The 144,179-nt window shown below is 46.4% G+C and overlaps 2 protein-coding genes and 1 long non-coding RNA gene across 3 annotated transcripts in view; 2 read left to right on the top strand and 1 right to left on the bottom strand.

Moving 5' to 3' along the window:
* LOC121007479 (L-lactate dehydrogenase B chain-like) overlaps positions 1–3,515 on the top strand; it is an 11,573-nt gene extending 8,058 nt beyond the window's left edge. Inside the window, exons 4-8 of the mRNA XM_040439423.1 lie at positions 143–316; positions 465–638; positions 718–835; positions 2,767–2,890; positions 3,240–3,515. Of these exons, the coding sequence (XP_040295357.1) occupies positions 143–316; positions 465–638; positions 718–835; positions 2,767–2,890; positions 3,240–3,407 (758 nt within the window). The 3' untranslated portion in view covers positions 3,408–3,515. The remainder of the gene's footprint in view (positions 1–142; positions 317–464; positions 639–717; positions 836–2,766; positions 2,891–3,239) is intronic.
* Positions 3,516–37,263: 33,748 nt separating this feature from the next.
* PWP1 (PWP1 homolog, endonuclein) lies at positions 37,264–126,234 on the top strand. Its single transcript, XM_040439403.1, has 15 exons — positions 37,264–37,420; positions 52,337–52,395; positions 56,468–56,637; positions 71,344–71,429; positions 73,892–73,988; positions 76,618–76,728; positions 93,261–93,391; positions 94,823–94,896; positions 96,539–96,635; positions 98,241–98,302; positions 101,873–101,984; positions 111,346–111,436; positions 116,170–116,291; positions 119,508–119,613; positions 125,851–126,234. The coding sequence occupies exons 1-15, from the start codon at positions 37,355–37,357 to the stop codon at positions 125,946–125,948; spliced, it is 1,482 nt and encodes a 493-aa protein (XP_040295337.1). The 5' UTR covers positions 37,264–37,354; the 3' UTR covers positions 125,949–126,234.
* LOC121007473 lies at positions 54,948–59,469 on the bottom strand. Its single transcript, XR_005780422.1, has 3 exons — positions 59,229–59,469; positions 58,123–58,124; positions 54,948–54,959 (listed from the first exon to the last, which is right to left on the bottom strand). It is a non-coding gene; the product is annotated as an uncharacterized LOC121007473 (long non-coding RNA).
* Positions 126,235–144,179: the final 17,945 nt, after the last annotated feature.

The following is a 144,179-nucleotide window of genomic DNA, read 5'->3' as shown; positions in this document are numbered from 1 at the left end:
TTAAAGACCATGCAGGATTTAAAAATGACTTTCACCTGCTGATGACCATTGGAAGTCTTCAAACTGATGTGATATTCTTTAGGGCACAAGCTTGATTGTTTCTCGCTGTTATGTTTGTTTCCTATTTTTTCCTACTCTGCAGACTATGCCGTATCAGCAAATTCTAGGATTGTAGTGGTCACTGGTGGTGTAAGACAACAGGAAGGCGAGAGTCGTCTCAACTTGGTACAGAGAAATGTCAATGTCTTCAAGTTCATCATTCCACAGGTTGTGAAACACAGCCCTGATTGCACACTCATTGTAGTCTCCAATCCAGGTAACTGCTCAACTGGACCTTCTCGAGTGCTATTCTACTGTATATGTATTTGACTTTACTGTAGCTTGTAGATGTTCTAAAGTGACTAAACATAATCTTTGAGGAACTTCTTAAATATATTGACAATGAACTAACAATTTGCTTCTAGTTGACATCATGACTTATGTCACATGGAAACTGAGTGGTCTGCCCCAGAACCGTGTCATAGGAAGTGGAACCAATCTAGATTCTGCCAGATTTCGCTATTTGATTTCTGAGAAGCTTGGCATCAGTACTAGCAGTTGCCATGGTTATGTCCTTGGAGAACATGGAGACTCCAGTGGTAAGTGACTGTATTTCAGCAAAGATGCATGAGGATCACTTATTCTAGATCATGAAACAAAATGTTCTTCATTCTGCAGTTCCTGCCTGGAGTAGTGTGAATGTGGCTGGTGTTCCCCTACAGTCCCTTAACCCTGCTATTGGAACTGACAAGGACCCTGAGAACTGGAAGGACGTTCACAAACAGGTGGTTGACAGGTAATGACTGCAATAACAAATACTACAGAAGAGTAGAAGACACATTGTTTTAAACATTTCCCTCCTTGTCTCCTCCTAACTGACTCTGCACATAGTGGCATGACATGTTCTTATCTAGATTAGGCTACTTTCACTTAATTCCGCTAATGAAATCAGTCATAGGATCTCGATAGCGGAAGAAACGCTTCAGTTTTGTCCCCATTGATTGTCAATGCGGACAGAACTAAACAGTGCCCCAAAATGCATTCCATTCCCTTTGGTTGCGTCCCCATCGCAGACAGCATAACACTGCAAGCAGCGTTTTTCTGTCCGATGTGGTGCGGAGCAAGACGGCTCCGTTCTGACACACAATGTAAGTCAATGGGGACGGATCCTTTTTCTTGGACACGATAGAAAACTGATCCATCCCCCGTTGACTTTCACTGGTGGTCATGACGGATCCATCATGGCTATAGAAGACAATACAGCTGGATCAGTTCATGACTGATGCATGCGGTTGTATTGTAATGGAAGCGTTTTTGCAGATCCATGACCGATCCGCAAAAAAAACGCTAGTATGAAAGTAGTCTTGTACAGAATAGTAAGAGGTGGTTGAAGAAAACTGACCATAATTCTGGCACTGATCTGGTTAAGGCCTCACTCACATGACTGTTTATTGTGGCCCGCAAATTGTGGATCCGTAAAACACAAATACTGGCCATGTGCATCCAACATTTTCCACTTGCGCAGGCCCCACAATATATTACAAATGCCTATTGTCTGCAAAATGGGTAAGAATTGGGCATGCTCAATTTTTGTGGGACCATGGAACGGACACAGATGCGGACATCACGTAGTGTGTGTGTTCTCCGCATCTCTAGTGGGGCCCCATTGAAATGAATGGGTCCTATCCCCCAAAAATGTGGATCGAAAGTCATGTGCATGAGGCCTAAAAGGAGTTTGTTTGACTTGCTGGTTTGTAGCTGTTCATTCAGTACTTTGGAAATGAGGCAGGGGCTCCCTTAGATTATGGTGCTTGAGGAGACCTTCATGGCAGGAACTGTCTTCATCAGAAGTTGCTTGTAGTAGTGTAGGACCTCTTTCACACGAGGGATTGTCTAGGAACAGATGGCATCCAGACCCATTATCTTCAATGGGTTTGTGTATGTGAACATGGTTTTTAATGCCTCATCTTGGTGTTCAGGAAAAATGGCAGTATGTTCTATCATGCCGCTCTGGCCATATACATGAACGGGACTTTCTTGGAATACTGTAGGCATGTAATGTGTTTCACTGATTGCTGCTAGATGTTCAGTGTGTTATTTTTATATTTTTATTTGACATGTCAAAAACTGATTGCCTTGATGTGGGGGGAGAGATACACAACACAATTGCAGACAAAACTGATTAATCTTGCTTGTAAAACCATCAGGTTTTTCCCTGAACAGACCTTGACTCATTTCATATCACTTAAGCCTAAAGCCTCATTCATGCAAGCAATGCAGAACTTGTCAGTGAAAGTGACATTTCCTTCAGTTTTTTTCTGCAAATCTGTTAAGTGTGTGTGTGTGTGTGTGTGTGTGTGTGTGTGTATATATATATATATATATAATATATTTTATTTTTTCCCCACATTGATGCAATAGGCTTTGTTTTAAAAAATGTATTGCGTCTGTATGCCTTCTGTCTTTCATGCATTTACATAGGACCAGGCCTGTGTGAAAAACGGACAATATGGAACATAACACTACTCTTACTAACCATCCCCCCTTCACCCTCCTAATGGGCATATACCCATTTAATAGGAACTCATCTGGACAGAACTTGCTGGTATCAAATTGGCCTAAGGAATATAAAGCTGGAGGCCTCTGCTTTTACGTTTTTTAATTTTAAAAATGCAGGCTTTAAAGTGTACAAAAGGCAGGTCTGAATGCGATCTGATCTCATTGCAGTGCTTATGAGGTGATCAAGTGTAAGGGATACACCAACTGGGCCATTGGCATGAGTGTGGCTGACCTGTCAGAATCCATAATCAAGAACCTGTCTAGAGTACATCCTGTCTCCACAATGGTTAAGGTAAGGTCTCGTAGCATTGGACTACTGTGTCTATGTAAAAAATAAAATTTTATATTAAAATGGTATCACGGATAGGAGATGACTGTTGGATCAGGGATTATGAGAATGGGGAAACAGTTTCCTGTTTAAATGGAGTGGTGGTCAGGCATGCGTCCCACTGTTCCATTCACATCTGAGACTTCAGAGCTCAGCGGTTTCTGGTAATTCCATACACTGAATGGTGTGCAGGTGGACCAAGTGACACCTGATCTTATTATAACCATCTTACCAGATTTTAGGATGGTTGGTAAAAACTTGATGTGGGTACAAATAACTTAAATTTTACATACAATTATATTTTTGTTCCCAGAATTTCTATGGCATCAATGATGAAGTGTTCCTCAGCCTCCCATGCATCCTGAATGGCGAAGGGCTTGTCCAGGTGGTGAATCAGAAGCTAACCGACAGTGAAGTTGCTCAGTTGAAGAAGAGTGCAGAAACTCTGTTTAGCATCCAGAAAGACCTCAAAGACCTCTAAACCATCTGGAACACTGCTTGTCCAGCACATTATGCCTTTATCACTGAGTTTGTATACTGATTTCTAGAGGAAGAATAGTCGTCAGAATAAAATCTGCTACTGAAGGTGCTTGCTGTTGTAGATTCTTCTATGGTGCTGTAGGGTCTTGCTCAGTAGGCAAGGGAGAGGGGCTCTGAATATAGCAGATGGTCATAAGTGAACTACACCTGTATGAATGGGGCCCTACCTGCAGTCAAAACATGTCCGCCATAATGTCGCATTAAAAAACATGGGATAACGATATGCAATGCCCAATACCCCAGAGAAGTTCCAGGGTGAAGGCCCATTTCATTCTGCATCTGTTCTACAAGTTTGCGGAATAGATGCAGACTCATTCATTTCAATGGGGCTGCAAAAGATGCAGACAAAAAGATAATGTCCTATTGTCCACGGACCAGAATGGGCATTTCTACACCGGAGAAATCCGAATCGCGGAATGCACACCGCCGGTGTGTGTGTTTGTGGGTCTGCAAAAACTGATTGGGTCGTGTGCATGAACCCTAAGGGCTCATGCACATGACTGTTGTGTTTTGCAGTCTGCAATTGCGGATCCACAAACCAATTTGCAGAACAGATCATCCATAATAGAAATGCCTATTCTTGCCCGGAAAACTGACAAGAATAGAACATGTTCTATTTAATTACTTTTTGTTGCAGACTGAGTGCTGTCTGCATGTTTTGCGGCCCCGTGGAAGTGAATCGGACCGCATCCGAGCCACAAAAAATACAGCTTGGATGTGGAACCAAACCACATTCGTGTGGATGCTGTGTATTGGGACTCTTCAAAGGTGGTTGATGCTGTGCCACATAAAATGAGGATACTAGGACTAGAGGGAAATATTTACTTTAACTGGTTCAGTGATGGGAACGGGGTAGTTATTAATGGTACATCCACAGATATGGTCACTCACCAGTGGGGAACCCATGTATAAGCTCACCGAGCAGAATGAGGAAAGATTTAGATGAATGAACTACATGTGATACTGAATCTTTCCCACAAAGCTAGATCTCAATCTGCTGAGTTCCCGCTCTAGAACATTGGAGCTTGGGCTGCATATGGTGACTGGTTCCCTTTAAACTGTGAACTGCATCAAGAGGCATAGCTTTGCCTCTTGACAGGCCAAACATTTTAACCCTTTCAGGACCAGGCAATTTTTCACCTTTCTGCCCAGTCCATTTTTCACAGTAATAACTTTAAAACGCTTTTACTTATCCAGGCCATGCTGAGATTGTTTTCTCGTCACATATTATTCTTCATGACAGTTTCATTTTTAGTTATAAAAGAAATCCCAAATTTACCAAAAACTTGCAAATTTCTCTTTTTATAATAGTAATACCTCTAAAAATAGTTATCACTTTACATTCCCCATATGTCTACTTCATGTTAGGATAATTTTGAAAATGACATTTTTTTTTTTTTTTTTTGGGACGTTAAGAAGGCTTAGAACCAAATCTTAACATTTTTTTTAAGAACCTTTCCAAACCCCAAGTCACTTTCTGGGGCTTACATATTAGAAACCACCCATAAATCACCCCATTTTAGAAACTGTACCCCTCAAGCTATTCAAAAATGGATTTTACAAACTGTTAACCTTTTTAGATGCCCCACGAGAATTAAATGGGAATGAAATCTCACTTTTTGCAGATTTTAAATTTTTATCAATTTTTCTTTATTTTTTTTCTTTCTGCAACACCAAGTGTTAATAGCCAAAAAAACTCAATCTATTACCCTGAATCTGGAGTTTACAGAAACGCCCCATGTGTGCTCAAAAACTGAAGTATGGGCGCACAGTATGCTTCAGAGTGGAAGGAGCACCATATGGCTTTTGGAGAGCGGATTTAGCTGGAATGGTAATTGGGAGCTTTGTCGCATATGAAGACACCCTGAGATGACCCTATAGTGGAAACCCCCAAAATGTGACCCTATTATGGAAACTACACACCTCAAGAAATATAAGGTGTGTAGTGAGCGTTTTACACAATTGGGAAACGCTTGGCTGTGAAAATGAAGAAAAAAAATTCCCAAAAAAGTTGCTTTACACCCACATTTTTCACTTTCACAAGGGGTAACAGGACAAAATGCACCCCACATTTTGTTCCCCCTGAATACACCAACACCACATACGTGCTCAAAAAATGATGTATGGGCGCATGGCAGGGTTCTAGAGTGAAACGGCTAAATATGGATTTTGCTGACCTGAATTGGCAGACATGTATTTTAGGGTTGAAAAACCCCAACAAGTAACTGCATTTCTGAAAGAGCATCTCTGTACGAATATTTTAAGTGGTGGAAAGGTTACTTTTCAGCAAACAGGTGTCTCACAGAAGACAAATACTGGTTAAAGAATTTCAAAGCACATATTTGTAAAAATTAAAAATTACTAGCGGACCCAATTTTTCACTTGCACGGGCACTAACTTCCTGAAGTACTGGGACCCTCCCCGGCCTGGGTTTGAAAAATTAGGGCCTTGATTACCACCTCTTGGAACAAAAGTTCCTCTGTGGCCTGCAGAACGAAATGGTATGTACGCATTGCCATCTGTACAATGTGTACAGCCAGCTTTTTGTACCACTTTTTTTTTTTGTTCTTCGTGTGGCACTGTAGGGCTTCAGAAGTTTATCTGAAAGATCCACCCTTCCCATGTGCCTGTAGTAGTCCAGGATGCAAACTGGTTTGGGGGGTAGTGGTACCACGTACAGTGCCAGGGGAGCTGGCGTTAGTGTGAATGGTGGTCAGAACAAGGACGTCCCTCTTGTCCTTAACCACCAGCATGTTCTCATGGAGGAGAGCCCTACTTTCACCCATTCTCAGTGGTTGCCCTACCGGGGATCTAGAGAGGCCTCTCTGATTTTTGTGCACTGTGCCACAAGCCACAGTACCTCTGGCAGTTAGGGACCTGAATAGGGGTATGCTGGTATAATAGTTATCTACATAGAGGTGGTAACCCTTATCCAGCAGTGGGTGCAGTAAGTCCCACACAATCTACCCACTAACTCCGGGGGGGCATTCTGGGGGTTCTATCCGGGAATCTCTCCCTTCATAAACGTGGGTGTACCTGGAGCTACTCAAAGTTTGTATAACTTTATGCCATACCTTGCCCGTTTGCTAGGCAGGTACTAATTGAATCAATCCTCCCTTTGAACAGCAATAGGGAATCATCTACACTGACCTTTTTATCTGGGTTGTACACCTCAGCAAACTTGGTGTTAAAGTGGTCAAGGACGGGCCTAACCTTGAACAAAGGTCAAACTTTGGGGTGGGCACTGTGCATTGTCATTGTAGTGTAGGAATTTCCAAATTGAATCAAATCTATTCCAGGTTATAGTGTTACTGTAAATTGGAGTCTGGTAGAAAATGTCTGAACTCCAATATTGCCTAATGGTTGGTTTTTATACAATGCTCATATGCAGCACGAGTCCCCCAAAATGTCATCACCTCTTCTGCACTTGCTGGGGTACAACCTAGGGGTCTAGCATATGGCAAAGTAGGGTTCTAGGAAACCAACCATGGAAACGAGCAGTCTATAATGTGATGGAAAAATGAATCTAGCTAGCAAAGGGGCCAATAAATGGATCCGGAACGCACACATATAACATTCGTGTGCTGTCCACATTTTTTTGCAGCCCCAATCAAAAATACGTTTGTGTGCATGAGGCCTAAGTGTGTACATGGCTCTCAGTCACTAATAGTTGACCGGGGGAGGTCTTAAAGGGCTCCTCTCACTTCAGCAAGTGGCATGTATCATGTAGAGAAAGTTAACACAAGGCACTTACTAATGTATTGATTGTCCTTATTGCTTCCTTGGTTCATTTTTACATCACATTATACACTGCTTGTTTCCATGGTTACAACCACCCTGTAATCCAGCAGCGGTGCTTGTGCTTGCACACTAAAAAAATGCCAGCCTCTCTGGTGGCCAGGACCGTGGGAGCTCATGTAAGCTGGTACTTTTTTTTTCTATAGTGTGAAAGCACAGCCATGCTGCTGGACTGCAGGGTGGTCGAAACTAGGGATGAGCGAATTGACTTCGGATGAAACATCCAAAGTTGAATTGCATAAAACTTTGTTTAAATACTGTACGGAGCAGGAGCTCCATACAGTATTAGAATGTATTGGCTCTGATGAGCCGAAGTTATTGCTTTGCGAAGTTTAGCGAGACTTCGTGTAATAACGTCATAAATTAATTTGTACTGTAAAAAAAATTCGAACTCTGGTTCGGTTCAAAGTGGTACCTTGGAACTGAATTAGAGTTTAGAAAATGGTGTTTTACAGTAATTGATTTATGAAGTTATTATGCGAAGTCTCGCGAGACTTCGCGAAGCAATACCTTTGGCTCATATGAGCCAATACATTCTAATACTGTACGGAGCTCCGTCAATAGAGGACGGATCCGTTTTCATTTGTAGCAGATTGTGGCAGAGAAAACTGATCCGTCCCCATTGACTTAAATTGTGTGCCAGGACAGATCCGTTTGGCTCCGCTTCGTCAGGCGGAAAGCAAAACGCTGCAAGCAGCGTTTGTGTCCGCCTCCAGAGCGGAATGGTGACTTAACGGAGGCAAACTGATGCATTCTGAGCGGATCCTTTTTCCATTCAGAATGCATAAGGGCAAAACGGATCCGTTTTGGACCGCTTGTGAGAGCCCAAGACACTAGTGTGAAAGTAAAAAATAAGGGGTTGGGTCAGCACAACCTGCCTGTAGGTGCAGATCACTATGGCGAAATACATATACAAACGGAAAATGCAAATGTGATCGCACACTACATCCAGCACTCTGCCCTCCATGCTGGACGAGACATTGGTTTATATTTTGGCCAAAGCATAGTAAGCCACTCACCGCGTCAAGGTCGTCTCATGAGTGGTCCCTAACTCTTGTTCCTACCTGTTCATGGGCCATGACAGCCACATAAAATCCAGGGAATGCAGGTCAGCATGCAAGCCAAGTACACTTTGCTTGTAACCCCGTCCGGTGCCATTACAGCTTTCATCGGATCCAGGGATGCAAGTACCAACATGCATGCTGAACCCACCATATACTTCTCCTGGAGCCAGATGGCTAATGGTAGGTTCTATACAAGCAGACTCAGTTTTATACGGACTTTAAAACCAGCCTCAAGGACAGATTAACTGGTCAGGTGTGCAATGACTCCAAGGCGATCGCCACGCCTCCAATATATACTACAAAGAAAAAAATAAGGGGTTGGGTCAGCACAACCTGCCTGTAGGTGCAGATCACTATGGCGAAATACATATATAAACGGAAAATGCAAATGTGATCGCACACTACATCCAGCACTCTGCCCTCCATGCTGGATGAGACATTGGTTTATATTTTGGCCAAAGCATAGTAAGCCACTCACCGCGTCAAGGTCGTCTCATGAGTGGTCCCTAACTCTTGTTCCTACCTGTTCATGGGCCATGACAGCCACATAAAATCCAGGGAATGCAGGTCAGCATGCAAGCCAAGTACACTTTGCTTGTAACCCCGTCCGGTGCCATTACAGCTTTCATCGGATCCAGGGATGCAAGTACCAACATGCATGCTGAACCCACCATATACTTCTCCTGGAGCCAGATGGCTAATGGTAGGTTCTATACAAGCAGACTCAGTTTTATACGGACTTTAAAACCAGCCTCAAGGACAGATTAACTGGTCAGGTGTGCAATGACTCCAAGGCGATCGCCACGCCTCCAATATATACTACAAAGAAAAAAATAAGGGGTTGGGTCAGCACAACCTGCCTGTAGGTGCAGATCACTATGGCGAAATACATATATAAACGGAAAATGCAAATGTGATCGCACACTACATCCAGCACTCTGCCCTCCATGCTGGATGAGACATTGGTTTATATTTTGGCCAAAGCATAGTAAGCCACTCACCGCGTTTATATATGTATTTCGCCATAGTGATCTGCACCTACAGGCAGGTTGTGCTGATCCAACCCCTTATTTTTTTCTTTGTAGTATATATTGGAGGCGTGGCGATCTCCTTGGAGTCATTGCACACCTGACCAGTTATTCTGTCCTTGAGGCTGGTTTTAAAGTCAGTATAAAACTGAGTCTGCTTGTATAGAACCTACCATTAGCCATCTGGCTCCAGGAGAAGTATATGGTGGGTTCAGCATGCATGTTGGTACTTGCATCCCTGGATCCGATGAAAGCTGTAATGGCACCGGACGGGGTTACAAGCAAAGTGTACTTGGCTTGCATGCTGACCTGCATTCCCTGGATTTTATGTGGCTGTCATGGCCCATGAACAGGTAGGAACAAGAGTTAGGGACCACTCATGAGACGACCTTGACGCGGTGAGTGGCTTACTATGCTTTGGCCAAAATATAAACCAATGTCTCATCCAGCATGGAGGGCAGAGTGCTGGATGTAGTGTGCGATCACATTTGCATTTTCCGTTTACTAGTGTGAAAGTAGCCTTAGAACGAAGTTTTATGCGAATGTACTTCGGATGTTTCATCCGAAGTCTATTCGCTCATCCCTAGTCGTAACCATGGAAACTTTCTCTGCACAGTAAATGCTATTTGCTGAAGTGGCAAAACCCCTTTAAGGGTGAGTGTATACTACATCCACTTCAAGGTTTTTAAAATCGAAATAAAGGTTTCATACCTGTGATAGTAATAACGTAATCTACATGTTGAAGGGCCCCGGTGGGAAGGTTTGTGGGACAAACCTCTAGATCGGTAAAGGTGAGCATCGATCAGAACTCGAGATGAGCGAATTTCAGGTTATGAAATTCACTCACGCTTTTGTTTACTAGTGAAAGGTGAATTGCGTTATGGATTCCGTTACCACGGACTATAACGCAATTCTATGACTGAATGCCTTTAGAGGCATTCCGTCATAATAGAAGTCTATGGGCTGCAAAACGGATCCGTCTCGTTTCCGTTATGCAGGGGCGTCCTAGTCCCCCTAGGGGACTTTAAAGAGGACCTTTCACCACATGTCTGTTTTAATAGCTTCATGCATTCCCCATGTAATAACAATTCTGGAGCATCCATTCTTATGGCTCTATGTTGTGCCATTCCATTATTATTTCTACTAGAAGTTATGAATGAATTGCTATTAGCCTTCAGTAAGGGTACAGAGGGGAGGTAACCAGTTGGGGGGGGGGGGGGGTGTACCTGCACAGTCTGACAATGGCATGGACACCCCCGCCTTCCACCAACTGGTTAACACCCTTTTGTACCCTGTAAAATACATTACATAGACTAGAGTATTGGGCCAGGTGGTGTAGGATGTGTTGGCCATAGAAAGGAGGGGAGACTATGGATTAACAAAAATAAAAAGTGTTTTATTCAAGTGAATCACAGCTATGTGTCTTTGTAAACAGTGTTATAGGTGGTGACAGATTCCCTTTAACTATTCAGCGTGCCAAAGCAACTTGGGCAATTGTATGTTTCCAACTTTGGGGGAACAGTTTGGGGAAGGTCCTTTTCTGTTTCGGCATGACTGTGCCCCAGAGCAAGGTCTGTAAAGGCATGGTTGGGTGTGGTCAGCGTGGAACTTGGACTGGCCTGAACAGAGCCTCGACTTCAACCCCATCGAACACCTATGGGATGAACTAAAATGGAAACTGATCCAGGAGCTCTCATCTACCATCAGTGTCTGACCTCACAAATGCTTTTTCTGGATCAATGGGTAAAAATTCCTACAGACACCCTCCAAAATCTTATCGAAAGCCTTCCCTGAAGAGTAGACACTGGTTTTGAGGCAAAAGGGGGACCAACTCCACATTAATGCCCATGGATTTAGACTGGGATGTCATAAAACTTCCTGTAGGTGTAGATCAGGGATGCCCAACCTGCGGCCCTCCAGCTGTTTCAAAACTACAGCTACTAGGGCATGCTAGGAGTTGTAGTTTTGCAACAGCTGGAGGGCCGCAGGTTGAGCATCCCATTACTCTTGATGGGAGTAAGGCTGGGTTCACACTGCTTTTTAGCCCCTAACAAGCTGATGCTATACATGTGAACAGCGACTGGTGCATTCAGTGGGGTACATTTATCAAGCGCGCCTGTTTTTAGGCTTTCAATTAGGAGTCATGCACACAAACATATTTTTTTTCTGTTTCCGTGACACTTTTTTGCGGCCCATATGCAGATCCATAAACTTCAACAGAGCCACGTAAAAAAACGGAATTTAATCTGTGTGCATTCCATTTCCATATGTCCGCTTGGCCATTCCACAATAAAATAGGACATGTTCTAGTACTGTCCGTATTACGGACAAGTATCGGACTGTTCTAATATAGGCCGGACATTAAAGGAACCTGTCACCTCTAATTGACCTATTAAACTCAGCCCTAAGAATTAATAAATCAGTTTCCACAGTCATATATATCTTACTCCTACTCAAATCTGCAGCCTTTTTGACCATCTAATCATCTTTTTTAAATTTCCCGCCAGATATGCTAATGTGCCAAAAAGAGTCATATTTTACCTTTCACGGGCAAAAGGAGTCATATCTTTCCAGAGTCATCTTCTTCATCTCCGCCTTAGAAATGCCCACATCCATGTAATCCTGCGCAATCGCATTGCTCTGCATACTGAAAACGAGGTTAGGCTTGTTTTGGAGCGCAACCATGTCATATATGTCAAGGCCAACGTAATTGCACAGTCTGAAATTCCTTCCGGACTCCCCATGCCACAAAGCCTGCCTGTAAGTATATATTTGTTTGGTGTTATTAAAACATTTTTTACAGCCGCAGCCTTCCGCCTGGGATATTTGTCACCCCTCTGTAAGGCTACTTTCACACTTGCGTTAGGAGCGGATCCGTCTGGTGTCTGCACAGACGGATCCGCTCCTATAATGCAAACGCTTGCATCTGTTCAGAACGGATCCGTTTGCATAACCATGAACAAAAAAAAAAAAAAATTTTTTTTTTTTATTTTTTTTTCATGATAATGCAAACGGATCCGTTCAGACTTTACATTGAAAGTCAATGGGGGACGGATCCGTTTGAAAATTGAGCCATACTGTGTCATCTTCAAACGGATCCGTCCCCATTGACTTCCATTATAAGTCTGGACGGATCCGCTCGCCTCCGCACGGCCAGGCGGACACCCGAACGCTGCAAGCAGCGTTCAGGTGTCCGCTCACTGAACGGAGCGGAGGCTGAGCGCTGGCAGGCGGATGCATTCTCAGTGGATCCGCCTCCATTGAGAATGCATTGGGGCCAGACGGATGCGTTCAGGACCGCTCGTGAGCCCCTTCAAACGGAGCTCACGAGCGGACACCTGAACGCAGGTGTGAAAGTAGCCTAAGCCGTATCGTCAGTCAAGAGCCGGTGGCTGCCGGTGTCTAAAGTTACCTCTGCGGCAGGCCTGGAAGTAGACGCGGTACAATGTGTCTCCCTCCGGTATAACTCCTGTGGACTACAGGTCGGAGGAGGCAGCGGTGTTAGCGGAGACCGGAGCCCTTTGATCGCTCATGGCAGGACGCAAGATCAGCCTGCAGCAGGAGGCTGTAGTCTGCAGGTCATCCAGGCAAAGCGCGTGGAGCGGCACGTCAGGCAGCAGCTGGCAAGGTCTGGTGGAGGTTCGGCTGTGCTGCCTGGGTCCCCGCAAACGTAACTGGCATGGTTGGCCAGTAGATCCTCACACATGAGCGGCGGGAGAGGAGCGATGAGGAGCCTGCGGCCAGCCAGGGAGAGAGTACTGTACGTGTGCCCGCCGAGGATGCACCACCATATACTGAGCACAAAATGATGAAAATACCCCCCCCCCCCCCCCCCCCTGACAGGACAAAGGTAAGCGCAGGCTGTATTTGGTGGATCATTTTGCTGCAGCTGTACTACAGGACGCACTAGCAGCTGGATCAGTATGATATTTACTGCTCTCCAGGTGGCATGGCAATGTTCAAGTTATGCATGTCAAATGTGCTGCTCACACTGCAGCTAGGGGGGCCTATGTCAGACCATAGAAGTCAACGGGGGCCGTGTAATTGAAGGGGTTATCCTATGAAGTCCTTATCATATGGCCACAGGACATAGCCTCTGCCAGCCCACTAAAATACACCCCCCACCCTAGTATACTGGGCACACACTGCTGACTCCCCACCCAACCTTTATACTATGCACACACTGTAGACCTCCTCCTGTATACTGACAGTGTGCAGGGTATATACTGTACACACCGATGACTCCTTTATACGGACACCGTGCTGGATAGGCCCCTTACAGTATAAACTTTCCTTGTGGCTGGCCCCCATACGGTATAACGTCTCCTTGGGGCGGCTGACCCCCATACGGTATAACGTCTCCGTCTGTCTGCCCCATACAGTATAATAAATCTCCTGGCTGCCCCATACAGTATATAACATCTACTTACGGCTTCCCCTATACAGTATATAATGTTTCCTTGGGGCTGGCCCCCATACAGTATATAACGTCTCCTTGCGGATGGCCCCCATACAGTATATAACGTCTCCTTGCGGCTGGCCCCCATACAGTATATAACGTCTCCTTGCGGCTGGCCCCCATACAGTATATAACGTCTCCTTGCGGCTGGCCCCCATAAAGTATATAATGTTTCCTTGTGGCTGGCCCCCATACAGTATATAACGTCTCCCTGTGGCTGCCCCCCATACAGTAAAATGTTTCCTTGTTGTTGGCCCCCATACGTTATAACGTCTCCTTGGGGCTACCCCCATAAGGACAATGTATGTATACCAAATTTTGTAAATATTAATTTTACATTTGCACCTAGTTCTTTGGCGTCATATTTCTTTTATTTTAAAAATTGTTATATATCACAATTACATTTTTCTTTATTTTTTATTTTTTTTAAAGCTACTATTTTTTTCATTGATCACCATGGCAGAAAAAGGCGAAATTGAAAATAATTTGCATACGACAGTGGAAACTTCTATTTCATACAATGTAAGTCCAAAAATGCTATACTGGCCAATGCAATTGGATATTAAAATGAAATGCAATTTTTTTTATGTATTATTTAAAAAATATAGTAAAAGTTTGATTTTGATCATGCTTCTAACCAAATTTTCAATTTTTTTAAATTTTTTTCACAGATATCGAAATTAACGTCTGTTAATAGAAACACAGCCGACATTTCAAGCTCAGGTTTATTAGAAAATATGGATGACTTATGTTTGGAGTCTGTATTTGAACAAGCCAACCAGGTGATTCTATCCATTTAGATTAAAATGTCTAAAAAAAATAAAAAATTGTAATACGCATTGCAATAGTTGGTCTATGTTACTTTCACACTGCCGTTCAGAGCGGGTCCGTCTGATGTTTCATCAGACGGATCCGCTCCTATAAGGCTACTTTCACACCTGCGTTAGGTGCGGATCCGTCTGGTATCTGCACAGACGGATCCGCACCTATAATGCAAACGCTTAGATCCGTTCAGAACGGATCCGTTTGCATTACCATGAACAAAAAAAAATAAAAATTTTTTTATTTTTTTTGTTCATGATAATGCAAACGGATCCGTTTAGACTTTACATTGAAAGTCAATGGGGGACAGATCCATTTGAAAATTGGGCCATATTGTGTCAACTTCAAACGGATACTTCCCCATTGACTTACATTGTAAGTCTGGACGGATCCGTTTGCCTCCGCACGGCCAGGCGGACACCCGAACGCTGCAAGCTGCGTTCAGGGGTCCGCCTGCTGAGCGGAGTGGAGGACAAACGGTGCCAAACTGATGCATTCTGCGCGGATCCGCATCCACTCAGAATGCATTAGGGCTGGACGGATCCGTTCGGGGCCGCTTGTGAGAGCCTTCTAACGGAACTCACAAGCGGAGCCCCGAACGCTAGTGTGAAAGTAGCCTAATGCAGACGTTTGTATCCGTTCAGAACGGATCCGTCTGCATTATAGCTTTGAAAAAATTCTAAGTGTGAAAGTAGCTTCAGACGGATCCGTCCAGACTTTACATTGAAAGTCAATGGGGGACGGATCCGTTTGAAAATTGAGCCATATTGTGTCATCTTAAAACGGATCCGTCCCCATTGACTTACATTAGAAGTCTGGACGGATCCGTTTGCCTCCGCACGGCCAGGCGGACACCCGAACGCTGCAAGCAGCGTTCAGGTGTCCGCTTGCTGAGCGGAGGCTGAACGCTGCCAGACTGATGCATTCTGAGCGGATCCGCGTCCACTCAGAATGCATTAGGGCTGGACGGATGCGTTCGGGTCCGCTTGTGAGCCCCATCAAACGAAGCTCACAAGCGGAGCCCCGAACGCTAGTGTGAAAGTAGTTGAATGTGTTGCGTAACAGACGCACACTGTTGACCCCATGTACTTCCTCTATATTGTTTCTTTATCTGAATAAAGTATTATATAAAGTATTATACGCAATATTTTAGAAATTGATGTGCACTATATTATTAGCAAAAGTGGCCAAGATGCAAATCATTGAGTCTGTATTACCCATGCAATTTCTTCTTTATCATTTCACCAAATATGCGTGATGTTCTCTAAAAAAAAAAAAAAAAAAAAAAATTCTCCAACTCAATGTTCAAATATTTTATGTTTTTGATCCTTTAGGAAAATAGTTACACAACATATCTATAAAATATATATATTATATATATATATATAATATATACGGAAAAGGACAGCACATCCAGTAGTACAAGACGTTTCGGCTCAAAATCCAGAGCCTTTATCAAGGCTTGAGAAAGGCTCAGGATTTTGAGCCGCAACGTCGCTTCACTGCCACTGTGGCCCAATAAAATGTATTATTTTTTGTACTACTGGATGTGCTGTCCTTTTCCGTTTGTATCTGAGGGTAAGCTGTGAATTCCCTGGATATAGCACCCGTTGTTGATTCTGTGAATTGGTGCTGCCATACATTCCCTTTTAAAAAAAAATAATAATAATATATATATATATATATGAGACGGAAGAAGTCGGACTGCACTCCAAGATGATAGTGAAAATAAACGATTTATTCACCCATAAAAATGGCACAACTTGCGACGTTTCGGCTCACAAGAGCCTTCCTCAAGCCTGAGGAAGGCTCTTGTGAGCCGAAACGTCGCAAGTTGTGCCATTTTTATGGGTGAATAAATCGTTTATTTTCACTATCATCTTGGAGTGCAGTCCGACTTCTTCCGTCTCTACAATACTTGGGATATTGCCACTATCCTGTGCTGGACGTTGCACCCACACCTTGGCTGGTGCTCCCGCTGGATTTTCTTCTATATATATAAAATTTAGATAGATAAAGATAGAGAGAGCAATAAAAAGAGAGAGAGGGAGAAAGATTTATAAAAAATATGCTTTTATTTTAATACATTGCAAAACAGAAAAAAAAAAAAAAATATATATATATATATATATACACACCTCATCATCCTGATTGCTTGGTTCGTTAAAGACTATATCATGGATGTATTTAGATTCAAATAACGGTTTAGCCGCTGTATTAACTGACACAATAATTGGATCCTTGTTATCGCTTCATCCTGTTATAAATTATTTTGATAAAATTACTGAATATTACTTTGTAGAAGGATCGAAAATCCTATATATATATATATATAATATTTATTTACCATAATTTATTTTTATTTTAGATGAAATTGCTTTTGCAAAATCTGCGCAAGAAATATTCCTCACATTCGAAGAATTTGAATTCTTTTCATAATAATCCTAGAATATCAGAAAATCTCAAATACATTGAGTTTGATACACCTGTCATTGAGGGTAGAAAAGGCAATGTGGAATGGTGCTGCTGTAGACAGTGTGTCATAATGCCAACAAATTTAGAATCAATTTGTTGTAAAGAGATAGAGAACGCTATACCCTACATACAAAATGATGTTTGTATTTCACAACACGAGTTTTTCAAAATATTCTGTACTCGAGAAGACACCGTTGCTATTACTCTGCGAACAGTTGGAGATGTGAAAAGTCCCCCTTCATCTAAGGAAAAAAACAGGTGAAAGAAAGCACAAACGTATTAAAATATATATATTTTTAATATATATTTATATATTTTAAATGTATATATTTTTTCTTTTATATATTTTTGTTAAATAGTTTTAGTATGCACTGTAGATTTTTTCTTGTATTAGACCAATTTTTTTTTTGGTGTAAAATGAATGTGCGTTTTTTAATTCTAATTCTGATGGTGCTGATATAATGCTGCTGCAATGCAATGTATCAGTGGGATGGGGGCTTGCAACATTAGTTGAGGTGCCCGATGCAATCACTGTACTGTAATACATCGGTCAACGCACACAGTATTTTTTAGAAGTAAAGTTATGGTACAGTATTCCTGTCCAAGCAGTGTTTGTATTCTCTGTACAAGTTATTATGAAAGCAGCCGGCAGGGTAACCTCGCTAAGCTCACTCTTTTGCGCTACTGCTCTGCCTTCATAATTGAAGTTGGAGGAGCGTGAATGATGGAGCATCGCGAGGTAACGCTGCCGCCCTGCCTGTCACTTTCATAGTAAGTTGTAAAAAGGATTGCCTTCCTCCATCCCCTACTCCCATGAAAACTGCTCCATTACACAAAAAGCTGAGTGTAAAGTTGAATTTAGAAGATTGAATGTTGAAGATTTTGCATAGGGTATAAATAGTGCTATAAGTGGGTGGACAATGGTTTAATGGGGGTCACTATTCACAAAGGTCAATTTACTGTTACACATCTGATACTGTGACCAGCATAAGATCATCTTATGATGTTCACTGTATCATATATGTCACTGTATATTATTCCTGTGCGAATATTGACCACCATTACATAATATGCTATATATGTGTGTCATCCTCACATCCATCAAACTAGTGTATTATCCACAGACCACCCCCATAAGAGTGTTAAAAAAAAAAAATCCACCCCCCATAAGTGTTCTTCACAGGTACCCCATAATAGTGAGTCTGCCACAGATCCCAGCCTATAACAGTGCCATCCACAGATTTCCATAAAATTGTGTTATCCACTGTGTGCCTATTTGTATCCACCACCTCTACCCATTGTGGATGTATCAGCAACACGTAAGTTAATTGTTACTTTCAAAATGGCTTATCGGACTGGCTGTCCACTCAAGCTTGGAAATTTTGTATGATCAAAGTTGTAAATTACCTGGATACTCCATATGGTTGTGGGATAATGTATACCATTGTCCACATCTTAATCATGTTCAATAATCCACATATACACTGAGGGCATTTCTTGAGTATATACCTTTGTTGAGTTATGTTGTCGTGATCAAGTAGTCTGACAACCGCCGATAGCAAGATTAGAGTCTACACAGTTAATTTTTGTACGTTGTGCATCTTGTCAGAATAATTTTTAAATAAGTTATCCAATAGATTACAAGCACAGTCTGGTATAGTTCTGTTGACTGAACAGATGTATATGTTGACTTTGTCCTGTGGTGTATATTATTTGTTAAATTTTCTTTGATCTTTACCAAATTTTTTTGTCTAATAACTAAATTTTTTATATTTTTTATAGGCATTTAAGAAAAACAGCATACCGTGCTTTTACAGCATGGGTTCATGGCTATCTGGGAATGGGAAATCGTCGTCCAATTCTGTCATGTGCTGTACGCAAAGTTCGAGCGGCATTCCCAGACCCATCCCATGAATACATGGGTTATTTACCAGCTAAAGATTCTCCTGCTGAATTTATGGCCTTTGAATAATTAAATATTAATGATCTTGTATTCCTGGTTCAGTATTGCATTGTTGTTGTAAAATTTGATGGCAGCATAAAGTTCTGTAATTTTAACGATGTTCTATACTCAGGACAGTGAATAAATATCATAGTCTGTGGTCCCAAATATGGCACTCCACCTCCATTTTCACACAAGCAGCCACCGTGACAAGAGTATCGGAACAGTCTATGCTCTGAGTCTCTCCTGTGGACGTTGCTACATTGTGCAGGGAAAAATGAATTTTTTTTGTAAGGTTCACGTACCGTGCTCTCAATGGAGCTGCCGGAAACACTGCTTTTGTTAACTGCACTGATGCACGGCCTTTAGTGGCACCCGATCCAGTAAAAAGGAGAGGGCTGCCCATTATAACGAACATCTGAGTCGTTGACGTCACATTACACACTGCTGTGTGTAAGCTCACGCCAAAAACGAGATTTTTGTATAACTTACCAGTAAAATCTCTTTCTCGCTCTTTCCTTGGGGGACACAGAAGACCTTGGGTATAGCTCATCTCCCTAGGAGGCGTGACACTAAGTGAAGACTGTTAAGCCCCTCCTCCACAGCTATACCCTCAGCCTGGAGAGAGAGACTGCCAGTTGCGTGTCCAAGTAGTGAGAAAAGGCAAAGTCCAAAAATTGGAACCAACAAGCCAACTACCCAAAGGGTAAACAAACTCGGAAACAGTCAGAGAAGAACAAAGAATGGGTGGGTGCTGTGTCCCCCAAGGAAAGAGCGAGAAAGAGATTTTACTGGTAAGTTATACAAAAATCTCGTTTTCTCGCCCAGTTTCCTTGGGGGACACAGAAGACCTTGGGACGTTCAAAAGCAGTCCAAAGGGGGAGGGACCACAGCACCAAGGCGAAGCACCCGAAGGCATCAAAAAACCCGCCGCCTGCAGACCAGGCGGCCCGAAACAGCATACGCCGAAGCCCGAGTATGCACCCTGTAGAACTCGGTAAGGTGTGCAAGGAAGACCAGTGACCGCCTTGCACAAATGCATGGCCGAAGCCTAATGCCTCCGGCCCAGGAAAAAACCGACAACTCTGGCCAAATGAATGGTGACACCAAAAGCAGAACCCTGCCCTTGGTGCGGCAACCACAACAAGAGCCACTCTGAGAAAGCGGAGGAAAGCCACCCTGGAGGCCGTCAACCCTTTGCACGGACCTCCTGGAAACACAAGAGACCGAATGTCGACAAGAGTCGGAGATCTCCAACGTTCCCTGGGGTGGGAAGGGGAGGACGACTGCCTCAATGAAATGAAAGACAAACACCATCTTCAGAAGGAAGGAAGAGACGGAATGGAGAACAGCCCTGTCCTGGGGGAAGACAGAAGGCTCGGAACAAGAAGGGCCGCCACTCAGGCACCCATCAGAGACACGATGGCTACAGAAACCCAACTGTTAGTAGAGGGAACTTCTGTAACGGCTCCAAGGAAAAATTGGAGCGCCAAGAGCCTAGTATGTAGTTCCCAGGACGGTACCGGAGGACAGTACAAAGGAACCCAAGAGCCGCTCCATGGAAGAAGTTCCTGACAGGCCCAGAGGGCCTGGGAACGCTGAAAGAGGAAGGACAGGAATGACACTTGATACTTCAAGCAACAGAGTCCCAGCCCCAGGTCCAGGCCGGACTGGAGAAAGACAGAACCATGGAGAAAGGCAGAGTGGGGGAACGCCCAGCTTCCCACAGAACCCCAGGTAAAACCCTAAGTCCTACCACAGATCCTGGACGAAAAACTCGGCTAGAAGCGAACACTAGCGAGCCCACTAGAGTTGCCTGGGCAAGCGGGTGAAAACCCAATGATCAGGCGCAGACCCGTAACACGGGTAGAACAGTCGGTAGAACTGGTCCCGTCGGCCCCCGAGCAAGGTTGTCCCGTATCCCCCCAGAGTGGGGAAGCAGAAGGACAAACGGACAGGAACCGAAGGGTCCGCCCAGCAACCGCCAGGACAAGACAGGCTAAAGCCGAAGCCAATGTAGCCACCACAGGAAGACGGACTACAGTTCCGGTGTGGGAGATTTAAAAGACAATCCTGACCAAATGGTAGTCCTCCCAAGTTACCGAGAAGGTGAATCCAAAGCAGAAACATTGCCTAAAATGGAAAAAACGCAATCTGCACCCAGCGGGAGGACAGAAAACGGTAGACCCGGTAACTAGGCACACAGCTAGTACAGCCAGTGTGGACAAGGGAGACTCAAAAGGAACACCAGAACCATCCACATGAACAACCATGCTTTCCCCAGAGGGAAGGGCAGTGAAGGAACAGCCTCTGAAGCGTGGCCGGAACAGACGCCACATCGGAATGATCTGTACCGAGTGGGAGCCAAACAGAGCCGGCGAGAAAAGGCAGGCGAGACAGAGGCCGGTATAACACCCTCCAACCGAAAGGGGGAGTGGGCAACAGAGAGGCCATAGGACAGCTCAAAAGCAGAACACCGCTACACAGAGACGCCCGGTTCACCGCCTCGCAGAAGGCGAATACCCTGAAGAACCCAAGGTGGAGGTCCCTCAGACCTGTATAAGCGAGCACCCAAGAGAAGTTGGGTGACCTTCCCAAGAATAGCGGCCCGAACCTGGTAGCAGATCAGACTGAAGCACCGAGGGCGCCAATCCGGAAAGAATCATACCACACTGCACCCGAAGAGGAGGAAATGGTATTAGGCGAGGGGACCGTAGTCCCGCCAGAGCCAACATAAAATGCGAAGGGCGCTGCAGACAGCGCTCTCGACCATGTGACCACTAGCACAGGGAAACAATGCCGCGGAAGGACAAATGGGCCAACGAAATGAATGAGTACCACCCAGCTCTGTGCAGTAGCGAACAGTAGAGCCCGTCTACTTAAATATAAGGTATTCATTTGTTGTTTATTGGACAACACCTTAGGCTTACACAGATGGACAGAATGATCTCCTTAGAGAATAGTGCAAGGCTTGCGGCAATCATCGTATCCCAAGAGAAAAAGTATGTCGCAGGAGGAAAGGAGGCATACGTACGAGTAGCCCCGTAAGCAGTGAGAAGGCCAACCCACCTACGGGACGAGAAGGAAACAACGCACAAGAACGTCCGCTCACTGCAAAAATATATCACTCAGCGAAGAGGGCCAGCCACAGAGTGCCACAGTATCTACGGGAGTGCAAACTGAAAGGAGTTATGCACAAGACTAGTATGGTATGCGATGGAACGCAAACTGACCGCCCCGAAAAAGGGGGGAAATGTACCTGGCAAACTGCAGTGGGCAAGAATGCAAAGGCCTGCCCCAAAAAGGGGGTGATGCCCAAGGCCGTACCTACGTCAGAGAAGTAGGGCATACCATACTTCGCCCAGAAAGGCGCCATGCACATGGCCACACAGTATCCAGCAGGAACGCAGGAGGTCCACCTAGTGAAAAAGGGGGGCATGCACAGGGCTATCTTAGCATTAAGTGAGTGTGCAACAATTCACCCAACCCGAAATTTCGTGAGAGTGTAACTACTCCGCCAATGAAGGGGAACATGTGCAAGTCCAGTACAGCACATACAAGGACAGCCTTGAATCTTGTGAGCGTGCAAAATTCCACCCATGGAATGAGGGGTGGTCACGCACAAGGCCAGCACCGTATCCAATGGAAGCGCAAGCGTTCCACCCATGTTAGAGGCCATGCTCAAGGCCAGCAACGTATCTGGTGAGAGTGTAGTATGCCGCCCAGAAAAGGAAGGGGGGGGGGGGGGGTCATGCACATGTCCAGCATCGCATCCAGGGAGAATGCGAGCAGTCGGTGAGAAAGTGTGTATGCCACCGAAGGAGGCATGCCCATGGCCGGCAGCGAATCCAGTGAGAGTGCGTACACCGCCCACAGAAGAGGGGTCATGCATATGGCCGGCCGCGGATCCAGAGAGAGTGCAAGCACCCCGCTATGTATAGGGGTCATGCACATGGCCAACAATGTACCGGCGAGAGAACAACCACCGACCGAGGGAGTGTATGTATGCCGCCACCCGGGAAGGAGGCATACCCAAGGCCGGCAGTGAATCCAATGAGAGTACATCATACCGCCTATGTAAGGTGGTCATGCACATGGCTGACAGTGAATCCAGTGAGAGTGCCGAATGCCGTCCACAGAAGGGAGTCATGCCTATGGCAGGCAGCGAATCCAGTGAGAGTGCCGTGTTCCACCTATGGAAGGGGGGCACGCACATGGCCAGCAGCGAACCCAGTGAGAGTGCCGTGTTCCACCTATGGAAGGGGGTCGTGCACATGGCCAGCATTGTATCCGGAGAAACTGCAGTAGGCCGCCAATGAAAGGGGGATCATGCACAAGGCCAACCCGCAGTTAGGGAGAGTGCAGTATCCCGCCCAGGAGGGGGGTCCTGCACATGGCAGGCACCATAACTGGAGAGGGTGACGAATGTTGCCTACAGAAAAGGCATGCACTTGACCAGCGCCGTAGCGCGGAAAGGGCAAGAAAACCACCTAGAAGGGGAAAAAAAGACCCTGGCAGCGCCGCAGCCGGGAGCGCGACACCATGCCGCCTATGGAAGGGGGGCATGTATACAGGCAGCACTCTGAGATGAGGCTGCAGCGTCCTGCGCAGCCCACAAGTCATATATATAATAAAAACTTTCTTTTTTTTTTTTTTTTTTTTAACACACAGCCTCACTGAGGCAGAAAAAAATAAAATAAAAGGGGGGGGCCACCTACAGGGCACAGATCCACCCATACAGGCTCATCGGAAGCCGGCCTGTACCCAAAGGGTTAACAGGGATCCGGCCTGGGGGGCGGCACTGCGATCCTCTGGGGGCGGGGGAACCTCCAGGCGGGAAGAATTCGCGCCTGGAGAAGTTCCAGCCCCCTCCAACAGAGGCCTGAATTTGCGGCCTAGTAGCGTGAAGCTGGGGCCTAAATTTTTAGCGGCGCCCGGCTGACCGGGGCCGCACAGTATTTAAAGTACCGGCCGGCCTACGGAGCGGCACATACCGGCCGCGGGTGCCCACCCCGCGGGCCGTAAGAGCCGGGGCCTAAATTTTTAGCGGCGCCCGGATGACCGGGGCCGCACAGTACTTAAAGTACCAGCCGGGCCTACGGAGCGGCACATACCGGCCGCGGGTGCCCACCCCGCGAGCCGGGGACCCGGATAGAGCGGGATCGCGGCCTTGAAGTGGAACACAAGTTTTGTTCCGACGGTCGGCCGGGGCTGTTGAAGCGCTCATTTTGCAGGCCACGGTGCCCACCCAGCTGTCCGGAAGTGAGGACCCTGCACCCGGCAGCCATTTCACCCCTGGAGCGGGCACCTGCCTAGAACAGCGCTCCATATGGCCGGCAGCTACAACCTCCTTTCCCCTGGAACGGTGTCCGTGAGAGTAGGGAGGGTCAGTGGCAGCAAGGCGCGGGCCCTCTGGCCCTGAAGTAGTGGCCGGTAAGAGGGAGGGGGACCCTGAGACCGGGTCTGTGAGGGTGGACGCCTGCATAACCCCTCCATCAGGGGCAGCTAGTTGCGGACCTCCGCAGCTCCCTAGGCATTCTTCTTGTAGGGAGAAGGGTGCCAATGTCCTGGAGGCCAGGAGAGAGGGAGCAGAATGTCGCCCTGCGACAGCCCAGGAGCCAGCCTAGGTCTAGCATGGGCAGAAGGGTCCATAGGCCCAGTATAGGGTCAGGCACGCAGGAGACCGGGGGGGGACGGGGGACGTAGGGCTGGAGAAGCCTCTCTCTCACCATAGTCGTCTTCACCCTCGGTCCGTTCCAGCAGGGTCGCCCCTTCAGCTACTGGCACCGTAGTGGCAGGACGCTGGGAGAGGGACTTGGCGTGCGGGCGACCCTTGCGCTGGCGGGATGTAGGGGAGCGAGGCTGCCCTGATCCACCTTGCCTTCTGTGGGGGAGGCAGCAGTGCGGGTGACCGGCACTGGCGCAGCTCAACCCCGGGAGAACAGAGAGGTCTAGTGCGTCTCTGTTATCCCTGATGATCTGGAACAAAAATAAAATAAAAAAGTAAAAAACTAAAATTGAAACAAGGAGAAAGCAGCCCTGCAGAGCAGGGAGTGTCTTGCCTCCTTGGACACTAAGCAAAAACTGGCAGTCTCTCTCTCCAGGCTGAGGGTATAGCTGTGGAGGAGGGGCTTAACAGTCTTCACTTAGTGTCACGCCTCCTAGGGAGATGAGCTATACCCAAGGTCTTCTGTGTCCCCCAAGGAAACTGGGCGAGAAATAGCCTTTATACTGCGCGATCTTGCACAGGGCAAAGCATAGCATTTGATGCTCTTGTTACAGGGTTTGCAAGAATGAAAATGTAGCTTTGTTAGGACTGTTCTGAACATGCACGACACCTTTAAAAAGAATGTTGATTTTAACCTTCTGCTTTCTCTTGTGAGTTGCCTATCCTTTGTCTTCCAAATTTTTGGCCATATAACTATACCCATTGCTTTCCACCGACACAACTGATGTATCCCTGAGTTGCTTTCCACCGACACAACTGATGTATCCCTGAGTTGCTTTCCACCGACACAACTCATGTATCCCTGAGTTGCTTTCCACCGACACAACTCATGTATCCCTGAGTTGCTTTCCACCGACACAACTCATGTATCCCTGAGTTGCTTTCCACCGACACAACTCATGTATCCCTGAGTTGCTTTCCACCGACACAACTCATGTATCCCTGAGTTGCTTTCCACCGACACAACTCATGTATCCCTGAGTTGCTTTCCACCGACACAACTCATGTATCCCTGAGTTGCTTTCCACCGACACAACTCATGTATCCCTGAGTTGCTTTCCACCGACACAACTCATGTATCCCTGAGTTGCTTTCCACCTACACAACTCATGTATCCCTGAGTTGCTTTCCACCTACACAACTCATGTATCCCTGAGTTGCTTTCCACCGACACAACTCATGTATCCAGACACAACTCAGATATCCCTGCAAATAGTGTCAAAGTACCCAAATCAGTACTAACTTTCAAGATGTCTAAGGCTACTTAAACAACTGTGTTCGGTGCTTATCCGTCAGCTATTTACATAGACGTATCCGCAACTATAATGCAATAGTTGCTGTCAGTTCATAATGCATCAGTTTGCATTACCTTTTAAATAAAATTTCAATCTCAACATTTTTCAGTTTAAAATTACTATGTAAGTAAATGTGTAATGATCATTTTCCCAATGCACCACATTGTGTCAGAGAAAATTGAAACGTAACCAGTTACTTACATATAATTTACATAAAGATATGTTTTGATCATTTTGGTCATACCTACATCTAAACGCTTGAAACAAAATATTTCTGTACGTCTCAATGACGTAATCAAAAACACTGGTGTTAAAGTAGCCTAATAGGTGAAATTATAGTGTCATTTCAATTGAACACAATTTTTCCACTTTAGATACATTAGTTATCAAATGAATAATCAGACACGTAAAATTTGGTTAACAAATTTATTTAACCAAAAAAAAAAAAAATTTACAACTTTATTATTGTAACTAGGAACAATGTATCAACAACTAATTTGAATTAATTTATTTAAAAGGAAACTTTCTTCAAGTTTATATTACCGTACTGAGGGCAGTTTAAATTAGTTACCGAAATGTTTATTTCAGCGGTGTAAGTTCACAATCATTGTTACACAGGCATTGTAAACATTCAGGGCCACTTGAGAAGAGTCATAGTTATTCACAATCTCCTGCTCTCTCACCCATCTGCTGATGATTGGCAGTTCTCTCCTAGAGAGAAAGGGAGAAAACTAGGTAGAAGACTGTCAGTCATCAGCAGGTGGGGAGGAGAGCATGAAATATTTTTAATAACCATGACTCTTCTCAGGTGACTCTTTTCCAGGCCCAGTCTGCAATGATCGTTATGTTTGTTTTTGTTCTTGACAACCACTTACTTTTTACTTATAAATGATAGATTTCTTCTCTAAAAAAATAAAAATAAATTTCTAAATGTTATTTAATTCTTGTTTGTATTTAAGTCTTCTACTTGAATAAATTTGAATAAATTTTTTGAAAAATATTCTTCGGGTATCTGTTGTTAATCTGCAAAATAAATTAAAAAATTTCATTAAAGATCTCATTTATATTAAGAACTATAATCTTTTAAATAATTAATTTATTTTAAAACATAGAAATAGGAGTCACTAAGGGCTCTTTCACACTTGCGTTCTCAGGTTCCGGCGTGCACTCTATTTGCCGCAATTACACGCCGGATCCGGAACAACGCAAGTGAACTGAAAGCATTTGAAGACGGATCAGTCTTCAAAATGCTTTCAGTGTTACTATGGCAGCCAGGACGCTATTAAAGTCCTGGTTGCCATAGTATTAGTGGGGAGCGGGGGAGCAGTATACTTACAGTCCGTGCGGCTCCCGGGGCGCTCCAGAATGACGTCAGAGCGCACCATGCGCATGGATGACGTGATCCATGTGATCACGTCATCCATACGCGTGGGGCGCCCTGACCTCATTCTGGAGCGCCCGGGGAGCCGCACGGACGGTAAGTATACTGCTCCCCCGCTCCCCACTACACTTTACCATGGCTGCCAGGACTTTAGCGTCTTGGCAGCCATGGTAACCATTCTGAAAAATCTAAACATCGGATCCGGCAATGCGCCGAAACGACGTTTAGCTTAAAGCCGGATCTGTATTAATGCCTTTCAATGGGCATTAATTCCGGATCCGGCTTTGCGTCAAGAGTTCATGATTTTTGGCCGGAGCAAAAAGCGCAGCATGCTGCGGTATTTTCTCCGTGCAAAAAACTTTCCGTTCCGGAAATTAAGACATCCTGAACGGATTTCTCTCCATTCAGAATGCGTTAGGATAAAACTGATCAGGATTCTTCCGGCATAGAGCCTCGACGACGGAACTTTTTGCCGGAAAAAGAGGACAATAATTTTGTAAATTTAGAATTTATTTTTCTTACCCTTCATAAACTTGAATCAAAAAACTTGACAAACATGGAAGTTTGAACTCTGAAATATCCCCAAATTTTTTTTTAACCTATTTCAGTTTAGGAATAAAACATAAAGATGTTGAAATCTAAGAAACGTTCAACAAAATTTATGATATAAGACCAACATATTAAAATATAAATTTTAAAAGTCTAAGAACAAGAAACTCTAGGAAAAAGAATATAAATTTCTTTTAGTACTAGTAACACTCAATTGTCAACTGCTCTTGACAAATTCCTGAATCGCATAATGTGTTTCTTTTTAATTTCATCTTTGTTTGGACACTCCAGATTTGCTATATTGGGTGGTAGAGTTGGTGTTCGTGAAGTCCATAGTGATTGTATTTTCTGGTTCACTAAATTCAATACTTTTATTGTCAAGTCTTCTAGATACTTTACATCCATTTTTTCATAAACATTTTTTACCGACCATCTGCTTTGGGTTTTTGGAAGAAATAGCTTTGTTCGGACAGTGCCCTTAGGTTCTGTATTTCTTTTTGGAAATTTCACGGTGGCCAGTTCTCTTCCTATGTTATAATTGTGGGTGAGGGCAGCCAACTTTGTTCTTGCCTCCATCGCATCTATCATGAAGTGAATCCTCTTCGTCCTATATTTTAATACCAAGCTGTGAAAGTTTTCTAATTTTCCAGTATGACAATTATTTACAAGATGTTTCATATCATCCAAAAGGGTTTTGTTACTTACAATTTTTTGAATGCTTAAAAAGGGTTGATGTTCAGGATTTAACCAGAGAACTTTTTCTTCTTCTTTATCAGTTGACAATGTACCGTGGCTACAATGATTATATATATCACTGTCCCATTCATGTATGTCCGTTACATGGTGTAATAGAGATATCCATCTTTCTTTCAAATTTTCGACGTTGTCCCCGCAAGTTTGGATTGACCACCAGAAATGTAAAACAATCTTATCGATCCAAGGTGTAATTTCCTTACAGAACTTCTGTTTGCTGGCTGCAGTGAGTTTTTTCCTTAGAGATTTGGCATAGTGCCAGACGTCAAATTGGTGATTAATATTGGAGTAATCCTGTCACATTTTTTTTCGTATTCCAACATGTCTATCCGAGGCAAATACACAAATTTTGTATCCCCTTCAAAGCAGTCTTTCCATGGTAATTTCAAAGGCATATTTCTCCATCGCTACTGAGGAAGAACACTGTGATCGCTGAACAACTTCAAAATCTATAATCTTCTCTGTCATATTGTCCATGACAGTGTAGGTACAATATTTTGCGTTGTGTCCTGGGCTGTCACATTGCCCATCTCCAGAAATGCAAAGGGGATTATTTTTTATATCTTCAAAGTTTTGTGATTGTTCTTCAATCCAGGCCAGATCTATTGCTGGAAAAAGAAATTTTGATTGATATCTGTAGTAAGATTTTTCAGAAATACTTACCATACCAAAAATGTCAAGAAATTCTTTTACTTTTTGAAAATTTAATCCACTGAATAAAATAGAGGAGGCTAACAATATGTTGCCAGAGCTGTATCGAGAAATTCTGGGCTGCGATTCAAATACTGTAAATGCATGTCCTAGGTAACACTTAGCTTAGATACTTACGGAAGATCCCTCAATAGATTTTGAAAAAGAACTTACAAGATAATTACATACCGAATCCGGACATTTAACTTTACGAATAAGATTATCCAAGCAGGATTCAAAGACAATAAATTTCCTTTCTTGCACAATCTCTGCTTCTGTTAATTCTATCATTGGCTTTTTTGGTTGTTCTTTGGTGTACATTATCGCTGAAAAACCATCAAAATCTGAATTGTTAAAACTTTGTTCTTCAGGTTGATAATCTTCATCATTTTCATCTAATGTTGGTTCATCTAATGAAATCTCCGAATAATCTTCTACAGGAAGCAACACATTTGTCAACGGCGACAAAGGATCATTGTTCTCCTCGGCTGGAAAATATAAATCTTCATGGTCTTTATCCAACATTTGTTTTTTCTTTAACGGTGAATCAAAATCGGATATAACTGCCTGTATCGGTGTACTTGTAATTTGCTTACCGGAATGAAGATTGTAACTTTTTGTTGGTGAACGAAAAGAAATTTCAGGTAATTGAATTGTATAAGTGTGGTCGTGAGTTTGGTTTGTAATGACCAGAGAGTTTTCTAAGGTGAAATCCGTTTGAGTAGAAACAGATACTTTTCCATCAACCGAGTTATCCATATAACTATCTTAAACTTCTTCTGTGTTTGGCGGGCTGGATTTATCATTTGAAGTTGACAGATTTATTCTTTTTCTTTTTTGTCTCTTCTTTTTCTTCAAGTCTTCTTCTATTAAAATTTGACCTTCTTGCGCTCTTGAGAATAACGTAGGTATAGCGTCCTTTTTCAAAGTTTTTCCAACTTTTGTCGCCCTGTAACTTTCCTCACCGAAATGTAATGAGCACATTCTGTATTTTTTAGACTTGTTATCTTCAGAAATGGTTTTAACAATTTGTTCTAGGTTGACATATATTTGGCCAGTTTGTAATAGCCATAATTTAATTTTATTTGGATCTGCTGGAAAGGGATGTAGACAAATTGATTCAGCCTGATCTTTCTTTCCCGTCTTGCTTAGACAATTTTTTTATAACACACGAAGGCATTTTTTTGACCTGAAATAAATAAAACAGTACATTGTTATTATAAATGAAATTGGTTCAGTTTAAATTAGTATACTATTAAATATTCCAGATTTTGGGTATAGAGCTGGGCTGCTAGATGCCTGCAAGCAACTCCCCAATATCCAGTCCCCGTATCTCTGTGTGCTTTTATTGTTTAAAAATACAGATTTGATACATATGCAAATTAACATAAAATAGTCATATATTACTTTTTTGCCCAGAGTAGAGTCCTATTTTCAAGCTCTGACTCATCTCAGGTTAATTCGCATTAGGGCTGCACGATATGGGAATTTTGTGCGATTGCGATTAGGGCCCGAAAAATTGCGATATTTAAAGGGAATTGTGCTAGAGGTCTATTTGCTTTAATTTTCCCATATGAACCGCTGACGCGGCTGGGTATGACATAGTTATGTGGGATCTGTGGAGGTGTAGATCTGTGGATGACGCAGTTATGTGGGACCTGCGGAGGACGCTGTTATGGGGGACCTGCGGAGGACACTGTTCGTCAGGAATTCAGCAGCAGGTAAGTACGTCAGGAAAGACAAAACCACAGGTGGAACCTAAATTAACAGGCAACCTGTGGCCAGCAGGCTGCCTGCATTTATAGTGGGGAGTGAGGGTCATATGACGTGGCCAGCGTCACATGACCGACAGACCAACCAGTCGAGCACCAAGTGATCAGCTCGGCGCTCAAGGCAGACTTAGGAGCAGGGAGCCACCCAGCTAGTAAAGACGCCCTGGGAACGAGGTCAAACACAGAACCTCGCTCCCGAAGCTAAGCAGCAGGTCTGCGGCTAACGGGGGACCGAGTGCACCTTCGGAACCCCGTTACACATATGTATCAAATCGGTTTTTTTTCACAATAAAAGCAAACAGAGCTATGGGGACTGGGTATTGCGGATGTGCTAGCGGCCATCTAGCAAACCATGTCCTCAGCTCTATACACAAAATACCGGTGATAGGTTCCCTTTAAATTAGATATTATAATATTATTATTGTTATGTCATTAGCTAATATTGATAATTTAACATGCTAAAAATATGAATGTTTTTTTTTTACAATTTATGTAATAACAAGATAACCAAGAGTGGAACTATGTGCATAATTTTATTAAAAAACAAATAGTGAAAATTTATATAATTGATGTGTATGACACTTAAAAATATATATATATATATATATATATATATATATATATATATATATATATATATATATATATTTTTTTTTTTTATTACTTACCAGCTATCTGTCTAATGGATACAAACCAATAACTTTGTCCACTAGGAGCTGTTAAAAGTAAAAATAAAAAAACTTTTTAATTTAATTATCTCTATTAAAAAAAAAAAAAAAAAAAACTATATTAAATTATATTTTTTTTAAAAATTGTGTATATATATAATTTTGTTTCATACTTACTAAAATTATGTATAAATGATACAAACCAATTATGTAATCCACTATGAGCTGTTAATAGAAAAAAATTTTTTTGGAATTATTCTATATAAATAATTCAAATATATATATATTTTTATATATCTTTATAAATATTTATAAATATAATATAAATATTTAGTTTGTTTAAAATTTACCAGTATTTGTTCTAAATGATACAAACTAATTTTTTAATCCTCAGTTGAGCTGTAATTTAAAAAATTAACATATATACATTTTTATTATAAAATAATTTTAAATATATTTTTTAAACTTACCATTTATTGGTCTAAATTAACCAAACCTATTGGGTAATCCGCTAGGAGCTGTTCAAAATAAATATAAATTTTATGATTTTGTAAACATAATTAAACATAACATATTAAACAATTAACATAGTATATAGCCTTACAGAGGAACAGGCAAGGCAGACGCCTCTCTCCTGCTCCTCCGCACCATTCATCTGTATCGCTGTCCTGAGGACAGCGATAAAGATGAATATGGAGATGAGCGCTTCCACAATGGAGGCGCTCATCTCCACCCCCGCTGCCTGTGGACAGAACCAGCCCCCCTCTGGCTATGGTTGAACGATAGGAAAAAATATTCAACCAATAACTATATTAATAAATATAACGTGATAAATAACCATTTTTAATAAAATTGTTTAAAAAAAAAACCATTATACCGTACGGGTGTCAGCCGCAAGGAGATGTTATATACTGTATGGGGGCCAGCCCCAAGGAAACATTATATACTGTATGGGGGCCAGCCACAAGGAGACGTTATATACTGTATGGGGGCCAGCCGCAAGGCGAGGTTATATACTGTATGGGGGCCAGCCGCAAGGAGACGTTATATACTGTATGGGGGCCAGCCCCAAGGAGACGTTATATACTGTATGGGGGCCATCCGCAAGGCAACGTTATATACTGTATGGGGGCCAGCCACAAGGCGACGTTATATACTGTATGGGGGCCATCCGCAAGGAGACGTTATATACTGTATGGGGGCCCAGCCCCAAGGAAACATTATATACTGTATGGGGGCCAGCCACAAGGAGACGTTATATACTGTATGGGGGCCATCCGCAAGGAGACGTTATATACTGTATGGGGGCCATCCGCAAGGAGACGTTATATACTGTATGGGGGGCAGCCACAAGAAAACATACTGTATGGGGGGCAGCCACAAGAAAACATATACTGTATGGGGGGCAGCCACTAGGAGACGTTATATACTGTATGGGGGCAGCCACAAGAAAACATATACTGTATGGGGGGCAGCCACTAGGAGACGTTATATACTGTATGGGGGCAGCCACAAGAAAACATATACTGTATGGGGGGCAGCCACAAGAAAACATATACTGTATGGGGGGCAGCCACAAGAAAACATACTGTATGGGGGGCAGGCACACGGAGATGTTATATACTGTATAGGCGAAGCCGTAAGTAGATGTTATATACTGTATGGGAGTCAGCCGCCCCAAGGAGACGTTATACCGTATGGGGGCCAGCCACAAGGAAAGTTTATACTGTAAGGGGCCTATCCAGCACGGTGTCCGTATAAAGGAGTCATCGGTGTGTACAGTATATACCCTGCACACTGTCAGTATACAGGAGGAGGTCTACAGTGTGTGCATAGTATAAAGGTTGGGTGGGGAGTCAGCAGTGTGTGCCCAGTATACTAGGGTGGGGGGTGTATTTTAGTGGGCTGGCAGAGGCTATGTCCTGTGGCCATATGATAAGGACTTCATAGGATAACCCCTTCAATTACACGGCCCCCATTGACTTCTATGGTCTGACATAGGCCCCCCTAGCTGCAGTGTGAGCAGCACATTTGACATGCATAACTTGAACATTGCCATGCCACCTGGAGAGCAGTAAATATCATACTGATCCAGCTGCTAGTGCGTCCTGTAGTACAGCTGCAGCAAAATGATCCACCAAATACAGCCTGCGCTTACCTTTGTCCTGTCAGGGGGGGGGTGTTTTCATCATTTTGTGCTCAGTATATGGTGGTGCATCCTCGGCGGGCACACGTACAGTACTCTCTCCCTGGCTGGCCGCAGGCTCCTCATCGCTCCTCTCCCGCCGCTCATGTGTGAGGATCTACTGGCCAACCATGCCAGTTACGTTTGCGGGGACCCAGGCAGCACAGCCGAACCTCCACCAGACCTTGCCAGCTGCTGCCTGACGTGCCGCTCCACGCGCTTTGCCTGGATGACCTGCAGACTAAAGCCTCCTGCTGCAGGCTGATCTTGCGTCCTGCCATGAGCGATCAAAGGGCTCCGGTCTCCGCTAACACCGCTGCCTCCTCCGACCTGTAGTCCACAGGAGTTATACCGGAGGGAGACACATTGTACCGCGTCTACTCCAGGCCTGCCGCAGAGGTAACTTTAGACACCGGCTTTTGACTGACGATACGGCTTACAGAGGGGTGACAAATATCCCAGGCGGAAGGCTGCGGCTGTGGAAAGGTTTGAAAACATGCGTGACATGATTAAATAGAGATATATAATACCTGTGAAATTGTGGACTATAGTAGTGAGTGGATCCTGTGAGGTAGGAACTCTGGCGCTGGATCCAGTATGGCAGGGGGACAAGATTGTTCGGAATGTTCTAGGACGTTATGGCGTAAGGGGGAGGAGACATAAAAGAAGAAATTTTATTGGTGGAAAGAAGAGAGGATAGAGCATGTGCGAGAAAGAACGAGATGTACTGAATAGGGGGCGGGGAATAGGCTATGACGTTCGGATGAAATCAAAAGTATTATGCTAATTAGGGTTACGGCGGGAAAGCGTTCTGGGTGCCAAATAATCGGAACGGGGGGTGCTGATAAAATTATGGAAGCATCCCTTTAAAGAGTATTCGATGACAAGTTTGGAGGTACCTTTATTTTGATATGTATAAACAGGGTGACAGGTTCCCTGGGCAATGCACATGGCTGGTGACAGTGATTCGCAGACCGCAAAACAGGCAACGGTTGTGTGCATGAGCCCTTAGACAGGTGTATTCAACAGTCTCTTTTGCCATTTATCAAGCACTTCATGAATTATAAGCCAGGGATGCCCAAACTTGCAAAACTACAACTCTCAGTATTCCTGGGCAGCCTACGGCTATTAGGGCATGCTGGGAGTTGTAGTTTTGCAATAGCTGGAGGGAGTGCAGGTTGAGCATCCCTGGACCAGGTGTATTGCTATTAGGGCTCATGCACACTAATGTATTTTTTTTCCGTTTCGCAAAAAAAAATAAAAAATAGAATTTCTCCTTCTCTTATTCATTTCGCAGACAAGGACAGACATGGTTACAATGGATCTGCAAAAAAATAGATTAGGCTCCATTCACATGTCCGTGGTGTGTTGCGGATCCGCAACACACCCGCCCGGCACCCCTATAGAAATGCCTATTCTTGTCCGCAGCTGCGGACAAGAATAGGACATGTTCTATCTTTTGCAGAGCTGCGGACAGCACACTGTGTGCTGTCCGCATCCATTACGTCCCCATACAGAATAAATGGGTCCACACCCGTTCCTCAAAATTGCGGATCCATTTGCGTACGTGTGAATGGAGCCTAAGGCCTCTTTCACACTTGCGTTGTTGGGATCCGGCATGCACTTCCGTTGCCGGAGGTGCCTGCCGGATCCGTAACAACGCAAGTGTACTGAAAGCATTTGAAGACGGAACCGTCTTCCAAATGCGTTCAGTGTTACTATGGCACCCAGGACGCTATTAAAGTCCTGGTTGCCATAGTAGGAGCGGGGAGCGGTATACTTACCGTCCGTGCGGCTCCCGGGGCGCTCCAGAGTGACGTCAGAGCGCCCCATGCGCATGGATGACGTGATCCATGTGATCACGTGATCCATGCGCTTGGGGCGCCCTGACGTCACTCTGGAGCGCCCGGGGAGCCGCACGGACGGTAAGTATGCTGCTCCCCCGCTCCCCGCTACACTTACCATGGCTGTCAGGACTTTAGCGTCCCGGCAGCCATGGTAACCACTCTGAAAAAGCTAAATGTCGGCTCCGGCAATGCGCCGAAACGACGTTTAGCTTAAAGCCGGATCCGGATCAATGCCTTTCAATGGGCATTGATCCCGGATCCGGCCTTGCGGCAAGTCTTCAGGATTTTTGGCCGGAGCAAAAAGCGCAGCATGCTGCGGTATTTTCTCCGGCCAAAAAACGTTCCGTACCGGAACTGAAGACATCCTGATGCATCCTGAACGGATTTCACTCCATTCAGAATGCATTAGGATAATCCTGATCAGTATTCTTCCGGCATAGAGTCCCGACGACGGAACTCTATGCCGGAAGACAATAACGCAGGTGTGAAAGAGCCCTAACACGGACATCAGCCATTTTTCTTTGCAGTGCAATGTTTTGTGGACTGCAAAATACATACCGCCGTGTGCACGAGACCTGAGTCTGACCTCTAGTGGTTGTTTTTCAGTATGACAGGCTCATATTCACCAAGACTGGTCTAATCATTGTGCGCATGAAAATGTGTCGCAAGTGAGCTGAAATTAGGCACAAGTCTCCATAAAAGGGCGACCTTTTAGGCAAAATGTGGCGCAACTCACCACACAAAACAGACGTAGAAACACACACCAGTCCTGACTAAATCAGGCGCAAAATAAGAGAACTTAGGCAAAGGAGGTGCAAATGGCTCCAAAACAGTCACATTTTCATTAGTAAATGAGACAAAAAGTCTAAAACCGCATTTTTACACCTAAATACAGGCGTAGACACTATAGTAAACGTGCCCCAGTGTGAACCCAGACTAACGGAGCAGGTAGCGCAATTCTTATCCTGATCCACCGACAAAACTATAAAAATACAGACTTGACTTAGTCAAAAAGCGATGATGGTAGAAGGTATAGGACAAAGCCATAATATTGTCTCCAAGCCTGGACTCCCCTCACACAGGCTGCTATGGGGATAGATTTGTGCTTCCCAATCACTTTACCTACGGACACACAAAATGGCGGAATACGCTCCTGCACCCTAGCTTATATAATGAGACGTGGCACGGAGCGTGCCTTGTGACTACATTCCTTCGTGACTGCCTTGGAGAAAACAGCGCAAAGCCTTTTGGGAAGCTCAATTACGGTTTTCCCATAACAAAGATGGCGTCTGCTCTCTCCTTTCTGCAAAAGCCTAAAGAGGTCATGTGACCGGAAGTGAACTCGAACAGGAACCCACGTGTGCTGTGCGGGGGCTGCCATTGATTGCCGGAAGTCCCTCAGCTCGCTGCTGTGATCTCTCCGGTGTGCAGTATGAGCTGTCAGATTACCTGCGTGTCCTGGGTACAGCGAGGGGTGGCCAAGGAAGTCCCCGAGAAGGTGGGAGGCGCGCTTCTGACTGTGCAGTTAGTAATGATTCCCTTTCTGGGGTGTGCCATGTTTGCCCTAGTGTAATCACATGGCTACATGTGTCCCAGCTTTTCATAAGAAAAAGAAAGCATGATATACATGGCTGCTGGGCTGGAGTCTCCGATGGCGGTCCAGAAGCAGCCATGCCGGATTACACAGAATCGGACATTTATGGCCCATGTGGCAGTTCTACATGTATCGGTTCATAGAACTCTGCATTGTGCTGCTCCTCTGTTATTCCTCCTAGAAATGTATACAAAAAACTCAGCAGGGTGGAGAATGTTTTTTTTTTTAAAAAAATGTATGACTCTATGTTGTGTCATTCGACTATTATTCCTACTAAAAGTTAGGCATGACTTGCCAGCAGTGTGTACTAAAGGTCCAGCTGAGTGTTACCAGTCAGGGGGTGTCCCTGTCCAGTCTGACACTAGCCGATCAGTGCTGCTGGTGTCAGATTGTGTAGGGACCCCCCTTCCCCCAGATTATACTGGAAGTGATAATGATGACCTATCCTCAGGACAGCGGCGGGGGTCCAAGTCTTGGCACCCACAGCGATCAGTGGTTCCAGGGAGACACTGCGCTCACGGAGCAATGGTGGGTGATGCAGGCTCCTGGCGGCTTTCCATGTACTATGAATAGTGGCAGTGTTTGGTACTGCAGCTAGGCCATGTGATGTCACTGGCCAAGCAAGAGGCTGCATGATCGTTTGGGGTCCCAAGTGTCGCACCCCCCGCAGATCTGGTCATCAATAGAAAATTCCCGAATAACCCTTTTAAGTGCAAACTGCTAGCAATTCATCCAGAATTTTTAGTAGGAATAACAGAGTAATGGGACAACGCAGTTGTAAGAAAAGATGGTCCGGAATTATTGTTACATGGGGAATGCAAGTAGTTACTAAAACAACAGAGGTGTCAGGAGAGGTGCTCCAGGTGACTCAGCAGAGGGATTGGCGCTCACAGCCGCCTCTCTGTTTTCCTCAGGCCCAGTCACGTCACTACTAGTATCACTGGCCTCAGGGCCCGCCTTGAGTTAGTTGGCACCCTGTTTGAAAAGGTTTCTTTTGGCGCCCCAACCTGTCATTACCCCCCCTCCCCCATAATTAAATATTTTTTTTGGACTGGGCGCGGACCCATTTCAATGGGGCAGCAAAGGATGCGGACAGCACAGTCTACATCCCTGTGTCTGCTATGCAGCTCCGAAAAAGGGTAGAAGATGTCCTATTCTTCTCGGTCTTATGGACAAGGATAGGACGTTTCTACGGTGACGTGCACATGGCTGCTATCCGTGTTTTGCCAACCGAAAATGGATACAGTTGTGCATGAGGATATATATATATACACACACACCAGGCAGTTGCTATACATTCCCTTAACGTATTTCCTCTATATTTCCATGCAGTATCCATGAGGTCATGTAGTTCCTATATATTCCCAAACCTGACTGTTTTAGGCTACTTTCAAACTAGCGTTTTTGTGGATCCGTCATGGATCAGCAAAAACGCTTCCGTTACAATAATGCAACCGCCTGCATGCGTCATGAACGGATCCGGTTGTATTATGTCTTCTATAGCCAGGATGGATCCGTCATGAACACCATTGAAAGTCAATGGAGACAGATCAGTTTTCTATTGTGTCAGAGAAAACGGATCCGTCCCCATTGACTTCCATTGTGTGTCAGGACGGATCTGTCTTGCTCCGCACCACATCGCGGACAGAAAAACGCTGCTTGCAGGGTTATTCTGTCCGCGATGGGGACGCAACCAAACGGAGCGGAATGCATTTCGGGGGTCTCCGTTTCGTTCAGTTCAGTTTTGTGCCCATTGACAATGAATGAGGACAAAACCTGAGGCGTTTTCTTCCGCTATTGAGATCCTATGACGGATCTCAATAGCGGAATTAAAACCGCTAATGTGAAAGTAGCCTTAGCTGTCTGTAAATCAGCACCTGTTCCACAGACCCTTCAGCAGAATACAGCGCCCTCTGAGGGCAGCATATGATAATACCAGGCCTGACAGACTATTACATCTCACAGAGATATCTCCTATGTTAGTGGTGAGCGCTGACAGTGTACGTTCCCTCAGTATCCCCAGCTGATGGTCTTCATCTCCGGTCGGCTGGTGACATTTGCGCACTGGGGATCCAGAGGGAACCTACACTGCTCTGTGATCGCAGCCAGGCAGGGAACTCTGCCCCTACACATTAAAGGGGTTCTCCAGGAATAAAAAAAAAATGAAAATACTTAAATATTATTTTATAATATATTCACAAATACTTTTGATTACTTAGAATGGCTTGTTTTGTCTAGGGAGCAATCATTAGGAGAAATAAAATGGCCGCCGTCCTATCAGTACACAGAAAACCTGTCCTAATCCCACAGGAGGACATGTTACTTCACCACAATGAGCCATAGTGCTGCCTCATCCTCCTCTCTGCTCGTCAGGAGTGGTAGGATCCCGGACGTTAAGGAGGGATCCACATGGGATTAGGGTCATCCATATGTTGGTCCCCTTGATGGTTTTGCCGGGAATATTTCCCGCCATTTTTAGTGTTGCCATCTCCAGGCAGATTGCCTGGGATGGCAACATGGATTTGATTGGGGTTGCCAACGCTTGGGCAATTTTGCCCCTGTGTGGCAACCTTTATAATATTGGTTAAAAGTTTGGCCAATGACAGGATATTCTTATTTCTTTTGCCTTGGTGACAAGGCTGTTATTGGTGATGGCTAAGGGGCTGGAGGGAATAAATATGCGGGTACAGAAGAAGCTGGGACGTTACCTCATCTGAGAAGAAAAGAAGATTGTCGCTGCCCCGCCCGCCCTTCCAATATGTATTATTTTTTTTTTCCGGGTCACGGCTTGTGTTTAAAGTTTATGGGGTGTGAGTTGTTGATAAATCTTCAATTTGAGCTTATGGCTGAGCTCGTGTATTATTATTTTTTTTATCAGAGTTTAAATAAATATGTTTAAATTGAGTTATGAATGTTATTTATTAATTAATAAAGGCCGTGGCCAATTTATGAAAAAATGATTTCCAAACAAAAGTGATTGGTTTCAGTGCTTTTATTTATATTCTTAGGACCTTTTATCCCATCATGATTCTGAATACAGGTGAATTTCTGTGGGAATGGAGTTGATGAGAGGAGGTGAGGTGTGGCTAATGAGCAGCAGCAGTCTCCATTACCACAGTCTGCCCTGTCCGTCCTCTCTGTACTTCATGTCTCCTCATGAACTAAATTCCCCAGAGATTCAGCTAAAGTTCTTATCATCTGTATTCAGGATCATAATCCCTGATGAGGAGGAGGATGAGGCAGCTCTTTACCTCAGTGTTGTAAAGTAACTTGTCCTCATGTATGATTAGGACAGGTTCTGTGTGTACTGAAAGGACGGCGGCCATTTTATTTCTCCTAATGATTGCTCTCCAGACAAAACAAGCCATTGTACCTAATGAACGTTATTTCTGAATATATTTATAATAAAGTAATATTTAAGTATTTTGATTTTCTTAATTCCCGGAGAACCCCTTTTAAAAAAATAAATAAAAATTAAATGACAGATATACTTAACATACTGCAATGTAGCGTCTATTGTTACGTTTTGTGGGTATGGTTTTCTGGTGAACTGGTGATAAGGCGAGCTTTCAGATATACACATTAGACATCTAATCAGGCCATAACGTGCCAATGTAAAACTACCAACTTCACAGCATTATATTTAGTCCATATATAACAAGACAAACAGTGGGGGAGATTTATCAAACTGGTGTAAAGTAGAACTGGCTTAGCTGCCCATAGCAACCAATCAGATTTCACCTCTCATTTTCCAGAGGAGCTGTCCAAAATGAAAGGTGGAATCTGATTGGTTGCTATGGACAATTTAGCTAGTTCTACTTTACACCAGTTTGATAAATCTCCCCCTCTGTGTGCATCATACTTAAAAACAATCATACTACACGTGCAAACACACTGGTATGTGCACACACAGGTCATACATAATGATAGACACATATAGTACACCCCTATATACATTATACACAGTTATAGATACACATGCAATACAGTTATATACATCATATATACACAGGTCATACACAGCTATAGACACATACAGTACAGTCACAAATACATTACACACACAGGTCATACACAGCTATAGATACACATACAGTACATATACATTACACACACACACAGGTCATACACAGCTATAAATGCACATACAGTACACACTCACATAAATTATACACACACAGGCCATACACAGCTATAAATGCACATACAGTACATATACATTATACACACACAGGTCATACACAGCTATAGATGCACATACAGTACACACACATATACATTATACATACACAGGCCATACACAGCTATAAATGCACATACAGTACACATACATTATACATACACAGGCCATACACAGCTATAGATACACATACAGTACATATACATTATACACACAGGTCATACACAGCTATAAATGCACATACAGTACACACTCATACATTATACATACACAGGCCATACACAGCTATAAATGCACATACAGTACACACTCATACATTATACATACGCCATACACAGCTATAGATACACATACAGTACACACATACATTATACATACACAGGCCATACACAGCTATAGATACATACAGTACATATACATTATACACACACAGGTCATACACAGCTATAGACACATACAGTACAGTCACATTACACACACAGGTCATACACAGCTATAGATACACATACAGTACATATACATTATACACACAGGTCATACACAGCTATAGATACACATACAGTACATATACATTATACACACACAGGTCATACACAGCTATAGACACATACAGTACAGTCACAAATACATTACACACAGGTCATACACAGCTATAGATACACATACAGTACACACTCACATACATTATACATACACAGGCCATACACAGCTATAGATACACATACATTATACATACACAGGTCATACACAGCTATAGATACACATACAGTACATATACATTATACACACAGGTCATACTCAGCTATAGACACATACAGTACAGTCACAAATACATTACACACAGGTCATACACGGCTATAGATACACATACAGTACACACTCACATACATTATACATACACAGGCCATACACAGCTATAGATACACATACAGTACATATACATTATACACACAGGTCATACACAGCTATAGATGCACATACAGTACAGTCACAAATACATTACACACAGGTCATACACAGCTATAGATACACATACAGTGCACACTTACATATATTATACATACACAGGCCATACACAGCTATAGATACACATACAGTACATATACATTATACACACACAGCTATAGATACACATACAGTACATATACATTATACACACAGGTCATACACAGCTATAGATACACATACAGTACATATACATTATACACACAGGTCATACACAGCTATAGATGCACATACAGTACATATACATTATACACACAGGTCATACACAGCTATAGATGCACATACAGTGCACACTTACATACATTATACATACACAGGCCATACACAGCTATAGATACACATACAGTACATATACATTATACACACAGGTCATACACAGCTATAGATACACATACAGTACAGTCACAAATACATTACACACAGGTCATACACAGCTATAGATACACATACAGTACACACTCACATACATTATACATACACAGGCCATACACAGCTATAGATACACATACAGTACATATACATTATACACACAGGTCATACACAGCTAAAGATACACACAGTACAGTCACAAATACATTACACACAGGTCATACACAGCTATAGATACACATACAGTGCACACTTACATATATTATACATACACAGGCCATACACAGCTATAGATACACATACAGTACATATACATTATACACACAGGTCATACACAGCTATAGATACACATACAGTACATATACATTATACACACACAGCTATAGATACACATACAGTACATATACATTATACACACAGGTCATACACAGCTATAGATACACATACAGTACATATACATTATACACACACAGGTCATACACAGCTATAGACACATACAGTACAGTCACAAATACATTACACACAGGTCATACACAGCTATAGATACATACAGTGCACACTTACATATATTATACATACACAGGCCATACACAGCTATAGATACACATACAGTACATATACATTATACACACAGGTCATACACAGCTATAGATGCACATACAGTACATATACATTATACACACAGGTCATACACAGCTATAGATGCACATACAGTGCACACTTACATACATTATACATACACAGGCCATACACAGCTATAGATACACATACAGTACATATACATTATACACACAGGTCATACACAGCTATAGATGCACATACAGTACAGTCACAAATACATTACACACAGGTCATACACAGCTATAGATACACATACAGTGCACACTTACATATATTATACATACACAGGCCATACACAGCTATAGATACACATACAGTACATATACATTATACACACAGGTCATACACAGCTATAGACACACACAGTACACATACATTACACACACAGGTCATACACAGCTATAGATACACATACAGTACACACTCACATACATTATACATACACAGGCCATACACAGCTATAGATACACATACAGTACATATACATTATACACACACAGGTCATACACAGCTATAGATGCACATACAGTACACACTTACATATATTATACATACACAGGCCATACACAGCTATAGATACACATACAGTACATATACATTATACACACAGGTCATACACAGCTATAGATGCACATACAGTACACACACATATACATTATACACACAGGTCATACACAGCTATAGATGCACATACAGTACACTCACATATACATTATACACACACAGGTCATACACAGCTATAGATGCACATACAGTACACACACACATATACATTACACACACAGGTCATACACAGCTATAGATGCACATACAATACATATACATTACACACACAGGTCATACACAGCTATAGACACATACAGTACACATACATTACACACACAGGTCATACACAGCTATAGATACACATACAGTACATACAGTGGCGGAAATAATTATTTGACCCCTCACTGATTTTGTAAGTTTGTCCAATGACAAAGAAATGAAAAGTCTCAGAACAGTATCATTTCAATGGTAGGTTTATTGTAACAGTGGCAGATAGCACATCAAAAGGAAAATCGAAAAAATAACTTTAAATAAAAGATAGCAACTGATTTGCATTTCATTGAGTGAAATAAGTATTTGAACCCTCTAACAAAAAAAGACTTAATACTTGGTGGAAAAACCCTTGTTTGCAAGCACAGAGGTCAAACGTTTCTTGTAATTGATGACCAAGTTTGCGCACATTTTAGGAGGAATGTTGGTCCACTCCTCTTTGCAGATCATCTCTAAATCCCTAAGGTTTCGAGGCTGTCTCTGTGCAACTCTGAGCTTGAGCTCCCTCCATAGGTTTTCGATTGGATTAAGGTCCGGAGACTGACTAGGCCACTCCATGACCTTAATGTGCTTCTTCTTGAGCCACTCCTTTGTTGCCTTTGCTGTATGTTTTGGGTCATTGTCGTGCTGGAACACCCATCCACGACCCATTTTCAGTTTCCTGGCAGAGGGAAGGAGGTTGTCGCTCAGGATTTCACGATACATGGCTCCGTCCATTTTCCCGTTTATGCGAATAAGTTGTCCTGTGCCCTTAGCAGAAAAACACCCCCAAAGCAAAATGTTTCCACCCCCATGCTTGACGGTGGGGACGGTGTTTTGGGGGTCATAGGCAGCATTTTTCTTCCTCCAAACACAGCGAGTTGAGTTAATGCCAAAGAGCTCTATTTTGGTCTCATCAGACCACAGCACCTTCTCCCAGTCACTCTCTGAATCATTCAGGTGTTCATTGGCAAACTTCAGACGGGCCTGCACATGTGCCTTCCTGAGCAGGGGGACCTTGCGAGCCCTGCAGGATTTTAATCCATTGCGGTGTAATGTGTTTCCAATGGTTTTCTTGGTGACTGTGGTCCCTGCTAATTTGAGGTCATTAACTAACTCCTCCCGTGTAGTTCTAGGATGCTTTTTCACCTTTCTCAGAACCATTGACACCCCACGAGGTGAGATCTTGCGTGGAGCCCCAGAGCGAGGTCGATTGATGGTCATTTTGTGCTCCTTCCATTTTCGAACAATCGCACCAACAGTTGTCACCTTCTCTCCCAGCTTCTTGCTAATGGTTTTGTAGCCCATTCCAGCCTTGTGCAGGTCTACAATTTTGTCTCTGACATCCTTGGACAGCTCTTTGGTCTTTCCCATGTTGGAGAGTTTGGAGTCTGCTTGATTGATTGATTCTGTGGACAGGTGTCTTTTATACAGGTGACTAGTTAAGACAGGTGTCCTTAATGAGGGTGACTAATTGAGTAGAAGTGTCTAACCACTCTGTGGGAGCCAGAACTCTTAATGGTTGGTAGGGGTTCAAATACTTATTTCACTCAATGAAATGCAAATCAGTTGCTATCTTTTATTTAAAGTTATTTTTTCGATTTTCCTTTTGATGTGCTATCTGCCACTGTTACAATAAACCTACCATTGAAATGATACTGTTCTGAGACTTTTCATTTCTTTGTCATTGGACAAACTTACAAAATCAGTGAGGGGTCAAATAATTATTTCCCCCACTGTATACATTACACACACAGGTCATACACAGCTATAGATACACATACAGTACATATACATTACACACACAGGTCATACACAGCTATAGATACACATACAGTACATATACATTACACACAGGTCATACACAGCTACAGTCTTGTGAAAAAATTAGGACACCCTTTGAAAGCATGTGGTTTTTTGTAACATTTTTAATGGTTATTTCATCTCCGTTTCAACAATACAGAGAGATTAAAGTAATCCGACTAAACAAAGAAAACTGAAGAAAAGTCTTTTCAAGATCTTCTGTAAATGTCATTCTACAAAAATGCCTATTCTAACTGAGGAAAAAGATAGGACACCCTTGCCCCTAATAGCGAGTGTTACCTCCTTTGGCTGAAATAACTGCAGTGAGACGGTTCTTGTAGCCATCTACCAGTCTTCGACATCGGTCTGAGGAAATTTTACCCCACTCCTCAATGCAGAACTTTTTCAGCTGTGAGATGTTTGAGGGGTTTCTTGCACGTACAGCCCTTTTCAAGTCACCCCACAGCATCTCAATGGGATTCAAATCTGGACTTTGACTTGGCCATTCCAGGACTCTCCATTTCTTCTTTTTCAGCCAATCTTTGGTTGATTTACTAGTATGTTTTGGGTCATTGTCATGTTGCATGGTCCAGTTCCGCTTCAGCTTTAATTTTCTAACTGATGGTCTCACATGTTCTTCAAGCACCTTCTGATACACAGTAGAATTCATCGTGGATTCTATGATGGTGAGCTGACCAGGTCCTGCTGCAGCAAAGCAGCCCCAAACCATGACACTTCCACCTCCATGCTTCACAGTTGGTATGAGGTTCTTTTCTTGGAATGCTGTGTTTGGTTTACGCCAAACATGTCCTCTGCTGTTGTGTCCAAATAATTCAATTTTGGACTCATCTGTCCAAAGAACATTATTCCAGAAGTCCTGGTCTTTGTCAACTTTATCGCTGGCAAATGTCAGTCTGGCCTCGATGTTTCTCTTGGAAAGCAAAGGTTTCCTCCTTGCACACCTCCCATGCAAGTTAAACTTGTACAGTCTCTTTCTGATTGTAGAGGCATGTACTTCTACATCAACAGTAGCCAGAGCCTGCTGTAGTTCTCGAGATGACACTTTAGGGTTTTTGGATACCTCTTTTAGCATCTTGCGGTCTGCTCTTGGGGTGAACTTGCTGGGGCGACCAGTCCTGGGCATGTTGGCAGTTGTTTTGAAAGCCCTCCACTTGTAGACTATCTTCCGGACAGTGGAATGGCTGATTTCAAAATCTTTTGAGATCTTTTTAAATCCCTTCCCAGACTCATAGGCTGCTACAATCTTTTTTCTGAAGTCCTCTGACAGCTCTTTTGCTCTCACCATGGTGCTCACTCTCACTTCAACAGTCAGGAGCACACCAAACTAAATGTCTGAGGTTTAAATAGGGCAAGCCTCATTCAACATGCAGAGTAACGATCTACTAATTATGTGCACCTGGTGTGATATACCTGTGTGAGATCTGAGCCAATTTAAGAGGGAATACATGTGAGGGTGTCCTATCTTTTTCCTCAGTTAGAATAGGCATTTTTGTAGAATGACATTTACAGAAGATCTTGAAAAGACTTTTCTTCAGTTTTCTTTGTTTAGTTGGATTACTTTAATCTCTCTATATTGTTGAAACGGAGATGAAATAACCATTTATTAAAAATGTTACAAAAAACCACATGCTTTCAAAGGGTGTCCTAATTTTTTCACATGACTGTATAGACACATACAGTACATATACATTACACACACAGGTCATACACAGCTATAGACACATACAGTACATATACATTACACACACAGGTCATACACAGCTATAGACACATACAGTACATATACATTACACACACAGGTCATACACAGCTATAGACACATACAGTACATATACATTACACACACAGGTCATACACAGCTATAGACACACACAGTACACATACATTACACACACAGGTCATACACAGCTATAGACACATACAGTACAGTCACAAATACATTACACACAGGTCATACACATATAGATACACATACAGTACACACTCACATACATTATACATACACAGGCCATACACAGCTATAGATACATACAGTACATATACATTATACACACACAGGTCATACACAGCTATAGACACATACAGTACAGTCACAAATACATTACACACAGGCCATACACAGCTATAGATACACATACAGTACATATACATTATACACACAGGTCATACACAGCTATAGATACACATACAGTACATATACATTATACACACAGGTCATACACAGCTATAGATACACATACACTCACATACATTATACATACACAGGCCATACACAGCTATAGATACACATACAGTACATATACATTATACACACACAGGTCATACACAGCTATAGATACATACAGTACATATACATTATACACACACAGGTCATACACAGCTATAGATACACATACAGTACACACTTACATATATTATACATACACAGGCCATACACAGCTATAGATACACATACAGTACATATACATTATACACACACAGGTCATACACAGCTATAGATACACATACAGTACATATACATTATACACACACAGGTCATACACAGCTATAGATACACATACAGTACATATACATTATACACACACAGGTCATACACAGCTATAGATACACATACAGTACACACTTACATATATTATACATACACAGGCCATACACAGCTATAGATACACATACAGTACATATACATTATACACACACAGGTCATACACAGCTATAGATAGACATACAGTACATATACATTATACACACAGGTCATACACAGCTATAGACACATACAGTACAGTCACACATACATTACACACAGGTCATACACAGCTATAGATACACATACAGTACACACTTACATATATTATACATACACAGGCCATACACAGCTATAGATACACATACAGTACATATACATTATACACACAGGTCATACACAGCTATAGATACACATACAGTACATATACATTATACACACACAGGTCATACACAGCTATAGATACACATACAGTACATATACATTATACACACAGGTCATACACAGCTATAGATACACATACAGTACATATACATTATACACACACAGGTCATACACAGCTATAGATACACATACAGTACATATACATTATACACACAGGTCATACACAGCTATAGATACACATACAGTACATATACATTATACACACACAGGTCATACACAGCTATAGATACACATACAGTACATATACATTATACACAGGTCATACACAGCTATAGATACACATACAGTACATATACATTATACACACACAGGTCATACACAGCTATAGATGCACATACAGTACATTCACATATACATTACACACACACAGGTCATACACAGCTATAGATGCACATACAGTACACACACATACACTGCGTGCAGAATTATTAGGCAAATGAGTATTTTGACCACATCATCCTCTTTATGCATGTTGTCTTACTCCAAGCTGTATAGGCTCGAAAGCCTACTACCAATTAAGTATATTAGGTGATGTGCATCTCTGTAATGAGAAGGGGTGTGGTCTAACGACATCAACACCCTATATTAGGTGTGCATAATTATTAGGCAACTTCCTTTCCTTTGGCAAAATGGGTCAAAAGAAGGACTTGACAGGCTCAGAAAAGTCAAAAATAGTGAGATATCTTGCAGAGGGATGCAGCACTCTTAAAATTGCAAAGCTTCTGAAGCGTGATCATCGAACAATCAAGCGTTTCATTCAAAATAGTCAACAGGGTCGCAAGAAGCATGTGGAAAAACCAAGGCGCAAAATAACTGCCCATGAACTGAGAAAAGTCAAGCGTGCAGCTGCCAAGATGCCACTTGCCACCAGTTTGGCCATATTTCAGAGCTGCAACATCACTGGAGTGCCCAAAAGCACAAGGTGTGCAATACTCGGAGACATGGCCAAGGTAAGAAAGGCTGAAAGACGACCACCACTGAACAAGACACACAAGCTGAAACGTCAAGACTGGGCCAAGAAATATCTCAAGACTGATTTTTCTAAGGTTTTATGGACTGATGAAATGAGAGTGAGTCTTGATGGGCCAGATGTATGGGCCCGTGGCTGGATTGGTAAAGGGCAGAGAGCTCCAGTCCGACTCAGACGCCAGCAAGGTGGAGGTGGAGTACTGGTTTGGGCTGGTATCATCAAAGATGAGCTTGTGGGGCCTTTTCTGGTTGAGGATGGAGTCAAGCTCAACTCCCAGTCCTACTGCCAGTTTCTGGAAGACACCTTCTTCAAGCAGTGGTACAGGAAGAAGTCTGCATCCTTCAAGAAAAACATGATTTTCATGCAGGACAATGCTCCATCACACGCGTCCAAGTACTCCACAGCGTGGCTGGCAAGAAAGGGTATAAAAGAAGAAAATCTAATGACATGGCCTCCTTGTTCACCTGATCTGAACCCCATTGAGAACCTGTGGTCCATCATCAAATGTGAGATTTACAAGGAGGGAAAACAGTACACCTCTCTGAACAGTGTCTGGGAGGCTGTGGTTGCTGCTGCACGCAATGTTGATGGTGAACAGATCAAAACACTGACAGAATCCATGGATGGCAGGCTTTTGAGTGTCCTTGCAAAGAAAGGTGGCTATATTGGTCACTGATTTGTTTTTGTTTTGTTTTTGAATGTCAGAAATGTATATTTGTGAATGTTGAGATGTTATTTTGGTTTCACTGGTAAAAATAAATAATTGAAATGGTTATATATTTGTTTTTTTGTTAAGTTGCCTAATAATTATGCACAGTAATAGTCACCTGCACACACAGATATCCCCCTAAAATAGCTAAAACTAAAAACAAACTAAAAACTACTTCCAAAAATATTCAGCTTTGATATTAATGAGTTTTTTTGGTTCATTGAGAACATGGTTGTTGTTCAATAATAAAATTAATCCTCAAAAATACAACTTGCCTAATAATTCTGCACTCCCTGTATACATTATACACACACAGGCCATACACAGCTATAGATGCACATACAGTACACTCACATATACATTACACACACAGGTCATACACAGCTATAGATACACATACAGTACACACTTACATATATTATACATACACAGGCCATACACAGCTATAGATACACATACAGTACATATACATTATACACACAGGTCATACACAGCTATAGATACACATACAGTACATATACATTATACACACACAGGTCATACACAGCTATAGATACACATACAGTACATATACATTATACACACAGGTCATACACAGCTATAGATTATAGATACACATACAGTACATATACATTATACACACAGGTCATACACAGCTATAGATACACATACAGTACATATACATTATACACACAGGTCATACACAGCTATAGATACACATACAGTACATATACATTATACACACACAGGTCATACACAGCTATAGATACACATACAGTACATATACATTATACACACACACAGGTCATACACAGCTATAGATACACATACAGTACATATACATTATACACACACACAGGTCATACACAGCTATAGATACACATACAGTACATATACATTATACACACACACAGGTCATACACAGCTATAGATACACATACAGTACATATACATTACACACACACAGGTCATACACAGCTATAGATGCACATACAGTACACTCACATATACATTACACACACAGGTCATACACAACTATAGATGCACATACAGTACACTCACATATACATCCGTCCGGCACCCCCCTAGAACTGCCTATTCTTGTCCGCAATTTTTTTGCCGGAGCCGCGGACCGGAAGTTCGGGGCGGCACTCCGGAAATGCGGATGCGGACAGCACACTGTGCTGTCTGCATCCATTCCTGCCCCATAGAGAATGAATGGGTCTGCACCCGTTCCGGATAATTGTGGAATGGGTGTGGACACATTCTACGGACGTCTGAATGGAGCCTAAAGGGATTTTACTGTATGTTATGGGTTTATGATTGTGGTTATGTTTTGTGAATAGCGGTTTTGATGCTTCTTGTCGCTTTGTACCGTTCAGGTTCAGCTGAACCAGGAAGAGCTAAACAAGCTGATCACTGAAGCCAAGGAGCAGCTCGAGTAAGTAACGTAACGTGAGGTGCAGGGTTACGGGTGCCGACACACCGTTGGGTTTACCAATGCCGTTTTTGAAGGAGTGAAATTAAAAAAGAGGCTAAGTCTTATCGGTCCTTAATCCCGCTGTTCACCGCATGGGAATTTTTTTTTTCCTAGTTCAGACATTTTCAGACGCAGCGATACCTAATGTTTATTTTTTTTTATGGTTTATATATTTCTATATGTAAAATTGGGAAAGGGGGGGTGATTTAAAAAGAACCTGTCACATAGAAAACGCATATTAAACCGCTAGCATTACCTTATAAAAGTCTGTAGCTTTGTTTCAAAAGCTTGTTTTGTCTTTGGTTTCAGATGCGCCAAATGGCAAAAAACTATTTTTGTTCCCCCACCCGCGTTATGTAAATTAGGCTCTTGAATTCAAGGGGGCAGTAGCTTTCTCTCCTGAAGTCGAGCTCGCCGCGCCCCCTTCCCCGCCCCTAAAGCTCCTTGCAGACAAGCGCGCCAGATTCAGTCTGGATGCGTTGCGGGCGGGTTCAGGGAAACCCGCGTGAGTTTGCACGCAATTTGTCTGCAATTGCGTTCAGTTTTTTTCCACGCGAGTGCAAAGCGTTTTAATGTGTTTTAAAAAACTGAATGTGGTACCCAGACCCGAACCCGCACTTCGTCACTGAAGTTTGGGTTTGGGTTAGGTGTTCTGTAGATTTTATTATTTTCTATTATAACATGGTTATGAGGGAAAATAATAGTGTTCTTAATACAGAATGCTTACTAAAATGTCCATTGAGGGTTAAAAAATAATAAATACAATTTTTTTTTTAACCCTCAATGGACATTTTACTTAGCATTCTGTATTAAAGAATGATATTATAACCATGCTCTAATGGAAAAGAATAAATTAAATGGACTTTAATGGGGTCCCGGGGATCATCCCTATTTATTAACATAATCTCCTTAGCAACCATCCGCAATGTGATTTTCACGCAGCCCCATTCACTTCTATGGGTCCTGCGTTGCGTGAAAAACGCATAATATAGAACATGCTGCGATTTTCACGCAACGCACAAATGATGCGTAAAAAAACATTGCTCATGTACACAGCACCATTGAAATAAATGGGTCAGGATTCAGTGTGGGTGTAATGCGTTCACGTTGCGCATTGCACCCGCGCAGAAAACTCACCCGTGTGAAAGGGACTTAAGTGTTTGATAGAAATTTCTGTCTTGTCAAATGCAAGTTCTAAATCCTGTGCATGTACCGCAAGCATGCCACTAAACGTTCACAGGCGTCTACATCATGCACGCATGAATGTTTAACGCGCACGGGAATACCAGGTACCCTGGTACATGCATGCTGCTGATTCCGCAGTCTGGACTCTGCTCACATGGCTGGCTGCAGGCATTTTTGCTGACGTCTGGTTCAGCTCTGCTGTGTCACAGCCAATACCTTCAGCACATCCCAGATTGCGTAATCAGAATGGTAAGTAGTGGTTCCTTCCGTGGGTTGACTTGAGTCTTGAGTCAAAGCCCCAGAGAACCCCTTTTAATATTTTCCCTACTTTTATGAGCCACTTCAGATTTTTTTGCTTCCAAAACTGCATGCGGAAACTTGAACGTGTGAACATACACTAATGAGTCACACCTCTTATTTTGGGGGGGAAAATGTTCTTTCTTGGATTAGTTTCATCTTGTAAAGTGATGGTGTATTGCTAGGATAGGCCATCACTTTATGATCAGTTAGGGTCCAGTTGGGACCCCACTAAATCCCAAGAATAAAAGGGCCCCAATACTGATTTAGCTGTTTGTCACTCTACGTTTTTACCCTGGACACCCAGCGGTGCAGAGAAAAAGGGGCAGCAGTAAACCGTATCCTTCATTGTCAGGATTGGTGGGGTTCCCAGAGGCTGAAAGCGAGGGAATATCCTAGCAGCATTCTGCCATCACGTTATAAGATGCTATCTATATTGGTTTCACCAAGCGGATTTAAAGGGGTTTCTGGGATTACTATAGATTGTAACAGATATGCGCATTTAGTTACTTACCTCATGCACCTCTTCCCCGTGACCTGTTTTCAAAATGTAAACCAATCACTCTGTTTTTTTCACATCCTGTATGTAGCACTTCCTGTTGCTGTATCCAACCAAACCCATGATGCACTTCTCCTATTTCTGCCACAGCTCCAGCACCGCCTCAAAAAGCACCTGGTTTATAGCTCCTCCCACCTAGCTAGTTATATCGATATTGCCCTATCACTGCCCCTAACACACAGCTAGTTTATAGCTCCTCCCACCAGACTAGTTACATAGACACTCCTCCCCTATCACTGCCCCTAACAACCCCCAGCTAGTTTATAGCTCCTCCCACCATCTAGTTACATAGACACTTCCTATCATTGCCCCCAACAATGCCCAGCTAGTTTATAGCTCCTCCCACCAGACTAGTTACATACATTCCCCTATCATTGCCCCTAACACCCAGCTAGTTTATAGCTCCTCCCACCTAGCTAGTTACATAGACACTCCCCTATGACTGCCCCTAACACCCAGCTAGTTTATAACTCCTCCCACCCAGCTAGTTACATAGACACTGCTCCCCTGTCACTGCCCCTAATAACACCCAGCTAGTTCATAGCTCCGCCCAACAGACTAGTTACATACATTCCCCTATCATTGCCCCTAACACCCAGCTAGTTTATAGCTCCTCCCACCTAGCTAGTTACATAGACACTGCCCTATCACTGCCCCTAACACCCAGCTAGTTTATAACTCCTCCCACCAGACTAGTTACATAGACACTCCCCTATCACTGCCCCTAACACCCAGCTAGTTTATAGCTCCTCCCACCAGCTAGTTACATAGACACTGCTCCCCTGTCACTGCCCCTAATAACACCCAGCTAGTTCATAGCTCCGCCCAACAGACTAGTTACATAGACACTCCCCTATCACTGCCCCTAACACCCAGCTAGTTTATAGCTCCTCCCACCAGACTAGTTACATAGACACTGCTCCCCTGTCACTGCCCCTAATAACACCCAGCTAGTTCATAGCTCCGCCCAACAGACTAGTTACATAGACACTCCCCTATCACTGCCCCTAACACCCAGCTAGTTTATAGCTCCAAATGTGTGTAATAACAATACCGCGCTCTGAAACGTTGTTAGAATTAGTACTGTGAGAGAGGCGGGGTTATGCGATATGCTATCCACCGTAATGCACACAGATTAGTGACAGTATAGCTATCTCCTATACAGACGGTGTACCTGGATGTACATTAGTGATTCCTGCTGGACACAAATGTCACCTCTCGCTGAGGTCAGGGATCGCTAATATTGCTGATGCCGAAGTCCGGGATATAAGTTTGTATGTAGTCCGCTTTAGTGGCGTGCTGCCTCGCGCCCCGGCCGGCGGCGCAATGCTGCCACAGGTAGGAGTATAGCATTTTTTGCGCTCACTAGGAGCAGCGAGTGACGTCACTTCCATAGTCACATCTGTGGTCACTGGTGACTACGGAAGTGACGTCACTCGCTGCTAGTTACATAGACACGGCCATAGACAGAACATCACAGGAAATAAAGAGCTGTATGGACATGGTCATGTGACCCTGAACGGAAGATATGAGATACAAGAAACACATTATAAAATTACTAGTACCTTCATCAATTATTATTTTAAAGGACGCTGGTGCAAATTGGAAAACCCCTGTCTGAGACTCATGGAAAGGTCTTAGACAGGTCATCAGTATCTGATCGGTGATCAGCTGTTTTGAGCTCAGCTCACCAAGCACAGCGCCGTACATTGTATAGTGGCTGTACTTGGTATCGCAGCTCAGCCCATTCACTTCAATGAGGCTGAGCTGCGCCTAGGCCATGTGATCAATGAATATGATGTCACTGGCCCAGGGAAAGCTGAGAGAAGACGGTAGCACTCACAGGAGCGCCACTGCTGTCTCAAACCGCTGATTGGCGGCGGTCCTGGGTGTCGAACCCCCACTGATCAGATACTTATGATCCACCCCCCAATGCAGCCACACATTTTATGGTTGGTCATTTCTGAGTAGAACTGTTTTCTTGACTTTCAGGGATGAACTTGAGGATAATGAAGAGGAAGCTGGGGAAGAAGGAAAGGATGGGGTGGGCGACGCTGAGGAAGACACCACTCAGTCAGCTGAGGGGGAGAACATTTCTAAGCTGAATGATGACGAACTTGCAGAATACGACTTGGACAATTATGATGAAGAAGGAAAAACAGGTACAAGACCTCACAGCCATCTGAAGGTGCCCTGAAAGGCAATTTGGCTTTACATGCACTGCGCGTCAGTATTAATCAGGGATCGACCAATTATCGGTTTTACCAATATGATCGGCCGATATTCAGGATTTTGAATGTTATCGGTATCTATTTTGCCGATATACTGATAACGTATCGGGAACACGGATCGCGCCGGTGCGACCGGAAGTGACGAGGGTAGGGAAATATAATGGTACACCGGCTCCCGAGCTCTATGACAAGTAGCTGCGATCTGCGGTAGTTAACCCCTCAGCTCCCCCAACCCCAGTATTAATCATTGGTGGTGCAGTGCGCCCCCCCCCCAAACCCAGTATTAATCATTGGTGGCACAGTGCGCCCCCCACCCAAGCCCCCCAGTATTAATCATTGGTGGCAGTGGCCACAGTGTCCCCTCTCCCCTCCTCCTCAGTGGAAGTTCCGATCGGAGCCCCAGCAGTGTAAGCCTGGGGCTCCGATCGGTTACAATGACAGCGAGGACGCTATTGAAGCCCTGGCTGCCATAGTCATCTCCCTGCTGCTGTGTGCACAAAGCACAGAGCAGCAGGGACAGTGTGAGGTCCTATTCAGGGCGAATAGGACAAGGGTTCTAGTCCCTAAGGGGGCTAATAGTTAGTAAAAAAAATAAAAACACCAACATATTAATTATAAATGAAAAAGAAAGATTTACAAAAAAAAAAATACACGTTAACAATAAACATATTCATTTCTCGTGCATGGCATTGGGGGACACAGCACCATGGGTATATGCCCAGCTGCCACTAGGAGGCTGACACTAGAAACAAAAAAGTGTTGGCTCCGCCCAGGTGGGCTATACCCCTCTGCAAGAGCCGAGATACACCAGTCTAGTTCTAGTGTCCGTAGGAGGCAGACATGACCTGTCTTGCAGGTCATCCTGCTGAATTTATTTTTTATTTTGTTCTATTTTTTTCTCTTTTTTTCTACAGGTTCTTCCTGATGCAGGGGTGGCTCCATCGTGTTCCACTTTAGTTGCCCCCCTGCGGGCGCGTACTCAGGTACCCGGCAGCCACCTAGTCCCCACTTATCTGCTTCCGCAGAGGAATTCCGGCGGACCCACGGCTCCCGTGTTGAGTCCGCCGAGGGGGTGGTCATTGCTGCGCCTGAAAACGTCAGAAGGTGAGTATGGCAGTGTCTTCCCCTCCCCCTCCACCCTGGGCTGCTACCCTATCCCAGGCTATAGGTAACCTTGCCAGCCTCTCCCAATCCCTAGCGCAGTCCTTGGACCGCTTGCCCGCTCAGATTGCGGCCGCCTCGGGCAGGGACCCCCCCGCCGGGGAAGTCCGTTCCCGCTCTGGTACAAGGTCCAGCAAGCGACCTCGCACAGCCTCGGCCGGGTCCCATTCTTCCTCAGCTACCCCGGATCACTCCCCGGTTAGGTCTGAGTCGGGCGAAATTTCTTCTTCAGCCGCTTCCGCCGTTCCTGGGGACTCCTCCGCTTCTGATTCTGAATCAGAGCGGTGCTCGGCGATGTCTGCGGCCATTCAGGACCTCATCAAAGCCGTCCGTGACGCGCTCCATGTGCAGGACGTTCCCTCCTCCTCCTCCCTGGAGTCGGTGTCCTTCCGCCGGGCTAGACGTTCCACTGTGGTCTTCCCGAATCACGAGGATCTGGACGCGCTTCTGGCTAAGGAGTGGCGTCATCCTGATCGGCGCCTTCATCTTACCAGGGCCTCTGACGTCCCCTATCCCTTTTCTGAGGAGTCTGTCAACACCTGGACGGTTCCTCCTCAGGTGGACCCTCAGGTTGCTCGCCTGGCGAAGGCTACTACCCTTCCCCTGGCTGACGCGGCTTCCTTGTCGGATCCCGCTGACAAACGGGTCGACTCTTTGGCCAAGTCTGTTTTCGTCGCAGCGGGTGCCGCCATCCGCCCTGCGTTTGCCGCCTCCTGGGTGGCTAAGGCCTGCGCTATCTGGGCAAAACAGCTTGTTCGCGCCTTACCCCCAGACTCTGATCAAGGGGAACTGGCAGTGCTTGCCTCTCAAATTTACCAGGCGTCCAAATTTCTTTGCGATGCCTCTATGGAATCGGCCCGCCGATCCGGCCGTGCGGCCGCTAACTCTGTGGCCATTCGCCGCACCATCTGGCTTCGTTCTTGGGCGGCAGATTCCGCCTCCAAGAAGGCTCTGATTTCCCTTCCCTTTCTCGGTGGGAAGCTCTTTGGGAAGCGTTTGGAGGAGCTCATTTCGGAGGCCACTGGCGGTAAGAGCTCTCTTCTTCCCCAGAATCAGCCTCGCCGCCGTCGCTTTCCTGGGTCGTCCTCTCGGGCGCAGTCCTTTCGGTCCTTTCGGGCCCCCGCTGCCCGAACTGACAAGAAGTCCTCCAGGCCTTCCTTTAAGGCCAAGCCCTCCTGGCATGCCAAGTCCAAACCTGCTCGCCCTCAGCCCACTAAACCTCCTTCCGCATGACTCTGTCAAGGTGGGAGGGCGTCTGCTCGCCTTTCAGGACGTCTGGCGAGCAAGCGTAGAAGACGCTTGGGTTCTGGAGGTAGTCTCCTCCGGATACAGGATCGAGTTTTCCGATCTTCCGCCGGGACGGTTCTTCCTGACGTCGCCCCCCAGGTCCCCCTCCAGGGCAGAAGGTTTTTTTCAGGCCATTCGTTCCCTTCGCTCTCTAGGGGTCATAGTTCCGGTTCCAGAATCAGAACGTTTTCGGGGGTTCTATTCGAATCTGTTCACGGTTCCCAAGAAGGACGGTTCGCTCCGTCCTTTCCTGGACCTGAAGGCGCTGAATCACTTTGTCCGGGTCCGCCACTTTCGTATGGAATCCCTCCGGTCGGTGATCGCCTCCTTGGAGTCGGACGAGTTCCTGTCGTCCATCGACATTCAGGACGCCTATCTCCACGTACCCATTGCCCTCTCCCACCAAAGGTTCCTTCGCTTCGCGGTAGGTTCTCTTCATTTCCAATTCGTAGCCCTGCCCTTCGGCCTGGCCTCTGCTCCGAGGGTCTTCACCAAGGTGTTGGCGCCTCTCATGGCCCTTCTACGTACCAGGGGGGTCGCTTTGGTACCTTACCTGGACGACCTTCTGATTCGGGCCCCGTCGTTGGAGGACAACCTGTCCAGCCTGCACATCACCCTCTCAGCTCTTGCTCAGTTCGGGTGGCTCATCAACCACTCCAAGTCCTCCCTCGTCCCATGCCAGAGGATGCCTTTCCTGGGCATGATTTTCGACACTCGCCTCGGGCGGGTGTTTCTCCCCCCAGAGAAGATTGCCTCCCTTCAGGCGGGGGTGACTCTTCTCCGCGGTCCGTCCACCTTGACTATCAGGACGTGTATGCGCGTCCTGGGGAGGATGGTGGCTTCCTTCGAAGCCATTCCCTATTCCCAATTCCACTCCCGGGACCTTCAGTTGTTTCTCCTATCCAGGTGGGACAAGTCCCAGGCAGGTCTCGATCGCCTGGTTCGTCTCCCTCTCCAGCTTCGCCAGGACCTCTCCTGGTGGCTGCTTCCTCGGACGGTGTCCCTGGGCCGTTCTTTTCTTCCCCCCAGTTGGCGGGTGATCACGACGGACGCCAGCCTCTCGGGTTGGGGAGCTGTCCTCGACTCTCTCACAGTCCAGGGTCTTTGGTCTGCTCAGGAGTCCTCCCTGCAGATAAATGTACTCGAGCTCAGGGCAATTTTCCTGGCACTGTCTCACTGGACCCCACGTCTTCGCGGTCTCCCGGTCCGGGTTCAAACAGACAATTCCACCGCCGTGGCTTATCTGAACCACCAAGGGGGCACCAGGAGCGTGATGGCCTTGCAGGAAGCCTCCCATATCCTGCGCTGGGCGGAAAACCACGTTCCCGTCCTCTCCGCGGTGCACATTCCCGGGGTCGACAACTGGGCGGCAGACTTCCTCAGTCGTCAGCTAGTCGACCCGGGCGAATGGTCTCTTCACCCAGAGGTGTTCCTCCAACTTTGTCACCGATGGGGAACTCCGGACGTGGATCTTTTCGCGTCACGTCTCAACCACAGGATTCCGCGCTATGTCGCGCGGTCCAGAGACCCTCAGGCTTTCGCGGTAGACGCCCTAGTTCTGCCTTGGTCTCAGTTCAACCTTCTGTACCTGTTCCCCCCCATTCCCCTCCTGCCCCGAGTGCTCAAGCGTCTCAAGGCAGCCCGGGTTTCGGCAATCCTGGTGGCTCCAGATTGGCCCCGCAGGGCGTGGTACGCAGATCTAGTGTTTCTGCTCGCCGACGCTCCGTGGCGACTTCCTCTGCGCCACGATCTCCTTTCTCAGGGTCCTCTGTACCACCCGAATTTACTTCAGCTTCGTTTGACGGCGTGGCCGTTGAGACCGCGGTTTTGAAGTCCCGTGGCCTCTCGGATTCTGTCATTCAGACGATGCTTCACGCTCGCAAACCCCAGTCAGCCCGTATTTACTACCGGACCTGGAGAGCGTATTTTGCCTGGTGCGAGTCTGGGCGCTTCCGCCCTCTTCATTTCTCCGTCCCTAACGTTCTGGCCTTCCTTCAGGCCGGTTTTGAGAAGGGTCTTCGCCTGGCTTCTCTCAGAGGACAGATTTCGGCCCTCTCAGTCCTTTTCCAACGTCCTGTGGCCTCGCGGGCTCAGGTTAGGACTTTCCTACAGGGTGTCGCTCGTCGAGCCCCCCCCTTTCGTTTTCCAGTGGAGCCGTGGGACCTGAATCTCGTCCTTGGCGCCCTTCAGTCTTCTCCCTTCGAGCCTTTGGCAGAGATATCTCTGTCGTTTGTTTCGTTCAAGGTGGCCTTCTTAGTGGCAGTCACCTCCATCCGCCGGGTTTCCGAACTGGCGGCGCTTTCTTGCCGTTCGCCTTTCCTGGTTTTCCATCAGGACAAGGTGGTGTTGCGTCCCGTTCCCTCTTTCCTTCCAAAGGTGGTCTCCTCGTTTCATATCAATGAAGAGATCGTCCTTCCCTCTTTCTGCCCTAATCCTTCTCACCCTAGGGAGAAATCCCTCCATTGCCTTGACGTTGTTCGGGCCCTTCGCCTGTACCTTCGCCTCACGGAACCTTTCCGTCGTTCGGATTCCCTTTTCGTGGTCCCGGCGGGTCCTCGTAGGGGTTTGCCTGCCTCCAAGGCCACCATCTCTCGCTGGGTTCGGTCGGCTGTCAAGGAGGCCTATATCGCAAAGGGCCGTGCTCCCCCTTCCAGGTTGACCGCTCATTCGACTAGGGCAGTTGGGGCTTCCTGGGCGGTGCGTCATCAAGCATCTGCTTCCCAGGTCTGCCGGGCCGCCACCTGGGCGTCAGTTCACACTTTCTCTAAGTTTTATCACATTCATTCCCTGGCTTCCGCTGACGCTAGCCTGGGGCGCAAGGTTCTGCAAGCAGCTGTGCTTTAGATTGGCGACATGGCGTTCTTCTTCCCTCCCTCAGGGACTGCTTTGGGACGTCCCATGGTGCTGTGTCCCCCAATGCCATGCACGAGAAAAATGGATTTTTTGTACTCACCGTAAAATCCTTTTCTCGTAGTAGGCATTGGGGGACACAGATCCCTCCCATTTTCTTACTGAGTTTCTTCTTGTTGTGGTCCCGGCGATTTGTGGTCGTTGGGTTTCCCCAGTTGAAGACTTGTTGGCGTTCAGTTTTCTGTTTGTTCAGGTGTATGGCGTTCCTACTGCTTTTGTACCGACTGGTGTATCTTGGCTCTTGCAGAGGGGTATAGCCCACCTGGGCGGAGCCAACACTTTTTTGTTTCTAGTGTCAGCCTCCTAGTGGCAGCTGGGCATATACCCATGGTGCTGTGTCCCCCAATGCCTACTACGAGAAAAGGATTTTACGGTGAGTACAAAAAATCCATTTTTTCAGCAGATGTGTAGGAATTTTTATTTTTTTTCAAAAATGAAAATTCACAGAATATCGGTGTAAATTATCGGCTATCGGCCTGAAAGTTCACAGATTATCAGTATCGGCCCTAAAAAATCAATATCGGTCGATCCCTAGTATTAGTAAACCGTTTTGAGAAATCCTATTCGGCCATCACATGATGGATTATTCTTGGCTTCGCTGGGTTACACCCGTCACTCATACACATTTAACGTGTAAATTCCTCCTCCTTATTAATTGGGTTACAGCCATAGTAATTACATTCTAATCAATTTCCGTTTGCCACATCCGCTCACGAGATGATACAAATTTTCAGAATTAATTGGAAAGAATTGATTTTCCTATGATACATGGTCAGGGACAGAACTACAAGAAGTCTTAATCTCCCGTCCAGCAGAGTACTCTATCACGTTAAGTGTGCTTGTACATGACAGGAAGCTGAGGGAGAACACAAATGTCTGCCATTACTTGCCACCCAGCTCCCCAAGGCTCCTGAATGGCAAATACACTGAAAGTAGACTTATCTTTGCAGTACTTAGCAGAATTGGTCTTTTTGAGTTGCTTCCATTTATTTTGCATAATTTTTCCAGGGAGCATGCTACCATCTAGGAAGGCAGGATGGCTAGGATTATGGTGGACATATTGTGGAGTATGCTACCAGCTAGGAAGGCTGGATGGCTAGGGTTATGTTGGACGTATTGTGGAATATGCTCCCAGCTAGGAAGGCAGGACGGATAGGGTTATGGTGGACATATTGTGGAGTTTGCTACCAGCTAAGAAGGCTGGATGGCTAGGGTTATGGTGAGCATATTGTGGTGTATGATACCAGCTAGGAATGCAGGACGAATAGGGTTATGGTGAGCATATTGTGGAGTATGCTACCAGCTAGGAAGGCAGGACGAATAGGGTTATGGTAGACATATTGTGGAGTATGCTTCCAGCTAGAAGGGCTTGATGGCCAGGGTTATGGTGGACATATTGTGGCTTATGCTACCAGCTAGGAAGGCTGGATGGCTAGGGTTATGTTGGACGTATTGTGGAATATGCTCCCAGCTAGGAAGGCAGGACGGATAGGGTTATGGTGGACATATTGTGGAGTTTGCTACCAGCTAGGAAGGCTGGATGGCTAGGGTTATGGTGAGCATATTGTGGTGTATGATACCAGCTAGGAATGCAGGACGAATAGGGTTATGGTGAACATATTGTGGAGTATGCTACCAGCTAGGAAGGCAGGATGAATAGGGTTATGGTGAGCATATTGTGGAGTATGCTACCAGCTAGGAAGGCAGGACGAATAGGGTTATGGTGGACATATTGTGGAGTATGCTTCCAGCTAGAAGGGCTTGATAGCCAGGGTTATGGTGGACATATTGTGGCGTTTGCTACCAGCTAGGAAGGCAGGATGGCTAGGGTTATGGTGAGCATATTGTGGAGTATGCTACCAGCTAGGAAGGCAGGACGAATAGGGTTATGGTGAGCATATTGCAGAGTATGCTACCAGCTAGGAAGGCAGGACGAATAGGGTTATGGTGGACATATTGTGGAGTACGCTACCAGCTAGGAAGGCAGGATGGCCAGGGTTATGGTGGACATATTGTGGAGTATGCTACCAGCTAGGAAGGCTGGATGGCTAAGGATATGGCAGCATTTGGGAGCATTTTGTATGCCAATCTTAGAGGAGTTGGACCATTTATAAGAATATTTCCCAATATCCCATAATCTATTTTTTGTGTGACCTACATCTGTATGTCACACCATAACTTACCTCCGTCGTGCAGCAAAAGGGTCCCTATTGGTGGGCTGTGTAAACAACTATGATCCTCGGATGCTGCAGTCTATAGAGTGAAAGATGGTGGCAGTGACGTGACTCGCCGTAGTCACTACTTTCTGTGCCCTCCCTGGACAGATTGTCTTCTGCCCTTGCACTGAACATGTTCAGTTACTGTTCAATGCAAACAGGATTCGTTAATGACCTATTCATTGGGGGACACAGGAACCGTGGGTATAGCTATGTCCTCTAGGAGGCGTTGACACTAGTAAAAGCTGTTAGCTCCTCCCCTGGCAGCTATACCCCCTCCAGCCTGGAGAGAGAGCTTCAGTTTTCTCCTGAAGATTTTTTAGTTTATTTTTTTATTTTCTTTTAGGTGGGAGACAGTGGTCGCCTCGCCTCCCTGTTCTCCCGGGGGGAGCACGCCAGCGTTAGTTCGCCACGCTGCTTCCTCCCCCCCACAAGAAGACAAGGTGGACCAGGGCAGCCTCGCTCCCCTTCTCCCGCCAGCCAAAGGGTCACCTAGGTCCGCAAAGAGAAGACCCTCCCACCATACCAGACTCCTGCCACTCCGGTGCCAGCTGCTGAGGAGGTGACCCTGCTGGAGAGGGTGACCTTATAGGCCCACTTAGGGAGGGTGAAGAGAAGAGGATGAAGATGAGGTGAGTACACGGGATTAGGTAACTATGAAGCCCTCTTCCCCCTCCCTCCCTCAAGGGTTAATGGCCAGGGGACTTTATTTAGCTAGGGACTAGACCCCTAAGGAGAGAAGGGGTTAATCCGGCAGGCACCATGCGCCACCAAAACACGCGGACCCTCTCTCTCACTTCCCCTCTAGGCCGACGGCTTTCCAGCTCATAGAGGGTTAATGTATCTTCTCCCCGGGCACCTCCAACGAAAGACTGGAGCGCAGGGCGACTCCCACTGCAGTGTCCACCAAATTCCTCCCCTTTCGGGAGCGGGCGCCAAGCTCGCCTCTCCGAAAGGGTTAAGCCGTTTACCTATCGCGGTCGCCTGAGCCCTTGCGGGAGTCTCGCGCCGCGAGGCACTTACTCTACATTGGAGCACGAACGAGTTCCCGGCCGCAGGGTGAACATCCCGGTCTCAGGGCGCCGAAAAACTTTAGGCCCCGGCTTCAAATGTGGCCTACAGGTTCTTCCTCCCCTGTGTCATTCCGGCCGTGGGGCGGCTCCTCCGGCCGGAAGGTGTATGTCGCGCACCGCTCCCGGTCCCTCTACCCTCCGGCTGACTTTCAATACAGAGGGGGAGGGTCCCGGTTGACCGAGCATCGGAACTTTAGGCCCTGGCTTCGCGGCCTACTAGGCCGCAACCCATCCAAGTATGTGAGGGGCAGGGAGGCGGGCTGGTACGAATTCTTCCCGCCTAGCTGCCCCCGTCCCCATCAGCACTGCCCCTGGGCTTCAAGTCCTTTTTTAACCCTTACTGGCCAGCCAATTAGGCCGGCACCGGATTATCAGGGGTTAGATGGGCTTTGCAAAATTGCCTACTAGCGGGGATCATATTGCACAGTTAACCCCTTCCTGCCTCTTATCACTTGAGGCTCGGCATAACAGTTTAAAAAAAAAAAAGGGGGAGAAATAAAAACAAACGTTTACATCCATACGGGAACTACTCCCCTCAGTCACAATCCACTCTGACTGTGCGGCACCATGATGGGACTGTGCCCCATTCCGGATCACGTGACGGCCTTTCATAGTTTCCCAATCCGCCCTCCGCGGTGGGAGAGGTGTGGCTGGCTATCAAGTGGAATGATGAGGAGGATCCCCGCCTGCACAATACAGTGAAGGACACCTGTAGAACCCCCACTCCGCCCTCTGGGGCAGTTTAGTTGATAATCCTTCACCTGCGTAATCCAGTGGAGGACTTCTGACAGTTCCCAACCCACCCTCCGGGGTAGCTTGGTTGATTATTTTCCACCGGTGCAATCCAGTTGAGGACCTCTGAAGTTCCCAATCCACCCCCCGGGGTCGTTTGGTTGATAATGCACCGCCTGTGCAATCCAATTGAGGACCTCTGGAATTCCCAATCCACCCTCCGGGGTCGTTTGGTTGATATTGCACCGCCTGCGCATTCCAGTGGAGGACCTCTGGAACTTCCCAATCCACCCTCCGGGGTCGTTTGGTTGTTAATGCATCGCCTGCGCGTTCCAGTGGAGGACCTCTAGACCTCCCATTCCACCCCCTGGGTAGTTTGGTTGATAATCCTCCACCTGCAAATTTCAATAAAGGACTTCTACCCACCCTTCCGGGTCGTTTGGTTGATAATTCTCCACCTGCGCAATCCAGTGGAGGACCTTTTGGCACTTCCCAATCCACCCTCCGGGGTTGTTTGGTGATAATACATTGCCTGCGCAATCCAGTGGATGGACCTCTAGACTTCTTATTCCACCCCCTGGGTAGTTTGGTTGATAAGCCCCCACCTGCGCAGTTCACAACTGCAAGGGGCGAGGTTCTGAGTGGTAGACTTACGCGCACATGTCCAGGCTTTCCTTCCATATGCAGAGTCATTGCACTTCTACGGGATACAGTACTCGCCTTTATATCTGTCCCCTTCCTTAAGTGGACTGAGTACGATAACACTGGTGTTCAGTGCCGGATGTATTTTTTCCCCCCTTCTTAGGTGGCGGAATTGCATCTTCACTGGGTTCAGTACCTGACGTATGCATTAGCCCCTTCCATAGGTGGCGTGATGACATTATGACATTATCTCTGGTTGCAACGTCTGCTGTAAGCATTACCCCTTACTTAGGTGCAATAATTGCACTCCCACGGGGTACAGGACTCGCCATATGCACTAGTTCCGCCGTAGGCATCGACCCCCCCCCCCCTTCATAGGTGGAGTATTTTTCCTTCCACTGGCTTAAGTACTTGCCGTATGCATTCCACCTTCCATAGGTAGGGTAATTGCACTACCATTGGATTCGGTCCGGACTGTCACGCTGTTAAGGTGAAGTGTTGCACATCACTGTGCTTCCTGTTGCATCACCCCCTTCCACTAGTGATCCACTAGCGGGGGAATAATGAGCATCTTGGGATGCCGCAATTCATCTGAACCATGGCTTCTACAGGATAGTCTCAGGCCTCCCCCTCAGTTTTGCGCTGGCTACTACTGTGGGAGTGGTAATTGCTTTATGGGGTGCTTACTGCACAGCTCTTCACAGGTGGCGGATTCTTCTAGTACTGAATTCGGTGGCCTCTGCGGGTGGCCCCTCCTTTGCTGGAGTAGGTGGCTAGCAATTCAGTAGGACTCCCCTTGTCTGGCTTCCTGGATGCCTTATTTTCTTTCGCATGTGGGGCGTGGCACCAGTCGGTACCCGCGGGTGCCCGATACTCTTCATCTAGTGGCATATGGGTACCGCCAGTGGATACGGTGGCTATTCCACTTTGTATCCTCTTCTTTTTGGTGCTGGTTTTGGGCAGGATTGTAACTTCCTCTGCCTTCAGGGGGTTACCTAGCAACACTGTTCCAGTCGGTCATGAATTTGTCCGCATCAATACATAGTGCGTACACCATTGCACTAATATGGTGCGTGCGTTCCACTGAGTTGTGTGTTTTCGCTGATTCTGTATTCTCTATCCACCACTCCTCCTTATTGGGAAAGTGCTTATGCTTGCACGCTAGTTTAGCTGCTACAGCCAGTTCTCTTCCGCAGGGGCAGATTTTACTCTAAGGTTCGAGTTCGTGGTCGCTGCAGGGAAGCATTCCCCTCAGGTGGGGGTCCTACCCTGGCATTAGCTTGGCAGTTGCTCCTGTTCAGCGCCCTTCCAGGTAGAGTTTTTAAGGCTCATAGCCACCCTGCATGCCTTAGTGGCTCCTATGTTACTGCCTTCCCTCTGCATTGTACGGGGTATTCATTGTGGCCTTCCATTCCCCTTTTACAGGGAATCCTTCCTATTGGTCCTGGGTGTGCTTACTGTGTCTACACAAAGCTTCCCACCCTTCTCCCGAACCAGAGATCCAGAAGCATGCGGCTTGGTCGTCCTACTCTCCCCTTGGTAGGATTTTCCCTCCTCTACATGTTTTTTCCTTCCCATCCTGTTCAGGGTTCTACGGAAGATCATCATGGACAGCATTCCGACATTCCTAGTCGCTCCGGATTGGCCCCGTCGAGCGTGGTACAACGACCTCCTTCTAGGAGACGTCCCTTGGTTGCTGCCGCTCAGAGACGACCCTCTTCAGGGTCCGGTCTTCTATCAGCATTTAAGGTCTCTTCGTTTGACAGCGTGACTATTGCAACCGCCGTTCCAGGATCCATTACAGGACCGGGAGGTCTTCCTGGTTTCTGGGGAACCCGAACATTCCCCTACTTCGTTGTTTCTCTCCCCAGGGTCCTGTCCTTCCTTCAATCAGGGTCGAACCTTGGTCTGGTCCTTATTTCTTGGCAGGGTCAGGTGTTGGCGTTTTCTATCTTTTTCCAGCGTCCTCTGGCCCCCTAGGGCCTGTAAGAACCTTCTTTCTGGGAGTGGCACATACGGTCCCTCCATGCCGGCCTCTTTTAACGCCTTCGGATCTGAATTAGTCCTCTCAGTGCGCCAGGCTTCCCCCTGAGCCCTTGCGGGGGTTGTTCACTCAGACTCTTGTCCTGGAAGGTCGTTTTTTCTGGTTGCTGTCACATCCATTAGATGGGTGTCCAAGTTGGCGGCGTTCTCTTCCAGAGAACCCTTCCTGGTTATTCATAGAGACAAATGGTTTTCCGGTCAGTCCCTTCTTTTCTTCCGAAGGTGGTCTCTGACTTCCATATTAATGAGGAAATTCCTTCCCTCATTGTGTTCATCTCCTTCATACTAGGGATCGACCGATTATCGGTTTTACCGATATTATCGGCCAATATTCAGGATTTTGACAGTTATCGGTATCGGCATCTATTTTGCCGATATACCGATAACTTATTGGGAACACAACGCGCTGCTCTCAGCGCTCTCCGTCTTCCCTCAGCAGCACAGGGGAGAAGGAAGCAGTGTCTCCCTCCCCTTGTGCTGCCGCTGCCGCCAATTAGAGGAGAGAGGACAAAAAAGGGGAGGGGCTGTGGCCACCGCTCCACCAATGAAGATAAGTCTTTAATTAATTCATATACAGGAGGCGGGAGCTGGCTGCAGAATCACATAGCCGGCTCCCGGCCTCTATGAGCTGTAGCTGCGATCTGCGGTAGTTAATCCCCTAGGTGCCGCGGATCGCAGCTACCGCTCATAGAGGTCGGGAGCCGGCTATATGATTCTGCAGCCAGCTCCCGCCTCCTGTATATGAATTAATGAGAGATTTCTCTTCATTGGTGGCGCAGTGCGCCCCCCCAAGCCCCCCAGTATTAATCATTGGTGGCGCAGTGCGCCCCCCATCCCAGTATTAAAAATGTTAATGGTGCAGTGCGCCCCCCCACCCAAGCCCCCCCCCAGTATTAATCATTGGTGGCAGTGGCCACAGGATCCCCTCTCCCCTGCTCCTCCGATCGGAGCCCCAGCAGTGTAATCCTGGGGCTCCGATCAGTTACCATGGCAGCCAGAACGCTACTGAAGCCCTGGCTGCCATGATAAGCTCCATGCTGCTGTGTGCACAGAGCACAGAGCAGCAGGGACAGTGTGAGATCCTATTCATCCTGATAGAGATCTATCAGGGTGAATAGGACAAGGGTTCTAGTCCCTAAGGGGGCTAAAAGTTAGTAAAAAAAAAAAAAAAAAAATATTAAGTATAAATGAAAAAGAAAGATTTACAAAAAAAAAAATTAAATACACGTTAACAATAAACATATTAATTTTCAGCAGATTTGTGTAGGAATTTCCCAGAATATCGGTATAAATTATCGGCTATCGGCCTGAAAGTTCACAAATTATCGGTATCGGCCCTAAAAAATCAATATCGGTCGTTCCCTACTTCATACCCTAAGGAACAGGAGTTACACCATTTGGACGTTGTCGGAGCTCTGAAGATCTATTTAGCAGCCTCCGGTCCCTTCCGCTGTACGGACTCCATTTTTTGTCTTACGGAGGGTCCTTGCAAGGGATTGGCGGCTTCCAAGGTTGAAATCGCACGTTGGATTCGGTCTGCGTTTGCTGACGCATACTGCGCCCGGGGCAGGGTTCCGCCCTTAGGTGTCACGGCTCACTCCCCCAGGGCGGTGGGAGCATCTTGGGCTCGGAGGGATCACGCTTCGGCTGCACAATCGTGTAAGGTGGCTTCTTGTCCTCCTTACATACATTCACAAGATTTTACCAGGTGCATACTTTGCATCGGTGGACGCCGCCTTGGACCGCGTGGTTTTGCAGGCGGCAGTTTCTTAGATGCCAGCAGGGACGCTTGCTTCCAGGGGTCTGTGGTTTTCCCCTCCCTGTGGACTGCTTTAGGACGTCCCACGGTTCCTGTGTCCCCCAATGAATATGGGCGAGAAAAGGAGATTTTGTATAACTTACCAGTAAAATCTCTTTCTCGCTCTTCATTGGGGGACACAGCACCCACCCAGTATTGTTGTTCAACCACAGTTGTAGCTGTTGCTGGTTTGAACCCTGTTGGGTCCTTTGGCATGGTTGATTCCATGTTTTTTCTTTGGTGGGCTTGCTTCTCCTACTGCTTATGCACAAACTGAAGCTCTCTCTCCAGGCTGGAGAGGGGAGGAGCTAACAGCTTCTACTAGTGTCAACGCCTCCTAGAGGACATGGCTATACCCACGGTTCCTGTGTCCCCCAATGAAGAGCGAGAAAGAGATTTTACTGATAAATTATACAAAATCTCCTTTTTGCAGCCCTCTCATGTGGATGTGGGGGTCTTCTGCTTCATGGCAGTACTGAGTGATGCTGTGAAATACAGATGTATCTCGCACACACAGAAGATTTTGGGATACTGGGAAATATTTTTATAAATTGGCCAACCCTTTTTATTTCTGATTTAATGGTGTGTCAGTGGCCCGTCCGTGCACCAGACCTATAATCTATACTGGCTAGGAGTTGGCGTAGATTTCATGTGTGATTTACAGTTTTTGTCTTTATGGCTGCTGTGGGGATTGTTTAGATTGTTTGTAGTCACGCAGAAAGGTGCCAAAATATTTACAGAATGTTGTTTTGTTTTTGTTTTTTTTCCTTTAAAGATGTGGTGAACCTTGGAGACAGTCTTGCCGGCCTTGCAGTTTACTCCAGTAACGAGACTGATGCTTACGTCACTTTAAAAGATACAGTACGTATACTTACTTCACCTGTATTGTGTAATGCTGCATCTGTGGAAGTGGTTTCCTTTCATAAAGGGAGCAATTCCAATAATTGGTACAGATGCATCCTTTAAGGGGCTTTCCAGTTTGCAACAATATCCTTTAAAATAATAATTTATGAAGGTATCTGTAATTTTATAATGTTTCTTTTACCTTTTATTGCTCCTATCTTCTGTTGTGGGCTGTGGTCTCATGACCATGTCCATGCAGCTCTTATTTCCTGTGATGTTCATGGGTGTGTCAAAGCAGCAGCAGGGGGAGTGATAGAGGAGTGTCTATGTAACTAGCTGGGTGGGAGGAGCTATAAACTAGCTGGGCTTTGTCAGGGGCAGTGATAGGGGAGGAGTGTCTATGTAAATAGCTGGTGGGAGGAGTTATAAGCTGGTCAGGCTTTGTTGGGGGCGGCGCTGGAGCTATGGCAGAGAAAGGAAAAGTGCCTATTGGGTTTGGTTAGAGACAGCAACAGGAACATACAGGATGAAAAGAAGCCGGTGTGATTTGTTTACATGGTGAAAAGGAGTCACAGGAGTCCAGACTGAAAAAGAAGCAGTGCGGGGAAGATGTACATGATGTAAGCATACTAGATCTCTGTTAGGAGCCTTAGGGCTCTTTCACACTTGCGTTCTTTTCTTCCGGCATAGAGTTCCGTCGTCGGGGCTCTATGCCGGAAGAATCCTGATCAGGATTATCCTAATGCATTCTGAATGGAGAGAAATCCGTTCAGGATGCATCAGGATGTCTTCAGTTCCGGAACGGAACGTTTTTTTGCCGGAGAAAATACCGCAGCATGCTGCGCTTTTTGCTCCGGCCAAAAATCCGGAACACTTGCCGCAAGGCCGGATCCGGAATTAATGCTCATTGAAAGGCATTGATCCGGATCCGGCCTTAAGCTAAACGTCGTTTCGGCGCATTGCCGGAGCCGACATTTAGCTTTTTCAGAGTGGTTACCATGGCTGCCGGGACGCTAAAGTCCTGGCAGCCATGGTAAAGTGTAGCGGGGAGCAGTGTACTTACCGTCCGTGCGGCTCCCCGGGCGCTCCAGAGTGACGTCAGGGCGCCCCAAGCGCATGGATCATGTGATCACATGGATCACGTCATCCATGCGCATGGGGCGCTCTGACGTCACTCTGGAGCGCCCCGGGAGCCGCACGGACTGTAAGTATACTGCTCCCCGCTCCTACTATGGCAACCAGGACTTTAATAGCGTCCTGGGTGCCATAGTAACACTGAACGCATTTGGAAGACGGTTCCGTCTTCAAATGCTTTCAGTACACTTGCGTTTTTCCGGATCCGGCGTGTAATTCCGGCAAATGGAGTACACGCCGGATCCGGACAACGCAAGTGTGAAAGAGGGGTTTACATGTTCACAAAAATTAAAGGGGTTGTCTAAGTTATATTTATTGATGACCTATCCTCAGGATAGGTCATCAATATCAGATCGGCTGGGGTCCGACACCCGGCACCCCCGCCGATCAGCTCTTTGAAGAGAAGGAGCGCGCCGTGCCAACGCTGCCTCCTCTTCACTGTTTACCTTCTCGCCGTTGCATCTGCAGCGATGAGCAGGTGTAATTACACCTAACTGTCCCATTCATTTCAATGGTTCGGATTGTTCCCATACACTTGTATAGGAGCGATCCGTCCCATTGAAATGAATGGGACAGCTTGGGTGTAATTACACTTGCTCACCGCTGCAGATGCAATGGCGAGAAGGTAAACAGTGAAGAGGAGGTGGCGTTGGCACGGCGCGCGCCTTCTCTTCAAACAGCTCATCAGCGGGGGTGCCGGGTGTCGGACCCCAGCCGATCTGATATTGATGAGCTATCCTGAGGATAGGTCATCAATAAATATAACTTGGACAACCCCTTTAATGGAGGGCACCTCTGTGTATTGGGAATCAGTATATAGGTAATTTGTTAACGTGCAAGCAAAGGCCGCACCTTAGGGGTCGACAGTCTATAAAAATTACACTTTTATCCTTGTTATCCTTCATGTTATATATGTAAAATATATTGGTGAGGTTTGTACACCCCTGGGTGCCATATTCATATGGCACCGTATTTTCGGTCCTTATCCGCTCGACATTTTGGATACGGATAGGTTGCGGACGCATTCATTTCAATAGGTCCGCAAAAAATTAGGACAGCACACCATGTGCTGCCCGCATCCGTTATGTCCATTCCATACCCCTGCAAAAAAGATAGAACATGTCCTATTCTTGTCCGTTTTGCAGACAAGGAAAGGCATTGTTGCAATGGATCTGCAAAAAAACGGATGCATCACTGATGTCATGTGTGAATGCTCCCTTATATATATCGCTATGCATATACAAATACAAAATAAGGTACCTAGACATACAGCTCTGGAGGCAAAATGTGCAAATAATACCCTTCTATTTCTGTCGAATAATACCCTTCTATTTTCTGAAATATAGGAGCAGTATGAAACCGAGGACTTTGTTATTAGGTCCACAGATAACCTTCTGGTGTGTGGGAGAGCAGAAAAAGATCACTGTAATCTTGAAATCCACGGTGAGAATGTGATCGTGTGTATTCTATTTCTCTTGCTTTTTGTAACATTGTGAAAACTTTCTTAAAGGGGTTATCTGGGACATATCAGGATAGGTCATCAATATCACATCGGCTGGGGTCCGAGTCCCAGCACCCCCCACCAATCGGCGGTTTCAGGAAGTTGCGGCGCTCACCGGAGCACTAGTGACAGCGGCGGCCTCCTGGGTACTTACCAAGCACAGTGCTGTACATTGTATAGTGGCAGTGCTTGGTATTGCAGCTCAGTCCCTTTCACTTGAATGGGGCTGAGCTGCGCCTAGGCCACGTGACCGATGTACCGTGAAGTCACTCACAGAGCACCCAGCCTCTTCTAACAGCTTATTAGTGGGGGTCTCGGGTGTCGGACCCCCCTAGCACCAATCACTGCCCATTTATGCCCAATTTTAAAAGCATTTTTGATCACACAGCCATTCTGCCAGTTTGGTGTCTGTATAGAGGAGCATTGTCTGCTGATTGTATTCTGGGACTTGTAGTCTTAATTCACTAGAATAATGTTGTAGAAAGCAGGCGACCACAAGAATTACGTTCAACTATTAAATGCTGTCGCTAAAATATAACTTTTATTCTGATGGGCAGCGTGGCTCAACGTGTTTCTTAGGCAGTTATTAATTATACAGCCAAGTCATCAGGAGCTATTACAATTAGACAGACATACAAACAAACAACAAGTGCTGCAGGCTCTGGTACATAGCGTGCCATCCCAGTGCCGCAGGCTACGTGTCTGCACGCTATGTACCAGAACGGGCAGCACTTGTTGTTTGTTTGTATGTCTGTCTAATTGTAATAGCTCCTGATGACTTGGCTGTATAATTATTAACGGCCTAAGAAACGCCTATCCTGAGGCTATCCTCAGCATTATAAATTTTGGGAAAAATCCCTTTAATTTTTGGGTACGTTGTTTGAGAGCGACTTGTACACTGTGTAGTTTGAAAGCTCAATGTGCAATAGTGCTCAAACAGGTGTGTTCCTTTGGATGGGAGTGTACATTTGTGCTCGCTTTCACGCTTTGGGCACACACACTGAGAGGAATTGAGGAATTTCAATCAGACGTCCCAGCTGGTATGACCGGGTACATCCTTATGTACTTTTCTGTCCATTTTCCTGTTTGCTCATGGGTGCAGAGCCCCTGTTTGTGTCCTTCATGGAAGTCTAGAAGGTGGTCCGCAGCCAAGCAAGCCGGAGCTCCGCTCTTTTCATAGCTGCCATTGTAGTGAATGGGAGTTATGCAAGCAGCGTAGCAGAGCAAGCACAACTGCATCCGTAACTTGGACAAAGCCTTTAAGCAAATAATAGCAGGCGTATTTATCTTTCTAAGGGTTCCAAGCGCTCAGTGGTTTAAGCGAACCGTTGGAGACTCTATAGTCACAAGCCGTATGATCAGCAGGCTTCCACGCTGATGCTCCCCACACTGGGACTGATGAAGGGCTGCATATAGCCCGAAACGTTGCCTGAAATTATGTCCGGCTGAATAAAATCTCTGGAGTGCTGTCAATTTGTATATATCAAGCCGTATGATCAGCGGCGTCCATGGTTTCCTTGTCACAGTGTAATTTGGCGTACAGCACTCCAGTGAAATGGCCAGTCCTTCGCTGTGGTGCTTTCTGTGCTCGTCTGCTGAGGGGAGCGACTTGTATGCACTGGAGAGATAAATGTGCAAAAAACAAAACAAATGGACCTGACACTATGTTAGGTTACGAGTCTTTATAATGTATATCAATAAAATTAGGTGTTCCATTATGGCTCTGTCTACTATCAATGAAACATCAGAGCGTGTCCTAACAAACCTCCAACCTTAGTTATACATTTCCGGGAGGAATAACAGAAGTAAAGCACAATGCAGCTCAAGGAAAATAATTATATCCAGAATTAGTTCATGGAGAATACAAGTCTTAAAATAGACATGTCAGGAGAGCCGAGGGGTCCTATTTAACTCCTAAGGCTGGGTTCACATTACGTTTTTCCCATCTGTTTAACATATGCATAAAATGCATATGTCAAATGGATACCTCGGACTGATGCCATACAGTGCCATCCGTTCACCATAGAGTTCCACTTTTTTTTTTCTAACCAGACTCTGCGGTATACAAGAACGTGTACGAAAGTGAATAGGGATTACATACGTCCCAAAATTGCAGTTGGATAATTTGTGGCACGTATGGCCCCCCCACCCACTCCTCCCCACCCGAGGATGTCCCTTACCAAGCCAGACCATCCACTTATATAGACCCTGCCTATATTTGGCCCCCGGGACAGTCTCTGCAAATCGGACCGTTGGCGACAATGGTGTTACCCCCAATAGAAATGTTTTCTCCTAGTCAAAATAAATCGATATTGAATAGATTGCAGATTTACCGCTCATTTTTTAGCACACGCTCCTTTGACAAGGGAAATGGGAACATCCAGTTGTCAATGTGTTCATAAATATTCAAGAGCAATAATGGAAATGGGTTCCAAGGTCTTCTAGAATTTATTTTATGGGCGATACAAGCATTTACTAATGCGGACAGGTCTTCTGTCTCAGTAATGATGGATTAGAAGTATAAAGCATTTCATGAACCTGACCTGTCTTCTGCCCTTGTGGTCCCTGCAGTATATAACCATGAGGAAGATTCCTTCTACGTACATCACGACATTCTTTTACCAGCGTACCCTCTTTGCATTGAGTGGCTGAACTTTGACCCAAGTCCCGAAGAGTCTACAGGTGAGTTAGGCCTTGAGCCCATAATTTACTGGAAAGAGACTGACTGTGTAAATGCAAATGTTCAATGTCATATGAAAATAATGTTAAAGGGAACACCATGAAAATGCATGTTATAGAGCAGGAGGAGCTGAGCAGACTGATATATAGTTTTCAGTAAGGTACAGAGGGGAGGTAACCAGTTGGGGGTGGACCTGCACAGACTCTATCCAATCAGTGCTGCCATTTTCAGACTCTGCAGGTACACCCCCCCAACTGGTTACCTCCCCTCTTTACCCTTACTGAAGGCTAATAGCAATTCATGCATAACTTCTAGTAGTATTAATAGAGGAATGGCACAATATACAGACATAAGAATAGATGCTCCAGAATTGTTAGTACGTGGGAAATGTATGTAGCTATTAAAATAGGCAGGTCAGGCGCGGTGAAAGGTCCTCTTTAACCCATGATTAATGTAAAAAATGATAATCCAACATTATATAGTACATAACAACCTTTTTCTAACAAAGCTAGAACCAGCCCTGTACCTCGCATTGATCCAGAGATCTCTCCATTCATTGGTCTGCTAGATTTATGTCAAGCTGTCAGGTCAGAGGACGTTGCGCATGGGGATGTGTCCTTCCTGCTGCAGATCTTTCCCTAGCATGGCTCAGGAGGTATTTGAAGGATGGAACTGAGCATGTGTCTCCATCTCAGTGAGGTGAACAGAGAAATAAGGAAAAGAACAAACAGCAGGTGGCGGTATATGCATTTTTACGTACATGCAATTACAAAAGTGTTCAGATCCAGGTGCTGGTTTGAAACCTGCTGAATATTTTTTGTGGGGCAACGCCTTTAAGTATTAAATGATGCCTCTTGAAGTGAGTGGACGAGCATATGATACACGACCACCTTTAGAGACCCTCTTTGCTGCATTACTTCTCGGTGGATGATAGAGCAAGGTCCTTCCATAACCTCAGTATACTTACTCAGGAGAACTCCATTATCATAAATTAGAACTTTTAGGGGATGTCCACACGACATGAAAATTTGCTGCGGCACGAGGATTTGTGTGCAGCAAATCTGCAGCATTTTACAGTACCTGCCAAGAGGGTGAGAAGTTTCATCCATGTACGGTGGAAAAAATCTGCAAAGTAAAATGACCTGTGGTGTGGATTTTAAATCTGCAGCATGTCCATCTATTCCTAGGATTTCCGCCCCTTTCAAATGAGCGAGTTCCACGCATCGGACTCGCAGTGCGAGTATTCGGCAGCTCCCGTCCTGACCTCCCAGCACTGCTGGGGTTGCATAGCATTATATTGATTTATGATGCTATGTAACCCTTACAGTTCTGGAATGTATTAGATGACACTGACATAATGCTGTCACTGTTAACCATAGTTACATAGCATCATAAATTAATATAATGCTATGCGACCCCGTCAGTGCTGGGAGGTCAGGAATGGAGCTGCTGAATACTCGCGCTGCGAGTCCGATGCGTAGAACTCGCTTGTCTGAAAGGGATCTTACAGTCCAGAGGGTAAATTTCACGGCAAATTGGTAAAATCCACATGTACTCATGAAGGTTTTACCATGGATTTATCATGCGTTTTGTTGCGGGTACTCAATAAAATCCATATTTGACTATCTGAAGAGTTTTACGTCCCATGTCGACGTGCTCTTACGGGGGATTTATCACCAAGGCAACCACTAGCTAAACCTATTACTTTTTTCCAATCTAACAGTCGTCGGTCTGTCCAATACACCTTAGTCATTACTTAGAAGTGTATAATAAGCCCCTGAAGGAGCGACGCAATAGATGGTCAGCGATCATGATTTGCTGTAAAACTTTTATTTCTCCCCTCTTGTATGTGAACCTCTTATTGGATCGGAGTTGGCCGCTTCTCAGCGCTGTCCTGGGGTGTGTTTTTATTAATGGATCTCACAGCACGGTTATGATGTCTTCAGGGCTCGTTCACACAGGGGGGGCATCACGTTGCTGCTACTTAACAACATCAAATAGTTCCAGCTCTAATGGATGTTTATGTGAAGTTTAATGAAAATATCACAGATGTGATTTGCCACGTTCATTCAGAGGAACGTGGTGCGTCATGGGAACCACATGGAACATACATTTTAGAAAAAATAAAATCGGTGTAAAACATACAACATATTAATATATATTTTTTTTAGATGTGTGTATGGATATGTTTATTAAAAAATGTGTTCCAAATTATTAGCCTTTTTGGATGTTTGAATATTAGACTAAAGGCATTGTACATAGGGGGTCATTTATCAAACTGGTGTAAAGTAGAACTGGCTTAGCTGCCCATAGCAACCAATCAGATTCCACCTTTCATGTTTCACAGCTTCTTTGGAAAATTGAAGGAGGAATCTGATTGGTTGCTATGGGCAGCTAAGCCAGTTCTACTTTACACCAGTTTGATAAATGACCCCATAGTGTTAATTATACAGTGCGTATAGAGAGAGATCTTGCACATACACAAACCATTTAGGAAATTCCTGATTGGAAAAAGGTTGTAGCAGCAAATTTTGTGTATTTTGGACTGTGTTCTTGAAGGTTTATATACTGTTCCTGTTAGCAGTATTTCATAGGCTAGCACCTGCTCATTTATGCCCGATTTTTAAAAGCATTTTTAATCACACAGCCATTCTTCCAGTTCAGTGTCTGTATAGAGGAGCATTGTCTGCTGATTGTATTCTGGGACTTGTAGTCTTAATTCACTAGAATAATGTTGTAGAAAGCAGGCGACCACAAGAATTACGTTTAACTATTAAATGCTGTCGCTAAAATATAACTTTTATTCTGATAGTTGGGCAGCCTGGCTCAACGCGTTTCTTAGGCTATTAATTATACAGCCAAGTCATCAGGAGTAGAGTTGAGCGGACACCTGGATGTTCGGGTTCGGCAGGTTCGGCCGAACTTGAAAAAAAAAGTTGGGCACTATAAAAGGGCTCTAAAATAGTCCTGGAAAGGGCTAGAGGGCTGCAAAAGGCATCGAAATGTGCTTAAGAGCATGACAACTGTTCTGCAAACAAATGTGGATAGGAAATGACTTAAAATATCATAAAATACAGAAAAATTTAAAATAACAATCTGGATCTAGGAGTAGGAGGTTGAGGAGGCAGTGGATGGGTGGATGTGGCGGTGTAGGTTGACGTGGCGGTGTAAGTGGAAGCGGCGGTGAAGGAGGAATAGGTAGCCAACACTGATTTGTGTTAGCAATACAACAGAGGATTTTGAGAGATTTAGGCCCCTGTCACCCAGGCACAGCAGGGGTTCATTCACGGCAAAAGGGGGTTCATGTCACCCAGCAATACCACAGAGGATTTTGAGAGATTTAGGCCCCTGTCACCCAGGCACAGCAGGGGTTTGTATATGCCAAAAATGGTAAAATGTCACCCGACAATTGAAAATACGAATTCTTTCAATTTAGGGCTCTAAAATTTGCACTTTTTTAAAAATTAAAATGGCTCTAAAATAGACCTTGAAAAGGCTAGAGGGATGTAAAAGGCAGTAAAATGTGCTTAAGCGCATGGCAACTGCTCTGCAAACAAATGTGGATAGGGAAATAACTTAAAATGAAATAAAATAACTAAAAATTACAAATGATTAACCTGCAACTCAGAGAAGGAGGTGGATATGGTCGGAGGTTGAGGAGGCGGTGAATGTGGTGTTGTAGGTTGAGGCAGCAATGGAGGAGGAGGAGGTAGCCAACAATGTATTATTTATTTTTTATTGGGGTAGTTAGCCCCCAAAATATTGGGACAAATAAAAAATAAAACAAAGAATCATTGCACTTGACTTGAGTACAAGAATGTATGTTTGATGGTGGTATAAATGTCTATTCTGCACAAGGTACAGACAAGTCTTGTGGGATCCAAGCCTGGTTCATTTTAATGAACGTGAGCTTGTCCACGTTGGCTGTGGACAGGCGGCTGCGTCTGTCTGTAATGACGCCTCCTGCCATGCTAAATACACGTTCAGAGAGTACACTGGCTGCAGGGCAGGCCAGCACCTCCAAGGCATACAGGGCAAGCTCTGGCCATGTGGACAATTTGGAGACCCAGAAGTTGAATGGGGCAGAACCATCAGTCAGTACGTGTAGTCGTGTGCACAGGTACTGTTCCACCATGTTGTTCAAATGCTGTCTCCTGCTAACACGCTCCATATAAGCAGTTGGGGCCGGTTGTTGCGGCGAGGTGACAAAGCTTTTCCACATGTCGGCCATGCTAACCCTGCCTTCTGAGGTGCTGGCGCTGACACAGCTGCGTTGGCGACCTCTTCCTCCTCCCCTGCCTTCGCCTTGTGCTTCCACTTGTCCCCCGGCGTCAGTCGGGAATGCTCTTAGGAGCGCGTCTACCAGCATGCGCCTGTAGTCGCGCATCTTCCGATCACGCTCCAGTGACGGAATTAAGGACGGCACGTTGTCTTTGTAACGGGGATCCAGCAGGGTGGCCACCCAGTAGTCCGCACACGTTAAAATGTGGGCAACTCTGCAGTTGTTGCGCAGGCACTGCAGCATGTAGTCGCTCATGTGTGCCAGGCTGCCCAGAGGTAAGGACAAGCTGTCCTCTGTGGGAGGCGTATCATCTGCATCCTCCGTATCCCCCGAGCCACGCACCAGTGATGGGTCCGAGCTGCGTTGGATGCCACCCTGCTGTAAACATGCTTCATCCCCATCCTCCTCCTCCTCCTCGTCCTCCAGTAGTGGGCCCTGGCTGGCCAAATTTGTACCTGGCTTCTGCTGTAGCAAAAATCCTCTTTCTGAGCCACTTCTAAAAGACTGGCCTGAAAGTGTTAGAGATGACCCCTCTTCCTCCTCCTCGTCCTGGGCCACATCCTCTTCCATCATCGCCCTAAGTGTTTTCTCAAGGAGACATAGAAGTGGTATTGTAACGCTGATAACGGCGTCATTGCCACTGGCCATGTTGGTGGATTACTCGAAACAGCGCACGGGGCACACAGGTCTCGCATGGAGGCCCAATCATTGGTGGTGAAGTGGTGCTGTTCCGCAGTGCGACTCACCCGTGCGTGCTGCAGCTGAAACTCCACTATGGCCTCCTGCTGCTCGCACAGTCTCTCCAGCATGTGCAAGGTGGAGTTCCACCTGGTGGGCACGTCGCATATGAGGCGGTGAGCAGGAAAGCTGAAGTTACACTGTATAGAGCAGACAGCCGAGTGGCGGCAGGATGAGAACGCCGGAAGCGCGCACAGACGACGCGCACTTTATGCAGCAGCTCTGACATAACGGGGTAGTTGTGAATGAATTTCTGCACCACCAAATTCAGCACATGCGCCAGGCAAGGGATGTGCGTCAAACCGGCTAGTCCCAGAGCTGCAACGAGATTTCGCCCATTATCGCACACCACCAGGCCGGGCTTGAGGCCCACTGGCAGCAACCACTCGTCGGTCTGTTGTTCAATACCCCGCCACAACTCCTGCGCGGTGTGGGGCCTGTCCCCCAAACACATCAGTTTCAGAATGGCCTGCTTACGTTTACCCCTGGCTGTGCTAAAGTTGGTGGTGAAGGTCTGTCACTGACCGGATGAGGAGATGGTAGAAGAGGAGGAGGAAGCCGAGTAGGAAGAGGAGGCAACAGGAGGCAATGATGCCCTGCGATCCTTGGCGGCGGAAGGACGTGCGCCAAACTGCTTTCTGCCTGGGGCCCAGACGCCACTTCATTTACCCAGTGTGCAGTTAGGGAGATATAGCGTCCCTGGCCGTGCTTACTGGTCCACGTATCTGTGGTTAGGTGGACCTTGCCACAGATGGCGTTGCGCAGTGCACACTTGATTTTATCCGATACTTGGTTGTGCAGGGAGGGCACGGCTCTCCTGGAGAAGTAGTGGCAGCTGGGAACGACGTACAGCAAGCGACATGAGCTGTTTGAAGCTGTCCGTCTCCACCAGCCTGAATGACAGCATTTCAAAGGCCAGCAGTTTAGAAATGCTGGCATTCTGGGCCAGGGATCGAGGGTGGCTAGGTGGGAATTTACGCTTTCTCTCAAAGGTTTGAGAGATGGAGAGCTGAACGCTTCCGTGTGACATGGTGGAGATGCTTGGTGACGGAGGTGGTGTTGTTGGTGGCACATCCTCTGTTTGCTGGGTGGCAGGTGCCAACGTTCCTCCGGAGGCGGAGCAAGAGGCCGAGGCAGCAGCAGAAGAGAGAGCAGGAGGGGCCTGAGCCCTTTCTTGGTTTTGAAGGTGCTTACTCCACTGCACCCCGTGTCTCACATGTAGATGCCTGGTCATGCAGGTTGTGCTAAGGTTCAGAACGTTAATGCCTCGCTTCAGGCTCTGATGGCACAGCGTGCAAACCACTCGGGTCTTGTCGTCAGCACATTGTGTGAAGAAATGCAATGCCAGGGAACTCCTTGAAGCTGCCTTTGGTGTGCTCGGTCCCTGGTGACGGTGGCCAGTAGCAGGCGAACTGTTTTGGCGACGGCTGCTCTGCTTTTGCACCCTGCTCCTGCTTTTGCTACGCTGTTGGCTCTGTCTCTCCACTGCCTCTTCCTCCGAACTCTGAAAGTCAGTGGCACGACCTTCATTCCATGTGGGGTCTAGGACCTCATCGTCCACTGCATAGTCTTCCACCCAGTCTTCCTCCCTGACCTCCTTTTCGGTCTGCACACTGCAGAAAGACGCAGCAGTTGGCACCTGTGTTTCGTCATCATCAGAGACGTGCTGAGGTGGTATTCCCATGTCCTCATCAGGAAACATAAGTGGTTGTGCGTCAGTGCATTCTATGTCTTCCACCCCTGGGGAAGGGCTAGGTGGATGCCCTTGGGAAACCCTGCCAGCAGAGTCTTCAAACAGCATAAGAGACTGCTGCTTGACTTGAGGCTCAGACAGGTTCCCCGATATGCACGGGGGTGATGTGACTGATGGGCATGGGTTTTCAGGCACCACCTGTGCGCTTTCTGCAGAAGACTGGGTGGGAGATAATGTGAACGTGCTGGATCCACTGTCGGCCACCCAATTGACTAGCGCCTGTACTTGCTCAGGCCTTACCATCCTTAGAACGGCATTAGGCCCGACCAAATATCGCTGTAGATTCTGGCGGCTACTGGGACCTGAGGTAGTAGGTTCAGGAGGACGTGTAGCTGTGGCAGTCCTCTCCCTGCACCAGAGGCTCCACCAACACCACTATTACGACCATGACCGCGTCCCTTATTAGATGTTTGCCTCATAGTTAGCGTTCACAAAGCAAAGTAAAAAGTGGTTAAGTCTGTTAAAAATAATTAACCGCCAATAAAACCCTGATGTAGGGTATTGCACTCAACTTTTTTTTTTTAAAACTCTATATGACAGCGGTATTTGTGGCCTAAATGTGACAGTCACTTATGCACGTGTAATCCCAGATGTGCACTATATTTAACAGATTTTTTTTTTTACCCCAGTAAGCAAAAATTTTTATTTCTGGACTTGCAGACTTGCAGATAGCCTGTGCTGGTGCACTATCGTTTTATAAAATGGCTGCCGATCATGTATTGATATTGAGTAACTGAAGAAAAAAAAGTTCGTTTTTTAGCAGTAGTTGGCTTAGGGCAGGCTTAAAAAAATTGTGTACTGCACCTACAAAACACTTTTGCTGTAGATCGCTGAGTACAAAAAACTGTTCTTGATAAGATTTCTCCCTGATCTCTCCCTCACAGCAGCTGCAGCCTCTCCCTACACTAATCCGAGCAGAGTGATGGGCGGCGCTACATGACTCCAGCTTAAATAGAGGCTGGGTCACATGCTGCAGTTGGCAAATCACAGCCATGCCAATAGTAGGCATGGCTACTGCCAATAGTAGGATCCCGTTCTCCCAGCCTTACTGTAGAGAACAAAACTATTATAGACAGCCAACTGAATTAAATAAACAGACACCTTCTTATACCAGCATCTGGTGCGGCGGGACACTAAATAGGGAGCCAACATCTGGTCATTGAAGTCCACCCCTCCCATGTGAAGGTTATAGTCGTGGACAGAGAGGGGTTTCTCAATGACTCCAGTTGCCCTTTCAATTTGTACTGTCGTGTCTGCGTGAATGGTGGACAGAAGGTAAACGTCCCTCTTGTCCCTCCACTTCACTGCGAGAAGTTCTTGGTCACAAAAGGCAGCCCTCTCCCCCCGTGCAAGTCGGGTATTAACGAGCCGTTGGGGGAAGCCCCGGCGACTAGGTCGCGCGGTGCCACAGCATTGAATTCCGACTATATGTAAGTGCCGAAAGAGGGCCACACTTGTGTAAAAATTGTCAATGTATAAGTGGTACCCCTTGTGGAGTAAGGGTGACACCAAGTCCCAGACAATCTTGCCACTGCTCCCCAGGTAGTCAGGGCATCCGACCGGCTCCAGTTTTGAGTCTTTTCCCTCATAGACCCTAAAACGATATGTATAGCCTGTGGCCCTTTCACAGAGCTTATACAGTTTGACCCCATACCGGGTGCACTTGCTGGGGATGTACTGTTTGATGCCAAGGCGCCCGGTAAAATGTACAAGGGACTCGTCTATGCAGATGTTCTGATTGGGGGTATACACATCTGCAAACCTGGATGACAAACGGTCTATGAGGGGCCGAATTTTTGTGGAGCCGGTCATAAGCAGGGTGGCCTCTTGGATGATAGATTTTAATGTCAGCGAAATGCATAAAGCGCATGATGACCTCAAAACGTGCCCTGGACATTGCAGCAGAGAACATGGGCATGTAATGTATTGGGTCTTTAGACTAATAGGACCGCAATACATTTTTTTTAGTTAGACCCATGCTGAGTATAAGGCCCAAAAATATTTTAAATTCGGAAACTGTGACTATGTAACGGAACGCCTAGCACCCCGACCGGGTACCTCCGTCGATAGATGCTCCTTGTGCTTCCAGAGGACTCCAAGCACTCCACTCGACACCGTCAGCACTGCAGACCCCACGAACCGCCGCAGCTTGGTTGGGGTCTCACCGTCCTCCACCCACGCTGGACCCAAGACTTTGCTTCAGCTTCCAGTGGGTGAACCGCTCCTAAATCCAGAGACAGGAACCAGGAGCAAGCTCTTACAAGAGCTTATACTCAGGGGAGTATTGTGATATAGCAATCCCCAAGAGTGTAGTTATTCCATCCCCCAAACATGAGCCAAGACTTCATGAAGGTATAAAACAGGAACTCTCTTTATTTTAACACACAAGCATTTTATACACATCTCCCAACAATGTTACCACCCACAGGGTTTTGTAAAAACAGCCAATCACATGTACCTACAGTATTCAACCTTCCCAGCAATTGTACACAAAATCCCCTTCCCTCTATCTGTAACGCAATAAACAAAATACAATGAGCATTTGTCTGAGACGCAATTAACTAACACAATGAACATTGTCTGAGACGCAATCCACAAAATACAATTACCAAACGTGATGGACTAACTTGAACCCTGGTCTAATTCGTGGGGGTGAGAGTTCAAGTTAGTCCAAATGAGGCCTGGCTGATGAGAGGGCCCATAATCCTGGGGCAAGAGGCCAGCAGCCAGGCCCCTCCAAAACCCAGTGGCGAGGTTGGTTTCGCCACAGGTTTCCACTGGAAAGGCTGGGCATAGAAGCTTTCCGGATTGGCGGTTATATACTGTATGGCGTAGCGGTTGGTTTCTGCCACAACAAAGTCATTGAGATCTGCGGTGAAGAACTTTTAAAAAAACTCGAGGGCTGATCCTAAATGAGCGGTCTCCACGCGAACTCCAGACTGGGTGGTGAAAGGGGGCAATACGGGTGCGGCGGAAGCAGGGGATTGCCAATTTGGGTTTGCCAGCACCTCTGGGAGACTAAGGGCTCTACGGGCCTGTGAACGTGGTGGCTGCGACGGGGGAGTTACTGCACGTGCCACCGTACCAGCTTGAACTGCCCTTCTGGTGCCACTTCACCAGGGAATACGGCAGTGCTGGTAGAAGGTCCAGGATGTGCTGCGCTGCTGGTTTATGCCGCACCATAAAAAAGATCAGCGCTAGCACCACTCTGCTGCAAATGAGGCTCATCACGCGGGGTATGCAGAACACTGACATGGGGTCGGGTACGCCTGACCATAGCAGGGACCTCAACCTCGTCATCTTCACTAGCGGTTAGAGTGTCACTGCTGTCTACAGGTTCATATTCTGAACCACTGGATTCAGCGGGTGAGGCGTCCCCATCGCTTTCATCCATCACGGCCAGAATCCTGTAGGCCTCTTCAGCGGAATACCCCTTGTTTGACATTTTGGGCTAACTAAATTTAGGGGGTATTCCTCTGAGACTACCCAGGAAAAAGAGCACACCTGCCTAGTAAAAAGGAGTGCTTGCGAAGATAAAGATCCAGAAAGCTCAAAAGTTATCTTTATAGCGCTGCAGCGATTTTACAGTGTTTTTGCAGTGATCAGAAAAAAAAAAAATACTGTCACTGCGGTGGGGTGAACTGAACGCAAGTGTGCGCACAAGATCAGGCCTGATCGGGTGAACACTGTTTTTTGTAGAGCCTAAGGTGACCCTAATGTACTGATATTGATCTGATTGCGATCAGTCTTGATCACTTACAGATACTATATAGTACTAGTGCTGATTAGCGACAGCGATGACGCTAATCAGCAACTAATCAGTGACTGCGGTGCGGTGGGCTGGGCGCTAACTACCTAACAAGTAGCTAAGTAACTGGCGGTGATAAGGGACCCTTACAGGGGGGTGATCAATGACACAGGGGTGATCAGGTAGTCTATATGGGGTGATCAGGGGTTAATAAGGGGTTAATAAGTGACAGGTGTGGGGGGTGTAATGTGTGTGTGTGTGTGTGTGTGTGTGTGGTGTTTGGTGCTACTTACTGAGCTGCCTGTCTCCTCTGGTGGTCGATCCAAGCAAAAGGAACCACCAGAGGACCAGGCAGCAGGTATATCAGACCCTATTTACAAAATAGCGTCTGATATACCTATTTGATTGGTTATTTTAAAATCTACAGCATGCCAGCCAATGATCAGCACTGGCATGCTGTAGTTCAACTTGTGAACTGCGCAATCCTGTGAACGCGTGCTCCTGTGAGCGCGCATTCACAGGAAATCTCAGGTCTCACGAGATGACGCCAATAGAGACCTGAGAGCGCTGCCGCCCGGACGCACAAAACACTTTTGCTGTAGATCGCTGAGTACAAAAAACAGTTCTTGATAAGATTTCTCCCTGATCTCTCCCTCACAGCAGCAGCATCCTATCCCTACACTAATCCGAGCAGAGTGACGTGCGGCGCTCCGTGACTCCAGCTTAAATAGAGGCTGGGTCACATGCTGCAGTTGGCCAATCACAGCCATGCCAATAGTAGGCATGGCTGTGATGGCCTTTTGGGGCAAGTAGTATGACGCTTGTTGATTGGCTGCTGTGCAGCCTTTCAAAAAGCGCCATAAAAATCACTGAACCCGAACTTTTACGTAAATGTTCGGGTCCGGGCGCTGAAAACCCTAAAGTTCGGTACGAACCCGAATTTTACAGTTCGGGTTCGCTCAACTCTAATCAGGAGCTATTACAATTAGACATACAAACAAACAACAAGTGCTGCAGGCTCTGGTACATAGCGTGCCATCCCAGTGGCGTAGGCTACGTGTCTGCACGCTATGTACCAGAACGGGCAGCACTTGTTGTTTGTTTGTATGTCTGTCTAATTGTAATAGCTCCTGATGACTTGGCTGTATAATTATTAACGGCCTAAGAAACGCGTCGAGCCAGGCTGCCCATCCTGCAGAGATAGGAGACAGCTTCAATGTAAATAGCGCCACATACAGGTAGCCTAGTGTAATTTACAGTCAAAGGGCAGCAGACCCATACTAATACATTGCAGTTTAGTAACTGGTTATATACTGGGGGAGCGCTCAATGCTAGGTTCCCACCCCCCTGATTTCCAGCTACTAGTCTGCTCCCTTTGTATGTACACAGTCCTGGGCTTTGATCTGAGGGGTTAATAGCATACCCGTACTCAGTGAGCAGCTTACCTTGGACTGTGTATGTGGTTTTACTTATACCTTAAACCTTTCTCCTTTCATTTTTGACTTGTAGTCTTTGCTACTTAAATGGGTTTTCCTCATTTTCACTTCAACATTTAATTAAAAGTTGTCCCTCACATAGCTCAATAGGTGTAACTATAATAAAGCACTTCGGGTCAGAATATGGCAATGCAAAGAAAAAAAAAAACTGGATAAAGAACTATATAAATGTGGTATTGCTGTAATCGTTACTGACCCCGAGAATGAAAGTAACAGGTCAATTTTACCACATAGGGAACCCTGTGAAATGAAATTTATAAAACGAGGGCAGAATTGTGGTGGTGATTTTTGTGTTTTTCCTCCAATTCCACACCATTTTAAAATAATTTTTTTTTCCTGCTTCCCACTACATCATATGCAATATAAGATGCTGAAGTTAGAAAGTACAACTTGTCCCACCAGATTACCAGACTTTCTGGACTAACTACCGTATTTTCACTTTATAAGACGCATCCGATGATAAGACGCACCCCAGATTTTAGAGGAGGAAAATAAGGACATTTTTTTTTTCATCAGACCCCCATAAATATCAGGACATCACATCAGACCCCTATATCAGCCCTCCATGTCAGACACTTATCAGACCTCAGATCAGTCCTTTTCTTTCAGACCCCCATCAGACTGAAAAAAAATAACTTCTCTTACCTCTCCTGCGCCGCAGCCAAGCTATGGGTCCGGCGGTCTCTTTAGAAGTCGCGCTCCCCTGTCTTCTCCGGCCCATTCTGCACTGTCACCTGACTGCATGCAACGTCAGGTAATAGTGCGCGCACTATGTTCTGACGCTGTACGGGGTCAGGACAGTGCAGCGCCGGCTCCAAGAATGAAGACCGGGAGGGGAAGTATTACAAGCGCTTCACTCCCTAAAGCATACTAGTGAGCCCTTCCATAATGAAGCGTTCACTAGTATTCGCTTTATAAGACGCATGGCCATTTCCCCCCTACATTTGGGGGGAAAAAGTGCGTCTTTATAAAGCGAAAAATACGGTAGTTGCAGCTTAAAGGGAACGTGTCATCAGAAAATTACCTATTGTATTACATTTTTTGGTGATTTTTCTTTTTTAGTCTGTCTATCTACTGACCCTATTGACTTATGGGAGAGTTTCCTAGGCATGTTTATGCTCTGTGACGTGTGCAGAGGTCAGGAGGGAGTAGGTGAACTGTGATATCACCTATTGTGTATGATGGATCCTGTTATATATATATGCAGTGGATATAAAAAGTCTACACAGCCCTGTTAAATGTCAGGTTTCTATGCTGTAAAAAAATGAGACAAAGATGAATGATTTCAGAACTTTTTCCACCTTTAATGTGACCTATAAACTGTACCACTCAATTGAAAAACAAACTGAAATCTTTTAGGTGGAGGGAAGAAAAAAAAAAAACTAAAATAATGTGGTTGCGTAAGTGTGCACACCTTCTTATAACTGGGGGATGTAGCTGTGTTCAGAATTAAGCAATCACATTCAAAATCATGTTAAATAGGAGTCAGCATTCACCTGCCATCATTTAAAGTGCCTCTCATTAACCCCAAATAAAGTTCAGGTCCACAGAGAGCTTCCAAAGCATCAGAGGGATCTTATTGTTAAAAGGTATCAGTCAGGAGAAGGGTACAAAGAATTTCCAAGGCATTAGATCAGGGGTGCACAACGTTCCCTGGTTGGGGGCCACATTGCCAGACTGAACCAATGACGAGGGCCGAAATTAAAATTTAAAGGTGTATTAACAACTGAAATTTTGTACTTATGGCATATTGAACACACAATTTATATCATTAATGTCTAGTTACACTTCCAGGACTCCCATCTAATGGGAGAAATACATGAAAAATACATGTGAGCAGCCACAAGACATAGACGTACATGTCTGTTACAAGATGGTTGGGGGCCACACAGAATAGTATCAAGGGCCGCATGTGGCCCCCGGGCCGCAGGTTGTGCACCCCTGCATTAGATATACCATGGAACTCAGTGAAGACAGTCATCATCAAGTGGAGAAAATATGGCACAACAGTGACATTACCAAGAACTGGACGTCCCTCCAAAATTGATGAAAAGACGAGAAGAAAACTGGTCTGGGAGGCTACCAAGAGGCCTACAGCAACATCAAAGGAGCTGCAGGAATATCTGACAAGTACTGGCTGTGTGGTACATGTGACAACAATCTCCCGTATTCTTCATATGTCTGGGCTATGGAGTAGAGTGGCAAGACGAAAGCCTTTTGTTATGAAGAAAAACATCCAAGCCAGGCTACATTTTGCAAAAAGACATCTGAAGTCTCCCAAAAGCATGTGGGAAAAGGTGTTATGGTCTGATGAAACCAAGGTTGAACTTTTTGGCCATAATTCCAAAAGATATGTTTGGCGCAAAAACAACACTGCACATCACCAAAAGAACACCATCCCCACAGTGAAGCATGGTGGTGGCAGCATCATGCCAAGGGGCTGTTTTTCTTCAGCTGGAACTGGGGCCTTAGGGCTCTTTCACACTTGCGTTCTTTTCTTCCGGCATAGAGTTCCGTCGTCGGGGCTCTATGCCGGAAGAATCCTGATCAGTTTTATCCTAATGCATTCTGAATGGAGAGAAATCCGTTCAGGATGCATCAGGATGTCTTCAGTTCCGGACCGGGACGTTTTTTGGCCGGAGAAAATACCGCAGCATGCTGCGCTTTTTGCTCCGGCCAAAAATCCTGAACACTTGCCGCAAGGCCGGATCCGGAATTAATGCCTATTGAAAGGCATTAATCCGGATCCGGCCTTAAGCTAAACGTCGTTTCGGCGCATTACTGGATCCGACGTTTAGCTTTTTCTGAATGGTTACCATGGCTGCAAGGACGCTAAAGTCCTGGTTGCCATGGTAAAGTGTAGTGGGGAGCGGGGGAGCAGTATACTTACCATCCGTGCAGCTCCCCGGGCGCTCCAGAGTGACGTCAGGGCGCCCCACGCGCATGGGTGACGTGATCACATGGATCACGTCATCCATGCGCATGGGGCGCTCTGACGTCATTCTGGAGCGCCCTGGGAGCCGCACGGACTGTAAGTATACCGCTCCCCCGCTCCTACTATGGCAGCCAGGACTTTAATAGCGTCCTGGCTGCCATAGTAACACTGAACGCATTTTGAAGACGGATTCGTCTTCAAATCCTTTCAGTTCACTTGCGTTTTTCCGGATCCGGCGGGCACCTCCGGCAAATGGAGTGCACGACGCATCCGGACAACGCAAGTGTGAAAGAGCCCTTAGTTAAGCTAGAGGGCATTATGAACAGTTCCAAATACCCGTCAATATTGGCACAAAACCTTCAGGCTTCTGCTAGAAAGCTGAACATGAAGAGGAACTTCATCTTGCAGCATGACAACGACCCAAAGCATACATCCAAGTCAACAAAGGAATGGCTTCACCAGAAGAAGATTACATTTTTAGAATGGCCCAGCCAGAGCCCAGACCTGAATCCGATTGAAAATCTGTGGGGTGATCTGAATAGGGCTGTGCACAGGAGATGCCCTCGCAATATGACAGATTTGGAGTGTTTTTGCAAAGAAGAGTGGGCAAATCTTGCCAAGTCAAAATGTGCCATGCTGATAGACTCATACCCCAAAAGACTGAGTGCTGTAATAACATCAAAAGGTGCTTCAACAAAGTATTAGTTTAAGGGTGTGCACACTTATGCAACCATATTATTTTATTTTTATATTTTTTTCTTCCCTCTACCTAAAAGATTTCAGTTTGTTTTTCAATTGAGTTGTACAGTTTATAGGTCACATTAAAGGTGGAGAAAGTTCTGAAATGATTTATCTTGATTTATCCTGACATTTTAACAGGGGTGTGTAGACTTTTTATATCCACTGTAGAGGTGTTACTTGTCCTTTACCTGTACAGAACATGAAATCATGACATATTAGACCTAATGGCCAGTGGGAAAATTGCAGGATTATATTAGTTTATTTTATTTTTTTAAATATACACTCACCTAAAGAATTATTAGGAACACCATACTAATACGGTGTTGGACCCCCTTTTGCCTTCAGAACTGCCTTAATTCTACGTGTAAACCCTAGAAATGGTTGTGCGTGAAAATCCCAGTAACTGAGCAGATTGTGAAATACTCAGACCGGCCCGTCTGGCACCAACAACCATGCCACGCTCAAAATTGCTTAAATCACCTTTCTTTCCCATTCTGACATTCAGTTTGGAGTTCAGGAGATTGTCTTGACCAGGACCACACCCCTAAATGCATTGAAGCAACTGCCATGTGATTGGTTGACTAGGTAATTGCATTCATGAAAAATAGAACAGGTGTTCCTAATAATTTTTTAGGTGAGTGTAGATGGTGACATGGAAAAGTAAAAAAATAAATAAAAAATTTGCCAAAAACTGTGATTTAAACAATACGTCTTTTTCTAATGCCACGTTCACTTTAATGGCATTTCCTTGTATTTGTAGTTCGTATAGCCATAGACTGGTGACTGTTACAATTTCTAGTCTCTCATTATTGGCACCGTCTATTGACTTGCATTTCACCAGGAAACTATGTAGCTGTCGGTAACATGACGCCCGTCATTGACGTCTGGGACCTCGATCTGGTTGACTGCTTAGAGCCCGTTTTTTCCCTGGGAAGCAAACAAATGAAAAAGAAGAAAAAGAAAGGAAAGAAGGTAATTGCATGAGGGGTGCACCCCCAATACAACCCATTTAGGACCAGTTTCATCTGATGGTTAATGGAACTGAAAAGCAGAATCGCTAGTAAATACCAATGTGGTTACTGCATGTGATGGGAAACAGATTGAAGGCAAATGTAAGGGCTGGATGAATTGAGTTGCTCGGCTGGTGGTGGTGGGGGGATGCTTTATACTAAAGTGTATTGTATGTAGAGTCTAAATATGGGACATGTACAAAGTTACTTGTATTGTACTATTGTAATGGATGAATTGGAAAATTGTAGTAAGTCTTCAGAATGTGTGTGTATATATATATATATATATATATATATATATATATATATATATATATATATATATATATATATATATATATATATTAGTGCACACTTATATGTCAGATCATCTACTTGGCATTGGACCTCTGGTTTTCTTATAACATCATTTTATCATTGAATTGTTAGTTATTCAGTTCCCTAATATAATCATGACATCTCTTTTCAAGTAGAAGAAATCTATAACAACCTAGTTTGGACTTCATATTCCCATTAGCTACCTATAGATGTCATCATTAGAACGCAGATGCCATCGTTGACCTTCATCGTTCTTACATCCAGTACCTCGGCAGGCTTCCTTGTATATGAAGCCAGTGTGGCCGGACAAAACCCGGTCTCCATGGAGTTTTGGTTATACTCTCATTAGGCCTCCTGGTGTTAAATGAGTTTTCCAGGACTTTTATACTGATGACCTATCCTCAGGATAGATCATCAGTATCTGATCGGTGGAGGTCCAACACCTGGAACCCCCACCGATCAGCTGTTTGAGAAGGCATCGGCGCTCCTGTGACCGCCACTGCCTTCTCCCTGCTTACCAAGCACAGTGCTGTACATTGTATAGTGGCAATGCTTAGTATCTGGCTCAGCCCCATTCATTTCAATGGGGCTGAGCTGCACCTAGGCCAGGGGTAGGCAACCTCCGGCTCCCAGCTGTTGTGAAACTACAATTCCCAGCATGCTCCATTCATTTCTATGAGAGTTCTTAGAAGAGCAGAGCAAGTATGCATACTGGGAGTTGTAGTTTCACAACAGCTGGGAGCCGGAGGTTGCCTACCCCGACCTAGGCCATGTGACCGATGAACATGTTGTCACTGGCCTAGGAAAAGCTACTGTGAGCGCCGCTACCTTCTCAAACAGCTGATTGGCAACCAGAATAGGTCACCAGTATGCGATTGGCAACAGTCTGACTCCTGGCACCCTGACGTTCAGCTGTTTGGGAAGGCTGTAGTGCTCATTGGAGCTTTGGGTTGCACCACAATGTCCTTGCAGCTTACCAAGCACAGTGCTATATTCTAAAAATACATTCTGAAAACGGAGTCTCAGAGTAAAGCCATAACCATGTGTGTTTTTTTTTTGTTTTTTTTTTAACCAGGGGGCCTCATCGCAGGAAACTCAGGAAGGCCATTCTGATGCCGTCCTGGATCTTTCATGGAATAAACAAATCCGGTAAGTAGTGTCTTTGCTTTGTTTAGCAGCAGTGTAATCAGAAGGCTGAGAAGGATATTACAAGATACATCAGGGGTGGAATGTCTAAAATATTGGGATTTACATTATTAGCAGCAAGCCGCTGCTGCCCTGATATACTTACCCGGCCCGGACCTGCTCTGTCTCCTCCCGCAGTCTGTGACCTGCTTGCCAGTCAGCCTGTTCCCTTCACCCATCGGACTTTCGCGCACTTCCACTTTGGCACTTAAAGGGCTTCACTGTGCACCTTTCCCAGTGAGAGGGTACCTGATCAGTAAGGTTCTTTAGCTTGCTAAGTTCCCTGCAAAGATGTGCTATCATTTTGTCTTCCCCTGTACCGACCTTTGCCAGTTTACCCATATTGTCCCTCCGCTGACTGACCTGAATGGTGTCTGATTATCATACTGACCTCGCCCTGTTACAGACTATCTAAGTTGCCAGATTCTTTGGCACCCCGCACTGGTGTCTGTGACCCCATCGGTCAGCTATCAACCACGTCGGGGACTGCTCCAAGAGATAGTGGCCTGGTTGCTCTCTTGCAATGAAGTCCAGACCCCTACAGTATATAGGGGTTAAAGAGTGAATACCAGGGGACTGCCAGGATAGTGCCCTTAGGTTTAGACCAAAGTCAAACCAATTGATTGACATGGTGGTTCCATAACAAGAAGTGCAAGCTTAATGTATAACAGCAGATGCATCTCCCTTTAATAGACTGTGATTTATTGACTGGACGGAATTTCCCAGTTCATTGTAACTTGAACAGTAAAGGTGTTAATTTCACATAATGTAATTCCTGAACATTTTAGGCAATTCCGTTCTGTTTGAAGAGTTATTCCATGATTTATGGGGGGAAAAAAAAATTGGACATCATATAGTACATGACAAAACTATAACCAGCCCTGTATATCTCATGGATCCAGATCTCTCCCCATTCATTGCTCCAATTGCTCTGCTAGATTCTCCTTTAGGCTAGCAGTTCAAGGGTGCATTCTTTCTGCTGCAGCTGTTTTCCTGCATTTTCCATAGCTTCTTATAGTAGATAAGGCTGGCGGCAATTGAATGATGGAATCAAGCATGTGCGACCACCTCAGTGAGGTGGACAGCGAAATAAGGAAAAGAACAAACAGCCTGCGGCACTATACAAATACATTTTATGGAAAAACTCAGTAGCTATATTGAATTTTTCATTACATGCAATTACATCAGTTGGGATGAACAGCTGTAATTACCCTGTACCACCACTGATGGGTGGGGGTGCCAAGAGTCCGACCAATCTGAAATTGATGATCTATCCTGAGGATGGGATATGTCTTTATTTGGATGTCTGCTTTTAAAGGGGATATCTTAGATTTTGATATTGATGGCCTATGCTTCCATTGTATAGCGGCTGTGCTTGGTATACCAGCTCAGAATGGGACTGCGCTGCGCCTTGGCCATGTGACTGATGTATGGTGATGTCACTGAACCGCAGCCTTTTCAGACAGTTGATTGGTGGGGGTCTCAGGACTCGGACCACTGGCAATCTGATATTGATGACCCATCCTGAGGATACGCCACCAATATCAAAATCCCGGATAAACCCTTTCATGAAAAAGAAACTTACGGTTTTTCTTTTCCCTGACAGAAATGTGTTGGCGAGTGCCTCAGCAGATAATACAGTTCTACTTTGGGATCTGTCCGTAGGTAAACCAGCTGCCAGCCTTACAATGCACACAGACAAGGTAATCGCCATTCTATGGTATGTTGAACGGTATTTAAAAAATGGAAAGAACAGTTATAGAAATTACAACCTCCTCATGTAGTGACAAGGGGAGCCTTCCTCAACCCCATACAATCAGCATTACTTGGTGCTGGCTTCTATCCCTAACCTGCTAAAATGGTAGCACCATTCCAAAACTGTGAGGAGGGTGATTGTATGCAGGGTTAGGAGGCTAAAGTGAGCGGTCTGTAGGGGGGTACATGTGCCCTTGCCTTCATAACTGCCTACCTGAAAAATGTAGACTTCTGTAATAGGGTCCTGTAGTCTGGTGGTGGGTTTAGTCTTCAGGTGGTCATGCCGCTGTCAATTGCCTATTAACAGGCACTGGTTATCTGCATGGCTGTGATTTCTCTCTAGTAGTAGTCCTTTAGATATGTCTTTTTAACTATTTGCGTTCCACTTAAAACTTACGGAGCGTCCATTCATAGAACTCTGCATTATGCTGTCGCCTGTCAGTCCTCCTGAAGATGTTTGAAAAACCCCTTTTGTTAATAAATGCCTTTTATCTGCCCAGAGTACCCCAAACACTGCATATTTTTCCCCCATATAGCTGTTAGTAGCGTTAGAACTTATATTTTTACCCTTTTCTCGGCGTCACTGCATCCTGCCGTCATGGCTTCCTGCTCAATTTTCTAACAAAACCCAGCGCGCTCTGCTCTGTAGTGCTTCACAGGGCTTGCTCCACCTGTCACACCATTCTGTATGCAGTAGGCATGCCCCCTACATCTCCTCTCTCCATGTTATCTAGGCAGAACAAGCCCTGTGAAACATTACAGAGCAAAGCATGGTGCGTTTGGTGAAAAAAAAACAGCTGAGGAAATGGGTAATTTCCTGTTCAGACAGGTACATATGTGGTGTTTAGGCAGACGAAAAATAAAAATTCATTGTGAAACCAGAGAATTCCCATCTCAGACATTGATGGCATATCACTAGGATCGCTAGGATAATACCATCAATGTCAGATAGGTGCGGGTCCCAGAACAGCCCCCCTCCAAAGTGAAGTAGAGTACACCGCGCAAGCGCTATCACCACTATGGGAATTCTGAAAAAACCAAGCTCTGGCTTAGCTATTTCCTGCAGTCCCATACCGGTGAATGGAGAGGTGGCCGTGCATATGTGGTGTACTCTCCACATAGCAGTGAAGGGAGAGTACACTGCGCGTGCCCCCATCTTTGGAACCTGCACCCTATCTGACCTTGATGGCATATCCTATTCCATCACTGTCTGAGATGGGCCAACCTCTTTAAGGAGGCATGTCCCTTCACTTTCTCATGTTTTCCAATCAGAGCTAGCAGTCTTGGATTGTGCAGGTACTCATCCTTTTGACAAGAGGAATGTTAATGCAAATTATTGAAACCCCTCCAGGAGGAATTACAGAGGAACGGGACAATGTAGAATTCTTAGAAAAAAAATCTCCAGAATTGTTACTTTATGAGGATTCCAAGTATTTACCATACAGGACTTCTTTAAGTGAAAGAGTTTCGTGTTCAACGTTAAATGTTCTCCTGACAGCGTATACTTGTGATGTTATTCCTGGTTTTTAAGACCATTTGCCTTTTTTCTCCAGGTTCAGACATTACAGTTCCACCCCTTTGAGCCACAGACGCTAATCTCTGGATCATTTGACAAGTAAAGTACATTCTTCTATCATTGAAACACCGTGCAAAATGATATTATGGGATTGCTTCTTTACAGGTGCATTCAGATTATTGGGGTATGTTGGCAAGTCGAAATTAAATCTGACATATATTGTCACGGTAGGTGAGGGAAGGGAAGCAAACCAAATACAACAAAAGCAACAAAACACCAGGCTAGGCCCCACAGCTAGGGAACAGGGAAAGGTCACCACCTGACAATCCCTGAGCCTTTCCCTGACTGCTGACAACATGAGCAAATCGTTAAGGTGGAAGTGCTTATGCGCTGGAACCTAAGCCTAGCTGAAACTGAAACAAACCCTCAGCTAGGGAGCTGGAGATAAGACGACCGGTTCCTAGCGCTAGGTGCAGGAACCAGCATCTTCCTGAGGCCTAGCCAGAACACACAACAAAAGAGAAGGAGTAGGACTTGGCTTAAGACGGACGGGGAGCAGGAGATCCACCAAATGCCAGCTGAGAACTCCATAAGCAAATATAAACCGCAAGGGCTATAGGGAGAGGCGGGTATAAATAGCACGACTAAATAGCTAATGAGCAGAACCTGTGGGGAGGTGGGATCCTGCCCAAAACCACAACAATAAGAAACAGAACAATCTGTCAGATAGACTCACGTGCAGCAAGTCTGTCAGATTTTCTCAGGTCTCTCTCACAGGACATATGTGGTAGAAATCTGAGGCGGCTGCTGCTGCTGATTTCGCATGTGGGTTAGCCCCTTAATATTAAAAGTGGCTACAAAGAGCATGTCTCATACCGGGGAATTCAGCATGTCTGTGCATTACAGGGCAGCCTATTCATTTCAGTCAGCCTGTCCCTGCTCCACATAGCAACCTCTCCCTACACTGGCAAAACACTGAATGTAAAATGGCGGCCATATCAGGTTTATTTATAAGGTAGGGGGTATGTCAATGTGCTGAAACGTCTCAATTGGCTGTCCTGTACCACCTGATGGATGTGTCATGGGTCAAAGTAACTGTGTAATACTTAATTTCCCCAGTGGTGACGCTGAAGGGGAATGGATCACTTGCTGCCTAATTATCCATAGATTACAACTAACCCCGATCAATTATGGAAGTGGTACACAAAAAGGAATTGTCAAAGTTGGAGAGCCCCTTTAACCAGTTGACAGAAGAGAACCTCTCAAGTCTTTTAATGCAACTTAATTGTGACATGTCCAAGTTTATATTAATTTCAGTTTCATAGTAGCAACCTTGTCATGGATAACCAAAGGCAAAACCGCCATCAGTCCAGTAAAATGCTACGGAAATAGCCTAGGCCATCTGTCGTGCTGAACGAACCTTGAATCCAGTTTCATCATCTGACTTTTTGTCACAGAGTACATTGAGAATGTGAACGGCGGTACATCAGGGACTTCTTCTTGCTCTGCAGCAGATGGGCATGTGGTGGTGTTTTTAGAACATTTATCTAATGCAGCTGAACCCTTGGTGGGATGTGAATTTTATTTTTTGATGAGCGATGTAATAAATCACGTCTGCATTCCCCCGACACATGCATTTCGGAAGCATCGTGTCTAAAATGCGTCGTGCGTACGCACTTATAGTCAATTATCTTTTGATGCTTGGTGCCCAGACACACTTGTAGTTGAAGCTCAAGTCTTTGAGGATTTGCAGTTCTGGGATAAGTTTCCTTTTTGTCAAAGCCCTTTTGTTTTTCTTCTGCGATGTTGTAGTTTCATTTGAGACATGGCTGCTCGCCCAGGTCCTGATTCCTCTGTACTCTTCTGTTCAGGTTGCTATAAACTTTAAAGTCAAGGAACGTGCAATGTAAAGTTCTGCTCGCCATTGTTTCTAGATGAAAAAGGGGTTAGCTTGTGATGTCTTTTCTAGAGTACGATTGCTTTTGAGCAATTAGCACAAAATTCTGCTACATTAATCAACATTTTGTAGATTGAAAGCGACCCTGTGGTTCAAGAAAAAATAATCACATTTACTGTGGAATAGAACACCTACAAATCTCCTTTTAAATCTTTTTAGCTGCAGATCAGCAGATTCCTGGGCTCCTCTGCCATCCAAGATGGCTGTACCACTCCTCAGATGCACGCTGTGCATCGGTAGCCGAAACCACTTCCTACTTGTCCAGCCCTTATCTTGGATTGGCTAGCTTTGTTCACATGATCAGTGCTGGCCAATCCAAGGGCAGCAGGAAGTGCCTTGGATAACCAAATGCACAGCATGCATCAGGTAGTCTGAGAAGTGGTGCGGCCATCTTGGATGGCAGAAGAGGAGCTTGGAAATTTGTGAATCTGCAGCTAAAAAGATGAAAAGGATGGCACCAGGTAAATGTTCTGTTAGTTTTTTTTTTCCTCTTTAAACTGGAGGATTGCTTTAAAATTTACACTGGAGGTCTATTCTGCTACAGTGTCACTGCAATTTTCTTATGCAGCATCTAAATGAGACTTGGTAAAACTTAATCAAGGAGGAAAATCCGCAGAGTATCCAGACCCTCGTTTATCAGACTATCCCTCTCATGTGCTCCTAGTCTAGCTCCTGACTACCTTAGGCATGGCCTGCTGGGAGATGTAGTATCAAGTGGACTGCCTTTATTCTGAATATCCGCCATTTAGGCCTCCTGCACACGACCGTAGGTGTCCCGTTGCCGTATTGTGGACCTCATTTGCGGATCCGCAATATACGGGCACCGTTCCATGTGCATTCCGCATCACGGATGCGGACCCATTCACTTCAGTGGGTCCGCAAATCTGGAGATGCGGAATGGTGCGGAACGGAAGCACTGCGGAGTGCTTCCGTGGGGTTTCGTCCCGTACTTCCGTTCTGCAAAAAGATAGAACATGTTCTATCTTTTTGTGGAACGGCCGGATCGCGGACCCATTAAAGTGAATGGGTCCGCGATCCCCTGCGGCTGCCCCATGGTCGGTGTTCGTGTAAAATGCGGCCGCAGCACGGCCACGGGGCTCACACGTTCGTGTGCAGGAGGCCTTAATCTAGATTTATTAGATGGTTTGTGTGTCCACTAGAGTGGGAAGCAATCTTAAACACTGGCTCTCCATTTTAGTGGAATGGTTTAAAAATAATACTCAAAAATTAGTACTCATCTCCAAGCTGCTCAACTCTCCTCTGTGCTCCACTTCCTGCTCCTGGTCTCGATGCACAGCAAATGGCTTGGACTTCCTGCTCGACCAGTGACTGGCCACAACGGTGAGCAGGCAGTCCAAGAAGTAGAGAGAAGTGGGAGCGGGGCAGCATTAGGATGGCAGTGGTGGAGAATCTGTGATGGTGAGTATTGATTATTTTTTCTTTTTAATCTATTTTTTAAATATTACCCTGGAAAGCTCCTTTAAATTCTACAATTCTGGAGAAATGGGCACATCATGCAATACACAGAAAATCTATTCATTTCAATGAGTGCCGTGTAATACTTCTTTTCTCCTTTGGTGGCACTGCAGCAGATTACAGCTGTTCTCTGTGGGGTTCCAGCAGCATGATTCAGGCTGTTTAGCTCTGTCCTGGATACCTGCAGCCAAATAATATTTATACCTGGTCTAACTCTTCTTTGGTGTTCTCTGTAGGTCTGCAATATTGTACGACTGCAGGAGTCCCCAGGAAAACCACAGAACATGGAGATTTAGCGGGCAAGTCGAACGAGTCACATGGAACCATTTTTCGCCCAGGAACTTTTTAGTAAGTTTTAAGTCTTAATGTCCAATTTGCCAAAGTTGTAAGAAACAAGCGCATGCTTTTGTTCCAGAAATGCTGCCACCCTTCTCCATAATCTATGTCTGACATTGCATTCGTATTAATGGGGATGCTCTCTTCTAAGTTTTTTGTATCTCCCATTCATTTTAATGAAGATTGACTGGGCATACACCCCCCCCCCCCTTTTTTTTTTTGATAGCAGGCATCGGAGACCAGGCACCCAAAATAATAGTACTCCTGTTTCCTAGATCCTTATGGGCATGTAGTCATTTGTGGGGATATGTGGAGAGAATCTCTAAATCGCACATCCTCATACCTATGCTTCTGATATACAACTGTTTTCAATTATCAGCATTTCTTATGATAAAACATGGCTATACAGCGATGCTATCAATCATTTGCTGTGCACTATAAAGAGGCAATTAGTATACAGTTTGATCAAAGCGCATAGGCCCACTTACCGCGACAAGGATGCCTCTTGTTTAAGTGGGAACCTACTCTAACCATGGCGCAGAGCCGTGCGGCGACCGACACGCCTCCACACCGCTCCAGCAGGCAATGGGATCCAGCAGCCGCACAGCTGTGGTTGAGGCTCAAGAAAGCAAGCCCTGATGGTTAATGCCCTCAAAGTCATGAGGATTGAATTATAACCATTTTTAGGGTACTTTCACACTAGCGTTTTTCTTTACCGGCACTGAGTTCCGTCCTAGGGGCTCAATACCAGAAAAGAACTGATCAGTTTTATCCCCCTCCATTCTGAATGGAGAGCAATCCGTTCAGGATGCATCAGGATGTCTTCAGTTCAGTCTTTTTGACTGTTCCGGACGGAGATATAATACCGCAGCATGCTATGGTTTTATCTCCGGCCAAAAAAACACTTGTCTGAATGCCAGATCCGGCATTTTTTAAAAATTTTTTTTACATAGGAATGATCAGACTTAAAATGCAATCATTTGGCATACGTTTTGTCGGATCCGGCAGGCAGTTCCGTCAACGGAACTGCCTGCCGGATTCCTCTACCGCAAGTGTGAAAGTAGCCTTATAGTGTCAGTCAGCTGCTGCCAAGGCTTATAAAACCATAGGGTGCATGCATCATATAAAGATCCCACCAGCAACATGCTACACTATACAGGCCAGTCAAACACTTCTTTAAAAAACCCAAAACGTGCAATGCACTTGCGCACAGTGGCCAATGATTTGCCGAATTTGGCTGATGAAGCAGGACACGGTTTCAGCCAACCATAGCCAAAATATTTTAACTTGACTAGTCACCCTTTGGGTAAAATTTTCAAAACCATGGTCAGCTAAGGCTACTTTCACACTTGCGTTGTTCTTTTCCGGCATAGAGTTCCGTCACAGGGGCTCTATACCTGAAAAGAACTGATCAGGTATGTCCCCATGCATTCTGAATGGAGAGTAATCCGTTCAGTTTGCATCAGGATGTCTTCAGTTCAGTCGTTTTGACTGATCAGGCAAAAGAGAAAACCGCAGCATGCTACGGTTTTATCTCCGGCTAAAAAAACTGAAGACATGCCTGAATGCCGGATCAGGCATTTTTTCCCATAGGAATGTATTAGTGCCGGATCCGGCATTCAGAATACCGGAATGCCGGATCCGTCCTTCCGGTATGCGCATGCGCAGACTGAAAAAAAGGTGAAAAAATAAATGCCGGATCCGTTTTTGCCGGATGACACCGGAAAGACGGATCCGGCATTTCAATGCATTTTTTCGACTGATCAGGCATTTTTAAGACTGATCAGGATCCTGATCAGTCTTACTAATGCCATCAGTTAGCATACATTTTGCCTGATCCGGCAGGCAGTTCCGGCGACGGAACTGCTTGCCGGATCTCTCTGCCGCAAGTGTGAAAGTAGCCTTAGGGTACTTTCACACTTGCGTTGTTTGATTCCGGCAGGCAGTTCCATTGCCTGAACTGACTGCCTGATCAGGCAAACTGTATGCAAACGCGTGTCATTTTTTCTGACTGATCAGGCATTTTTCTCGCCCATATTCCTTGGGGGACACAGGAAACCATGGGGTATAGCTCTGCTCCCTAGGAGGCGTGACACTAAGTGAAAGCTGTAAGCCCCTCCTCCATCAGCTATACCCTTCAGCCTGGAGAAGAGACTGCCAGTTTTTGCTTAGTGTCCAAGGAGGCAAGACACCCCCTGCTTATGCAGGGTTGTTTTCCTATGATTTTTTATTTTTGCGTATTTGTTGTTTTTAATTCGGTTTTTTCTACTTACAGGGACAACAGAGGCGCATTAGACCCCTCTGTTTCTCCCGGGGTTGAGTTGCGCCAGTGCCGGTAATTCCGCACTGCCGCCTCCCCCACAGAAGACAAGGTGGACCAGGGCAGCCTCGCTCCCCTGCGTCCCGCCAGCTCAGGGTCGCCCGCACGCCAAGTCCCTCCCCCGGCTTCCTGCCACTGCGGTGCCAGGAGCTGAAGGGGCGACCCCGCTGGATGGATTGAGGGTGAAGACAGCGTATGGTGAGACAGGCTGCTCCAGCCTCCCCTTCCTCCCTCCCACCGCTGCTACAGGCCTCCTGGGCTCCCATGGCCACTGTTACTACATGGCCACTGCTACATCGTGCACCACCCCTCCCCCCCCCCCCCCCCCCCCCCGGGCATATATCGGGACCGTTATCGGGCAGGGGAGTTTATCTGGGCAGGTCCTTGGCAGGGACGCTACCTTCAGGGGACGGCTGCAGGAAAAAAGCAAGCCGTCTGCCACATCCAGGCGCGGAGGGGGCCGCTTTCTTGGCGTGAACGGCGCCATTTCAGGCCGGCACTTCATGATCCTTGGGGGTTAAAATCATTTTGCCGCGCGCGCGCGGCTCTGCTTCGGAGCGGCAGAGAGGGGGCGGAGCTTCCTACATGCGCTCCGCTACTTCCGGGTTCATCGCACAGTGCTGCGTGGAATCCTCTCTGCAGTGCGATCCGAAGCCGGTGCTGCTGCCTCTCCTCCACAGCCTCCTCAGTCTGTTTCCCTTACCGCTGCCGCTTGCATCATCCGGGTCTGGTAGGACTTTTAACCCCCTCCGTGCCACAGTACTTTAAGTGCAACATCTTTGTTCCACCATGTCAGACCCTTCTGCAGCCGCCAAGCCTTGGTACCATGCCTGTACTGCTTGTAGGGAACCCTTTCCCCGGGGGCAGTCTGATCCGCACTGTACTGCATGCCGGGCTCCACCGCAGCCTCAGTCGCCCGCTGTGTCGCTCCCTGCTGCCTCTGACCCGCCTGACTGGGCTAGATCCCTGTCCCAGGCCGTGGAAAGCCTCACTCATGTCGTGGGCCGCCTAATAGACAGGCCGCCTACCCCGCAGGACGCCACTCTTACTGTCGCGCCCTCCGGGTCCACCGCTTCTGCCGCTGCAGCGGGTTCACTCTCTTTTAGTGACCCCTCCCGAGCTAGGCACTCTCAGAAGCGTATTAGAGTAGAGCGAGCCTCCTCCTCGGATGCCTCCCTCTCCCCGCCACGCGTGCGCACCCAGACGAGCCTCTCCTCTCCAAAGGATTCGCTCTCTGAAGGTGAATTGGCGGTTTCAGATTTGGAAATGGACTCGGCCCTGCCGTCCAAGCTAGCCTCAGCGATGGGTCAACTCATCTCTGATATTCGTGACACCTTTAAGGTGCAGGATGATCCCCCTAGCTCGGACGCAGCTAGCGTCTCATTTATCAGACCCAGGCAGGTCTCAAAAGTCTTTCCAATCCACTCTGATTTCTCCTCTGTGGTGTCTAAGGCTTGGGCTCGCCCGGACGCCCGTTTTGTCAACCCCAAGAAGCTGGACATTTGCTATCCTTTTCCAGCAGATGTCGTGGCCACATGGTCTTCCCCACCCAAGGTGGACCCCCCTGTGGCCCGGCTGTCAAAGAACACGGCCATCCCTGTTCCCGACGGGTCCTCTCTTCAGTCAGCGGAGGACCGTCGCATGGAGACCCTTTCTAAGGGCATTTTTGCTGCCTCCGGTTCTGCTCTCAGACCGGTTTTTGCCTCTGCTTGGGCAGGGAAAGCAATTTCTGCTTGGGGTGCGCAGCTGGAACAGGAGTTGGACTCGGACGTCCCTATCCAGGACCTGCGTTCCTTGGCCCAGCTTATTGTTCGGGCCGGGAATTTTGTTTGTGAGGCCTCCCTTGATGCGGGAGCCCTTATTGCACGCTCCTCCGCCCTGGCAGTTTCCGTCAGGAGGGAGCTCTGGCTGAAGGTTTGGAAAGCGGACGCTGCCTCCAAACGTTCCTTGGCGGGGCTACCGTTTGCGGGTTCCCGCCTTTTCGGGGTCCGCCTAGACGAACTTATTTCGGAGGCCACGGGTGGTAAAAGCACCCATCTTCCTCAACCCCAAGCCAGGGGCGCCCCCCGCGGACGCCCTGGTGCGTCTCGTTTTCGGTCCTCCCGCAGGGCCTTTGGGGCTCCCACCACAGCTGCCGCTTCGGCTCCTCCCCAGGACAAACATAGGAAGCCGTTTTTTCGGGCGCAGCCCTCCTGGCGCAAGCCGCAGGCTGCCCGCACACCCGCAGCAAAGCAATCCTCTGCCTGAAGGCGCGCCCCCACCCACCCGGGTGGGGGGCCGGCTCCTCCTTTTCAGGGACGTCTGGTTGGCTCACGTCTCCGACGCCTGGGCCCTCGAAATTGTGTGCTCCGGATACAAAATCGAATTTGCATCCTTCCCTCCAGATCGGTTCTTTCGCTCCCGCCCGCCACGGGACCCGAAACGCGCGGTTGCGTTCTCCGCGGCCGTTCAAGCCTTACTGGACAGGGGGGTGATTACCCCCGTTCCTCTAGAGGAAAGGTTCCAAGGGTTCTACTCGAACCTCTTTGTAGTTCCCAAGAAGGGAGGTTCCATGCGGCCCATTTTGGACCTCAAAAAGCTCAACCGTTTTCTCCTCCTTCGACGGTTTCGGATGGAGTCCCTCCGTTCCGCGGTGGCTTCCCTGGAGCAGGGAGATTTCATGTCTTCCATCGATATACAGGATGCCTACCTACATGTTCCGGTAGCCCGGTGTCACCATCGCTTCCTCCGATTCGCCGTGGGGGACCTCCACTTCCAGTTTGTCGCCCTTCCCTTTGGGCTGGCAACAGCCCCCCGGGTGTTCACCAAGGTCCTGGCCCCGGTTTTGGCCTTACTCCGTTCCAGGGGTGTTTTTCTGCTACCGTACTTGGACGATATCCTCATCAAGGCTCCGTCCCTTTCTCAAGCGGTTGCCAGCGTGGATCTCACTCTAGAGACTCTGACGAGGTTCGGTTGGGTCATCAACTTCCCCAAGTCCTCCCTTCCCCCCTCCAGACAACTGGTCTTCCTGGGAATGCTTTTAGACACGGGAGCGGCGGAAGTACGTCTTCCCTCGGAAAAACGTCTGATCCTCCGTGGGGCGGTTCGGGGTCTCCTTCTCCACCGTCGACCGTCCTTCCGCTTCTGCATGCGGGTCTTGGGGCAGATGGTTGCCTGCTTCGAGGCGATCCCGTTTGCGCAGTTTCACTCCCGCCCTCTCCAACGGGCGATCCTCTCCTCCTGGGACAAATCGCCGCAGTCTCTGGATCATCCCTTCCATCTATCGCCTCCGGTGAGGTCATCTCTCCGCTGGTGGTTACAGTCCCCTCTTCTGGGCAGGTCTTTTCTGCCACTCAACTGGTTGGTGGTTACAACCGATGCCAGTCTCTTGGGCTGGGGAGGCGTGTTTCCTCCCCGATCCGTCCAGGGCATTTGGTCTCCGTTGGAGTCCAAACTCTCGATCAATGTCCTGGAGCTGAGAGCGGCCCTTTTGTCTCTACGACACTGGACTCATCTGTTGAAGGGTCATCCAGTTCGTGTACAATCGGACAACGCCACGGCTGTGGCGTACATAAACCACCAGGGGGGCACTCGCAGCGCTGCTGCAATGAGGGAGGTCTCCAGCATTCTCCGTTGGGCGGAAGCCCACGTCCCGGCCCTATCGGCAATTTTTATTCCAGGGGTGGACAATTGGGCGGCGGACTTCCTCAGTCGCACCACTGTCGACCCCGGCGAGTGGTCTCTTCACCCGGAGGTATTCGAGGCCATTTGCCTTCGTTGGGGCATACCGGACGTGGACCTCATGGCCTCCAAGTTCAATCACAAGGTCCCCGCCTATCTGTCCAGGGCCAGGGATCCGGGAGCTTGCGGAGCCGACGCCCTCGTTCTTCCCTGGCGAGGCTTCGCGCGTCCATACATATTCCCTCCCATCCCACTCCTGCCCAAGGTCCTTCGGAAGATCGCGGCGGAAGGCGTCTCGGTAATTCTGGTCGCTCCGGACTGGCCCCGCCGGTCTTGGTATGCCGACCTCATGCTGCTCCTGGCAGACGCGCCCTGGCCGCTGCCCGCCAGGGAAGATCTTCTCTCTCAGGGACCGATCTTCCACCCGCGTTTAAGGTCCCTACGTTTGACGGCGTGGTTGTTGAGACCACCGTCCTGACACGTAGGGGTTTTTCTGCGGACGTCGTCCGCACCATGATCCGCGCCCGTAAGCCGTCCTCTTCTAGGATCTATTATAGGACCTGGAGGACCTATTTGGGGTTCTGTGCCGATCTGGGGATTCCTCCGCTCCGCTTTTCTCTCCCCACCGTTTTGTCCTTCCTGCAGAGCGGACTTGCCCAAGGTCTGGGTCTTAGTTCTTTGAAGGGTCAGGTGTCTGCGCTGTCCATTTTGTTTCAGCGCCCACTGGCCCCCCTTGGTCCTGTCAAGACCTTCCTTCAGGGCGTGGCTCACGCGGTTCCCCCGTACCGGCCTCCGGTACCGCCCTGGGACCTGAACCTGGTTCTCTCAGCGCTCCAGGCTTCTCCTTTCGAGCCTCTGCGGACGGTTTCCTTGCGACTTCTGTCCTGCAAGGTTATTTTCCTTGTAGCCGTCACCTCTCTTCGGAGGGTGTCCGAATTGGCTGCACTCTCCTGTCTGGAACCTTTCCTAGTGTTCCACCAGGACAAGGTAGTTCTTCGTCCGGTCCCTTCCTTCCTTCCTAAGGTGGTCTCCGCCTTTCATCTGAACGAGGACATCGTTCTCCCCTCTTTGTGTCCTTCCCCTTCCCACCCTAGGGAGAGGGAACTTCATCGCCTGGACGTTGTCAGGGCGCTCAAGGTTTACCTGGAGGTAACCAGCTCTTTCAGGCGTACTGACTCGCTCTTTGTGGTTCCGGAGGGGTCGCGCAGAGGGTTGGCGGCATCCAAAGTTGCTATCGCCCGTTTTGTCAAGATGGCTGTTACTGAGGCTTATCTCGCCAAGGGCAAGGTTCCGCCCCTCGGTGTTACCGCTCATTCCACTAGAGCGGTCGGGGCTTCCTGGGCTCAGAGAAATCGGGCTTCTACGGAGCAGATTTGCAAGGCGGCCACTTGGTCCTCCTTGCACACCTTCACCAAGTTCTACAGGGTGCATACTCATGCGTCGGCTGACGCTGCTTTAGGCCGTCTGGTGTTGCAGGCGGCAGTTGATTGATGCCTCCGGTGTTGGTCTAGTTTGTTCTGGTCCCTCCCTTCTGGGACTGCTCTGGAACGTCCCATGGTTTCCTGTGTCCCCCAAGGAATATGGGCGAGAAAAGGAGACTTTTGTATTACTTACCAGTAAAGTCTCTTTCTCGCTCTTCCTTGGGGGACACAGCACCCGCCCTTCATTTGGGTTTACAGTTGTGGTTCCGGCTTGGTTGCCCCCGTTGGGGCTTGACGGTTCTTTTTTCCGGTTGGTGGTTATCTTTCACTACTTGGACACGCAACTGGCAGTCTCTTCTCCAGGCTGAAGGGTATAGCTGATGGAGGAGGGGCTTACAGCTTTCACTTAGTGTCACGCCTCCTAGGGAGCAGAGCTATACCCCATGGTTTCCTGTGTCCCCCAAGGAAGAGCGAGAAAGAGACTTTACTGGTAAGTAATACAAAAGTCTCCTTTTCAGACTGATCAGGATCCTGATCAGTCAGAAAAATGCCTGATGAGTCAGAAAAATGCATTGCAATACCGGATCAGTTTTTCTAGTGTCATCAGGCAAAATGGATCCGGTATTTATTTTTTTCTCATTTTTAAAGGTGGAAGGACAGATCCGGCATTCAGGCAAGTCTTCAATTTTTTTCGCCGGAGATAAAACCGTAGCATGCTACGGTTTTATCTTTTGCCTGATCAGTCAAAATGACTGAACTGAAGACATCCTGATGCATCCTGAACGGATTGCTCTCTATTCAGAATGACTGGGGATATGCCTGATCAGTTCTTTTCCGGTATAGAGCCCCTGTGACGGCACTCTATGCCGGAAAAGAAAAACGCTAGTGTGAAAGTACCCTAAACTAGGTCGTTTCAACCATCTATTATCTATTACGTGTATGAGACACTTTAAAATATTTGCAAGCTGTAGTTACTCGATTCTAATGAAAGGTTGGTAGTCCGGGGATTTTTTTTACCTAAAGGGTAGTGGCTTTTGTGTAATTTTTTTTTTTTTGGGCCTTCCTCTGGATCAGCAGTTTCAGGATGTGGGTGCATACACGCGACTGTATGTATTTTGCTGTCTGTAAGAAATACGGATGACATCAGTGTGACGTACATGGTGCCTGCATTTGTTTCGCCCATTGTAACAATGCATCTTCTTTTTCACAAAACAGACAAGCAATAACACAAGTTCTTTTCTTTTACTGATGCGGACACACGTTTGTTGTAGCCCCATTGAAACTAATGGGTTCGCACCCGATCCACAAAAATGCTAATTGGATTTAGGGCAAAAATACGGTCGTCTGAATTGGGCCTAAGGCCTCATGCACACAACTGCCGTATTTAGTATTTGTGACTTATCCACATTTTTTGGGAACCCATTCTTTTCTATGGGTCCACAAAAAAAAAAAAAATGGCCCTACCGCAAAGTGATAGAACATGCTGCAAAATGCAGACCATGGAACGCAAAATGGATATAGTAGTGTTCATAAGGCCTAACAGGCTGATCCTGATGGACGTATGTGCCTTTCCGCCTCATATTGCTATGTAACATTCTTTCCTAAAAGTTTTCAGCATACACGGTAGTCATTGACTATTTCTGTGATTCACAGTAACGGCAAACACTGTATTGTAAATGGATGTGTTTGTCCCTTTTATTAGCCGCCAATATACCCTCTTCAGCAATATTAATATTATTTATTTGAAAGTGCCATTAATTCTATGGCGCTGTACTTCAAGAATTATAAGCAAACATTGATTTCTAAAAAGCCCCATCATAGGAGTGTGACTGAGAGGTTCGATAACATCAAGCTCCATTTTTTATCTTCTCGGTTCAATTGGCTTTGTAGAAAGATTAGAAGTTGTCTTGTTCTAATGTAAAGATCAATAATTGGCGCACAGATAGATCACTTCCTCTTTTATCTGCTCTAGGCCAGCACGGAGGACGGGTTTGTGTACTGCTTAGATGCCCGGTCGGACAAGCCTCTCTTCACATTAAAGGCTCACGACGGTGAGGTGTCTGGTACGTATCTCCCTTTGTGCTTGAAATAGCTCCTCAGGAATTCCTGTGACGTGATGAAGGTGGGTGGACAGGCCAAGGTCTTTTGAAGGACTCTAGAGCAGTCTGACCATATTTGTTGTTGGATCCCAAAACAGTGAATATTATACACATCTTTGGTAGCCTCGCAACTAGAGTTGAGCAAAGCGGATGCTAAATCTGAAGTAGCTTTGTTCAAAACTTCGGATAAATGCTGTACGGAGATTCGTCTCTATACAGTATTAAAATGTATGGGCTCTGATGAGTCGCGTTTTTAAAGTGGAAAACCAAATGAAAACTTGGAACCAAACTCTGCTTCGGGTCCGAGGTACCAGTAGGAACCAAAGCCAAGTTCGGTTTCAAGATTTTCGTACAGTATTAATCCGAAGTTTTGAGCAAAGCGACTTCGGATGTAACATCCCATCCGATGCTTGTTTTCCTTATCACTAATCGCAACCTGTCATTTTACATATACCCATGCTGGGTGAGATAAATATCTCGGTCAAATGCCAACTTTGTATAAAAAAAATGGGAAAGTTGTCTTTTGCCAAGATATTTCTCTCACCCAGCATGGGTATATGTAAAAAGACACCCCAAAACACATTGCCCAACTTCTCCTGAGTACGGTGATACCAGATGTGTGACACTTTTTTGCAGCCTAGGTGGGCAAAGGGGCCCACATTCCAAAGAGCACCTTTCGGATTTCACCGGCCATTTTTTACAGACTTTGATTTCAAACCACTTCTCACGCATTCGGGCCCCTAAAATGCCAGGGCAGTATAACTACCCCACAAGTGACCCCATTTTGGAAAGAAGACACCCCAAGGTATTTCGTGATGGGCATAGTGAGTTCATGGAAGTTTTTATTTTTTGTCACAAGTTAGTGGAATATGAGACTTTGTAAGAATAAAAATTTTTTTTTTAAAAATCATCATTTTCCGCTAACTTGTGACAAAAAATAAAACATTTTAGGAACTCGCCATGCCCCTCACGGAATACCTTGGGGTATCTTCTTTCCAAAATGGGGTCACTTGTGGGGTAGTTATACTGCCCTGGCATTCTATGGGCCCTAATGTGTGGTAAGTAGGTAAATGACCTGTGAAATCCTAAAGGTGCTCTTTGGAATGTGGGCCCCTTTGCCCACCTAGGCTGCAAAAAAGTGTCACACATGTGGTATCGCCGTATTCAGGAGAAGTTGGGCAATGTGTTTTGGGGTGTCTTTTTACATATACTCATGCTGGGTGAGAGAAATATCTCGGCAAAAGACAACTTTTCCCATTTTTTATACAAAGTTGGCATTTGACCAAGATATTTATCTCGCCCAGCATGGGTATATATAAAATGACACCCCAAAACACATTGCTCAACTTCTCCTGAGTATGGCGATACCAGATGTGTTACACGTTTTTGCAGCCTAGATGCGCAAAGGGGCCCACATTCCTTTTATGAGGGCATTTTTAGACATTTGGATCCCAGACTTCTTCTCACGCTTTAGGGCCCCTAAAATGCCAGGGCAGTATAAATACCCCACATGTGACCCCATTTTGGAAAGAAGACACCCCAAGGTATTCAATGAGGGGCATGGCGAGTTCATAGAATTTTTTATTTTTTTTGGCACAAGTTAGCGGAAATTGATTTTTTATTTATTTTTCTCACAAAGTCTCCCTTTCCGCTAACTTGGGACAAAAATTTCAATCTTTCATGGACCCAATATGCCCCTCACGGAATACCTTGGGGTGTCTTCTTTCCGAAATGGGGTCACATGTGGGGTATTTATACTGCCCTGGCATTCTAGGGGCCCTAAAGCGTGAGAAGAAGTCTGGAATATAAATGTCTAAAAATTTTTACGCATTAGGATTCCGTGAGGGGTATGGTGAGTTCATGTGAGATTTAATTTTTTGACACAAGTTAGTGGAATATGAGACTTTGTAAGAAAAAATAAATAAATTTCCGCTAACTTGGGCCAAAAAAATGTCTGAATGGAGCCTTACAGGGGGGTGATCAATGACAGGGGGTGATCAGGGAGTCTATATGGGGTGATCACCCCCCTGTCATTGATCACCCCCCTGTAAGGCTCCATTCAGACGTCCGTATGTGTTTTGAGGATCCGATCCATGTATCCGTGGATCCGTAAAAAACATACGGACATCTGAATGGAGCCTTACAGGGGGGTGATCAGGGAGTCTATATGGGGTGATCACCCCCCTGTCATTGATCACCCCCCTGTAAGGCTCCATTCAGATGTCCGTATGTGTTTTGCGGATCCGATCCATGTATCCGTGGATCCATAAAAAAACATACGGACATCTGAATGGAGCCTTACAGGGGGGTGATCAATGACAGGGGGGTGATCAGGGAGTCTATATGGGGTGATCACCCCCGTCCTTGATCACCCCCCTGTAAGGCTCCATTCAGACATCCGTATGTGTTTTGCGGATCCGATCCATGTATCAGTGGATCCGTAAAAATCATACGGACGTCTGAATGGAGCCTTACAAGGGGGTGATCAATGACAGGGGGGTGATCAATGACAGGGGGGTGATCAGGTAGTCTATATGGGGTGATCAGGGGTTAATAAAAGGTTAATAAGTGACAGGGGGGGGGGTGTAGTGTAGTGGTGTTTGGTGCTACATATTGCTGAGCTACCTGTGTCCTCTGGTGGTCGATCCAAACAAAGGGGACCACCAGAGGACCAGGTAGCAGGTATATTAGACGCTGTTATCAAAACAGCGTCTAATATACCTGTTAGGGGTTAAAAAAAATCACATCTCCAGCCTGCCAGCGAACGATCGCCGCTGGCAGGCTGGAGATCCACTCGCTTACCTTCCGATCCTGTGAACGCGCGCGCCTGTGTGCGCGCGTTCACAGGAAATCTCGCGTCTCGCTAGATGACGCATATATGCGTGACTGTGCGCAGGGCTGCCGCCTCCGGAACGCGATCCTGCGTTAGGCGGTCCGGAGGCGGTTAAATTCTTAATCAGATGATACAGGCAATTAAAAACATGGGACAAATACGTCCCTTTGTCCTCAAAGGGTTAAGTAGCTTTTAGTGTGCAGTTTGGACTGTCCCTTAAAGGGGATGTCCAGGATTATAAAAATGTGGCTGCTTTCTGTCCATGGATTGGATCTGGTATTGCATTTTGGCTCCATTTGAAGTGAATGGTACAGATCTGCAATTCTGAACACAGCCTGTGGACACGTCTGGTGCTGGTTTTGACAAAAGCAGCCATGTTTTCTAATCCTGGACAACCCCTTAAATGTCTCTGGTCCACCTCAGTCCAGCCGCTGCTTCCTATCAAGTTTACAGCCCCCTTAAGGGTACTTTCACACTAGCGTTAGAAGAATCCGGCAAACTGCCTGCCGGAAATCTGTTAGACTTATGCATTGAAATACCGGATCTGTCTTTCTGGTATCATCCGGAATAACGGATGCGGTATTTAATTTTTTCAAAGCTAGAAAGAACTGCGCATGCGCAGACCAGAAAACCGGATCCAGCGATGCGGCAATTTCCAGAACACTTGGTACTGGATCCGGCATTAATACATTTCAATGGAAATTGATGCCGGATCTGGCAAGTGCGGTAGTGTTCCGGGATTTTGTCCGGAAAAAATACAGCACTATGCTGCGGTATTTTGTCCGGTCAAATACCGTACAAGGGATGAAACGGAAGACATCCTGATGCATACTGAACGGATTGCTTTCTATTCAGAATGCATTGGGACAAAACGGATGCGTTTTTTTTTTCCGGTATTGAGACCCTTTTCCGGATTTCAATACGGAAAAGAATAACACTAGTGTGAAAGTACGCTTAATGGCTTGTGTAGGGCTGGAAAACATAGCTTCTTTCTTCCAAAAATGGCGCTAACAGAGGTAAAGTGAGACTGTGCTGCAAAACCACACACGCCATTAAGGAATCTTCTCCTTTGACGTCATCTCTGACTTTTTCCCACAGTGAGTAGAAGACTTGATATTCTGTGACTTATTCCATCCAGGGTTGTAACAAGTATGTTATTGATGTTTTGTTTGCTCTCTTCACTATGTGGCGGCATGTAAAGATCTCGCTGAGAGCAGAATTTCGGTTACAGTTCCTTTTTATTTCTAGCACTACATAAAGGTCACTCTTCAGATTTACCGTTTGCTAGTATAGCAGATGAAATCGCTTTCTGCTGCAGCCATTCTTACCATCAGTCTATCATTTTCCAGGTCACATAAAGGGGACTTTGTTTCATTTGCTATTGATTTAGTACTTCCAACACCTCCCCCGAACCAGTTATGGGGCCAGACACGTTGGATATGTCATGTTGGGTGAATCGACGAAGCCAATTGGTCAATTAACCCTGATCTTCCATTTAATTTAGGGACATCTGTGTAGTCAGTACAGCTGCAGTTTCACGTTTTTTTTCTCCTCTAAAAACAGCGCCACTCTTGTCCATGGACTGCGTCTGCTATTGCTGCTTTGTCACAGTCTAGTGATTAGGGCTAAGGTGCAATACCAGACGCAGCCCATGGCCAAAAGAGTAGTTAAAGAGAAAAATCCTGTAAATCCCTTTCAATGAGCAGTTTAGGAATGAGATATTCATATGGAAGTGATGTTCGTGTTCACTGACATGTGGCCCTGTATACTGTAGTTTAATGGGAGTTTAATATAATCTTTTACTGCGAGATTACATTTTCATCTGACGTCGAATTCAGTTTTTTTTTCTTTTTTGTGCACCCAGGTCTGGAGTTGAGCAGTCAGGTGAAAGGGTGCTTGGTGACCTCTTCGGCTGATAAACATGTGAAGATCTGGGACGTTTTACTGGACAAACCAAGTCTCGTTCATTCCCGGGATATGAAAATGGTAAGAACGCCCCTACCCCCCTTTTAATCATCCCAGAATCAGCTGCCCACATATCTCATACTCTCACTATTCTTAAACCTGCAAAGCAAGTTTATATTAACCCCAACAGTTCAGCCCCAGCAGAGCCCAGCAAGGTGAGTGGTGAGGGCTGCTTTAAGCCTTCATATCTTGGGCTGTGTAGCCGCTGGTCTTTTTTGAAAGCTGGCAATCTCAGATTTAAAACAATCTGGTCGGAAGTGAAATCAGGTTTTAGTCGATTTCACTCTCAACACGATTTCTAAAGGCTTATGGGGGAGATTTATCAAAACAGGTGTCAAGGAAAACTGGCTTAGTTGTCCATAGCAACCAGATTCCACCTTTCATTTTAAAAAGGAGCTCTGAAAAATGAGAGGTGAAATCTGATTGGTTGCAATAGGCAACTAAGCCAGTTTTCCTTTGCACCAGTTTGATAAATCGTCCTATATCTCCCGATGTAGAGGAGATAATGTTGTCTGGTCGTGGTTTAACTCTTTCATGCCTGATGACGTACATGTACGTCATCAGGCATGTGTTTAAAGATGACGCCTGCTGCGGGCGCCATAGCCGCGGGTGGCCGTCTGCTTCTTTTAGTGGCTCATGTCCGCAATCGGCAGTAATGCCGATCGCAGACATTTAACCCCCTCAGACATTTAACACCTCAGATGCCGTGGTCAATCCTGACCACGGCATCTAAACGCGCTGAAAACCGTGTGGCGATCGGCGGAGCCGGAGCTTGTGTACAGCAGCCCATGTCTTTGTGAATGACAGGAGACTGTTGCATAGTATTTTCTATGGAGCCCTTGCTTGTAATAGGGCTAGTGCATTGGAGTCTATGCGAATAGCAGTCTAATGATTGCATGTTATAGTTCCCTATGGGAACTATAAAAAAGTGTAAAAAAAAAAAAAATTTTAAAAATTCAAATCACCCCTCTTTTCCCAAAATAAAAAAAAAATAAAAAAATTAAAAAAAGTTCACTTCATGGGTGTTACGATGTGCGAAAACGCCCATAGTATAAAAATTTATTCCCCATACAGCAAAACGGAAAAAAGTGTTCAAATGGCCCATTCGCCGTTTTTGGTCGCTTCATTTTCACCCTCAATGACTCCTGTATAAATGATCTCACCAGTAATAGATAGTTGGACAGCTCATCACATGTGAACTTCACTATGGAACAAAGGCTACCAGAAGACGAAATTTACAACAGGCCTTTCAGTACACCTCTTTGTTGTGTCATCAATACTTGATTTACAGACCCAAACTCTTCAGTTACACTAGGTTTATGTTTAGGCTCCCATGAGAACACTGACTGTTCTGAAATCTCTTAAAGGCTACATGCACACGAACGTTAGGGCTCCGTGCCGGTGCTGCGGACCGCAAATTGCGGTCCACAATGCACGGGCACTGACCGTGGGGCAGCCGCATGGGGATTGCGGACCACATCTGACGGTCCGCACCGCAAAAAAGTAGTGCATGCACTACTTTTCTGTGGTGCGGAGGCACAGCCAGAAACACCACGGAAGCCCTCCGTAGTGCTTCCGTGGGGTTCCGATCCGTGCCTCCGTTCCACATCTCCGTGATTGCAGACCCATTCAAGTGAATGGGTCCGTGATGTGGAATGCACACAGCTGGTGCCCGTGTATTGCGGACCCGCTGTATGCGGCCCGCAATACGGCCACGGGGGGCACACGGTCGTGAGCATGTAGCCTAATACATTATCACAGGGACTTTGTTTTTTATTTAATGCTTTTCTCCCATCTTATGTCATGTCCACAGGATATCTGGAGATGTCCCCTAATTGGAAAACCATAAATGTATGATATGTATGGTCACACCTCAGGGATCTGCACCTATCTCATGAACGGAGCTCTGTCTATGTAGAGGGGACAGCGCATGCACAGCTCTCTCCATTCACTTCTATGGTAGTTCCTAAAATAGCTGAGCTTACTTGCTTGCCTATTGTTGGAATTCCCATAGACATCGATGGAGAGAGCCACACGCGTGCAGCCACATCCCTGTTTTCCAGATATCCTGTTGATAAGCCATAAATGTCCAGATGGGTATAACTTTTTAAAGAAGACCTGTCACCTCACCTGACATGTCTATTTAGTAATTACTTGCATTTGGCACGTAATGACAATTCTGCAGTTTATTTGCATTTAGCTATTCCTGTATTGTGCCATTCCTCTATTATCCCTACTAGAAGTTTCTGAATGAACTAACAGTCTGCCATAAAGATCCAACTGAGTGTTACCAATTGGGGGGGTGTCCATGAACAGTCTGACATCCAATCAGTGTCAGAGTGTGCAGGGACACCCTCCCAACTGGTAACACCCATGTGGACCTTCATTGCAAACTGCTGGCAATTCATCTTTAAACTTTTATGAGGAATAAGAGGAACAGCACAACACAGAATCAGAAGAAAAGATGTTCCAGTTATTACATATGGTTTGCAAACAGTTACTAAAACAGACCTATCTGGAGAGATGTTGCCCCCCCCTCCCCCATCCCGAGTGGATATGTGAAGGGAAGCAGAAGCATACATACTTTCTTCCCATCTCTAGCTCCCCAATCCTTCTGTCCCCAGCCTCTCACTGTGCTCCCAGAATGTAAACTTCCATTTTGACACTGCTGCAGCCAATCATAGGCCTCAGTGTTGACCACTGTAATGTCAAATGGTCATGTGACGCAACGGGCGGTGGTCACTGCTTCTAGGAGCGCAGTGGAGCTGCTGAGTGTGGGGAGACAGCGATGGGAAGAAAGTAAGCATGCTTCTGCTTCCCCTCACATATCCACCTTTAAAGAGGACCGGTCACCTCTCCTGACATGTCTGTTTTAGTAACTATTTGCAAACCTCATGTAATAACTGGAGCATCTATTCTTAAGACTCTGTGTTGTGCTGTTCCTCTTTTATTCCTCATATAAGTTTAAAAATGAATTGCATGGGGAGCCAGGAAGCAAAAGGTTACACAACCAACCCTTTTAAGGATTGTTGAGTTTCTTGACCTTACTATTCTGTCTGTTGTATACTCTTCTGATCCTCCCCTTACAACGAAGATAGTCAGTAAGCAGAGGTTGCATTTAAAAATATATGACTTTAAATACAGCCTATTATCTCTCCTTAATCTGTCAGTTAACCGTTTGTTATTTGTATTTCTCGCTCATTTTATTGCATTTACAAACCTCAATTTTTTCCCTAGGGCATACTGTTCTGCACAGCATGCTGCCCAGACTTGCCCTTTTTGTATGCATTTGGGGGCCAGAAGGATGGCCTGAGAGTATGGGACATTAGCACTATTGCAGCTGGTGAGTCAATATGCCGCTGATATTGATTGTGATAAAAACAATTGCATTGGATCTTAAGAGTTTATTGGACAGGCAGATCGCCTGCTCACTAGAGGAGCAGACCGCTATTATTACATGCAGAGATTTCCTCCGCAGCATGGGGATCAGTGCTCGCTATGCCATCGCTCATCCCTATACTGTCTAGTGGTTTACAGGCAGCACGATCTGCCTCCGCCAAGCGCTGACTTTTAAGCATGCTTAAAATCTGAATTGCCCGATGAACAAGCGTTTGCTCGTTCATCGGGTAATCGGTGGCATTATTACATGCGGACGCTGATTAGCGATTATCGGCCAGTGTAATACAGCCTTTACTCTGGACTAATGAGCTCGTAGAGTCACGTTTACATATAATTACATGAGAGGCTGAGTGCCTATTTTTTTATTTTATTTTTTATAACCCTTTAACACTCTACTAGGGATGAGCGAATCTACTTCGGATGAAACATCCAAAGTCGATTCGCATAAAACTTTGTTTCTCGCCCATATTCCTTGGGGGACACAGGAAACCATGGGTATAGCTCTGCTCCCTAGGAGGCGTGACACTAAGTGAAAGCTGTAAGCCCCTCCTCCATCAGCTATACCCTTCAGCCTGGAGAAGAGACTGCCAGCTTTTGCTTAGTGTCCAAGGAGGCAAGACACCCCCTGCTTATGCAGGGTTGTTTTCCTATGATTTTTTTATTTTTGCGTTATTTGTTGTTTTTAATTCGATTTTTTTCTACCTACAGGGACAACAGAGGCGCATTAGACCCCTCTGTTTCTCCCGGGGTTGAGTTGCGCCAGTGCCGGTAATTCCGCACTGCCGCCTCCCCCACAGAAGACAAGGTGGACCAGGGCAGCCTCGCTCCCCTGCGTCCCGCCAGCTCAGGGTCGCCCGCACGCCAAGTCCCTCCCCCGGCTTCCTGCCACTGCGGTGCCAGGAGCTGAAGGGGCGACCCCCGCTGGATGGACTGAGGGCGAAGACAGCGTATGGTGAGAGTAGCTGCTCCAGCCTCCCCTTCCTCCCTCCCACCGCTGCTACATCCCCCATGGCCGCTGCTACATCCCCCATGGCCACTGCTACATGGCCACTGCTACATCGCGATGGGTCAACTCATCTCTGATATTCGTGACACCTTTAAGGTGCAGGATGACCCCCCTAGCTCTGACGCAGCTAGCGTCTCCTTTATCAGACCCAGGCAGGCCTCAAAAGTCTTTCCAATCCACTCTGATTTCTCCTCTGTGGTGTCTAAGGCTTGGGCTCGCCCGGACGCCCGTTTTGTCAACCCCAAGAAGCTGGACATTTGCTATCCTTTTCCAGCCGATGTCGTGGCCACATGGTCTTCCCCACCCAAGGTGGACCACCCTGTGGCCCGACTGTCAAAGAACACGGCCATCCCTGTTCCCGACGGGTCCTCTCTTCAGTCAGCGGAGGACCGTCGCATGGAGACCCTTTCCAAGGGCATTTTTGCTGCCTCCGGTTCTGCTCTCAGACCGGTTTTTGCCTCTGCTTGGGCAGGGAAAGCAATCTCTGCTTGGGGTGCGCAGCTGGAACAGGAGTTGGACTCGGACGTCCCCATCCAGGACCTACGTTCCTTGGCCCAGCTTATTATTCGGGCCGGGAATTTTGTTTGTGAGGCCTCCCTTGATGCGGGAGCCCTTATTGCACGCTCCTCCGCCCTGGCAGTTTCCGTCAGGAGGGAGCTCTGGCTGAAGGTTTGGAAAGCGGACGCTGCCTCCAAACGTTCCTTGGCGGGGCTACCGTTTGCGGGTTCCCACCTTTTCGGGGTCCGCCTAGACGAACTTATTTCGGAGGCCACGGGGGGTAAAAGCACCCATCTTCCTCAACCCCAAGCCAGGGGCGCCTCCCGCGGACGCCTTGGTGCGTCTCGTTTTCGGTCCTCCGCAGGGCCTCTGGGGCTCCCACCACAGCTGCCGCTTCGGCTCCTCCCCAGGATAAGCGTAGGAAGCCGTTTTTTCGGGCGCAGCCCTCCTGGCGCAAGCCGCAGGCTGCCCGCACACCCGCAGCAAAGCAGTCCTCTGCCTGAAGGCGCGCCCCCACCCACCCGGGTGGGGGGCCGGCTCCTCCTTTTCAGGGACGTCTGGATGGCTCACGTCTCCGACGCCTGGGCCCTCGAAATTGTGTCTTCCGGATACAAAATCGAATTTGCATCCTTCCCTCCAGATCGGTTCTTTCGCTCCCGCCCACCGCGGGACCCGAAAAGCGCGGCTGCGTTCTCCGCGGCCGTTCAAGCCTTACTGGACAGGGGGGTGATTACCCCCGTTCCTCTAGAGGAAAGGTTCCAAGGGTTCTACTCGAACCTCTTTGTAGTTCCCAAGAAGGGAGGTTCGGTGCGGCCCATTTTGGACCTCAAAAAGCTCAACCGTTTTCTCCTCCTTCGACGGTTTCGGATGGAGTCCCTCCGTTCCACGGTGGCTTCCCTGGAGCAGGGAGATTTCATGTCTTCCATCGATATACAGGATGCCTACCTCCATGTTCCGGTAGCCCGGTGTCACCATCGCTTCCTCCGATTCGCCGTGGGGGATCTCCACTTCCAATTTGTCGCCCTTCCCTTTGGGCTGGCAACAGCCCCCCGGGTGTTCACCAAGGTCCTGGCCCCGGTTTTGGCCTTACTCCGTTCCAGGGGTGTTTTTCTGCTACCGTACTTGGACGATATCCTCATCAAGGCTCCGTCCCTTTCTCAAGCGGTTGCCAGCGTGGATCTCACTCTAGAGACTCTGGCGAGGTTCGGTTGGGTCATCAACTTCCCCAAGTCCTCCCTTCCCCCCTCCAGACAACTAGTCTTCCTGGGAATGCTTTTAGACACAGGAGCGGCGGAGGTACGTCTTCCCTCGGAAAAACGTCTGATCCTCCGTGGGGCGGTTCGGGGTCTCCTTCTCCACCGTCGACCGTCCTTCCGCTTCTGCATGCGGGTCTTGGGGCAGATGGTTGCCTGCTTCGAGGCGATCCCATTTGCGCAGTTTCACTCCCGCCCTCTCCAACGGGCGATCCTCTCCTCCTGGGACAAATCGCCGGAGTCTCTGGATCATCCCTTCCATCTATCGCCTCCGGTGCGGTCATCTCTCCGCTGGTGGTTACAGTCCCCTCTTCTGGGCAGGTCCTTTCTGCCACTCAACTGGTTGGTGGTTACAACCGATGCCAGTCTCTTGGGCTGGGGAGGCGTGTTTCCTCCCCGATCCGTCCAGGGCATTTGGTCTCCATCGGAGTCCAAACTCTCGATCAATGTCCTGGAGCTGAGAGCGGCCCTTCTGTCTCTACGACACTGGACTCATCTGCTGAAGGGTCATCCAGTTCGTGTACAATCGGACAACGCCACGGCTGTGGCGTACATAAACCACCAGGGGGGCACTCGCAGCGCTGCAGCAATGCGGGAGGTCACCAGCATTCTCCGTTGGGCGGAAGCCCACGTCCCGGCCCTATCTGCAATTTTTATTCCAGGGGTGGACAATTGGGCGGCGGACTTCCTCAGTCGCACCACCGTCGACCCCGGCGAGTGGTCTCTTCACCCGGAGGTATTCGAGGCCATTTGCCTTCGTTGGGGCATACCGGACGTGGACCTCATGGCCTCAAAATTCAATCACAAGGTCCCCGCCTATCTGTCCAGGGCCAGGGATCCGGGAGCTTGCGGAGCCGACGCCCTCGTTCTTCCTTGGCGAGGCTTCGCGCGCCCATACGTATTCCCTCCCATCCCTCTCCTGCCCAAGGTCCTTCGGAAGATCGCGGCGGAAGGCGTCTCGGTGATTCTGGTCGCTCCGGACTGGCCCCGCCGGTCTTGGTATGCCGACCTCATGCTGCTCCTGGCAGACGCGCCCTGGCCGCTGCCCGCCAGGGAAGATCTTCTCTCTCAGGGACCGATCTTCCACCCGCGTTTAGGGTCCCTACGTTTGACGGCGTGGTTGTTGAGACCACCGTCCTGACACGTAGGGGTTTTTCTGCGGACGTCGTCCGCACCATGATCCGCGCCCGTAAGCCGTCCTCTTCTAGGATCTATTATAGGACCTGGAGGACCTTTTTGGGGTTCTGTGCCGATCTGGGGATTCCTCCGCTCCGCTTTTCTCTCCCCACCGTTTTGTCCTTCCTGCAGAGCGGACTGGCCCAAGGTCTGGGCCTTAGTTCTTTGAAGGGTCAGGTGTCTGCGCTGTCCATTTTGTTTCAGCGCCCACTGGCCCCCCTTGGTCCTGTCAAAACCTTCCTTCAGGGCGTGGCTCACGCGGTTCCCCCGTACCGCCCTCCGGTACCGCCCTGGGACCTGAACCTGGTTCTCTCAGCGCTCCAGGCTTCCCCTTTCGAGCCTCTGCGGACGGTTTCCTTGCGACTTCTGTCCTGCAAGGTTATTTTCCTTGTAGCCGTCACCTCTCTTCGGAGGGTGTCCGAATTGGCTGCACTCTCCTGTCTGGAACCTTTCCTAGTGTTCCACCAGGACAAGGTGGTTCTTCGTCCGGTCCCTTCCTTCCTTCCTAAGGTGGTCTCCGCCTTTCATCTGAACGAGGACATCGTTCTCCCCTCTTTGTGTCCTTCCCCTTCCCACCCGCGGGAGAGGAAGCTTTATCGCCTGGACGTTGTCAGGGCGCTCAAGATTTACCTGGAAGTAACCAGCTCTTTCAGGCATACTGACTCGCTCTTTGTGGTCCCGGAGGGGTCGCGCAGAGGGATGGCGGCATCCAAAGTTGCTATCGCCCGTTTTGTCAAGATGGCTGTTACTGAGGCTTATCTCGCCAAGGGCAAGGTTCCGCCCCTTGGTGTTACCGCTCACTCCACTAGAGCGGTCGGGGCTTCCTGGGCTCAGAGGAATCGGGCTTCTACGGAGCAGATTTGCAAGGCGGCCACTTGGTCCTCCTTGCACACCTTCACCAAGTTCTACAGGGTGCATACTCATGCGTCGGCTGACGCTGCTTTAGGCCGTCTGGTGTTGCAGGCGGCAGTTGATTGATGCCTCTGGTGTTGGTTGAGTTTGTTCTGGTCCCTCCCTTCTGGGACTGCTCTGGAACGTCCCATGGTTTCCTGTGTCCCCCAAGGAATATGGGCGAGAAAAGGAGACTTTTGTATTACTTACCAGTAAAGTCTCTTTCTCGCTCTTCCTTGGGGGACACAGCACCCGCCCTTCATTTGGGTTACAGTTGTGGTTCCGGCTTGGTTGCCCCCGTTGGGGCTCGACAGTTCTTTTTCCGGTTGGTGGTTATCTTTCACTACTTGGACACGCAACTGGCAGTCTCTTCTCCAGGCTGAAGGGTATAGCTGATGGAGGAGGGGCTTACAGCTTTCACTTAGTGTCACGCCTCCTAGGGAGCAGAGCTATACCCATGGTTTCCTGTGTCCCCCAAGGAAGAGCGAGAAAGAGACTTTACTGGTAAGTAATACAAAAGTCTCCTTTTCAATACTGTATGGGTTGAGCACTCTGTACGGTATTAGAATGTATTGGCTCTGATGAGCTCAAGTTTCTACTTCACGAAGTCTCATGAGACGTTGGGTAATAACTTCATAAATTGATTTCTACTGTAAAAATAAATCTCCCGAACTTGGGTTCAGTTCTAAGTCGTAGCTTCGGCTCATCGGAGCCAATACATTCTAATACTGTACGGAGCTCGCTCCGTACACTATTGAAACAAAGTTTTATGCGAATCGACTTCGGATGTTTCATCCAAAGTCGATTCACTCATCCCTACACTCTACACTGTAGCATTATGACGCTGGAACTGTGCAGTCCAACAAGTCGCTGTACTGTTACAGTGCAATGTTGGAATGGGCACAGTGCCTTCACTTGTAGGTGCCAGCTGTATTATTGAGCTGACAATATGCTCTAATGCTGGGATAAAGGATAACTGTGGAATATGGAATCTGCTGCAGTAGTGAACTGATTGTCATGGGTTCAGCTCTCAAGACACTTGGCAAACAGCCAAGTATGCCAAGGTAGGCCACAGGCACCCAGCTATTTCTGAAAATGGATCATCCACAATGGACCTTCAGAGGTGACAGGACAACCTCATTAACTTTGTAAATGGACCTGCAGAAATCTTCACAAAGATAGTCATGGTCTGACGGATGGCTCCCACCAAGGTGGTCATGTACCTGACAAATATGTACATGTAATGAGGAACTTTAGTAAAACATTATGTTCTTTAGGCGTCTATTCTTCAAAATGTGAAATAATTAATCATTGACATATGCTTTTTAACCTCCTCCCCCCCCCCCCCCTCCTCCAGTTAAAGAAGCTTTTGGTGGCAGGGAACGGCTAATGGTGACCAACTTATCCAGCCCTGCATCAACCAGTGCAGTAGCTGCAGAATCCATGGATTCCTAGGAACCCCACTTCTCCATAATCAAGACAACATCAACCACATGTAACATTTTTGAAGATTTTCCAAAATGGGATTAGCAAGACGACCACCAAGTGGATACTCTTCAACTTATATTGACTGGTTAATATGGCTTTTTACTCATGGATATCCAGGACTGCATTATTTTGGATGACAGTGCCCATACTAAGCTTGTATGCCAGAAGACCTCAATTGTGCATTGATGATATTAAAGCAGGGTTGTACGACTGGCCAAACTGTATGTAGGCAAAATTAAAATTTTAAGATCTATCTTTAAGCGATGACTCTTTTTCACTTTATGAAAGAAAGGAGTTAAGTGGCAGGCCGTACATGGCAAGATGTCTCTCTAAACACTTGTTGCCATATTTAGGAGCCCCTACTGTACCTCTTGGTGCCTCAGATTTTTTTCAACACACTAAAGGTTTGTGGCATATACCAAATAAAAGAGAAGCATGGCATGTAACAGATTGGATTTCACCCCTGGAAGCACTGCTGCTAGAGCAGAACAGAAGGTTTGAGGCACGATATGGCAGCACAATGTGTGTCTGCAACTCTGCAGTGTGTTGTTATACAGGGTTCATCCATATGACAATGCCATTTACATGGATGATTAAAGGGGTTCAAATGTTTTATACTGATGACCCATCCTCAGGTCATCTGTATGTGTTCCGTGGGGATCCAACTCCCAGCACCTCGGTCACATTCATCGGTCACATGACCTAGGTGTAGCGCTGTCCCATTCAAGCACAGCCACCATCCAATGGACGGCAGTGTGCATGGTAAGCGGTGAGGAAGCCTCTTCAAAACAGCTGATCGGTGGGAGTCAGACCCCCACCGATCACATACTGATGACCTGTCCTGAGGATAGTTTATCAGTTTAAAACACTCAGAAAACCCCTTTAAAGAGGGCCTTTCACCGCTCCTGACATGTCTGTTTTAATAGCTCCATGCATTCCCAATGTAATAACAATTCTGGAACATCTATTCTTATGGCTCTATGTTGTGCCATTCCTTTATTATTTCTACTAGAAGTTATAAATGAATTGCTAGCAGTCTGCGGTAAGGGTACAGAGGGGTGGTAACCAGTTGGGGGTGTATACCTGCACAGTCTCACTCTATCTTGTCAGTGCTGCCATTGTCAGACTGTGCAGGTACACCCCCCCAACTGGTTAACACCCCTCTGTACCCTTACTGCTGACTGCTAGCAATTCATTCAGAACTTCTAGTAGAAATAACAGAGGAAAGTGCACAACACAGAGCCAGACGAATAGATTCTCCACAGGGGATGAATGAAGCTATTAAAACTGGTGTGTCCGAAGTGGTGACAGGTCCTCTTTAAGATGGCCACACACGTTAGATAAATGAAGCTGATTTTGACAGAACCAGGCAACATCTAATATTTATGGCGTTCTCCCCCAATTGCAGATGTTGATCTGGTTCAGGACCCAACTAGAAGGACGGCCATACTGGACTTAGTATTAACCAATAGACCTGACAGAACAACAGACGTGCAGGTTGGGGGACACCTGGGAAATAGTGACCATAAAGTAATTACCTTCCAATTATCATTCAAAAGAGCGTTTCTACAGGGAGGAACAAAAATACCAAACTTCAAAAAAGCTAAATTTAGCCAACTAAGAGATTCCATAGGCCTAACTAACTGGGACAAAGTCCTCACAAATAAAAATACAGCCACAAAATGGGATATCTTTAAAAGCATCCTAAAATCTCATTGTGAGAGGTACAGTATGGGAATAAAAGGTTAAGGAACAAAAAGAAACCAATGTGGATAAATAGAACTGTAAAGAAAGCAATAAATGACAAAAAGAAAGCATATAAATCACTAAAACAGGAGGATAGCACGGAAGCACTGAAAAACTATAAGGAAAAAAATAGAACATGTAAAAAACAAATAAAAGCGGCCAAATTAGAGACCGAGAGATTAATTGCCAAAGAGAGTAAAACTAACCCTAAAATGTTCTTCAATTATATAAATGTTAAAAAGTATAAATCTGAAGGTGTCAGTCCTTTAAAGAGTAATGAGGGGGGAGTCGCAGAGAGCGACGAGGAGAAAGCAAAGCTGTTAAATATTTTTCTCGCCCATATTCCTTGGGGGACACAGGAAACCATGGGTATAGCTCTGCTCCCTAGGAGGCGTGACACTAAGTGAAAGCTGTAAGCCCCTCCTCCATCAGCTATACCCTTCAGCCTGGAGAAGAGACTGCCAGTTTTTGCTTAGTGTCCAAGGAGGCAAGACACCCCCTGCTTATGCAGGGTTGTTTTCCTATGATTTTTTTATTTTTGCGTTATTTGTTGTTTTTAATTCGATTTTTTTTTTCTACCTACAGGGACAACAGAGGCGCATTAGACCCCTCTGTTTCTCCCGGGGTTGAGTTGCGCCAGTGCCGGTAATTCCGCACTGCCGCCTCCCCCACAGAAGACAAGGTGGACCAGGGCAGCCTCGCTCCCCTGCGTCCCGCCAGCTCAGGGTCGCCCGCACGCCAAGTCCCTCCCCCGGCTTCCTGCCACTGCGGTGCCAGGAGCTGAAGGGGCGACCCCCGCTGGATGGACTGAGGGCGAAGACAGCGTATGGTGAGAGTGGCTGCTCCAGCCTCCCCTTCCTCCCTCCCACCGCTGCTACATCCCCCATGGCCGCTGCTACATCCCCCATGGCCACTGCTACATGGCCACTGCTACATCACCCGCCCCCCTCCACCCCCCCCCCCACGGGCATATCGGGACCGTTACCGGGCAGGGGAGTTTATCTGGGCAAGTCCTTGGCAGGGACGCTGCCTTCAGGGGACGGCTGCAGGCGAGCAAGCCGTCTGCCACATCCAGGCGCGGCGGGGGCCGCTTACTTGGCGTGAACGGCGCCATTTCATCTTGGCCGGCACTTCATCACCTTGGGGGTTAAAATCATTTTGCCGCGCGCGCGCGGCTCTGCTTCTTCTTCAGCGCGGCAGAGGGGGGGCGGAGCTTCCTACATGCGCTCCGCTACTTCCGGTTTCATCGGGCTCCACTTCTCAGTGCTGCGTGGAATCCTCTCTGCCGTGCGATCCTGAAGCCATTCATCTCCGTGCTGCTGCCTCTCCTCCACAGCCTCCTCAGTCTGTTCCCCTTACCGCTGCCGCTTGCATCATCCGGGTCTGGTAGGACTGTTAACCCCCTCCGTGCCACCACTTTTCTTTGGGGTCTCCCACTTTAGTGCAACATCTTTTTTCCACCATGTCAGACCCTTCTGCAGCCGCCAAGCCTTGGTACCATGCCTGTACTGCTTGTAGGGAACCCTTTCCCCGGGGGCAGTCTGATCCGCACTGTACTGCATGCCGAGCTCCACCGCAGCCTCAGTCGCCCGCTGTGTCGCTCCCTGCTTCCTCTGACCCGCCTGACTGGGCTAGATCCCTGTCCCAGGCCGTGGAAAGCCTCACTCATGTCGTGGGCCGCCTAATAGACAGGCCACCTACCCCGCAGGACGCCTCTCTGACTGTCGCGCCCTCCGGGTCCACTGCTTCTGCCGCTGCAGCGGGTTCACTCTCTCTTAGTGACCCCTCCCGAGCTAGGCACTCTCAGAAGCGTATTAGAGTAGAGCGAGCCTCCTCCTCTGAGGCCTCACTCTCTCCGCCACGCGTGCGCACCCAGACGGGCCTCTCCTCTCCAAAGGATTCGCTCTCTGAAGGTGAATTGGCGGTTTCAGATTTGGAAATGGACTCGGCCCTGCCGTCCAAGCTAGCCTCAGCGATGGGTCAACTCATCTCTGATATTCGTGACACCTTTAAGGTGCAGGATGACCCCCCTAGCTCTGACGCAGCTAGCGTCTCCTTTATCAGACCCAGGCAGGCCTCAAATGTCTTTCCAATCCACTCTGATTTCTCCTCTGTGGTGTCTAAGGCTTGGGCTCGCCCGGACGCCCGTTTTGTCAACCCCAAGAAGCTGGACATTTGCTATCCTTTTCCAGCCGATGTCGTGGCCACATGGTCTTCCCCACCCAAGGTGGACCCCCCTGTGGCCCGACTGTCAAAGAACACGGCCATCCCTGTTCCCGACGGGTCCTCTCTTCAGTCAGCGGAGGACCGTCGCATGGAGACCCTTTCCAAGGGCATTTTTGCTGCCTCCGGTTCTGCTCTCAGACCGGTTTTTGCCTCTGCTTGGGCAGGGAAAGCAATCTCTGCTTGGGGTGCGCAGCTGGAACAGGAGTTGGACTCGGACGTCCCCATCCAGGACCTACGTTCCTTGGCCCAGCTTATTATTCGGGCCGGGAATTTTGTTTGTGAGGCCTCCCTTGATGCGGGAGCCCTTATTGCACGCTCCTCCGCCCTGGCAGTTTCCGTCAGGAGGGAGCTCTGGCTGAAGGTTTGGAAAGCGGACGCTGCCTCCAAACGTTCCTTGGCGGGGCTACCGTTTGCGGGTTCCCGCCTTTTCGGGGTCCGCCTAGACGAACTTATTTCGGAGGCCACGGGTGGTAAAAGCACCCATCTTCCTCAACCCCAAGCCAGGGGCGCCCCCCGCGGACGCCCTGGTGCGTCTCGTTTTCGGTCCTCCCGCAGGGCCTCTGGGGCTCCCACCACAGCTGCCGCTTCGGCTCCTCCCCAGGATAAGCGTAGGAAGCCGTTTTTTCGGGCGCAGCCCTCCTGGCGCAAGCCGCAGGCTGCCCGCACACCCGCAGCAAAGCAGTCCTCTGCCTGAAGGCGCGCCCCCACCCACCCGGGTGGGGGGCCGGCTCCTCCTTTTCAGGGACGTCTGGATGGCTCACGTCTCCGACGCCTGGGCCCTCGAAATTGTGTCCTCCGGATACAAAATCGAATTTGCATCCTTCCCTCCAGATCGGTTCTTTCGCTCCCGCCCGCCGCGGGACCCGAAAAGCGCGGCTGCGTTCTCCGCGGCCGTTCAAGCCTTACTGGACAGGGGGGTGATTACCCCCGTTCCTCTAGAGGAAAGGTTCCAAGGGTTCTACTCGAACCTCTTTGTAGTTCCCAAGAAGGGAGGTTCGGTGCGGCCCATTTTGGACCTCAAAAAGCTCAACCGTTTTCTCCTCCTTCGACGGTTTCGGATGGAGTCCCTCCGTTCCGCAGTGGCTTCCCTGGTGCAGGGAGATTTCATGTCTTCCATCGATATACAGGATGCCTACCTCCATGTTCCGGTGTCACCATCGCTTCCTCCGATTCGCCGTGGGGGACCTCCACTTCCAATTTGTCGCCCTTCCCTTTGGGCTGGCAACAGCCCCCCGGGTGTTCACCAAGGTCCTGGCCCCGGTTTTGGCCTTACTCCGTTCCAGGGGTGTTTTTCTGCTACCGTACTTGGACGATATCCTCATCAAGGCTCCGTCCCTTTCTCAAGCGGTTGCCAGCGTGGATCTCACTCTAGAGACTCTGGCGAGGTTCGGTTGGGTCATCAACTTCCCCAAGTCCTCCCTTCCCCCCTCCAGACAACTAGTCTTCCTGGGAATGCTTTTAGACACAGGAGCGGCGGAGGTACGTCTTCCCTCGGAAAAACGTCTGATCCTCCGTGGGGCGGTTCGGGGTCTCCTTCTCCACCGTCGACCGTCCTTCCGCTTCTGCATGCGGGTCTTGGGGCAGATGGTTGCCTGCTTCGAGGCGATCCCATTTGCGCAGTTTCACTCCCGCCCTCTCCAACGGGCGATCCTCTCCTCCTGGGACAAATCGCCGGAGTCTCTGGATCATCCCTTCCATCTATCACCTCCGGTGCGGTCATCTCTCCGCTGGTGGTTACAGTCCCCTCTTCTGGGCAGGTCCTTTCTGCCACTCAACTGGTTGGTGGTTACAACCGATGCCAGTCTCTTGGGCTGGGGAGGCGTGTTTCCTCCCCGATCCGTCCAGGGCATTTGGTCTCCATCGGAGTCCAAACTCTCGATCAATGTCCTGGAGCTGAGAGCGGCCCTTCTGTCTCTACGGCACTGGACTCATCTGCTGAAGGGTCATCCAGTTCGTGTACAATCGGACAACGCCACGGCTGTGGCGTACATAAACCACCAGGGGGGCACTCGCAGCGCTGCAGCAATGCGGGAGGTCACCAGCATTCTCCGTTGGGCGGAAGCCCACGTCCCGGCCCTATCTGCAATTTTTATTCCAGGGGTGGACAATTGGGCGGCGGACTTCCTCAGTCGCACCAGCGTCGACCCCGGCGAGTGGTCTCTTCACCCGGAGGTATTCGAGGCCATTTGCCTTCGTTGGGGCATACCGGACGTGGACCTCATGGCCTCAAAATTCAATCACAAGGTCCCCGCCTATCTGTCCAGGGCCAGGGATCCGGGAGCTTGCGGAGCCGATGCCCTCGTTCTTCCTTGGCGAGGCTTCGCGCGCCCATACGTATTCCCTCCCATCCCTCTCCTGCCCAAGGTCCTTCGGAAGATCGCGGCGGAAGGCGTCTCGGTGATTCTGGTCGCTCCGGACTGGCCCCGCCGGTCTTGGTATGCCGACCTCATGCTGCTCCTGGCAGACGCGCCCTGGCCGCTGCCCGCCAGGGAAGATCTTCTCTCTCAGGGACCGATCTTCCACCCGCGTTTAGGGTCCCTACGTTTGACGGCGTGGTTGTTGAGACCACCGTCCTGACACGTAGGGGTTTTTCTGCGGACGTCGTCCGCACCATGATCCGCGCCCGTAAGCCGTCCTCTTCTAGGATCTATTATAGGACCTGGAGGACCTTTTTGGGGTTCTGTGCCGATCTGGGGATTCCTCCGCTCCGCTTTTCTCTCCCCACCGTTTTGTCCTTCCTGCAGAGCGGACTGGCCCAAGGTCTGGGCCTTAGTTCTTTGAAGGGTCAGGTGTCTGCGCTGTCCATTTTGTTTCAGCGCCCACTGGCCCCCCTTGGTCCTGTCAAGACCTTCCTTCAGGGCGTGGCTCACGCGGTTCCCCCGTACCGCCCTCCGGTACCGCCCTGGGACCTGAACCTGGTTCTCTCAGCGCCCCAGGCTTCCCCTTTCGAGCCTCTGCGGACGGTTTCCTTGCGACTTCTGTCCTGCAAGGTTATTTTCCTTGTAGCCGTCACCTCTCTTCGGAGGGTGTCCGAATTGGCTGCACTCTCCTGTCTGGAACCTTTCCTAGTGTTCCACCAGGACAAGGTGGTTCTTCGTCCGGTCCCTTCCTTCCTTCCTAAGGTGGTCTCCGCCTTTCATCTGAACGAGGACATCGTTCTCCCCTCTTTGTGTCCTTCCCCTTCCCACCCGCGGGAGAGGAAGCTTCATCGCCTGGACGTTGTCAGGGCGCTCAAGATTTACCTGGAAGTAACCAGCTCTTTCAGGCATACTGACTCGCTCTTTGTGGTCCCGGAGGGGTCGCGCAGAGGGATGGCGGCATCCAAAGTTGCTATCGCCCGTTTTGTCAAGATGGCTGTTACTGAGGCTCATCTCGCCAAGGGCAAGGTTCCGCCCCTTGGTGTTACCGCTCACTCCACTAGAGCGGTCGGGGCTTCCTGGGCTCAGAGGAATCGGGCTTCTACGGAGCAGATTTGCAAGGCGGCCACTTGGTCCTCCTTGCACACCTTCACCAAGTTCTACAGGGTGCATACTCATGCGTCGGCTGACGCTGCTTTAGGCCGTCTGGTGTTGCAGGCGGCAGTTGATTGATGCCTCTGGTGTTGGTTGAGTTTGTTCTGGTCCCTCCCTTCTGGGACTGCTCTGGAACGTCCCATGGTTTCCTGTGTCCCCCAAGGAATATGGGCGAGAAAAGGAGACTTTTGTATTACTTACCAGTAAAGTCTCTTTCTCGCTCTTCCTTGGGGGACACAGCACCCGCCCTTCATTTGGGTTACAGTTGTGGTTCCGGCTTGGTTGCCCCCGTTGGGGCTCGACAGTTCTTTTTCCGGTTGGTGGTTATCTTTCACTACTTGGACACGCAACTGGCAGTCTCTTCTCCAGGCTGAAGGGTATAGCTGATGGAGGAGGGGCTTACAGCTTTCACTTAGTGTCACGCCTCCTAGGGAGCAGAGCTATACCCATGGTTTCCTGTGTCCCCCAAGGAAGAGCTAGAAAGAGACTTTACTGGTAAGTAATACAAAAGTCTCCTTTTTTCTCCAATGTATTCACTGAGGAAAATAAACTGTCAGATGACATGCAGAATGTAAAAATAAATTCCCCATTAAAAGTGTCCTGTCTGACCCAGGAAGAAGTACAACAGCGACTTAAAAAGATTAAAATAGACAAATCGCCGGGACTGGATGGCATACACCCCCGTATCTTAAGGGAATTAAGTAATGTCATAGCCAGACCCTTATTTCTGATAATTGCGGACTCTATACTGACAGGGAATGTCCCACAGGATTGGCGCATGGCAAATGTGGTGCCAATATTCAAAAAGGGTCCAAAAACAGTGCCTGGAAACTATAGGCCGGTAAGTTTAACATCTATTGTGGGTAAACTGTTTGAAGGTTTTCTGAGAGATGCTATGTTAGAGCATCTTAACGGAAATAAGCAAATAACGCCATATCAGCATGGCTTCGTGAGGGATCGGTCATGTCAAACTAATTTAATCAGTTTCTATGAGGAGGTAAGTTCTAGATTTGACAGCGGCGAATCAATGGATGTCGTATATCTGGACTTCTCCAAAGCATTTGACACTGTACCACATAAAAGGTTAGTATATACAGGGAGTGCAGAATTATTAGGCAAATGAGTTTTGACCACATCATCCTCTTTATGCATGTTGTCTTACTCCAAGCTGTATAGGCTCGAAAGCCTACTACCAATTAAGCATATTAGGTGATGTGCATCTCTGTAATGAGAAGGGGTGTGGTCTAATGACATCAACACCCTATATCAGGTGTGCATAATTATTAGGCAACTTCCTTTCCTTTGGCAAAATGGGTCAAAAGAAGGACTTGACAGGCTCAGAATAGTCAAAAATAGTGAGATATCTTGCAGAGGGATGCAGCACTCTTAAAATTGCAAAGCTTCTGAAGCGTGATCATCGAATAATCAAGCGTTTCATTCAAAATAGTCAACAGGGTCGCAAGAAGCGTGTGGAAAAACCAAGGCGCAAAATAACTGCCCATGAACTGAGAAAAGTCAAGCGTGCAGCTGCCAAGATGCCACTTGCCACCAGTTTGGCCATATTTCAGAGCTGCAACATCACTGGAGTGCCCAAAAGCACAAGGTGTGCAATACTCGGAGACATGGCCAAGGTAAGAAAGGCTGAAAGACGACCACCACTGAACAAGACACACAAGCTGAAACGTCAAGACTGGGCCAAGAAATATCTCAAGACTGATTTTTCTAAGGTTTTATGGACTGATGAAATGAGAGTGAGTCTTGATGGGCCAGATGGATGGGCCCGTGGCTGGATTGGTAAAGGGCAGAGAGCTCCAGTCCGACTCAGACGCCAGCAAGGTGGAGGTGGAGTACTGGTTTGGGCTGGTATCATCAAAGATGAGCTTGTGGGGCCTTTTCGGGTTGAGGATGGAGTCAAGCTCAACTCCCAGTCCTACTGCCAGTTTCTGGAAGACACCTTCTTCAAGCAGTGGTACAGGAAGAAGTCTGCATCCTTCAAGAAAAACATGATTTTCATGCAGGACAATGCTCCATCACACGCGTCCAAGTACTCCACAGCGTGGCTGGCAAGAAAGGGTATAAAAGAAGAAAATCTAATGACATTGACTCCTTGTTCACCTGATCTGAACCCCATTGAGAACCTGTGGTCCATCATCAAATGTGAGATTTACAAGGAGGGAAAACAGTACACCTCTCTGAACAGTGTCTGGGAGGCTGTAGTTGCTGCTGCACGCAATGTTGATGGTGAACAGATCAAAACACTGACAGAATCCATGGATGGCAGGCTTTTGAGTGTCCTTGCAAAGAAAGGTGGCTATATTGGTCACTGATTTGTTTTTGTTTTGTTTTTGAATGTCAGAAATGTATATTTGTGAATGTTGAGATGTTATATTGGTTGCACTGGTAAAAATAAATAATTGAAATGGGTATATATTTGTTTTTTGTTAAGTTGCCTAATAATTATGCACAGTAATAGTCACCTGCACACACAGATATCCCCCTAAAATAGCTAAAACTAAAAACAAACTAAAAACTACTTCCAAAAATATTCAGCTTTGATATTAATGAGTTTTTGGGTTCATTGAGAACATGGTTGTTGTTCAATAATAAAATTAATCCTCAAAAATACAACTTGCCTAATAATTCTGCACTCCCTGTAAAATGAGAATGCCCGGACTGGGAGAAAACGTCTGTAAGTGGGTAAATAACTGGCTCAATGATAGAAAACAGAGGGTGGTTATTAACGGTACACACTCAGATTGGGTCACTGTCACTAGTGGGGTACCTCAGGGGTCAGTATTGGGCCCTATTCTCTTCAATATATTTATTAATGATCTGGTAGAAGGCTTGCATAGTAAAATATCAATTTACGCAGATGACACTAAACTGTGTAAAGTAATTACCACTGAAGAGGACAGTATACTACTACAGAGGGATCTGGATAGATTGGAGGCTTGGGCAGATAAGTGGCAGATGAGGTTTAACACTGACAAATGTAAAGTTATGCACATGGGAAGGACTAATGCAAGTCACCCGTACATACTAAATGGTAAAACACTCGGTAACACTGAATTTTAATAAACCGCAAACTAAGCTGCAAAAAACAGTGTCAGGCAGCTGCTGCCAAGGCCAATAAGATAATGGGTTGCATCAAAAGGGGCATAGATGCCCGTGATGAGAACATATTCCTACTACTTTACAAATCATTAGTCAGACCACACATGGAGTACTGTGTACAGTTCTGGGCTCCTGTGAACAAGGCAGACATAGCAGAGCTGGAGAGGGTCCAGAGGAGGGCAACTAAAGTAATAACTGGAATAGGGCAACTACAGTACCCTGAAAGATTATAAAAATTAGGGTTATTCATGTTAGAAAAATGACGACTGAGGGGAGATTTAATAACTATGTATAAATATATCAGGGGTCAGTACATCATCTATTTATCCCCAGGACTGTGACTGTGACGAGGGGACATCCTCTGCGTCTGGAGGAAAGAAGGTTTGTACACAAACATAGAAAAGGATTCTTTACGGTAAGAGCAGTGAGACTATGGAACTCTCTGCCTGAGGAGGTGGTGATGGTGAGTACAATAAAGGAATTCAAGAGGGGCCTGAATGTATTTCTGGAGCGTAATAATATTACAGGCTATAGCTACTAGAGAGGGGTCGTTGATCCAGGGAGTTATTCTGATTGCCTGATTTCGAGTCGGGAAGGAATTTTTTATTCCCCTAAAGTGGGGAAAATTGGCTTCTACCTCAGTTTTTTTTTTTGCCTTCCTCTGGATCAACTTGCAGGATAACAGGCCGAACTGGATGGACAAATGTCTTTTTTCGGCCTTATGCACTATGTTACTAGATAAGGAGAAGGCAGTTACTTTTTAACTGCCCAATCTTTTTGTTTTTGGTTAGATAAGATGCTGGCAGAGGTGTCTGGCAGCAGCTTTGTCACCTCTCCCCCAGCACACATACATGCTTGGCTGAGCAGGCGTGTGTATGGGGAAGATGGGAGTCGGAGTTGCTTTCTGTTTAGGATCCATGGTGTCTCAGAGGGTGGATCACGACAAATAGGAATTTTCTGCCATATTAGAATACCCCTTTAAGAGCTGCTGTTAAGCCATCTAGTTAATCTTTACTCGGCAGCTATGTGATACATAGGAAAACTGGTTCAGTCGTTTTTTTCCGTCTAATATCCCCGTACAATTGGCAGTTGCTGATAAGTACCGTTGTACTGAGAAGTACTGATAATCCCTTCGTTGGCCTAGGCGGAAAAAAGCTTATTAAAACTGCTGTGCCCTGCACTGGTGCCAGTTGGAATGCGTGTAGGGATTATAGTGACACCACATGGTAGAGAGGATGAGAGCGGTAACGTTAATGAACGTTTACAGCGTTCACAGGGGCACCTGTATACTGCAGACGTGATACTTGAGGTTTTTCCATGATTTATACAACAGGCAAGATGCATACAGTGACGAACAGAAGTATTTGAACACCCTGCGATTTTGCAAGTTCTCCCACTTAGAAATCATGGAGGGGTCTGACATTCACATTGTAGGTGCATTCCTACTCTGAGAGACACAATAAAAATAAAAGAAATTCAGGAAATCACATTGTATGATTTTTTTTAAATGTATTTGTCTTGCCCTGCTGAACATAACTATTTGAACACCTGAGAAACAGCAAGAATTCTGTCTCTCAAAGACCTGTTACTGTGCCTTTAAAAAGTCCACCTCTACTCCACTCATTAATCTATCTTAGTAGCACCTGTCTGAGCTCTTTAAAGACACCTGTCCACCCCACAGTCAGTCAGACGCCAACTACTACCTTGGGTAAGACCAAAGAGCTGTCAAAAGACACCAGAGTCAAAATTGTGGACCTCCACAAGGCTGGAAAGGGCTACGGGGCAATTGCCAAGCAACTTGGTGAAAATAGATCAACTGTTGGAGCAGTTGTTAGAAAATGAAAGAGGCTATAGACTACTGTCAGTCTCCCTCGGACTGGGGCTCCATGCAAGATCTCACCTCGTGGGGTATCACTGATGATAAGAAAGGTGAGGAATCAGCCCAGAACAACAAGGGAAGAGCTGGTCAATGACATGAAGAGAGCTGGGACCACAGTTTGAAAGGTCACTGTCGGTAGAACACTACGCCGTCATGGTTTCAAATCAAGCATTGCACGGAAGGTTCCCCTGCTCAAGTCATCACATGTCCAGGCCCGTCTGAAGTTTGCCAATGATCATCTGGATGATCCAGAGGAGGCATGGGAGAAAGTCATGTGGTCAGATGAGACCAAAGTATACCTTTTTGGTCTAAACTTCACTCGTCGTGTTTGGAGGAAAAAGAAGGATGAGTTGCATCCCAAGAACACCAGCCCTTCTGTGAAGCATGGGGGTGGTAACATCATGCTTTGGGGGTGCTTTTCTGCGAAGGGGACAGGATGTATGCACTGTATTAAGGAGAGGATGAATGGGGCCATTTATTGTAAGATTTTGAGCAACAACCTCCTTCCCTCAGAGTCAGAGCATTGAAGATGGATAGTAGCTGGGTCTTCTAACATGACAATGACCCGAAGCACACAGCCAGGATAACCAAGGAGTGGCTCCGTAAGAAGCATATCAAGGTTCTGGAGTGGCCTAGCCAGTCTCCAGACCTAAATCCAATAGAACATCTTTGGAGGGAACTGAAACTCTGTGTTGCTCAGCGACAGCCCCGAAACCTGACAGATCTAGAGGAGATCTGTGTGGAGGAGTGGGCCAAAATCCCTGTTGCAGTGTGTGCAAACCTGGTCAGGAACTACAGGAAACGTTTGCAAACAAAGGCTTCTGTACCAAATATTAACACTGATTTTCTCAGGTCTTCAAATACTTATGTTCAGCAATGCAAGACAAATAATTTCTTTAAAAATCATACAATGTGATTTCCTGATATTTTCTTTTAAATTCTGTGTCTGAGTGGAAATGTACCTAAAATGTGAATTTCAGACCCCTCCATGATTTCTAAGTGGGAGAACTTGCAAAATCGCAGGGTGGTCAAATACTTCTGTTCCTCACTGTAAATGCCCCCCATACACATTCTATTCTAATGGAGCAGATCAAGGGAAATAACTAGCACAGATGTGAACGTGGCCTTAAATGGATCAGGTTTTTGCTCAAAAAATCCCACTGATACATAAGCTTTTATAGAAAAATGATGTCAAAAGTGCATCAGTTTGCATTCCTGTTGGTTTGTTTTACTTGATACCAGGAAACTGCAGATTTCTGTGCGTTTCCATCCAGCAAAAAAATAAAAAATGATGCGATAAAAAAATTAATTGAAAGTAATAGGAGCATCGGATTGAATTCAACAGCATCTATTTTTTCCATCAGTTTAACTGATCTGTGTAAAAGAAAAAAAAGGGATTTTTTTTAACCGGTTTAATAAAAAAAATAAAAAAAATGATGGTTGCATCCGTTTATAGAGCTGGTCCATGGGGGTGCCAGGAGTCTGACCCTTGCCGGTCTTATATTGACATCCTATCCTGAGGATAGGCCACCAATATGAAAATCCTGGAGAACACCTTTAATTAGGTTCATCAACTGTAACGTTTGTAAAATTCTCAAAAAATAAAAATAAAAAATGGCACTGTCTTGTTCCGGAGTTGTGAACAGAACTGAAATCTCTAGACAATTGTTGCAGAATCAAGAAAACTTGACCTCATAAAATACCCCCAATATTCTAACAGTTCCTAATTTCTGTATCTCACATGCCAGCTTTGCTGTATAGACTAGGGCAGAAGGAGCAGGATCATCTCAATATTGGAGGCCAGGCGAGTTAATGTCACCTCTATTGTGCTGTCAGAGATCTACGTAAAGCTGGATAGTAATACTATATACACAGGTAATCCTCTGAAAACCTAGTCCTCTCACTTTCTGGGGGAGCAGCTAATATGAGTATATAGTTTGCATGGCAACAAAATAGTCACTGTATACTATGCGCAGGACAGGTACAGACTGTTCCAATAACATGTAATTTGCATATGCAGATGACAATAAATTACAGTTCTGAGAAGCAGTATACGTTTTACCACTACACGCTGCAATACATGGACAGCATGGCACACAATAAAGCAGAGTAGTAGATGAATTATTAAAGGGATTCTGTCATGAGATTTTAGCCCTATAAGCTAAACATATGCCCAAGTCCGTACTAATAACATGAACCCTAAACTGGCCTTATTAAACCTGCTTGTGGCTCTATTAGACCAAAAAACAGGTATTTATACCCTGTCAATCGCCTACCTAAGGTGCCCAATGGGACGTCCGTTAATACAGGGTGCCCGGCCGTCTGGTGCCCAGCGCCTCCTTCCCAGTCTTAATCGCCGTCCTCCCTGTCTACAGTGCCGCCTTCCTCACCTCAGCGCCGCCTCCGCAATCCTCCCGTCCCTCTGGCAGATCCGGCACAAGCAGGTTTAATAAGGCCAGTTTAGGGTTCATGTTATTAGTACGGACACATGGGCATATGTTTAGCTTATAGGGCTAAAATCTCATGACAGAATCCCTTTAAAGCAACTATAACTTTAGCTAACTACTAATTTAGTCCTGGCGCTTCAACTTTCAGCAACGTACTTTGAAAATGCACTCTGTAATTATTATAATTAATGGAAGTCCTATTAATTCTGCAGGGAAATTTTGTGCATAAATATTACATTGGTCTCCTAATGCACAGCTTGTTTTATGCTTTTTCAGCTTTGTGTGGAGAAGTCTTTGTTGCGCTGTTAACCCTGCAATTCTAAGAGGGACAATTATTTATTTAAAGTGGCTCATGGTGATCATGCTAATGAGGTACAAGGGGTCGAGATGCATTTAGAACGCGTTTTGCTGACACATAAGTAGTCTCGTTTATGGGGCCCAGGGGTTTATTTGGGATGGTTTCGATGTGACTTACAGTTCTTGGAGTTTAAAATAAATCCTAATGGGACATTTTTCTCTAGTAGACGTATATATAATTTGTAATATATTTTATTTGTGTCTATGTATATTTTTAATTGTCTAGCAGCACGTCAAATCCTCCTGCAGTATATTTTTACTGTAAGTTACCTTCGGGTCTTGTTTTCTCCATAAATTTTATTTTTGCAGGAAAACCTTTGTGTTCCTCCTTTTAAATTTGGATCTAATCACAGTGTTTGAGAAAAAAAGACTGTATTAAATCATAACCTATAAAACTTAGTTATTTGTAGTCTAAGATTTTGTGCTAAGCTTTATTATATTTATGGGGTTGGAGTTATTTTGTGATACAGAGCTCCAAATGACCAGCATAGACAGAGTTTAACATTATAAGGTTAATCCACGGCACTCCAATTCTTGTGCAAATTTTTTTTTTACATTTTATTTTGTTTGCGGATTATCATTATATACATCCAGAGTAAATAATTAGTATGTAGCCACATAAATCATAATTCCCGGATGTTTCGGTCTGGTGTGACCTTCCTCAGCGGGGTCTTAGTGGCAGGGCAGTAGGTGTGACGCTGGACAACCATTATTTACTCTGGATGTATATAATGATAATCTGCAAACAAAATAAAATGAAAACAACTTTTTGCACAAGAATTGGAGTGCCGTGGATTAACCTTATACTTGTTCCACTACTCTCACGGGCACCCACATTGGATTCAAGGTGTGCGGAGTACACATTTTCTCAACCAGAGTTTAACATTATGGCTGCCTACTGTCACCACTAGAGGGAGCTAAGAAGCTTAATGCATACTGCTTGATTGACTTCAAGGTATAAATCGTATGCAGTGAACTCCCCCTAGTGGTGACTGCAAGAAACAAACATAGCATTGAGAATGCAAGGACCGTGAGTTTTTCCTTTTTAATATTAGAATTTTTGTTTAGAGGTCAGAAATCTCCTTTAAACCTCAAATCTGCATGCAATGTACAGTATCGTTGATGCTAATTTATTCTACGCTTTATCTCTTCAAGAGCTGCTGAAGTGATTTATGACAACCGAATATGCGATAATTGGTGTTTTTACTCTCGCACTCTTGACTACATCCATTCATTTAAGCCTCAGATCTAATGAATTAAATGAAAACTGCAAAGCAAAGTTGTAAATGAGAGCTGCAGATGGCGCCTTAACGTTTATAGACAGCAACTGTACACAAAACTGCAATCAGAGAAAAGCGGCGGCAGACAATTTTCTTAATTGGAATCTACATTTCATCGCTTTTCTTTTGAAACACTGACCTGTTGCTTCCCTACAATAGACAAATTACTGCACACTTAGTTAAAGGAAAATTTCACTTCAGAGCAAAAAAAATATAAAAAAAAAATACATCTTTCCACAGTGTGAAGTCTACATAATGTGTAGCCTGTGGACAAGAGTGGAGCTGTTTGTGAAAAAAAAAAGAATAGCGGTTTAACATTATTCTAAGAGCTCATGCACACAACCTGTTTTGCAGTCCACAATTGCAGATTCACAAAACACGGATACACGGCCATGTATATACAAGTATTTAGAGAGGGCTCACCTATATGTTCAGGAATGGAAATGGGTGCACCTACCAAGAGGATTCACCCAATCCTCAAAAACAGTAATAAAATTAGAGCAAAGAATGGTAGGGCACACCAATATTCGGTACCACACGGACGGTTATTATACCAATATTTTATTTGTTTGTGATATACACTGTTAGATAAACATATAAAATGTAACAATCTTAAAATTAATAAAATACTAAAAATAGAAAAACTATTGAATACAATAAAACCAATATAGTAATAATAATATAATAATATAATATTGTGTTTTTATATAGTTTCAATAGTTCAACTGGTAATATACCAAGATGATAAATAATGTCCTTCCAGATGGGTGCTTTCACCCAATCGATACCCCAAGAATTGGGGACTACACCTGCTTACTTGGATAAAGTCTTTTTGAATGAGGGCTTTTTGAATAGTCACTGCGGCTATTACGGTTCAATAGTCGCTATGTATATTATATCGATACACTCTTGCTGCTTGATAGTACAAAAGGAGCCGAAGCACTTATACTCACAGTTTGTAGTGCAGTATTGTCGGCTTTAGTGAATCACAGGTGGCGTCCCACGTGTGGTAAACAGTACTTGCACAAGGTGCAGCAAATAAGAGTGATGCGGCTTTGGGATCCTCTGTGTTTTTTAATATAGCCGTACTGTGTTTGGGGATCAGTCGGTGGTATATTCCTTCTGTGTTTAGATAGATTCTTTATAGGAGTGGACTCTGCCACGAGGCCGACTCTCCAAACAAACAGGTATCCGGCTGATCTTGAATTGTTCAAGCTGGAAAAACAGCGATCCCTTATTTCTTTATTTCCTTCTTCTTTTAGCGCTTTAGGTCCTCCGGTATACTGCTTTATTCCATGGGGTAATTACCAAACATGTTTCGGAGTTAACTACGACTCCTTCATCAGTGGCTGAACTACCCATGGAAAATGACTGACTTTTATATACCTGAATCAGGTGCAGATTAAATTAATTGACTTTGAGTCGGAAGTGACATGCATTTTTTTTTCTCTTCAAATCAATGGTACAAATAGGTCGCTTACATATATACTATAAAACTAATAAAAATAGATTAAATATATAAACTAAGTATATCACATTCTAACTGCAAGTTGCGGTAATACAGGTTTAAACAATTTTAAACAATTCACATGTGTATACACGCATATATATGTATTTGCATATGTCCCCGCAACACC

The sequence above is a fragment of the Bufo bufo genome, chromosome 1, assembly GCF_905171765.1.
Source record: "Bufo bufo chromosome 1, aBufBuf1.1, whole genome shotgun sequence".
NCBI lineage: Eukaryota > Metazoa > Chordata > Amphibia > Anura > Bufonidae > Bufo > Bufo bufo.
This window is presented reverse-complemented; position numbering and strand designations above follow the sequence as displayed.

Coding starts and splice junctions, on each gene's coding strand:
- PWP1 (XM_040439403.1), top strand. CDS start 37,355: ATGAGCTGTCAGATTACCTGCGTGTCCTGGGTACAGCGAGGGGTGGCC. Junction 94,897..96,538: donor TCATGGAATAAACAAATCCG/GTAAGTAGTGTC, acceptor TTTCCCTGACAG/AAATGTGTTGGCGAGTGCCT. Junction 101,985..111,345: donor TTTCGCCCAGGAACTTTTTA/GTAAGTTTTAAG, acceptor TATCTGCTCTAG/GCCAGCACGGAGGACGGGTT.